The 142292-nt window shown below is 39.2% G+C and overlaps 6 protein-coding genes and 23 non-coding genes across 31 annotated transcripts in view; 7 read left to right on the top strand and 22 right to left on the bottom strand.

Moving 5' to 3' along the window:
* LOC145500895 (nuclear pore membrane glycoprotein 210-like) overlaps nucleotides 1-31278 on the bottom strand; it is a 37886-nt gene extending 6608 nt beyond the window's left edge. The window contains exons 1-39 of the mRNA XM_081480430.1: nucleotides 31100-31278; nucleotides 30936-31000; nucleotides 29747-29845; nucleotides 29077-29208; nucleotides 28746-28839; nucleotides 28378-28441; nucleotides 27976-28062; nucleotides 27313-27445; nucleotides 26281-26409; nucleotides 25751-25819; nucleotides 25384-25490; nucleotides 24120-24254; nucleotides 23546-23713; nucleotides 22790-22945; nucleotides 21993-22101; nucleotides 21756-21851; nucleotides 21216-21358; nucleotides 20576-20687; nucleotides 20211-20276; nucleotides 19644-19702; nucleotides 19201-19274; nucleotides 18371-18479; nucleotides 16800-17001; nucleotides 16004-16110; nucleotides 14420-14524; nucleotides 14176-14274; nucleotides 13425-13553; nucleotides 12655-12782; nucleotides 11722-11872; nucleotides 11164-11226; nucleotides 10164-10343; nucleotides 9423-9503; nucleotides 8366-8494; nucleotides 7348-7503; nucleotides 6814-6899; nucleotides 4249-4444; nucleotides 3188-3360; nucleotides 2437-2521; nucleotides 959-1088 (exon numbers count right to left, since the gene is read on the bottom strand). Of these exons, the coding sequence (XP_081336556.1) occupies nucleotides 959-1088; nucleotides 2437-2521; nucleotides 3188-3360; nucleotides 4249-4444; nucleotides 6814-6899; nucleotides 7348-7503; nucleotides 8366-8494; nucleotides 9423-9503; nucleotides 10164-10343; nucleotides 11164-11226; nucleotides 11722-11872; nucleotides 12655-12782; nucleotides 13425-13553; nucleotides 14176-14274; nucleotides 14420-14524; nucleotides 16004-16110; nucleotides 16800-17001; nucleotides 18371-18479; nucleotides 19201-19274; nucleotides 19644-19702; nucleotides 20211-20276; nucleotides 20576-20687; nucleotides 21216-21358; nucleotides 21756-21851; nucleotides 21993-22101; nucleotides 22790-22945; nucleotides 23546-23713; nucleotides 24120-24254; nucleotides 25384-25490; nucleotides 25751-25819; nucleotides 26281-26409; nucleotides 27313-27445; nucleotides 27976-28062; nucleotides 28378-28441; nucleotides 28746-28839; nucleotides 29077-29208; nucleotides 29747-29845; nucleotides 30936-31000; nucleotides 31100-31266 (4573 nt within the window). The 5' untranslated portion in view covers nucleotides 31267-31278. The remainder of the gene's footprint in view (nucleotides 1-958; nucleotides 1089-2436; nucleotides 2522-3187; nucleotides 3361-4248; nucleotides 4445-6813; nucleotides 6900-7347; nucleotides 7504-8365; nucleotides 8495-9422; nucleotides 9504-10163; nucleotides 10344-11163; nucleotides 11227-11721; nucleotides 11873-12654; nucleotides 12783-13424; nucleotides 13554-14175; nucleotides 14275-14419; nucleotides 14525-16003; nucleotides 16111-16799; nucleotides 17002-18370; nucleotides 18480-19200; nucleotides 19275-19643; nucleotides 19703-20210; nucleotides 20277-20575; nucleotides 20688-21215; nucleotides 21359-21755; nucleotides 21852-21992; nucleotides 22102-22789; nucleotides 22946-23545; nucleotides 23714-24119; nucleotides 24255-25383; nucleotides 25491-25750; nucleotides 25820-26280; nucleotides 26410-27312; nucleotides 27446-27975; nucleotides 28063-28377; nucleotides 28442-28745; nucleotides 28840-29076; nucleotides 29209-29746; nucleotides 29846-30935; nucleotides 31001-31099) is intronic.
* Nucleotides 31279-44337: 13059 nt separating this feature from the next.
* Nucleotides 44338-44871, top strand: LOC145501787 (beta-1 adrenergic receptor-like). Its single transcript, XM_081481181.1, has one exon. The coding sequence runs from the start codon at nucleotides 44338-44340 to the stop codon at nucleotides 44869-44871; it is 534 nt and encodes a 177-aa protein (XP_081337307.1).
* A 15179-nt stretch (nucleotides 44872-60050) lies between these two features.
* LOC145501786 (5-hydroxytryptamine receptor 7-like) lies at nucleotides 60051-63590 on the top strand. The gene is made up of 2 exons (XM_081481180.1): nucleotides 60051-60933; nucleotides 63469-63590. Exons 1-2 carry the CDS (start codon nucleotides 60051-60053, stop codon nucleotides 63588-63590), a joined length of 1005 nt encoding a protein of 334 aa, XP_081337306.1.
* Nucleotides 63591-68892: 5302 nt separating this feature from the next.
* LOC145499279 (uncharacterized) lies at nucleotides 68893-84089 on the top strand. 2 transcript variants are annotated; one of them, XM_081478776.1, is made up of 6 exons: nucleotides 68893-69315; nucleotides 70626-72190; nucleotides 72910-73706; nucleotides 74233-74400; nucleotides 77959-78098; nucleotides 82489-84089. In XM_081478776.1, exons 1-6 carry the CDS (start codon nucleotides 69017-69019, stop codon nucleotides 82622-82624), a joined length of 3105 nt encoding a protein of 1034 aa, XP_081334902.1. In that variant the 5' UTR covers nucleotides 68893-69016; the 3' UTR covers nucleotides 82625-84089. The 2 variants fall into 2 exon arrangements, with proteins under 2 accessions (XP_081334902.1, XP_081334903.1); XM_081478777.1 differs by lacking the exon at nucleotides 82489-84089 and adding an exon at nucleotides 80598-80640 and having other exon boundaries at nucleotides 68894-69315.
* Nucleotides 84090-86156: 2067 nt separating this feature from the next.
* Nucleotides 86157-114713, top strand: LOC145500177 (uncharacterized). Of its 2 annotated transcripts, none has more exons than XM_081479660.1 (5): nucleotides 86157-86363; nucleotides 88047-89091; nucleotides 90969-91043; nucleotides 91768-91962; nucleotides 114491-114713. In XM_081479660.1, the coding sequence occupies exons 2-5, from the start codon at nucleotides 88077-88079 to the stop codon at nucleotides 114622-114624; spliced, it is 1419 nt and encodes a 472-aa protein (XP_081335786.1). In that variant the 5' UTR covers nucleotides 86157-86363; nucleotides 88047-88076; the 3' UTR covers nucleotides 114625-114713. The 2 variants fall into 2 exon arrangements, with proteins under 2 accessions (XP_081335786.1, XP_081335785.1); XM_081479659.1 differs by lacking the exon at nucleotides 114491-114713 and adding an exon at nucleotides 95640-97061.
* Trnas-gcu (transfer RNA serine (anticodon GCU)) lies at nucleotides 92310-92391 on the bottom strand. The gene has a single exon. It is a non-coding gene; the product is annotated as a tRNA-Ser (tRNA).
* Nucleotides 93314-93395, bottom strand: Trnas-gcu (transfer RNA serine (anticodon GCU)). The gene has a single exon. It is a non-coding gene; the product is annotated as a tRNA-Ser (tRNA).
* Trnas-gcu (transfer RNA serine (anticodon GCU)) lies at nucleotides 95269-95350 on the bottom strand. Its single transcript has one exon. It is a non-coding gene; the product is annotated as a tRNA-Ser (tRNA).
* Trnas-gcu (transfer RNA serine (anticodon GCU)) lies at nucleotides 97971-98052 on the bottom strand. The gene has a single exon. It is a non-coding gene; the product is annotated as a tRNA-Ser (tRNA).
* Trnas-gcu (transfer RNA serine (anticodon GCU)) lies at nucleotides 99006-99087 on the bottom strand. Its single transcript has one exon. It is a non-coding gene; the product is annotated as a tRNA-Ser (tRNA).
* Nucleotides 100773-100854, bottom strand: Trnas-gcu (transfer RNA serine (anticodon GCU)). The gene has a single exon. It is a non-coding gene; the product is annotated as a tRNA-Ser (tRNA).
* Trnas-gcu (transfer RNA serine (anticodon GCU)) lies at nucleotides 101829-101910 on the bottom strand. Its single transcript has one exon. It is a non-coding gene; the product is annotated as a tRNA-Ser (tRNA).
* Trnas-gcu (transfer RNA serine (anticodon GCU)) lies at nucleotides 103081-103162 on the bottom strand. The gene has a single exon. It is a non-coding gene; the product is annotated as a tRNA-Ser (tRNA).
* Nucleotides 105844-105925, bottom strand: Trnas-gcu (transfer RNA serine (anticodon GCU)). The gene has a single exon. It is a non-coding gene; the product is annotated as a tRNA-Ser (tRNA).
* Nucleotides 106793-106874, bottom strand: Trnas-gcu (transfer RNA serine (anticodon GCU)). Its single transcript has one exon. It is a non-coding gene; the product is annotated as a tRNA-Ser (tRNA).
* Nucleotides 108695-108776, bottom strand: Trnas-gcu (transfer RNA serine (anticodon GCU)). The gene has a single exon. It is a non-coding gene; the product is annotated as a tRNA-Ser (tRNA).
* Trnas-gcu (transfer RNA serine (anticodon GCU)) lies at nucleotides 110176-110257 on the bottom strand. The gene has a single exon. It is a non-coding gene; the product is annotated as a tRNA-Ser (tRNA).
* On the bottom strand, nucleotides 111054-111135 carry Trnas-gcu (transfer RNA serine (anticodon GCU)). The gene has a single exon. It is a non-coding gene; the product is annotated as a tRNA-Ser (tRNA).
* On the bottom strand, nucleotides 112017-112098 carry Trnas-gcu (transfer RNA serine (anticodon GCU)). Its single transcript has one exon. It is a non-coding gene; the product is annotated as a tRNA-Ser (tRNA).
* Trnas-gcu (transfer RNA serine (anticodon GCU)) lies at nucleotides 112876-112957 on the bottom strand. The gene has a single exon. It is a non-coding gene; the product is annotated as a tRNA-Ser (tRNA).
* Trnas-gcu (transfer RNA serine (anticodon GCU)) lies at nucleotides 114120-114201 on the bottom strand. Its single transcript has one exon. It is a non-coding gene; the product is annotated as a tRNA-Ser (tRNA).
* Nucleotides 114714-116732: 2019 nt separating the features above from the next.
* Nucleotides 116733-116814, top strand: Trnas-gcu (transfer RNA serine (anticodon GCU)). The gene has a single exon. It is a non-coding gene; the product is annotated as a tRNA-Ser (tRNA).
* Nucleotides 116815-117219: 405 nt separating this feature from the next.
* Nucleotides 117220-117301, bottom strand: Trnas-gcu (transfer RNA serine (anticodon GCU)). Its single transcript has one exon. It is a non-coding gene; the product is annotated as a tRNA-Ser (tRNA).
* A 1079-nt stretch (nucleotides 117302-118380) lies between these two features.
* Nucleotides 118381-118462, bottom strand: Trnas-gcu (transfer RNA serine (anticodon GCU)). Its single transcript has one exon. It is a non-coding gene; the product is annotated as a tRNA-Ser (tRNA).
* Nucleotides 118463-119731: 1269 nt separating this feature from the next.
* On the bottom strand, nucleotides 119732-119813 carry Trnas-gcu (transfer RNA serine (anticodon GCU)). The gene has a single exon. It is a non-coding gene; the product is annotated as a tRNA-Ser (tRNA).
* Nucleotides 119814-121293: 1480 nt separating this feature from the next.
* Nucleotides 121294-121375, bottom strand: Trnas-gcu (transfer RNA serine (anticodon GCU)). The gene has a single exon. It is a non-coding gene; the product is annotated as a tRNA-Ser (tRNA).
* A 2331-nt stretch (nucleotides 121376-123706) lies between these two features.
* Nucleotides 123707-123788, top strand: Trnas-gcu (transfer RNA serine (anticodon GCU)). Its single transcript has one exon. It is a non-coding gene; the product is annotated as a tRNA-Ser (tRNA).
* A 1241-nt stretch (nucleotides 123789-125029) lies between these two features.
* Trnas-gcu (transfer RNA serine (anticodon GCU)) lies at nucleotides 125030-125111 on the top strand. Its single transcript has one exon. It is a non-coding gene; the product is annotated as a tRNA-Ser (tRNA).
* Nucleotides 125112-126278: 1167 nt separating this feature from the next.
* LOC145499724 (deacetylase EF_0837-like) lies at nucleotides 126279-136531 on the bottom strand. The gene is made up of 5 exons (XM_081479249.1): nucleotides 134672-136531; nucleotides 133902-134018; nucleotides 131241-131391; nucleotides 128394-128476; nucleotides 126279-127231 (listed from the first exon to the last, which is right to left on the bottom strand). The coding sequence occupies exons 1-5, from the start codon at nucleotides 134973-134975 to the stop codon at nucleotides 126609-126611; spliced, it is 1278 nt and encodes a 425-aa protein (XP_081335375.1). The 5' UTR covers nucleotides 134976-136531; the 3' UTR covers nucleotides 126279-126608.
* Nucleotides 136532-142292: the final 5761 nt, after the last annotated feature.

Here is a 142292-nt window from a genome sequence, read left to right as displayed (position 1 = left end):
TAACCATGATATCATGATTAGATACGGAAACATGTTTTACAGGTTTAACAGACATCAAATTATGTAAATATTATAGCATTTTGTAAAGCTTAGCTCTAGTTTTTGTCACAATAAACACTCCTCTTTTTATTAAATTATTATTATTATCATTATTATTATTTGATAACAGCACAAACAGTTGACCTGCACCTCTTAAAAAACCTTGATTCGTTCTTACTAATCATCATCTGCACCTTTTTTGTTCTTAGGGATAGGAGCATTGTTTGTGCTGTTTACCTATTGTTTCGTTTCGCCAGTTAATATAAAGAACCTTGTATTAAAAGGGTGCCGGCAGCCCTAGCACTTGAGAGTTGACGAGAGCGTCAAACTAACAGCCAGAGATTAAATCCGTCGTTGATTTTGCCCTGGTTTCGTCTCTTATGAAAAATATTTGTAGTCCATTTGAATCACGAGGACGCTTTTGACTGGTATTATGACCATCCTAAAGAAATGTCACGGAACACTTGACTGCCTAACAAATGAAATGCTTTGGATCAACGTACCAGGGTTGCCACCCACCGGAACAAAAAATATCCCTGACTTTTCCCTGACTTTTCACTGACTGTAAGCAATTTTCACTGACCCTGCAGGCTGACTTTTCTGGCCATGAATCAACAAAATAAGGATAGGTCAGATAATTTTTAAAACAAAATTGCCTTCTCTATACAAAAACATCTAATAAACAATCTGCGGCAACCTGGAGATAAAATTCCCTGACTTTTCACTGACTTTTGAACAGGGATTTAGAAACTCCCTGACTTGATACAAAACTCCCTGACTTTTCCCTGGCCTTAAATAAAATCTATTTTTCCCTGACTTTTCTCTGAACGTGGCAACCTTGACGTACAGAGGCCAAGTTCCAATCCGCAATCAGACTACGTCCAAGTGAAACTATTTGTTTAGCGCGTTGCATAAATACCTTCAGATATAACACTTGAGCGGAATTGCTGAACCATTCCAAGTAACAGTGTAGCCTTGGTAGGAGTCAAGCCGTGTCCAGCCCTTATGCGTATGTAGTCTGCTATGTTCACAGCGCTAGGATCCCACACCTGGACAAAAACAAAATGTAATTTGTGATAATCGGTATTGACCTATTATAATTAAAATTTTGCCGACACGGAACAGAGAACTGGGTGCGAGCGTAGAACGCGAAGGCTCATGGTTAGTACGTTTGTAGAAAGAGACGGTTGAGAAATTTGTGATATTCTACGGTCAGGTTTATTTTTTGTCCTAATGATGTATAAATAGTATAATAACCTTAAAACCCCAAAGGCAAGCGCCACTGCATTTGGACGGAGGTACACAGTCCCTATTTATCTAAATTAGAGGTTTTGGGGGTTTACATGTCAGGCTTTGGCACATGTAAGATATTAGTTGATGTATCTTTTATCCACTTTGTTGTAAACTTGTGTTAATTAAAACATATCTTTGGCAATTAAAATCCTATATGTAATCAAAACCCTTGTTCGGTTGTGTAGTGAAGATAAAAATTAAGGTTGAGGTACAGACAACACCCGCTTCATTAGGACACTCGATTATTATAATTTGATATTTGCTCTTACATAAATGTCATTAGTATATTCTCAGCTCCGACTATTGCATTTCTAGCTCTCTGATTGGCTCAAAAACTCCGACTATGAGCCATTAGTCGGAGTTTTACCTTATATGGAAAACAGTGCGCCAAGTTTAAAAATTTTCCGCTCTGTAAAATTGTTGAAATAAAAATCGGCGGCAAAAACCCGATTAAGAATATACTAAAACAATTATTCCATTCGACCTTGTTGGATATGAAGTGATCATAACCAACTCGCGCTACGCGCTCGTTGGTTATTTATCACTTCATATCCAACGCGGTTTCATGGAATAATTGTTAATTAGTATCACCCAACTGGTGGACTAATGCAAATCCTGTATTTTAATTGGCTACGCTACTAGAGGACTATTAGTAATAGTCCTCGAGTAGCGAAATTGGCGCAATCGAGCGTGACGCTTTCTTTCGTCTTATTCCCAAATAAATATTTCTTCAACTTGCATTTGCTAACTTTATTATTGCCTTTTCTGTCCGACTAGTTGGGTGATACTAAAACAATTAGATCCTTCGCCCTCAAGGGCAACAGGGCCAATAGCCTATTTGGCTTCGCCTCATGGGCTATTGACCGTAATGATATACTGTGACCGTAGTGATATGCTCTGATAAAAAGATAAACTCGCTTTACGGACACCGACTATCTGCACACTGTATATTTCCATTTGTTACGATTGTGTGCTAGCTGAACCCGCTTGAAAATGAAAGCTTTCTAAAACTAACGTAAATTTATTAAATTAGTATATGCAGTTAAAACCCTTGAAAGCGAGGAAATACAAAATGTTACCATCCAACTCCGAGTCGCTACAAACCTTAAGAATAGCTTCCCCTAGGTTCATCGCTCTGACATAAAATGTTCCATTTTCAGGTCCAGGGACAACATGAACGGCATCAAATCTGTTTAAAAGAAGAAATTTGAGTCAACATTCAGATTTCTATCTACTGTCCTTAAAATATTTCTGAAAACACTAGTTGGAAGATTACACGTCAACGTAATTGGGTTGAGTCACGATTGGTTTTGGATATTACAGTCAAGCTCGTATTAGGCGGACACCCCCGGGACCCTTGTTAGTGTCCGCTTCATACAGGGTGTCCCTTGAAAACAGATTCCCTTAGAATTCGGCTAAAAGGGTCTTATTATCCAACTGCAGCGAATACCGTCCAAATAACAGTACAAATATACAGCGACCCTATTGTACAGTAGAAAACCTGTTTGCCGTACAGGTCGGCGCGCGCACGCAATACAACACACCAAAAACATCTAATAAGATATATATATATATATATATTAAAGGGTCAAATACCATTCTTGTGAACGGTCGATAACTCTGAAATACCGTATTTCCATAAACGATGACAAGTAATTGCTTTATTAGTAGATGTGAAGCGATTTAACTCATTTAAGTATACAGTAACAGCATCTATACTGAGCGAATTATGTGAAGGTTCGCGCAATCAAACAAGAACAACAGTTCTGAAAAACAAAACCGAATAATAAAATGTTACGTTTCTCCGGCTAATTTTTTTGATGATCACACACTAATTAGAATGATTGACACTTGCCTGTTCAGTCTGTATTTGAGTGGAATACTGGCCACAGCAAATGTTCGTCCTATGTTATCATGCAGTGTAACAGCGAACAACACATTCATCCCTAGAGGAAATGTCTGAAGCTTGTCGGAATTCGCTCTCACGGGAGACTGACAAGTGATGGTCAGTGATGAAACTGCTTTGACCTGAAAATATTGAATGAATGTTAAATCCTGCGGATGTGAGGTCAAAACAAGGCCCCGTCTAAACTCGGCTAATGCGTTTTCGTTTAAAGAAGCATAATATTTGTTGATGAGTTCTCCCCTTCAGTCCACGCTGCAACGATCGAAAACGCATACATTTGAAAACGCTGTCCTAAAAGGAGACATTTGACAACAAAGCCCTACCGTTTAAGTGTGGACGGCGAAAAAGGGGGGCTTAAAAAAACGATGATGTCATTCACCATTAAGCCCAAGCGTAAATGACGTCTGTGATGTTTCTCAATAGGTATCTGCGTTTAGAAGTGTTGTAGTCTGAATGGGAAAATGCTACGAAAACGGTAGTGTGGACGCAAACTTTTGATGCGTTTTGGGTAAGCAAATGGAACATCGAATAAGTTTCGTTTCGAAAACGGATTAGCGTAGGGAGGTCCTAAGATTAGGAGGACATTTTCAAGTATCTTTAGAAACATACTCAGGGTTCCAGATAAGTTTTCAAGGCAGGGTGTCAATAAGGAATTCCAACAGGTCAATTCCCACTGCTTCCACCAAATCATTTAAGCAAGAGATCACCACCAAATCATTATAAAATTTCTATTTATTGGCCAGGTCATGTAGCTGACCTTGTCCGGTTTATGTCCCGAGACCCCTCGCTTAACTGGAACACTGCACACCTACTGTGTAGGGTTATCTACGTGACAAAACCGGCAATAATGGTTTTATTTTGTACAACCGTATTAGAAATTTGTTAACAACACGCTACCAAGAGAGGATGGCTGATCATTTAAAGAATTTAATCATGAAAACGTCTTAAACGAAAAGCTCCGTTTTCTCAAAGCAAAGCGATGACAAAATTGAATCCTCCACTGATCTTACCTCTACATGTACCACGACAGTTTGATTGATGCCACACTCCTCATGGACAGTCACAAGCACAACAGCTGTCCCAGACAAGGACGTGGTGGACACCTGTCCGATTCTGTTGACAGTCGCCACAGATGGACTGCTGGAAGCCATATTGTTCTGAGAGCAGTCGGCTATTAGTTCGTATGTTATCCTTGCTGAACCATCCCTGCAAAAATTTGTCTCCTTTTAGCAATTCACTGAACTAATAACGCAGATTTGTTACAGTAACGAACTTTGAATACCTCCTTTCCTATCCCGATCGTGCCCCGCAGGACACCTAAGGCCATCGTGTATACGTTAATTCTAAATCTCTCTCAACTGAGTCATAATACCATCTAAGAACACAGCTATACCGCTTACAACATTAACAGTGCGTAGTACTTCTAAAAACGACGCTGAAAAATGCATTTGAATTTTTATGACAAATATGAAGAGGGTCTTAAGAGTGCCTGCCTGTAAAAATCAGACAAATTCTTAATTTCGCGGCAAGAGTCGAAAATTCGATTTCGCTCATATTCCTATGGTAGATAGGCTAGGGCATGACAAAAACTACTGGATAGTTTTTTTGGCAAAATATCCTTTTATTTCAAAGAAATATGCAAATTACCAAATTCCGTTAAAATCGTCATTTGACGCACCATTTTATTAAACAAGTTTGAGAGCCTCGCATGCAAAACCACATCATTCTTCCGTCTTTAAAACACTCAAATATTTTTGTGCAATGTTTAAATGTGTACTGGGTTGATTTTAGGGAATGTTGCGTTGTCTTTTTGGGTGCACAAAACTTAAATTTCGAAGACATGTATTTCATTCACTTAAAAGTACTTCGTGAATATAATTAATTTTCACCATGTGCGAAACCTTCAAATGGACCAAGCGTCTGGTGGTTGAATCGCAGAAGGATGGTCTACAGATTCCTGTAAAAATTTCTTTGGGTAAATGATTGTGAGCGACGCGAGAGCTTTTCAAAGTACGTCAAAAATGCAAATATTTGACCATCCGTCGTCAAATTTCAATTTATGGGTTAGACGTATATTTTAGCATGCGCCACATGACTTGACCTATGTTAAGTTGAAAGGCAGGTCCAAAGCCGATTTGACGTGTTTCTCTCACCATTCGTCGCACATAAAGCAGAAGTTTGCTTTTGTTTACATAACGTCCGATGTACATCGCCAACTGTCAACTTATTTAACGGTCGAATACGATGAATCTGTGACCCTCGTTCGACACATATGATCACCACTGCATCTAAGTCAAAAACGGCTAAGTCATTCGTAGATAGTTGCTTGCTTTGCACTACACCAAAATATTACGTTTGATCATCATGGTTTGATGGCTTGAATCCTTGCTTGCAGCGGTTCCTTGTTCGTCACGCAATTCTGTCATCCCTTTTTAGGGGGTAGGGGTGGGACAATTTCTATCCTAATACGTAAGGCTCCGTAAGGCTTGGAATCACTGGGAGCACACAATCGTGTTGAGTAGGAAGAGATTAAATTAAGAAATAAAAAGAATGAATAATTTACCATTGCCCCTGTTGTTATCTTTTCAGTACGTCAAATATTTGCATTTTTGACGTACTTTGAAAAGCTCTCGCGTCGCTCACAATCATTTGCCCAAAGAAATTTTTACAGGAATTTGTAGACCATCCTTCTGCGATTCAACCACCAGACGCTTGGTCCATTTGAAGGTTTCGCACATGGTGAAAATTAATTATATTCACGAAGTACTTTTAAGTGAATGAAATACATGTCTTCGAAATTTAAGTTGTGTGCACCCAAAAAGACAACGCAACATTCCCTAAAATCAACCCAGTACACATTTAAACATTGCACAAAAATATTTGAGTGTTTTAAAGACGGAAGAATGATGTGGTTTTGCATGCGAGGCTCTCAAACTTGTTTAATAAAATGGTGCGTCAAATGACGATTTTAACGGAATTTGGTAATTTGCATATTTCTTTGAAATAAAAGGATATTTTGCCAAAAAAACTATCCAGTAGTTTTTGTCATGCCCTTGCCTATCTACCATAAAAATATGAGCGAAATCGAATTTTCGACCCTTGCCGAGTTATTTTCCATTTTTATGGACAGGGACTCTTAATACACACCTAAATAAAAACGAGTACATATCTGTTTCCATATTGGCAGCGATTTAATTACCGGTACCTTGAAATCAATGCCTAGAATCGCTGCTCCATTTAGCTCCGCGAAAGTAGGCGGTACATACTCCCTCCCTCCTGGCCTGTGAACAGGCTCTGGCTGGAAGGGTCGAAAAGGAACTGGCTCAAACTGGAGGGGCCGAGGGGAGAACGGTATGGGGGTGGTGGCGTCTCCCTTCCTCTCTCTTGTATCCTTTTTATTCACGCTTTCTCTTCGCCCTATCCCCGACCAGAAAGCCTGTTCACAGGCTACCTCCCTCCCTCCTACCCCCCCCCCCCCACTCAAAAAGCTATACATCTGACAGTAACAAAGACTTGCCGCTCTTAAAGCTTGACAGTGTACCATCAGAGAGAAACGTAATGAAATCTTCACATACCTGTTTGTTTTGATTTTTGTGTTCACACTGTGAGGCAGAAGGAGAAACCCACTTGCAGGGAAGATTAGCTCAAGCCTTTCATACACCTAACAGCACACAACACACAAGAACAGCATTAGATCAACACCTGTACAGATGACCTAAAGTTTGCTCTTTTTCTTTTTATGGTAACTACTCAGAACGAGGAGGCACGTCCTTTCACAATCCTTAAAATGTTGATACTAAAGATTCAGTGGAGGAGATCAGAAATCCCCAAACCTCTGAGATCTTTAATGGAGCATGAAAAAATACAGCTGTAATTTTACTGGGTCAAGGAGTGAGTGCTTTCAAATCAGGGCGCTTCAGGAGTTTTGCTTTGAAGTGAATGACCGGCTAGCCAGATGGCATGATAGGAGTACTTATCAATTTGCCACAAAATGGAGACATTTCACTTGAAACTCAAATGGAATACTATAGTAATTTTCCGGATAGATTCTCTTGTATTTTTGTTTGTTTACAGACGAGAGGGAAAGGATTATGGCTATGCATTGTTACCTCGAAAGTAACGTCATCTTGTAACAAGGCCTGCAGGTGAGCCTGTTGATACTGGTGGTCAGTTATCTCCACGCTGAGACGCACAGTAGTCTGTCCTGGATTCACACAATGTAGGTCTACACGGAAATCATTTTCACTTTCTACAGCCACTCCACTCTGCAAACATAATACAGTAATAAATTACTTATAACATGTAGGTCTACCCTGCTCAGGACTTAAAGATTAAGATGGAGTTAAAGACTTATCCCTTAAGTTAAAATTATGACGAATTAATGTGAGGGCTGGGATAATATTTCTGTTTGTTTTTTCATCTTGACTAGCTCTACTTCATATGAATCATCACGCTCTTCTTGCTCAAGGTGAAGTGAAGAGACTGCCAAAATAGTTCCAAAACTAGTTTGTCCAGGACTATAAAAATAACTGTTAACTAGATGTTCACTTTTGTTTTCAGGGAATGCGGTGATTTGACGTAAGCAGGTGTAATTCCGTTGATCCTTTTGTGTTTTCTTCTGAGAACTTAAAAATTACTTCTTGAACACTTGAGAGAAACTTAAAATCTCGCAACCTCATAATTTAAATTTTCCAAATTAAAATTTTCAATTGACCCAAAAACTATCCAAGGCGAACATCAAGTAAATTCCATCTAAAGAAGCAAGTAAAAAACTGAATGCTTACATTCATCATTGGGAAACAGGCAAGTCTACTGACTGTTTAAAAGGTTACAATGCAAGTTCTAAGCCCGTCCTCACTACGCCGGAGAAATTTGACAACGCAACAATCACCGGTCATTTGGGATTGTTGTTTGACGAAATCTCGGTCAGGGAAATCACATGGATATCGTGACACCGACGTTCCGTTTTCTAAATGTTTTCCGTTCACACTAAAACGTAAAGCCAGCGTTTTCAAATTCCTCCGGTTTGAAGAGCATTTTCGAAAAGTTCCGTTTTCGTGACGGATTCGTAGAAATAAAGCTCCGGCGTAGCGTGGACGGAGACCCAGATTAATGGTGTAAACTCACCAGAACATAAACAGACTTCACTTGACACACATCAAGATTGGTTGAACTCCAAAAGAACTTCAAACCGGGTATAGCATTGGCAAAGGTGAAAGGTGTTTCATCGTTCAAACCACTCGCATACATGCTTATCTGTTAGATTAATCAAAAAATGTACAAAAGAATTAAAATAAATATAAAAATTAAAAGCGTTTTCTGGTTTAAAATTGGTGAAAATATGAACGAAGGAATGAACTTTCGGCTACCAGATTGCATCCTCTGATGAAGACTGCCGTTAAATGTTGCAGTCTGGTAGCCGAAGGCTCATAACATTTTCGCACAATCTGAGCCATAGAGCATTGCCAAATTTTACACGTTTAACAACGGTTACTGGTTCATTGATTCTTAAAATTAAAGTAAGTGACACCTAAACATGAAAACTCTTATTTAATGCAAATGAACAGGTGTTCAAAGGACTGCATGGTTAAAAACGAAAATATGTTGGACCATCCTAATTTAACCTTACCGTTCTCAATGTTGCAAACGTTTTTGAAAGATAAGCCATGAAATATCGCATAAGTGACTTGATTTGCTACATGTACTCTATCGATAATAACGCCCATGTAATTGACAGGGGAATTTTCGCGTGAGGAAAATTTTGGAATCTTGGCATACAACTATCACTATTGAATCGGACAGTAACTCAAAAACATCACCTAGACAATATTCTATTCTTTTATGAACCCCATATTAGCATTTTATTTCCTCGCAAGCATCTTTGTGTTCTTATTGTAATTTTTCTTTCTACTTCACACTTTTTACCGCATACATTTCAACGATCACGCTTTTTATTCACTATTTGTCACAGATTGCAGACTAGCAATCGAAAGCTCATAATTTTAAACTATTTTAACCAGAGAACGTTTTGTTTTTAATTCTTATGTTTGATTTTTAACTTCTACTCCTAACCTTATTACAAATGTGTTAGTTTATCATGTTTGGTTGGACTGATAATTACCACCATAAAATCTAAAGGCAAAAGCCAGTGATAACAAAACACTGGTGTACAGTTCATTTGTACCTTTGTCCCAGTGACCAGATTAGTAGAGGCAACATTGATTTTGATCCCTCTGAGCTGCACAACACGTATAATGATGACGTCCTATGTACAACAGTCATAAAAGCAAAATGTGAACACAAAAACAAAGCAGACGGAAATACAAAATTATCACAGTCAAAACGCAAGCTAACAGTTGACTCGCCTCACCAGAGGACGTAATGACAAAACGTCACTACAGTTAGCCTAAATAACGTTCCGGTCCGGTTAGCCACAATAACGCTCCGGTTAGACATGATGTCACTGAGCTTGGCGATTTGCTCTCAATAATTGTATGGGTCAACCATATTCCACATTGCTAGGTGCCATTTCGTCATTCCGCCATTTTCTGTTTTAAACACGCCCCTCAACGGACAATAACCTGTGGCGCGGTCCTCGCTACAGACGCTACTTTAAAATGTCTGTGAATGAAACAACCTTAGTTTTTGTATTGTTTGACTTCACACTTAAATGAAATCTGGATCCTGTTTGTTACCTCAATCAAACTATACAAAGCAGCATAATTCTGCACCCTAATGATCTACAGAAAACCCTTAGTCAAATTACTTTGAATAGCTTTTAAAAAAACAACTTTCACTTACTTCACCACTGTTTTGCCACTCCAAGAATGCAGAAATAAAATCAGAAATTTGGTGTTACAAACAATTTAGCCACCGAACCTTCTTTTTATTATAAGCATAAAACTTCAAAGATGAGCGGGGTTACCTTGGAATGCAGTACGGTCTGTCCCTTAACTGGATCAGACGCCTGTACTAGTCCAGTGAGGTTGGTTGTGCCGAGCTGCTGTGCCTCAACCAGTCCTACATTACTGACAGTGGCTACTGTATGGTTGGCGATATTGAAGATTGTTGCTGCCTGGGGGCTGGGCCCACCTGTACTTCGAACCTGCAAACAAATAGCAATTCATTTTAACTATTTCTGTGAGGTAGTCGATGCCAGATACTACATCAGCGTCTGTGTTTAATTCCAGTTTCTGTTACTGTAGCATGAAGCAGCTTGGAGTATAGCTACCCGCCCCCCTCCCTCTGGATGACATACTAGTCCATAGCAGGGTTACCCCCCTCCCCTCCACCTGCAACAGCCGTAGGTCAGGTTCCCCCAAAAATTCTCTGGCAGCCACAAATTTACACTCCTGGTTAGGTAAGAATTGACAGCAATCATTGTCAAAGTGAAGTATCTGGCCTGTCTAGACTGTCTAACAGGCTCTAGTGTTTGGGTTTCATACTCAAGCCCTGCTATATGACCGCCTGCTTGCAGTGTATGAGGCGTCTCGCCGAAGAACCCAACAAAATAGACCGATTCGGCTAACGTGTTTACATCCGTGTTGCCACCCAGTTCAAGTCATGTGATGATTCATTTGGGAGGTTACAATTGTTGTTTGTAGTGATACTCCCATGAAATCAGTTGCGTGTAACAAATTGCACAATTGTAACCTCCCAAATAAATAAACACGTGGTTTAAATTGGGTGGCAATGCGGATGGAAATACGTTAGCTCAAACTGCTTATGACCTCGGCCAGGGCTGGGACTCAAATCTCTTAATCTGGAGTCAAATACACTGACAATAGACCTTGTTAGCGTTGTAGGTTGTTGTCCCAATTTTGACCATGTGAAGTCGATCCTTCAGAGTTTGTTCATACTGTAACTTGCTATAAGAAGTTTTTAGATACAAGGTCATACAAACAAAATATGATAGAATATTATACCTGAAATGAGGCTCCTCGAATGAGCACAACCACTCTTGGATCTAGCCGCAAAGGTGCAAAAACCTACCGCAGAAAAAGAAATTATCACAAATTACTGCCAGTTAGGTAAAAACGTGCATGGAACTCCTTTTTTTTCAAAAGAGCAATTGTTTATCACTGTCCAAGACTTGGGTGCAAATTCACACACAGTATTAGCAAACTTTGAGGAAATATTTGGAAAACTAATACTTGTGCAGGCAGTGTGGTGAAGTGGTTTTGGGTACCGGACGTGAAATCTGAAAACTGAGGAGTTCATGTCCCGTTCTGACCACTAGCCAGTGTTGTTGTTGGTAGTCCCGAGTTCAATTTCTTGGCCACGCTTGTACATGTATACAGCCAACAGGCCTGCTTCTTTCCACTCAAGAATTTTAACCACATAATGTTCATTTAGATTATTCAGATCATCTCCCAGGTAGGTTTCATAGAGAATCTAAGCAACACCAGGTACTACGGCTTAACCAATGAATGGAAATCCTTCAGTGGGTGGTTGTCCTGTGGCTTGAAAATCTGATGACGTACCTGGATGTCCTTAGGTTCACTTGTGGCACGCCCTTTTTCGTTGATTGATGCTGTAAATGTGAGGCTCGCTGTGCCAAGAGACAGGCCCTTGACATTAAAGAAGGCTGTGTCCTGGTTGACCTTAATCAGGTCTTCAATTTCAATGTTTGGTCTAAAAGAGAACACAAGTATAGCATCAGGTTGGTTTTTGCATGATAACAATAATATTATCATTTTATTATTATTATGAAACACTCTTGTTTTACTGATAAGAAAAACATCATGCCCATGGTTGTTCAAAGAATATGTTGTACACTCTAGTAATTAATTGAACTTGTAAGATAACAAGTGTAGCCCATTAAAACTGATTGTTTGGCCTTCTAAATTTTGTCAACAATGGTTAGTTTTGATCCCTCTACAGATAGTCTAATAAAGTCTGTCTGTGAGAAGTTGTTTCAAACATCTCTTAAGAGTTTTTCCTAGATGTAACTTGGTTCTTTCCATTACAGTTGAACGGCACACCAAGTCAGTGAAAAGACGAACTTCAAAAATTAAGGTACTGTCTGTGACAAAAGTGGGAGGGTGCAGTGGCCTCATGGTTAGCACGCTCATTTCTGGATTGAGCGGTCTGGGTTTGAGCCCTGACCGAGGACATTGTTTTGTGTTCTTGACCAGGACACTTCACTCACAGTGCCTCTCTCCACCCAGGTGTATAAATGGGTACTGGCAAATTTAATGCTGGGGGTAACCCTGCAATGGACTAGCATCGCAAGTAGAAATATTCCTAGTTGCTTCATGCTACAGAAACCGGGATAAGCTCCAGCTCAATGGGCCACTTGGCTCTTATGCAGACATATAACGGTGGCACAAGCCTATTAAGGGCTATTCAAAGATTGATCAACATCTAATAATTTCTCCTTAAAATACAATCACATCACCCAAAACAGGAAATACCTGATGTTTAAAATGTCAGGAGTAAAGTGCGGTGTTAATTTGAGGAGTTTGAGGCTTTTAAATAGCAGTGGTGAGCCAAACATATCCGAAAGCTGTAGTCGTAGAGTCTCTGATGAGAATATCTCAATCTGATGAATAAAAAAAAAAACAACAAAAGAACATGGTTCATTGCAGACAATGATTCTTTGACATGTCTATTGATTCTTTGCTTAGTTCTGAGTGGAGCTCGTTGACCATGATTTGACATGCAAGCCCTTATATTTTGCAGTTTACTAATCTTCAAATGGAAGATGAATGGATATTAGACATTATTTTATGACTGAGAACATTGCGACTGGCGGATAGCAGGCCAATTTGTCGGTAATTTTTAATTTGGCAGTCCAAATTAACTTGGGCACGTTCATCATTTTCTCAGTCATATAATAAAAGAGTAATCGTATGGCAAACAGTCATGTGTGGATACAACTTCACTTGCCCAGTACCTCCCCCCACCCCACCTATATGTATAATGTCAAACACAAGTACCTGCAATTTCTCCTTAGTTTCAATGGTGTATTGGGACGGGAAAGGGAAGGAGCAACAAATTTTCAAAAGGAAAAAAGTGGTGGTTTTTCAAACTTCACTTGTAAAACACGGATAATTTGTTGCATTACTATTGTCTGTCATTGTAAATACATATCCATGTACATGTATGGTGATGAGCAGCTGAGTCCTAGCCCTCCACAGTAAACCATTCTCTTTTACTCTCTACATCTTCACATGTCACATACCTTGTTGACGACATCAACATGCACTCCATAGATATCGGACACTTGTGCATTTACCACAGCTGGGCCTGTAGAGTCCAGGCAAACATCGTGCACTGTTACAGTGAATAACCCTTCAGACCTTGGAACGACCTTGACAGAAATGGATACATGTAGTTTAATGGTAAAAGATTATTAAAGTTGGGTTCCTAAATAAGAAATAAGAGGGAGGTTGGAGTAAATTTGAGTGGGGGTATGGGAGGCGCAGTGGCCTCATGGTTAGTGCGCTCAACTCTGGTTTGAGCGGTCCGGGTTTGAGCCCAGACAGAGTTGTTGTGTTCTTGGGCAAGACACTTTACTCTCACAGTGCCTCTCTCCACCCAGGAGTATAAATTGGTATCGGCAAATTTAATGCTGGGGTAAACCTGTGATGGACTAGCATCCCATCTAGGGATTAGTAGAATAGAGAGTTGAGTAGGGTAGAAATACTCCTACTGTTATAAACTGCTTGATGCTATGGAAAACCCCAGATAAGCACCGGCCTGATTGGCCACTTGGCTCATATGCAGACTTAACTCATAAGGGGGGTTGAGGAAGGGGCAGGGAAGGATACAGAGAAAAGTATCGAGAAATACAAGAAGATACATGGTGAACTACTGTATGAGTGAAATAGCTTGTTGAGGATTACATGGTGATCTGCTAGTGAAATAGCTGGTTGAGGATTACATGGTGAACTGCTAGTGAAATAGCTGGTTGAGGATGTCTGCATACTCACCACTAAGTCAGTCTTTCCTTGGTAACTGACTTCTGCAATGGCATCACTGCTTCCCTTGACAGCAAAATGACCTGAACCTCCGTCAATGTGGAAAACAACCTGCAACAAAAATGAAAAAGAGAATTACATACATGTATATATTCAAGAATTCTAAATAATAGGTGAAAAGTAAGGCTAACTGAAGTTTTGTACAGTGTAGCTGCTAAAATGCAAGAATCAGTTCATGATGTCATAAATCATCTACCTGGTTATCAGGGTGATTCAGTATTGAGGCCTCTGGTGGAATAAGTTTTCTCTCAGGCACTAACAGCAACTTCAGATGTCCATGGAGATTGAACTTTCTGGGTTCCTTATAAAGAATTATGATGCAAATTGATAATCAATATTAAAATTTGGTTAGCTGGCAAAGATTTCTCTTGGCAATAAGCTTCAGAAAATTTAACTTTATCTTTTAAACTTTTCCAGATCTGGAAACCAAAATTTACAGAACTTCACAACCTTTAAGAATTGTAGTAACATACTATGTCTAAGGTGGGGATACATGCAGCCTCCTACACAGACAAGAGCCTTGAAGAATGTTTGTGAGGAAGGCTAGGGTACACATCACCTTTAGAGTCAAGTGAAAAGTGTTTGTCATTCAATGGTATCATAATTATATCACATTTAAGTCACCAACACCAGTTCTTTTCCGAACTACCCTCACTTACACCCGCCTTTCACTGTTAGGTTCATAGGGGACATCTTTCCAAATGCCATCTCTTGACATGCTATGTAACATGGCCTATTTTAAACAAAAATGTAAGCACAACAGACTTCTTTACGGTGAAACTTGAATTTTAGAGGTGAAAGATGGATTTACTTTACATCAAACCAAGATTAGCAGTAGCAAGAAGTCATTCAATGAGAGATAAATAGGCTGCTTCGGATGTTTACATCTTGCGCACATTAAAAGCAGTAGTGGGACAATTCTACCAGAGGTTGCTATTGAGAACGGATCAACTACATTCAAATTGTTTGAATTATCCGGTAAACTGGGAAACTTGCAAAGTCCACATTCTTCTTCAGCAATTTGAGGTCATTAATTATCATTTATTTGTCATTTCCTTCACTAATTGCAGTTAAACAGCCTGTTCAGCTGTTTACATAGCATGTCGAAAGACGGCATGTCGAAAGATGGCAAGTCAAAAGATGTCGCCTATGCACTGGACAAACTATTTTCCCAGACTCTCCACAAACCCTGTGAGAATGACAATGTTAAATTATAGTGGAAACCCACCTTACAACACCTTGTTAATGGGGTCACCTTGTTATAAATAATTATGGCCACTGTTTTTGTTTTTTTTTGCCTAGCAAAATACCCCTGCACTTTCTTGTAAGAAAAGCCATTAATGCGGCCACACTGTTAAACTTAATACGGCCAACAGCCACATTCTAAAATCCCAACCTGTATAATCCTTTATTAATTTATCCTATTAATAAAGACACTCAGACCAGTTATGGTCATCTTTCCATGGTTAATATTGTATGCACTGATAGAAGGTTCTTTTTTTAATTATATCTGCATTCCAGATGCTCATTAAGAACAGTTGTTTAGAAGGCAGGCCCAAGTGGAGTTGTGATATTTGTCAAGATGCCACTTAAATATAATTATTTGACATAAAAAGGCCACCCCGTTAATACCACCAAATTTTCATGGCCTATTAGAGACCCTATTAACAGGGTTCAACTGTAGTCAAGTTACAGCTAGCTGTACATGTACATCAGATTGCAACAATGAATGCAATGTAAGAATCCGATCCTCTTATAAAAAATAACAACATAGTCAAACCTCCAATTCCAGCCCACACCATCTGAAAATGTCACACTGGTATTGCTCAATTGATGCTTGGATGATCACACCACCCATCCTGTCACTCAGGCTCACAGTCTGATAAGCTGTCCAAACAAAGACCAAAAGAAAAGAAAAAGGTAAAAAAAAACTTATAGCAAATGTAAGCAACCATAATTTACTAATTCTGACAAAAATGTATACCTACAAAATTAACCGGTAACTAAAATCCTTAGAACAGTTTACTCCACTCTGAAGAATATACAGGCTGTAGGCCCAAAAAGGAAAACAATAAGGCTGCCGATACTACTGATAAACTGTGTGAGAGAGATTCACCTCATTCAAATGTTTTTCAGTCTTGCAGTTGTTAATGCTGTTTAGAGCTACAATGAGCAACAAGTGTTGAGACCCTTTGAAATAACATTTGATTTTTGAGCATCTTGGAATCACTTCCCCCTATCCCCAACAATGTTGATTTTTCATTTCTAAGACTGCACAGACCACAGCACCTACACAACATTGACTTGGCGACCAGGAGTATCAGAGAACTAATGCTAGGTGCAAATAAAATAGAATAAGACATTCAATATCCCAAAGCATCAAAGCATCTAAAAGTGTCACAACTACTTTTGTCACTTATTGTAGCTTACTATTTAGATGTATTTTGTCTGACAAGTTAATGAGGACAGAAAATAACTTAGAACAGATGGACACAGGGATTGCATATTGTAAGTAGTATAGTTTGAATCCTTAGTATTACAAGATAAAGACAGTTGAAAGGAAGCAAAATACATACATAATGCTCGTCTAAGGTTATCATCTTCCTTGTATTTAACAAACATCATCTTCACAGAGCTTGTCATATCAACAAATTCTGCCAGCTCACGATCACTGGTTGACCACATAACAGTCAGTGATGTAAAGTTATCAAATAATCGTCCAAGAGAATCACGCAGGTGAAGCACAAGGTTCAACTGCTGATTATTTCGAACATGGATCTAAACCCAACAACAAATCAATGAAAAAAAAACAGATTTAAGCTCTGGAATGGTTTAAAGAAGGTCACTCCAAAAAAACGTATTTCTTTATAAACAATAACTAAAACCTTGCACTAAGCTTAGCCTCTCATTGAAGTTTCAGCCTCTAAAGTGCAGGTTTTCCTTATGAAATTCGTCTCCAAAGCAGCCCAAAATTTAACATCATTGCCGCCATTTTGAACGATACTCATCAGCCAGGCTGCATTTTTGTGACATCATTATGTCCAAGTGATTTTGTCCGTGGTTTTTGAAAACCCTTAACTGCCACTCTAGGTTATGTCTGCTCTTGAGCCTTATTATTTTGAGCCAAAGGTGCTCCAAACCCCAAAAATGATGTCAGTGAAGACAGTGAAGAGAGTGAAGTAGATAATCGCTTGGAGAAAATACATTTTGCTGACCTTGTGAAGGATGCCAAGTCAGTTGCAGGTTTTCCGCTTCTCGCCACAATTCAAGTTGGACAGAATGACACCACATAAACAAAGCCTTGCTGCCAAGTGCAGTTTCAAAATGGTGGCCAACAAAGTTGAATTTTAGGCTTCTTTTGAGACTAATTTTTACAGGATAGCAGGCACTTTAGAGGCTGAAACTTTGATGAGTGGGAAACCCAGTGTTTACTTGCTATAGGTGGAGAGACAAAATAGTAAGCTCTTTTGGAGTGACCTTCTCCTTTAAGCAAAGTCTGTGTGAGCCCAGTAACAGGCATAAGGTCAGTGATTGTACCCTAACATGGTATTGAGTACATGTATTTGAACATCAGGCCACTACACCAAGAAACCCATTAACAACACTCACTTTCACTCACACATGGCTTTTTCGCTGTTTACAAATTTCCACCATCTTAAAAAATGCACCCATCACTTTAATTCTAGTCAATGCTACTTGACCATAGGTATAGACATGCAAAGAAGTTTGTGTCTAATAGCCTGGCACTACATGTACAGTGTAGTGGATTTTGCTGTCCTGCTAGTTGATTCTGCCCTTTGCTTGTCTGATTTATTAATTAGCATTTAGCATGGACTGTTTATTAGTAGTTTATTATTACCTGATGATTTTTAACCGCGTATAAAGAAATGTTAAATAAATAAATAAATAAATAAATAAATAAATAAATAAACAGGCAAGTGTAGTTTATTGGGAAAAATCTTGTGAGGAAAGTCAAATCATAGAAGGACTGTAAGTGATCTAACTATTTTATTAGTTTCATTTTAACTTAGTTAATTCACTAAAGTAAGAAGGGCTAACCTTTTGTGAACAAATTTCCACTTCTACATTATTTTCACACCTTGCCTGAAGGGCAAACTCAAATATTGGTTTTATTGTATATATTTACTTCTTTGTTTGAGCTGACACAATTTTCAGGTGACAGTTGACGTCCATCCACTGTTGGAAGCTTAATATCAGGAACAATAGTCAATGATGCAGGATCCATGCATGCAAATCTAAAAAAAAAACAACAAGGATTGGAAGCTACCTTTCACAATCAATTTATTACAAGAGCGACAAAGTGAAACTAACAGAGAGAGATCATTAACCCATTGACACCTATGGATTTTTGACAAAAATGCATTTTTTTGGACATTTTGGACATTTTTGGCATGGACATCAACTAAATGAGCTCCAATCTAGCCAAAAAGGCATTTGCAAGGTGACAACATGCCTTTCTTTCTACTAGCATCAAGTTTTATGACCTTTTTGCTTGGGTATGCATAGAAATGATGACCACAATCTATGCCACTGTCATAAAGCACTGTTGGCTTATTCAGAGTGTATAAATTATGTGTATTTATATTGTAGGTATATAATATGTTGAATTATTCTCACATTGTGATTTGTTCTCATTATTTTATGACCTATTGGAGCACAGAGGCACATGTATGGATGATGTCTGTGACAATTTTTGTTTCTATATAATTATAATTTAAGAAGATTCCATGTTGCTATGCACAATCTATTCAGTAATACAATGAAGATCACAGATGGAATCAGAATTAATTTTAATAAGAACAAAAACGTAGCAAACGAGCCATTAGGTGAATGTGTCACTGATGTTCTTGCACATTTTGATGCCATCTGTGATCTAAAGTACAGTGTGTATGACAACATGGAATCTATTCATTAAGTAGTGTGCGGAGAGGCTGCACATTGATTATTTTAGCTCACCTGATTGATACAGAGGAACTTGCAGGGTATGGATTCTTTTGTGATGGTTTGTTTCCAACCTTGACATTCAGGACCTTAACAAAAAAAAGTTAATGAAATGTAAAACACAAGTTTATTCATTTTTGCTCTTCGAACATAAATCCCTCACCAAATAACAATTAAATAATCTATTAACAGGGCTTGGCTAAATCTTTGCACATCTGTCCATGAACCATAATTTAAACAATCTATGGTTTAAAGCTTCAGAAAATTGATATCAATCAAGAATCACAAAAGAATATTTTTTGCATGCTCAAAAAACTGCGATGGCCAGATGTCTTGATTCTTGGCGGGAAAAATGAGGATGATGGGCTCAGGCAAAAAGAACATTCCTTGTTGTGAAGCCACTGTATGTTGTCATTAAATCCATGCAGGTCTTTTTGGCATAAGGTTAATCTTCTCACCTGTTCACCATGTTTTCGACAAATGACACTGAAATAGTGAAAAGACCCACTGTGGTCCACTGCAAGAAAACAGGCGGTACTCTTAGCACAAGCAGTTTTCATATGGCAAAATAATTCACTTAACAATTGCTTACTGTACTGTACAATATTACTTACTACCTACATGTAACTGAACACAAAATATATATTACTCCAACTTGTCAAACCTGAATACTGGTAAAGGAAAAATTACAGAATGTAATGTTACAACTTACATGATTGTAAATCCCAGCAATTTGGCCAGAAGATCACACAAGACGAGACTTTCGTTTATTATAAAATTATAATTATCAAAAATGTCCGAGGTTATTTTTATCAAGGATGTTCCTTATAAGTACTGGCCACAAAAAAGTATACTATGTAAAGCATTACTGGTTAACCATTATATAACAGTAAGAATTCTTAAGAGGCACTCTGTGCCACGTATGGACAGCATAGCTTCAAAGACAACACTCAAATTGCGGTACATACTATAGGAAAAGAAATCAATGTGTACATTTTTTTTTGAATTCATAATATTTCACTTACCAGGGTAATCTGCAGTATGATGATAATCAATGGAAACATCATCAGCTCTCAATGGATCTGGAATTACTGTCAAACAATGGACAAATTGAAGGTTAGTTTAAAAGGAAAATAGACAAACAGACAGATTTGAGACATTGGAGAAGATACAGTCATGTAGCTTCATGTGCTCTAATAGTTTTTGTCAGTGGTCATTGCAGTGGTTCTACTTCCTGTGCTTTGGACTATTTTTGGTAAAAAATTACATTAGCTGCACAGTATTTCTGGGTTCAGTTTTAGAGTAACAAGACACTAAACTATATCTAGCACTCAATTGTCAAAGGAGTATATTTTATTTCATAATTTAAAACAGAGACCATCTCTCTCACCTTCTTCATAGTATCCTGAAGTGTCAACAATCCAAGGCAGAGGTCCACCTTCTAGCATGAGATTTTTTGTAGAGCACAAGGAAACTATGGCAATGTCCACAGGATCAAGAACCTGAAATTACAGAGACAGGCACTCTTTTAAATCTTACTAATGCTGACAATTTTTGAGCTTGGCTCAAAGCCTTACAGTTGGTTTTGTACACGTTTTGGACCAATTCACTTCAGGACTTTTCAAGGACTTTTCAGGGACTCTCAAGGGCAAAAATCCAACTTTTCAAGAACAGATCACTAGAAAGGTTTGGGCTCTTACACAACATAACAGTCATTACGATATCATACTGGACTACATGTACCAGAGACTGTATGTACATGTAGAATTAGGAATTGATGGAAACAAAAAGGCCTTTCAAAGAACTTTTAAAGACCCTCAAGGTGCATGTGAAATATAAACAAAATTACACTGTCTTTGCCTGTATTTGTGTAGTTCTCTCAGTGACAATTGTATCCCAAGTTGCCCTGTTTATGGTTTCTGAGTAAGTGCAGGGGAAGGGGATGAATCTTGATTATGAGCAGCATCAAATCTATGTCTCCTATGAACCAGCTTGTTAAGTCTTTGGACAGACACAGAGTTATAACTGACCTTAAGAGGATGGTAAGCACCGACAGTCACAGAAGCTTTGAGAATGATCTCCTTGTATTGATAGGTGACAGTCAGAGTAGAGAAGCCAGAACGGAGGGCAAGAAGCTTCACTGACATGCAACTGCCAGCTTGTATCTCATAATCTGAAATAAATACATGTAGGAATAAAACAGTGCATAAAGGCTGTTGCTGCCTGCTGATAATGAGTGCTGCATGGCTCAGCAATGAAATATCCACTCCAGCCTTGCCATTAATTACTGCCATAATAAAACAGTGCTTGCTGCCACGAGGGTCCATTAGTCACTCAGTAGAGCAACTGTTATTTAATCTTGTAGTTGTGGGTTTCAATCCCACCAAAGTAAATTATTTTACTTGTCTTGTGCGGTACTCCATTTCCTTACTAGTGCTTAGACACAGGAGTACTCGGAATTCATGGGCTTAATTTCAGCACTTAAGATTACCAGAGAAATAAATTCTGCGATTTCCAACCATGCTAAGAGTCAGATTCAACACATAATGCAATCTCTTCTTTAGACTTACTGTGGTCTTCTTCAAGTTTGAAGATTGACGGGTCTGAAAATGTGTACGTCACAGGAAGAGTTCGGCAGTCAGTAAACACATGCAACTCTTGGCACTCTGAGGAAAAAGGACATTAAAAACATCACTGTAGTTTCTGCATCTAAAGCAAGCAACATCTTGCTTTTAGTTTAACATTAATTAGTTTAATCAGCTGCTAAAGATAAAGCTTCTGATTTTCAAACTTGAATTTAACAGTACCTTTATAAATACAACAAGCCACTGCAAGTGGGAGTGAGATTGAAGTGCCAACTTGAGCTTCAACTACCGAGGGAATGAACTCCATCTTTTTTGGCTGAAGAACATACACCTGACAAAGAAATAATGAATAGTGACAAAAAAGGGAAAATATCAGCAAACATTCTTGGCAACACTATCAAACTAAAACTGCAGACTGGTTGGCAAAAGGTGTACACTTCTATACTGATTATCTTCAACCACAACACATTTTTGGTTATTCATAGTTTTAAATTAACACACAATGCATTGGACATTTTTCTTACAACTACAGTTTATAACCACACAATCAAGCCAGAAAAACAACCCAACAATAATAACATACTACAATTTACAGATACATGTATACGTTTGGATAGCCCTGCCAATATATTATGTACACTGTATTACTATAACAGATTTGTTTTGTCTTTCATAGTGTCTTGTAAATTAATAATTATATTTATGTGAGGTGACAAGTTAGATAAGACTTGTTTTAGCAGCACTACCTAACCATGCTTCCAGAATATTGTACCAAAATCTTGGATGATTCCACAGTTGTTGGAAAATTGCAAGCATACAATGTTCGTGATATTTTTGCAATGTGCTGATACATAAAATCTCTTTTTTTTTAAATCTGTAGTTTCCCGGTAATTTGTTTAGATCTCCAACAAAATAAACTATTTTCCAAAAACACTATCAGAGTTGTCACAGTTGCTATATTTACTAACATGCACATGCGCTTACTGTAAATGTAGGCAAGTATTGTAGGTAAGACCTACCTCTGCTGTTCCGAAGTTAGCTAGATTCCTCATGTCTGCTGCACGAACCTGGGTGTGTCCCACTAAACTGGCTGTCACAACGATGCCTTTGGTACTTACTGTGGCTATGGAGGTGTTAGAAGATGTCCAAACATACATGCCGCTCCCACCCGATACCTGCAGAGAACAGCAAAACAGAGAAAGTGCACACAAGTGTAAGAGTGTGGCAGTGAGAGTAAAGTGTCTTGCCCAAGAACACAACACAATGATCTCAGCCAGGACCTAAACCTGGAATGGCTTGATTAGGAGTCACACACACTAACCATATAATTTATAACAACTTTATTTGCATCAAAAATATACGAATATCTACATGCAAATAGGGTGCCAGCAGGGAAGAACTTAATCCTAATATAAGGCCAACGCATGTCCCACTGAACACTGACAGCCAAACCAGAAATCTAGGCTTGCTCCACATTTCTCGACAGGCAAAGTCCAGTATTTTTGACAAACAGTTTCACTTTACAACAGCAATGAAAACTAAGACACTTATTTTGTGTCGTGTGTCACTGACTAACAGGGAGGACTCATGACTTGTTTCTTTCCAAGAGAAAATGTAAGCCTTACTGTACATGTACATATATATATTAAGTTTGAGAGAGGACACAAACCAAAAGGTCATCCTTGCTAAATATGACTGAAGTCCACCTAGATTATTGTTCCAATTTATTTCGTAGTATGTATATAAGAAGCAGCAGCACCTAGCAATTCAGTTACCTCCAGTAAATATTGAAACTGATTTTGGGCTGCCGTATTCTGTGGTGCCGGTGGATACCACGGGAAAAGGACTATTTCAGGGTTCACTACCACTGGGTCAAAAATTTCTGCTTCTTGCTGCCCTGAGATGGGATGCTCAAATGTGTAAACAACATCTGTACCAAGAATCTGCAATTTGAAAATGAGTTGTTGATTTAAACCAGAAATTAAAACACATTGCAACCACCAGACAACAATGCACTAATTATATGCATGTTTCTCTTCTATAATAACATTTTACGATAATGACTACCTTTGTATTTGCAATGTGGATGTGTAGAGGACAGTTTACCTGTTTACCTTTGCGACTTCTCGACAGTGCCAATAAAACAGAGCATAAACTGTTGCTTCTGCTTCATTGCGGGAAATGTGAATGTGCCGGCAAATCTGATACGTGTATGTAATGCCTGCCAAAAATTACCTCTAGTATGAAGTTTGAAAGGTACATATAATAACAGCACCATTTACTTTTTCACCTGTTCATTTATTTCCTTGGATAGATCAGATCATGATTACGTTGGTGGAAGTACACTACCTTGACACTTGTATACACTGCAGTTATTGTGGTCGTCCCCTTTTGTAGAGTTCTGACATGATGGAATGAACCATTCTTTGATGAAGACAAAACTTCAAAGTAGAACGGATCAAAGGAAGTTGAAATTTCCATATTCTATTGAAAATAGACAAAATAACAATATCACACTTGAGAGTCACCTTTTAAAGTTCCTACACACATCAGTCACATTTTTTCCAAGGACTTTTCCTGGACCTTTCAAGAACATTTCAGCAATATTCAAGGAATTTTTTCCCTCAGAATCAAACAAAAATGTTTCGGTGACGGGAGGGGGGGGGGGGGGGGGGGGGACACAAAATACAGAATTCTCAAGCCCAAATTGAACCTTGGCATGATTCCTTATACTTCACATATAGTAAATTCAATATTCCTTTTTTTTTTTCCTAGATAGTGTCAAACATTCAAGGACTTGTAACCCAACGACAACAACGTCAACACCACCTAAAGTCAAGTATTGATGGTAAAAATTTAAGAATTTCTCATCAGTTCTTTTCTTTACTGAGAGCTTTTCAAGGCCTGTGTGGACAATGCCTTACATGAACAAAAGACATTTTATCCATGCACTGCCAGTATAACAACTGGTTATTACATGCACATGTGCTACTTGATGACTCTTTCTGGGTAGGGCTGTCATTAAGTTTTGAGTCAACTGCAGCCTTGATCTTCACACCCATAACAAACTTGTTAGCTCTTAGGTGAATTGTATCAACTATAGTCCAGTGCACCTGTTACACTTGCACTCAAAAAGCTTCTTGGACATCAAGATGATAATATTATTAAGTAATGAAGGACGAGCAAATTGACACTATTGTGATTGGCCTCTAATGATCTTTCCACGAGACAACAACAGAACTTGGAAAAGTCTGCCAGGCTTTTTCAATTTGACATTACAACCTTCTGCATGCGTAACCTACAAGTATAGTGCTAGTGGAGTGACTGCGAGATGCCCTCCTTAGGTAAAAACACTGTAACATATGAGCATGTAGTTTGTCTTTCTCTGTATTCCTGACTAATACGTCTGTCGGACCTCAATTGCTTTCAAATTGAAAGGTGGTAGTTTCAAGGCTGATTTGTAGAAATTCTGAATTAAAGGGATGGAAAACCCTCTGTAAGGGTTATTTACACGTACTAAACTGAATCTCCCTGGATAACTTTTACTCGGGCCAACATCTCTTTTAGAGACCTGTGCCTGTATTATATCAGTTGGTTTAAAGAAAATTCTTACATCAGTCATATAGACTTTGTGATTATCTTGACTGTAGATCTGGACAGAGACATCATACTCCACTCCTACTTGTAACACCCAGTCTGAATGAGGGACAATACTAAAACCTGAAAAGGAGAGAAAAACGTTTTTCAAACCTTAGCCCTGATGCCAGAGTTGTTCAATGAAACAAAAGGAAAGGTACAGATTGTGACAACCTAGTCATACATAAGGCCAGCATGTACGTGTATCTCAGATGGGGTGCTAGCCCACCATAAGGGTACCCCAGAAAAGTGAGAGATACTCTCTAAAGGCGCTACCTGATACAAGACAGACAGACAAAAGGTGATTCTTGTCAACTGACACCACAAATTAATTGTAGACAAACCTAGGAATGCTGCCTCCACAACGTAAACTCCAGCAGCAGGTTGATGGACCGCATGAATGTGTAACATATCTGCACAAGTCAAGTCTTTCATCACAGAAGCACATTACATTCATGTATGCAACCAACCATCTCGTAATGCATGTCTCCCACTCCTCAGGGGGTATAAAATCTTGACCTCATTCCATCAGATGTACATGCGTATGCAGACAAATTCTTATTCCCACATCTGAAATTGTAATGCTTCTTTTGTTGATAGTTTTGCATAGTTCTCAATAATTGAAATTTGTAGCTCAATGCATTGAAGTAATAATTTAGAGTGGTTTTTAATTTCAAGAGTGTCAGGAAAGCAAAACCAAGGTAGTCACTCTAGCCAATCACAAAGGATGCTGACAATCCAGTGCAAAAATCTACCAACTAATGCAAGTGCAACTGCTTAACAAGCCTCTTGTCTGGAGATGGTCTGATTGTCATTTCCATCAAAGCCCCTAACACTGATTTAGAGTACATGTAATAATATATGCAAAGGATACTTTTGTCAACAAGAGTAACTCTAGTGTAACCAATATTAATGCCTAACACACTTGACTTCTTGACGTCCAACTGGGCCACTGTGGTATTACTCAGCTCAAACTCAAACTGTGAAGATGGCACAGCTACAGCTAGGGAGGTGAAAATGTCAATGGATTTGTCAGATTCATTCTAATTATTTATATTTAGTACATGTGCATAACAGTCAAGCAGCAAAATCTACAGTGTTTTCATGCCTTTGCCAGTACGTGTATGCACCCTCTGTGTTTATATAATCAAGTTTATTTTCCCCGGCATGCAAAGAATGTCTTGTCTGATAGCCCAGGACTAGTGCATATTCCAGTTGAGCTTGTGGATTCTCTCCTTCCCCTGCCCAATGGGTACCGTAACCGGTTACTTGGGATAATTTCCTAGGAAATTCAACTGACATGTATAATTACTGTAATAGATATCTGTAAGGGCTAGTGAGAATGACCTTCAGGCTAGTACATGTACATTATATTTTATAGTTACAGCTTGTATGAAGAGCAAGCCTGAAAATTAGTTTCCTTTGCAACCTGCTCAAAGCTACAAGTATAGAAAGTTCTGTTAAATGTTTCATAACATTCACCATGCATAATTAAATTACATGTACATGTGCATCAAAGCTGCGGAACACTCTCTTACACAAATGGCAATAACATACTGTATAGCAGTACTGGGTACATGCATACTTATTAAGTAAATGTATTTTTAAGAAATGTCAAACTCCCATCAAGCATTCTCAGCTGTCAGGGGTGATGGGTGTTACCACCCTAAATGAAAGCCTTGCTCGTTTAAATTAAAATATCTGAGAGCATTTTCAAGTTGTCCTTTTATATTATCATTGTAAACTTTTACTGTAGATTTAGGTGTCCTCAGTTAGATTTTAGGGTTCCACCTTGGCTATGATCGCTGACACAAAATATTTATTTTAACTCTTTATCGTCTTTATTATTGTTGACAGAAAGGCCGCAAAAATGATCTAATGTGCAGCACATCAAAACTGAACAAACCTGAAACCTTTCCTCTGTTCAGTCTAATGACACTGTATGTGACAGACGTGTTGACTAGAATGTACACGTCATGCCCTGGTACCAGCATCACATTATCCCGTACAACAATCTTCACTTCCGCTGGAGCAACATTCTGAAGGTTTGAGGTTAGAATAATCATGCTAGAATGTGTTATAAATACATTTATAGTTCAGTTCGAAGGCTGTGACCTAAGAAGAATTCTGAGGAGCCAAAAGGTTCCTAATCATAAAATCCTGGGTGCCCAGCACCCAGAAAAAAAGGATTAAGTTTTTCCAGTCACCCAAAGGCAAAAGTTAGTCGCCTGTGACACCCAGGTGCTTCTAAAGCACTGCTGCCCTAAGTTCAACCTCGCTATCTTGGACTTAACTAACTTGAACTCACATCTATCTCAAATTCAAATCCTTTTCCATTGGAGGTGCTTTCTCTGACAGTCATTTACTATTTAATTGACTATATCAGACACCAGCCCATGCAAAAGGCCTACATATTTGGACAGAACCTTGTTCAATTTTGGCAGTCCTCGCATTTTTTTCATCCATATTTCCCAATCACACAACATTCAGTCAATTATATAACACACAATTTAAACAAACATCCAGGAACATGCAGCATGCTCGGCAGAAATTTGTGATTGTCACTTACAGAAAAAGCTTTGTCCTTTAGTGTTGCTTTCACAATGGCTGTTCCTGTGTTGATTGGCTCAACAACAATGCTGCTTCCACGAGAGCCCTGTTGACCAAAACAACAATTTGATAAATTTAGTTTTTTTTTTCTAATCACCATAAAAATTTATATTGTGTGTACTATGCATTTTGATACAGTGTACTTTAAATAGTCAAATGCATCTAGTCTTAATCATATATAGTTTGATCCAGGGCAGTGTGTTTGAGAATTATAAGATACATGTAACTGTTTTGCCCTCGTCTATTTTAAACCTGCCCAAATTTTTGTATATTCCAGATATTACCTGTGCACGCACTTGATATCATTAATTTTATTAACAAACAACTGCTCACTTTGTGGCAGATGATTCAGACTTGTTACCTTTTCTTCCAAAGCATATATCTCTGGTGATGTTTCGTAACTGGAAATGTCAAACTGCATAAATCTACAAATTAAAGAACCAAACAACAATGCAATGTATTAGCTATGGGCATTATACTGTGACAACACCACAACCACTTCCTTCAATTAAAATATACAGTGTATGTGTACCCTCGCAAGTTCAGCAAGAAAGAATAAAAACTGTAAAGAATACTTGACAACTGAAAACAAGGGCAAAGATGATCTCAAAAGTGGTATGTTCATAAATTTTCTGAGTTGCTACGTATACCAAGTATTGTTAGCATTAAGTTTCCAAGACTGATCAGTAGCTAGAATTAACATGTACTTGTTGATTTATTGTATCTTACCTTAAGACAGACTGTGCACTAACCGATCCAACACCTTCAACTGTTTTGAGCTCCCAAACAACCTCAAGTCCTTCTAAACTGGAAAACAAGTTCCCTGAAAAAGAAAAAAAAATAATTCCACTGGTACAAATGTACATATACCCATTAGCATAAACCTGCATCATGGAGACATTGTTAAAGTACAGTGCCTTGCCTAACAACACAATGTAATGACCCTGGCCAGGACCCAAACCTAGAGTGCTTGATCCAACTCCAGCACGCTAATATAAGGTCCCCTATGTCTCCTGTGATGTAAATTATAATTACAGCACTAAAGTTAATTGTTTCTCACCTTTAGAGTCAAAAGCCTGGATATGACAAACTTCTGGAGATTCCCCAAGCAAAAGTTCTCGTGTAGTGGTAACAATTTCAATTAAGGAAATGATGTCTACAAAGACATCACTTCGTAATAGTACACCAGTAACTAAAAGAGAAATGACAAGTCACAATATATTATCAGAACTTGTCAAGACATAGACGATAGATTTAAGGACAAATAAGGAATTAACCCTGTTCTAGGAGAAAAACTACTTCAAAGTAATCAATCTCTTCGGGATTTTTACTTGTGGGGATCGTAAGCAGCTGCTTTATCACTAATATGAAACACTTTTTCTGTTTTATGTGGAAAAAGCTCTCAATATACCAAGGATGCAGATGTTAGCGAATTATGCAGATCCTACCACCCCATCATGTCAGATGCCCCAAGTCTCTAGCTCAACCCGAAGTGATGTTGTGCTGTAGGATAACATTATAGTCTATTTGCTGCATGCAGTTTATTTAAGCTTATCGTGCCTTAAAAAATTGGGAAGATGTATGTTTTAGTGGCATATCATACTCCTTTAATCTAGTCTCACAGTGGGTTTTTCGGCCTGATTGCATCACACTAAAACATCAGGGCTCAAGCAAAGCTTGCCTGACATGCTACTGACGGAACAAGAAAGGTGTGATTTGTTTAAACGTACCCTCTTCTTCCGCCAATATTTCTGACATTTGTTTCTCTGGAAGCCTTGCCTGTGCTGTTACAATGGCTTCTTTGGAACATTTTCTACCAAGTTGTGTTACTGCAACGTAAAACACAATTATGATGAATCCTCAGCACCATTTTTAGTACTTGTAGTAGATCACTCACCAAAAGAAAACAAATTGGACTTTTTAAAGCTCACACAATGCACGCAAGTCTTAAAGTGTTGGGCCACTGCATTCTACAATGTATATCTACACCCCACCCAGACTCCCACACCCCACCCCGACTCCCACACCCCACCCCCACCACCCCTAACGCAACCCTTTTACTGACATCAAAATTTACTCCATAAAGGAAAAAGAAAAGCCCAGTTTTATTTCAACCCTATTCTGAAATATTCTAAAAGTCAAACGGCATGTAGGTACCAACAGGGCGACCCACTCAGAAATGACTTTCACAGCCCCTTCAGAAAATCCTTTCCATAGGTGGAGGTGGATATAAAATGGAAACAACCTTGTGTGTAAATGCAGCTAAATGCAGGAACTGTACTGAGCTCTAAAGGCACTGGGAACGAGCAGTGGTCAGTCTAATAATAGTGCTCCAGTTAAGGTTATTAAATAAACCTTCAATGGCCAATTTTTTTCCAAAAATATATTGATTTTGAGCCAAATTCAAGACTACCACTTTATCTGCATTTTCCTAAACAAAGTTGAAATTTAAAACACGTACGAATTATCCACAAAACATGATTTTTTACCATAAGTCACGGATCTGCAAACTGTGATAAGCAAATTGGAAAAATCAACCACTTTCTTTCCTCTTCTAGTACAGCAAACAGGCTGATGAATTACGTGTTTAGTTTTAATGTATAATGTCCTGGGGGAAAGGGGGGGGGGGGGTACGCAACCAGAAAATACTTCAACTAAGAATAAGCTCAAGTTGCACATGCAATTTCAAGGTATCAATAGAAATAAGATAAGCTTATTTAAGCTTGTAGAGGGGGCCCACTTCACTGATAGTGGTTTTCAGTGGGGCTCTGTAAAATAAAATAAACTGTACACTGTACACTAAAATAAAATAAGATTATACTAAGATATACTAAAATAAAAAAGTACTTAACAACAATGGAAACTAAAGTAGTCTTTCTCGTGATCGCCAGAGAAGGACTTAGACTTAAAATTTCTCACCAGATTCTTCTATCTCGCTACTGTATAGAGGCTGGATAGAGGCAACTTCGGGTCTGTGTGACACCCTAGGATAAATCAATTAAAAAAATAAAACCGCCTTGAATTATTCCACTGCAAAAAGTATGCAAAATGGCGGGAACCAGAACCACGCTACGAAAACATACCACAAGTAACACCCCTGCAGAGCTCTCAATGTGAAATTCGTATGCACTGAACCTCTAGGAACATAAGGTAACAGCACGTTTGCAACGTTGAGCGCGTTCTGCTGGGGCTCTCCAAGCACAAATCCTTGCAGAAAGTAAATGACAAGAATATGGCTAACCGACGCCATCTTGGACTCAAAAGCACGTGCACTGCTTTGGTCAGCGGATTCTGTATGACTGATGGTCAGATCCTGCTTCAAATACTCTTTTTCACGCGGTAATGGCAACCAAAAAGAAGATGCCAGATTGAATAAAATAAAATTAATCAACTTTGTTTAACGAGGGTAACACACAACAGTCGTACGACTGACAAACCCATGGCCCTCGAATTCCCGATAGAATTGGAATTTAGAAATGCTAATTTTTGTGGAGGGAGGAAAACCGGAGAACCCGGAGAAAAACCCTCAGAGGAAGGACGAGAACCAACAACAAACTCAACCCACTTATGACACCGGGTCCAGGTTTTGAACCCGGGCTACATTGGTGGGAGACGAGCACTCTCACCACTGCGCCACCCCTGCTCCCCCCTTTTTGCAAATATAACTTTCGGAAAAGCGGAGGAAACGGATTAACATCCATACTAACCCAACTTTTCGTCTGGGATTGTTTGTTGCTCTTACTTGGCCTGTGAATAGTAGTCGCCATAAAATCGACCAAATCTTCACAAATTCAGCCAAATTCAGTCGGGGTTATGAGGCGCGACGCTTTAGCCTAAAGGGGAATGGACCCTATTGAAGGGTGATTTTCAAAAAAATAAAAAGGGTTATGTAAAAAAATGTACAATAGTGGAAAAAAGGAACTGTTCACCCTTGTTTCAACGCAATTTATATCAAATTGAATCACGTTCTTAATTCGGCCAAGCTTGACGAAACGGGGGACTCTCGAGAGCTCCGTTACAGGCGTGATTTTGATTGGCTTTAAAATAAGGAAAATCTAAAGTAGAACAACGGCAAACTCGTCCCAGACGCAGTGATTCTGTTGGTTAGTCCGCTGACCGAAAATGCTCGAGTTCAGGGGACAAGATTGAAATATTGGCGATTACACTACGCCACGTGGCATGCACAAATCAACTGGTAGTTTGCGAAACACGAAACGTTCAGGTTTAATTGGACTGCTGAACAGCTCTATTTTCATACTGATATCATATCGTATCGTATCGTATCGTATCGTATCATATCATATCAGCTTTATTGATATCAATACATTTCAGTAACAGCAATAAGTGCATACTAGTCTTTCTGGCTTGGTGCGGCTAGCGTTTCCATAAGCCACAATCCTCGTCACATTTAGTTGAAACACGTGCAAATGTTTCGAATTTCGATCATAGCAACTATTAAGTGTCAAAAAAAAACCCTCACCCCTTTCAATGTTGGAAAATGGGAAAATATATTCATGTGTCCGTTCAAAGAGTTTAGTCAACATTGCACTGAGGCGGGAGGGGCAAAATGTCTGAAAAAAAAGTGGTTCAACCATTATGACGAGGCTTAAATGTGAACGAAATGGAACAGCTTGATGCATTTATTATAGCACCAACTGAGCTTCTGCATGCGACTGGCTTCGAATTAAAGAGATAAACTTAATTTTTAGATTCGATTTCTCGTGTTTTTACCAATAAGATATCAGTGTCAAAAATAACCCACTGATCCACTGACGTATTTTAGCATAACCCAATGACCGACTACGATATGAACACGAAATCTGATTGGCCCACCTAGGGACGGCCTACGTAATTTTAGCAGATATCCCTTTAAATAGTTCTTTCATGAAGGCCGTTCTTTTATTGGTTATGCTAATCACTGTTTAGTGATAATCTTTGATTATTGTTTATAGTAGATTTTTAACTTTTAGTACATTTAAGAGGGCCACAAATTTATTAGTTGATAAACTATTACGTGTCACCCTCGATAAATAAAGTTTTGATTTGATTTGACCAGGAGCCAAATTTGACTTGATTTGTCTATTCTGTTGAAGATAGCGAGAAGACGCGGCGATTGTGTTTCTAGGTGTCCCCTAAAGAGGATTTAGATAACGATTTGAACGACAAGTACATTAACGCCAAAACAATTAGATTAATTGTACACTCTCTATTTCTACTCTGTTTCTATGGAGTAGAAATCTCGAGCTTATAATGTAATTGTTAAATAGACGGCGCTAGTAAATCTTTCAAAACTGAATGGCATCAACTTCACGTTTTGGTGAAGTTTCTGAAATAAGTATATTTTTCTTCCATTTTGAAAAGACCTCAAGACGATGACAAAGTACGTTGTGTAAAACCGCTGAAAATTTATCGGAAACCCCGCCAAACAAAATCCTAACTCGAAACTCCAAATGGAAAATCCAACTCGAAATCCAACTCGAAATCCTAACTCGGTAAATAGGCAACCTCAGATTGGTCAGTGGGTTATACTAAAACAATTACACTGCTCGCAACTTTGTTGCTTGGCGAGGGGTTAAACTATCAGCCGATCGAAAACTTCGAGTTCGCCGTCTTACTGATTGGTAACGTGACAGCCGAGCGTCATAAGTTAGTTTCACACCACTGCGTTTTAAATGACCGCCTTCACAAATCAAATGGGCGACGCTTACTAAGAATAAATCTTATTCACGATTTGATATTTAATTCGGCCTCATTATAATTAAAAATATCCTACGTTACAAAAGCATATCCATCAGTCCTCTCCGTGATGACAAAAGCAATACATAATCGATGGCAAGAACTGAGTAAATGGGCACGAAAGCTTTACTTCCAATTGCCATCTTCATGATGTTGTAAAATAAAGCCGTAAAGCGAGGTACCGGTGTAAGTATGATACTAAAATAACACGAGAAAATAATGATCATTGGTCATGTAGGCAGTAATCTATCAGATGGAAATAACTTGAAATTAAAAACTGGTTAATGAAAAAATTTTGAGGGGATTAACTTGAAAGAAACCGTTTTACTATGTTAAATGAAATTGTAACAGAAAACCTCATCGAATGTTTGGAAGAGTTCTCCCGACACATTTGAAAATTGATTTCACCTGAAGAGCAGATAATTCGAACCACGAATTCTGGAAATGCTGTTTGTTGACGGTGGCTAACTGTTGAACCCATCTGAAGAATGTAACTGTTTGTCGACTGAAATGTAAACTGTTCGATTAATGCAAATGTATCACGGATATTTGTTCTACTTGGCTGTAAAAGCGTATCAAGATAACAAACAGATCCCGAGTGAGGTATTCTCTATACTTTTTGGTGTTGATTTTCTTCGATATTCGGGCAATTCTGTATCACGTCTTTGAAAGACTGTTTCTGTTTTTCTTTTCTTTTTTTAATGTTTGATTTCGCTTTTGCTATCAAGAAAATCTAATATAACGTCAAATAAGAAATTTCATGCCATTATATTGTTAGTTCGCTGTAAACATGTAACGGACACGTCATAGGATTGGAACACACAATTTGTCCAGGCAGCTCTTAACAACTTTCTTGTTAAGAAAGAGAATCTTGAGGAAGCAGAGTTAACGTTAACAAAGTTAAATTCTCAGATCGAAGTGTCTTCTTATGATTTTCTTATGAGAAATGTCTTATTATTTCAGGGAAAAGATATTGTTGCCAACAACTTTAGCCGCCTTCCTTATGAAGCATGTCTGATCCCGAATCTTTCCGAAGAAATCCAGCATCGAGTGGGAGACATTGGTAACTATGTTGTGCGACCGCTGAACATGCTGTTGGCCGTCATGGCATTTGTTTGTAACGCGCTGATCTGCATCACTGTAGAAAGAACTAAATCTCTTCAACGTCCTTCACTGCTGATGCTGTGTAGCTTGTCAGTTACTGATTTGATATATGCTCTGTTTTCTCAGTATATGGGTATAAAAACAGTACTAAGCGAGCACATGTGTCTCTGTCATTGGGACCGGAGACACCGCTATGATCACCCTGAGTAGCCTAGCAACCCTTGGCACTCTAGCAGTAATCAGCAGAGATCGTTATTTGGCAGTGGCAAAACCATGGTGGTATCGTAATCACGTGAGTACATCATGTGCTAGTAGGATGTCTTGTACACCTTGGTTAATCAGCGTGGTTGTAACACGCGCGGTATGTTTTTTTATCTTTACGTTTGACGGCCGATACAAACATCTATGCGCAATCACCCTTGTGTATTATTGTGTTTGTTTTATTATCATCATTTTTAGTCATCTTGGTATATATTTCAACAAACCTCCAACGGCTGGAATAAGAGAGATACAGGCGGTAATGAAGAGAGAAAAGAAATCAGCTGCCACTGTTATATTGATCCTGCTGGTATTGTAGTTAACGTTCCTGCCGGCTTTCCTGTGGGCAACAGTTTTTAAACTAAAAGGAATAGAACGCGTTGGGGCATATCGCCCTTATTATTTTATCCTCGCCACTGTGAATGCATTTGTGAACGCTTTGTTGAACTTTGCTCGCAATAAGGACATGCGCAGACCGCTAAGAGGTTTATTTAGGTGCTTCCTGCACGTGCAACAACAACCACAGCTGCAGCAAGAACAACAACAACAACAACAACACCAGAAACCACAGCAGGAACAACAACAACAATAATAACAACAACAAACAAAAACGGTTTGACCAGTTTCAATCAAGTACAAGAACCCAAAATACAGTCACTTTAATAACAAGCATGTTCATATAGTATTACAATGAATAAATTTCCCAATATTAGTGTTAAGGGGGTCTTATACTCTCAGATATGAATTTTTCTCCAGAAAACCATTTTTTTGGAACATGAAGATTCAACATCCCTGTCCATTTGTAAATCGTATTTTGAAACGATTTTCCTCTAATTACTCCTGAATTTACGTTTAAATTAAGAAATCTGAACACTTCTAGCTATATTTCAACATAGCAACACCCATAGCAACCATTGTTTACAGTCTAAAAGTACTCACAAAATGGATTCAATTCAGTACATTTTAATGATACTTTACACAAACGCTTTAAAGATGTGTAGTTATGAGAATTTTGCATCATGATCCTGAACATTATTTCTTCTACCATCTTATACGCTCCTTATACTTGGTTAACATTTCTATGACTGGTGTGTATTCGGGTGTTCAATGAAACATTCACGTAAAACCTTTAAATAAACCCCTCCCCCTGCCCCTAACCTCCCCCCCCCCCCCTCTAGTTCACAGGGCTAATTTGGGCTCTCGGAGACCGAAGTAAAACTTTAAAGCCTTATTTCTCAAAATGACCAAATAGACGGATCATCAATATCTCGCACACGATATCTCCACTGGGTTTTAACCGAATGTTGTCAAATTTTCAACATTGATGAAGGACACAATTATCTAGGTCTTAAACCTCCAAAATTTGCAATTTATGAAATTTTTCCCGTTATTTAGTTAATATAGTTAATATTAGTTAATATTAATATACTTTTTCAACATTTCACGAGAAAAACCCCCTCAAAACACTGTTTTCTGAGGTTTGTCTCCTGGACAACTTGCTTATGGACAGGATGAACTTAATTCCATACTTCTCGAACCATTCATTATTACGTTATCGTGTTTATAATGAACACCACTTTTTAACACTAAGGAGCTAGTTATTCATTAACTATTGTGGCACGTGAGCTGGAAAAGCTCATTTTTGAAGTCAGAGTGCAAAGTCCTTTAACGTGATACCAAAACTGTTCCACAGAGTTGTTTTGCAAAAAAAAAGAATTTTTAGGTATAAGACCGCCTTAAAGCTTACTAAATATAAGGCCCGGGTCAAACGCCGTACTTCACATGAGCCGAACCCAATGACAGTTTGGGTCGACTCATGATTAAAAGAACGCCTGTTTGAGTCAAACGTTGAACTTAATTTGGTCGAACCGATCTGCTACACCAAATAAATAACAAAAGCGGTCTTGTTCAGTTGTTTTTCAAGGTAAGGTCAAAATGGCGCCTTTAGACCTTTGATTATGCGTTTGGCCCGACTCATGTGAAGATCGGCGTTTGATCAAAGTCGGTCTTCAGGCGTTATTCACGGCTGGCCAGGCGTGGAGAACGCCTCAGCCGCTCCAAATAAAATCAGTCGAACTTAATTGGGTCAAACTCCGATCTTCGCATGAGCCTAATTGGTTGAATTGGGTTCGGATCATGCGAAGTACAGCGTTTGACCCGGGCCTAAGTATTTGTTCATGTTAACAAAATTACAGTAAGGGTTATTAGGTTGCCTGAGAGGATCTTCGTACCGAATTTATAGAGTATGTTTATGTATAACATCAAAAATATTGCGCTTAAAAGTTACAGTTGGTTTGAATGATAACTACTAATATGGCTACAATTATGAAAAAAAAAACAACAACCGCGAGATCAATAACTTATTTTGAGCCAGTTGCTTAACAGTACGAATTTCAAATTCGTCAAAAATATTTTAGAAATTGCATTTGGTTTGAATTAAAATTATTAATATACTGCAATTAGTAATAAAACGACGCAAAGTCAGTAAGTTACTTTTTGAGCCAGTTGCTCAGTAGAAGGAATTTCAAATACGTTTCAAGGTACAGAGGCACAGTCCTCAAGTTCATTTCATACAAAAAGAGTTCCATAGAGGGGCTAAATGGAACACAAGTGATTGTTATCCCAGGACAGAGTTGCATTTGTGTAGATGGAGACTTTCACTGTTCCTGGTCTGAAGATCTGAAGAATATGAGTTTGTGACCTTTTTGTTAGGAGACTTAATTAAGTGAGAAGGCTAAAATTTCCCAACTGCTTAAGTTGTGTGTATAACTGCGATGATCAATCATGTCTTCAAGAGGCTAAATTGTTGATCCATTCGTACAGGATCACTAATGTAAAGTAAATTGGATTGCCGATGAAATTCTTTCGTATCATAGTCATTTTAAAAAGTGAAAAAGAGGTCTGTACGAGAAGAAAAATGCTGTTTACTATTTTCAAATAGTTCTGTTCGTTCTAGAGATATTCATGTTTTTGGAATATGCAAATTAGCCAAATGAAGACGTCAGAACCTCAACCAAATTTTGATCAACCATCATGAAGAAAGTTGTCACAGCCAATTGATAACAGAAATGTTTGATTCTTTGCAATAAGGTTCTACCCGGACCTACTAAGACCCCAATATCAGCTTTTTTAAAACAGCTTTATTACCGTAGGGACATACTGGGTTCCAGACCTCCCCGATATTAAAGGCGTCCCTGGCCATCTTTGGCTTTTCATTTTGATATTTGCAAATGGTGCTTCAAGGATATAGATATATTATGTCGAGGGTTTTATAAAGCCTTAAAAATTCATTTTCTCCCAATGAGCGCGATCGCGCGCAATTGACATTTCTTCACCATATTTAAACCAAACTTTTTGGTCCCCTCAAGGGTACCATTCCACCTTAATACAGCTATTTTGGCTGCGGACGCTGCCTTTATAAGAGCTTGTGCTGCCTGACCTTTTATTAAGAGCGAGCAGGCTGGGCTTGAGAAACAGTAACATGACGTAGTCGATTGAAGAAGTTTGACGTAGTCGATTGAAGAAGTTTGATTCTGCAGCTGCCATGTATGGAAGACTAATTAACCGGTCAGTTTCCTCGAAATAGCTGTATTTTGTTGGTCAAAGGACATCATTTGAGTCTGGCTATCGGTTACTTGACATGCAGCACTCTAAAAACTGAATTTGTGCGACAGTTCGCGGTTCCAAGAGTGCTGTTAAGCGCTAACATATCGAAACTTGGTTTGCGACTTTTTCAGGTCAAACCACAGCAGGTCTAAAAGCAGGTCAGTTCAAGGACACAGGAAAAGTATTTTTGAGAGTTACATGATAAGCACTAGGCACCGTGCTTATGAAAAGGTGAATGTTTTGGCCTGCATGCTTTTACACAGAGAGGCGAATTTTGTGTCACTATAGTATAGTTACCCATAATGCATTACAAGATGCATATGACATCAAAGACTGTTGTTAGTTGTGGGACAGTACAAGCAAAGTCAATACGAAAGTATTTTTGACGGGAAAAAAATGATCCCTTGAATTGCTCTGTCTGAAAGCTTCCTGTGGAATAGCGAAAATTATCAGAAACAATGCAATATCAATCGCCATCTAGACGGACTCTTTAAGCTTCTTTGACGTTATAAATTTGGATAAAGCAAAATCTTGAACTTCAAAATTCTGTTGCTTAATAGGAAAACAAGAATAAGGGAAGGGCAGATTGACATAACGCCTACGGACTGCGGTAACTCCAGACTCCGGAGTGAGTGGACTGGACTTGGAAATCCGGATCATCATTTCTTATGCAGTGAATCTTGTCGGTGTTAAATGGGAGTTTCTACAGTTCATTGTGGATAACCAGTGACCATGAATCAGTTCCACAGCGAAATTTTCGTATTCTAAACATCGTTCTGGGGGAGCATTTTTGCTAGGAGAGGATTTACGTTTTAAGTCCTGATTCTACGTTAAACCAATTTTAAGATTGTGAAAAATCAGTAGTATTATTCGAAGTTGCTTGCTCTCACTCAGATTTTATTCGAACTGAACTTGGTTTTTTCGAATTTGTTTTAGCTGCATGCGTTTCTATGGGCGCTTTCCATACAACCAAAATGTCCGTTGTGAATTGTGGAAAACGATAAGCCCGTTCTATTCGCAATTTTTTCCTCTAAAATTGAAAATGTCTGACCGTCTCGCACTGTTGTTCGCCTTGGAATTGTTAAAAACTTCGACATTTAAATCGCAAAAATAGAAGCAAACAGTACACTGATACGTCGACATCATGACTTTTAGACCACAACAGCAGGGACCTTATACAAGCCACGATGGCAGCGAAAAGTCGCAAAACAAAGGGTTTAATGAGTGGCACAATAGCTGTGCAAGCCTACCATGTTGGCGTATTTTTTGTTGGAATAAAAGCGCTGTCTTGACGTCTTTTAAATAGAAAATTGCTCATTTACATAATTTCGGAAAAAGAGGACAACCTCTTGAGGTATGCCCAAAATTTTGAAATTTCTTTCCTAGAAATTTCAGTTCCATTTGATTTTGGTTTCAGAATCCACCGAATTTTCGGTTGAATGTTTCGCTTTTCGGAAAATCAACAACTTCCGGATTTTCTGGAACTTTTTCCAGGAAATTTCCCTACCATTCGTTCCCACTGTAGTTTTCGGTTGAATGGAAAGCGCCTTATAATTTCCTTTGTTAGATATTCATTTTAGGTTGAACCTTGTACTTTTGTACTAGCTGCGCGTGCTCTTCATAATTTTTTTGTTAGATATCTGCTTAACAGCCACGACGCTTGTATTGAACTTTGTACTTATGCAACCGAGAAATTTTATGTCTTGAAACGCTCGTTCTTAATACATGACGCGTTGCATGCACGTGACTTAGTATCATCAAAGTTATTGAAAGGAATGTTTGTGCAGTTATTTAATCAAGAGAAGCGTTTTGGTGGCTATGTAAAATGGAGCTGCAGTAAAACCAAAAATATAAATGCTGTTGTGATCAATAATCACACTTATCTGTTATTATTGCTTGTAAACTGAACTACAGTTTTTAAGTTGCGTGTCAACGTCTTTCACTGCTGATGCTGTACATGTGTAGCTTGTCAGTAACTGATTTGATATATATTCTCAGTTTTTACTTTACCTTCGGTAAGTAACTTTACTTAAATTTATTTTGCCAGGCGAGCCATTCAGCAACGAGACTGGTAATCATAGGGGGCCTGGAAAATACAGATATGTGCAAGTTATAAAATCTTAAAAATTAAGTACAATTGTACAATTTAAAAATTCAATATTTGAAAAAGAAATCTGTACTAAGCGAACACGTGTGCCTCGGTAATCTGGGTCTCAGCACTTTTTAAAGGTAATGGAACTTGACTCTAGTTTCTAACTGCTCATGAAGACAGCCAATGATCCAATATTGTTTCACTTTACAATTTTGGTGATTGTTTATTTTGCGGTTGCTCATGGAAACTGTGAGAGCAGTTCAGTTGGTTTCCTCTAATGAGCAGTCGGCAGGTGGAATTTTATATAGCAGCGGGCAGACGGAAAATTAAACAGTTGTTCTTTAGGAGGTTTCCAAATCTGGATCCGATCAGCTTCTTCTGAAGGCTAATCCTAGAGGAAGACTCTGCTATATATATAAATATTCCGGTAGGTATCGGTTAGATAAAATATATTTCAAGTTCGTAAAATTTAGGTGTGTTTAAAACACGAAATGGCGAAATGGCACATGTTAGCCCATACCGAAATTATTGAGGGCTAGCCACCTTCAGTTTACAGATATATAGACTAACCTGAAAGCTATTTAGGTCAATCGGAGTGCTATTTAAGCTAGCAGAAGCGCTATTTAAGCTAAAAGTAGTGCCATTTCGTGTTTTAAAACACGCCCTGCGAATTTCCCTGAAATCCGTTAAAAGTTCAGTAATTTTAATTTCCAGCGTAAAACGTTATTGTGTCAAAAAGTAACTTTTAGCGCCTGCTTTGGCCCTGAAAGATTTCACATCTCAAAACATTTTCTTGCATTAACTGTTTTTGAAATATATCACTAGGAATGTTTCAAAATAACGAAGCGTTTGCTTTTCATGCAGTAATCGGTTTCGTTACGCGTGGATCGAAGGTTACGTTTTCAGGGAGTAATGCTGCATTTAGCTCGATGCCCTAACGTTCACGATTTTATTTACCCAAAAATTAACATTCAGTTCAGTAATTTTAAGAAGAAAAACTGCTCTTTCGGACCAAGTTGGTCGTTTTGGGAAAAAGCCGTGTCGACCAGAACACCTTTTGAGAATTCAAAAATAGGCGAAATGTCGACCCTTCAGTTTAGCTGTCTCTGCTCATTAGCTTACAAAATTTCGTGAAATACTTGATTTTTAATCAAATTGCGATCTCTTTAGCTCTAAATATACAAGAAATGAATCACAAATACGACGTGCAATTAGATTGAAAAACGAATATTTTTACTTTTCAGTTTGCGAGTCTCTCAATATGCCGTCATTTTTGATCGATTTTCGCCAATTTGTGACATCGACGAAAAAAAAAGGCATCATTAAAAAATAATGGATTCGTTGAACTTAAAACAATATTTTAGCAGCTAATGCTTGTAAGGCTTCATTCTGGCCGAGTTTGGAGAAATTCCAATTTTTCGTTATTTCCAGCTCTAGTTAATTGATAATTAGGCAAAGCTGCTAATTGAAATTAATAATAACTTGTCGCTCCAATAGTAAAACTCAATGACGGATGTTCTTGTAACTTTACTCGACTTTACGGCCGGCAACTTGGTGCCCCTCCAAAAGGCAAGAACAAGGCATTTCCAAACAAAGCTCTGTAAATTTGGGTGAAACACTTCTCCGAATAACGTGCGAATGAAAAACCGCACAGACCTAAATTTTAGTTTGCTGTCGGTTTCTGCCGACTTTGATTGTTTTCGAGTGATGAAACCATCAACCGATCGAAAGCATAATGTTTGTTAACACGACAGCTGAGCGCGCCATCGATCAGTTGGTTTCACACCACTGCGTTTGAAATGACCGCCGCAACAAATTAACTGAGCGACACTTGATGAAAAAAATCTTATTCCGATTTGATGTTTAATTCGGCTTCACTATAACTAAAATGGAAACACCTATAAAAATATGTTCATCAGTCGCCTCAGTGATGACAAAAAAAACAAAAACAATAAATAATCGATGACAAGAAGTGAGTAGATGGGCACGAAATTGCCATGTGAAGTAAAAAAAGTTCTTAATGAAAAAGCCTTGAGGATTAGCTACAGTAACGTTCCGAAAGTACCGACACTCTGGAAGTAGCGAGCCCCGAAAATAACAAGCCCCCCCCCCCCCCCCCCCCCCTCAAAAAAAAGTAGCGACTCTCCGAAAGTACGGATAAAATTTTACAGGTGTTGTTAAATCCCCTCCTACGTGCCTAAGGCACGCGAGCGGAGCCCCATACTCATATAGGAAAGAAAAGGAAACCCATGAGTTGATTTTCTCATGGTTATCATGGCTAGCGGTATTGCTCGACGGCGACGACGACGACGACGACGGGGTCGCGCAACATGGCGGCCATACTTCAAATAATAGGTTGATAGAGATATGCAGCTTTGGTTTACCGTGTACTTCTCTGATATTGGACATCCAAGTTGTAATTAATTGACACCTGTCAAAACAAGGTATCCGCTGACCAGTATCACGTGACCATATCGCCGGCTCAAGTTTACAGCTCATCGAGGTCGATTGTTTTTTTAAAGTTGACCGCTGACCAAGTGCTGGTTTTCGATTGGATCGCGGGGTCATCCCGGGTTGTTGAAAATAGGGCATGATTGTCCGGAAGCCGGTTAACGCTGACTCAGGATTAAAAGTTAACCGAATTATAAGTTTTTCTTCCGATGCAAATGTTTTTTGCTGCTTTGTTTTGTGTTTATTAAAACTCAAAACACAAGGCCAAACAATATACAGAAAACCTCAACGCAAAGTTACAAAACTCAAATCAAAATTCTACCTTTTCCTGGGTTAGCTTAATTTGGCTCTCAGCAACTCGGCCCAGGAGCTACGCTTTTAGGCTCGCCTAAATCTCTATATTACTTATACCATCGATCTTAAAAATTATGGCTGTCACGTGACTGTCCGTACGTCCGTCCGTACGCCAAGCCCAATACCTTGAAATATAAGAATTAGATAGTAGCACCATTACCATAGGCACATCTTTGATATTGGACACCAATGTTACGTTATAGCTAATTGACAGCTGTCAAAACAAAGTATCTGCTGACCAGTATCACGTGACCATATCGCGGGCTCAGATTTTAGCGCCCATCGAGGTCGCTTGTTGTTTTAAAGTTTACCGCTGACCGGGTACTGGTTTTCGATTGGATGGCAGGCTCAAGTCAGTTTATTACTTTGGGGAAGAAGGAGGTAGTACGTGTGCAAAGGCAAAATTTCGACGTTTCGTCCGACATATGCCTCGCACAATCGTCTCTTAGAAGTCGAAAATAAGAAAAATGCCAAAAATTGTTTTGATTAGAACGTCTTAGAGGGTCAGCTTTAAGACGAATGAATTACAGCAGACAGTAACCACAGCTAGCGAGGACGATGGCATGGTTCAGGTAAAACAGACGGCTGTTAATTATTTAACCAGGCCAGGAAGAAAATCCAGGTTGGAATGAAGACTTAAACGGAAAGGAGTCCTTATAACTTTCTTGATAAAAAAAAGAGAAGCTAATGAGACATTTATTATTATTTCAGGAAAAAACTATGATCGCAAACAACTTTAGCCGCCTTCCTTATGAAGCATGTCTGATCCCGAACCTTCCTGAAGAAATCCAGCATCTAGTGCGAGACACTGGTAACTATGTTGTGCGCCCGCTGTACATTCTGTTGGCCGTCATCGCATGTGTTTGTAACGCGCTGATCTGCATCACTGTAGCACGAGCTAAATCTCTCCAACGCCCTTCACTGCTGATGCTGTGTAGCTTGTCAGTTACCGATTTGATATATGCACTGTTTTCTTTGTACGTGGGTATAAAAACAGCACTAAGCGAGCACATGTGTTTCGGTACTGTGGAGCCTGAGGAAAGGGCCATGAATGTCCTGTGTAGCCTAGCAACCCTCGGCATGCTAGCAGTAATCAGCAGAGATCGCTACTTGGCAGTGATAAAGCCATGGTGGTATCGTAATCACATGACCAAATCACGTGCTATTAAGATGCTTTGTACACCTTGGTTAATCAGCGTGGTTCTAACACTCGCGCACATGGTTTTCTTTGTCTACAAGTTTGAGGGCCGATAGAAGCAGCTTGTACGCGTCATCTCCCTTGTGTATTATTGTTTTTGTTTCATTATCATCATTTTTAGTCATCTTGGTATGTATTTCAAGAAACCTCCAACGGTTGGAATAAGAGAGATACAGGCGGTAATGAAAAGAGAAAAGAAATCAGCTGCCACTATTAGATTGATCTTGCTGGTATTGTTGCTGACGTTCCTTCCAGCTCTCCTGTGGCCAATAGTTTTAGGACTGATGGGAATAGATAACAATGGGCCTTATCGTCCTTTCATATTTTTCCTTTTTATCGTGGATACAGTTGCGAATCCTTTGTTGAACTTTGGTCGCAGTAAGCACATGCGCAGAGCGATAAGAAATTTAGTAGGCTGCTCTCAGCACGTGGAACAACAACAACAGCAGCAGCAGCAGCAACAACAACAACAACAACAGCAGTAACTATAACAACAAAAAAGTTTCAGTCAAGTACAAGGGCCGAAAATATGATTACTAACGACAACAACAACAACAACAGCAGCAGCAGAGCAGCAGCAGCAGCAACAGCAGCAGCAGCAGCAGCAACAGCAGCAGCAGCAGCAACAGCAGCAGCAGCAACAGCAGCAGCAGCAACAGCAGCAGCAGCAGCAGCAGCAACAACAGCAACAACAGTAACAGTAACAACAAAAAAGTTTCAAACAAGTAGAGGGGCCGAAAATACGATCACTGTACTTTAGCGAGAGACATAAATATGGTATGAATTAAGCTGGAGTTAGTGTTAAAGGGTAACTACAAAATATCAGGTGAACAAATTTGCTGACGCGCGTGATATCAAGTGCTTCGGTGGCATTTGCTGTTGTTTTACGTTCCCTCAAATGAAAATGCATTAGATGATGCTGTAAGGTGGTATGGTACCCTAAAATATGGCGATGTTCATGAAAAATTCAATTTCTGGAAAATACAAGATTTATCATAAGACCCTTGAGCACTTGTCAAAAATATTTTGAAACGATCTTGCCAAGTTTGCCTCTAGATGAGTGGGAAATTTAAGGAAAGGACAAAGTGGTAAAAGTCTTTTTGCGTGGCAACGGCCACAGCAACGGCTGTTTACGGTAAGAACATGACCAAACAAAAAAGATTAGTTTAAACCTTGATAATCTCTTGTTTTAACATATATGAACGAAACTTTGTAGAAAAGTTTCAGAGAAATGAAAAATTACTAGTGATGGTGAAAGCTTTTCATGAATCCATCCGTCCCTGCTTCTGTCCGTTCTGTTTTCGGATGCTTGATTGTTTTTTCGTCTGACTCCTATTTTGCACCCCGGATTTGTAAGTTTTATAAGTAGAATCGAAATAAACCTCTAAAGGCTTCGCTGGTTGCAGCCCGATTTCCGGCCGCTTAGTGCCCAGGGTGAACAAAACCGATCTACAAAACTCGACTTTTCGTCTGGGATTTTTTGGCGTTGAAGGTCGCCTCTGGAGTAAAACCGCTGTAAGATCGCCCAAATTTTGGCTTTGATATTAGTGAAGAAAAATAAAAAAAAGAAAGAAAGAAAACCAAGGTTAGAGTCAATTTTTTTGCAAAGCAAAGCATAGTTTTGTGACTGATCGAGACAGACGACCACACACCAGCTATCCTCTTTCCTAGTAGTTTTTTTAAACTCCGGAATTCTTATTCTAGGGCTAGTAGAACAAAGTGGAGCTGGGCCGCAGCGTCACCAAAATTCGAGCCCATTCCACGGATCGGTGGTTTCCGTTATATTCTCGCTAAAGCTGGTGACCTTTTCAAGAATTTGCATTTCAGGCACATGAAAAACGTTCTTGTGTTGACACTAAAGTTCGGAGCAGAGATAAGTTATATAATAACTGGAAACGTTATCCAGAATTAATAGATTTCCTAAAGTATTTTGGACGAGTTTGGCAATCAAAAGAGACATTATAGTTTATATAAAACGTTATTTCGAAATTACAAAATAATGCAAAAAAAGGTGAACTGTTTACTCTGGTTCAAATAAAATTACATCAATCCTGTTCCTTAGTCTTCGTTTCTTACAGGCCAACCTTGACAAAACGAGGGACTCTCGAGTGCTCCGTTATAGGCTTGAATTTGCTCGGCTTAAGAATAATGAAAATAAACTGAACTGAGTAGAACAACGGCAAGCTAGTTCCAGAGGTAGTGATCCTGTTGGTTAGTTCGTTGATCGAAAACGCGGGCGTTCATAGCTCCCCGAGAGGCAAAACAGGCCAACGTTGAAAAGACGAGAATGGCGTCTAGATTAAAGAGCGTTGCATGCGCAATTCATCTTGGAGTTTGCGAAACACGAAATAGTGAGGATTAACTGGACTTCGGTGCGAATGGCTTTTTTCACAACAAAAGCGCCTTATAGTTTTTATGACGTTTCCTTTACAACAGTACAGTCGAACCCTAAGAATCAGATCATAATCTCTTGCGGATCCATATTAAGCGCTTAATAGGGATTCGTCAGGAATTAGCACCAAACTTAGTTGAAACGTCAATTTATAGAATTACAAACATGCCTGAAGGCTTGTGACTGTTGTTCATGACAGAGATTACGTATTACTGATTCATTTGTCACGAAAACACTATACCCTTTAAAATACCACTGGCTCAGCGCAGAAGTTATATTTTTTACCGTCGGGTTAATCGCGCAGTGAACGTGGAATCCCGTCAAAACAATAATAATAAACCTGTGTTTAGATGTTATAAAGAGTGGTCACTTTCAATTTCGGACTCTTATCTGCCATTGCTTTTTTCAAAAAAAAAAAAAGCCAGACTACGTGTTTTAGATTTTGGGTGGCCGCTTAATAGGGGTGAGGACAATAAAACAACCTCATCAGGACGACCAAAAGGTGGCCGGTTAATAGGGATATTATTTACAGTATTTTACTGACAATAAGTTTGGGACTTTGATATCTGGCCGCTTAATAGGTGGTGGCCGCTTAATAGGGGTTCATTTGTAGTTGTATATCTCTTACTAGCTGGGTGCGGCTAGCATTTTTATAAGCCAAAATACAGATGGAATGGCTTGATATATCTTTAATAATAATACCTAAGCTTCTTGCGGTTGGCTTCGAAGTTTAAGATATAGATTAAAATTTTGGATTCGCTGTTTCGTGCATTTACCGATAAGACACCGGTACCAAAAATAAACCTCTTAATCCATTGACCTCTCTTAACCCAATGACCGACTATCAAGTGAACACGAAATCTGATTCGCTACATAGCAACGATCTGATTGATTTTAGAATAAATCTACTATATAGGGTTCTAAAATGAATGCCGTTCTCTCATTGGCTATGCTAATCATTATCCATTCTGTTGTAGATAGTCAGAAGCCGCGGCCGGTTACTAGCGTTTACCAGGTGTCTATGGAGGGGATTTAGATAAAGTTTTGATCGACTAGTACATTTATTCTAAAACAATTGGGTCAATCATTTTCTCTGCATTTTTATGAGATAGAAATCTCGAGCTTATAATCATACTGTTAAGCAAACGGCAATAGTCTGACTTTCAAGAAACGAGTAAGTTCTCAAAGCATTCCCGATTTGATTTTTAGTTCGGCCTCATTATAATTAAAAGCATCATATAAAAATATCCATCAGTCGCCTCCGCGATGACAAAAAAAAAAACAAAACAAAACAAAAAAAAACAATCGATAATCGATGAGGAGAAATGAGAAAATGCACACAAAAGCTTCACTTCCAATTGCCATCTGCATAATGTTGTGAAATAAAAACGTTAATTTTTCTTTTCTTTTCGAAGTACCTGTGGTAAACATTTTAATGTATGATACTGAGTTAAAACGAAAAAATCGAGGTCGTTATCTTGTGTAGGCAGTAATGTATCAGATGGAAATAGCTTCCAATGAAATTAAAATCTACTTAATGAAAACGTTTTGAGGATTAACTTAAAAGGAAACATTTATTATGCAAAGTAAGATGGTACCAGAAAACCTTATAAAACGTTTGGAAGTGTTTTCCCAACATTTGAAAACTGATTGACCCTACTCTGCACTACGAACAGACAATTCGAACGAAAAAATCTGGAAATACTGTTTTGTGACGGTGGCTAGCTGTTGAACCCATCTGAAGCCAATGTTATCTGCTGTAACTGTTTTTAATGAAAATTTTGTTGAACTTTGCTGGATAAGTAACAGAACAGATAACAAACACAGCCTCTCAGGTAAGATGTTCCGTCGCTTTTGGTGTCTATTTTAGGATCAGTGAACGATATATTCAAGTAAAATAAACTTAAACATATGAAACCGAAAGTTGTTACGTGTTTATTCAATGTTTAATCTACTTTTATCAGCAAGAAAGCAAAAAATAAATAAATAAGTAAATAAATAAAGTAGTTATAATTGAAATGCCTTGTTATCCCTCTTTCTTTTAGTTTCTGCTGCCAGAGCTACCCTAACTGAGATTAGAAGACTTGCCTCCCCGGGTAGACTTGACACAGGTCGACCTCATGAATCTCAGCGGGTAGAATAGTTTATTAAGCGAGAGAAGGGAGCTAGATGGTTTTAAGCCGAGAAACGAACAAGCGACTCTACGAAGGTCGCGAAGCGGCCGAGTAGACTCTTGAAAAAACCAGAGGATCAGGACTATTTTGAAAGTCTACCCACGAGTTGTCTCGTCTCCCGAGACAGTTCGGGGAAATGTCATTTAATGGTTTCATGGCTTTCTGAACAAACCAGTGGTCGGGTTTACTCACCCCTAAGGGTAACTAAAGGGAAGGGCTAGCTAGGGTAAATGTTACCATCTAAAGAAAGCTCTTAAAAAGTAGAAAAATGGTATTAAAATAAATTCTCCCGCACTTTTTAATTGAATATAAGAAAATATACTAAATTGTTTTGGTTAGAAAATTTTAATTGGTTAGGTTAGTCGACAACAGCCAGTAACCAGAACAAGCACGATTGGTACAGCCTGAAATATTACTGTTAATTGCTATTAGTGTCACCCAACTAGTGGACTAATGCAAATCCTGCATTTTGGTTGGCTACGCTACTAGGGGACTATTAGTAATAGTCATCGAGTAGCGAAATTGGCGCCATCGAGCGTGACGCTTTCTTTCGTTTTATTCCCAAATAAATATTTCTTCAACTTGCATTTGCTAACTTTATTATTACCTTTTCTGTCCGACTAGTTGGGTGATACTAAAACAATTAGACCCTTCGCCCTCAAGGGCCACGGGTCAATAACCCATTCGGCTTCGCCTCATGGGCTATTGACCCGTAGCCCTTGCGGGCTACGGGTCTAATTGTTAATTAGTGTTAATTATTTAGCTCGGAAGAAAAGCAGGGTTGGTACAGTGACGACTCCTTATAACTTTCTTGATTAAAAAACAGGAACTAGCGAAGATATGATTAACGTTAATAAAGTTAACTTCAGAGACCGAAGTATCCCTCATGATTGTTTAATGAGATATTTACTATATATTATTTCAGGAAAAAATAATATGATCGCAAACAACTTCAGCCGCCTTCCTTATGAAGCATGTCTGATCCCGAACCTTCCTGAAGAAATCCAGCATCGAGTGCGAGACATTGGTAACTATGTTGTGCGACCGCTGTACATGCTGTTGGCCGTCATGGCATTTGTTTGTAACGCGCTGATCTGCATCACTGTAGCACGAACTAAATCTCTTCAACGTCCTTCACTGCTGATGCTGTGTAGCTTGTCAGTTACTGATTTGATATATGCTCTGTTTCCTTTGTATATGGGTATAAAAACAGTATTAAGCGAAAACATGTGTGTCGGTACTTTGGACCCCGAGGAAAGGGCCATAAATGTCCTGTGTAGCCTAGCAACCCTTGGCACTCTAGCAGTAATCAGCAGAGATCGTTATTTGGCAGTGACAAAACCATGGTGGTATCGTAGTCACATGAACACATCACGTGCTGTTAAGATGTCTTGTACACCCTGGTTAATCAGCGTGGTTCTAACACTGGTGCAAACTGTTCACTTTGTCTACAAGTTTGACAGCGTATACAAGTATCTTGCATACGCCATCCCGCTTGTGTATTATTGCTTTTGCTCCTTTATCATTATCATTAGTCACCTTGGTATATATTTTAAGAAACCTCCAGAGGTTGGAATAAGAGAGATCCAGGCGGTAATGAAGAGAGAAAAGAAATCAGCTGCCACTATTAGATTGATCCTGCTGGTATTGCTGTTAACGTTCCTTCCAGCTCTCCTGTGGCCAATAGTTTTAGGACTGAAGGAAATAGAAAATATTCGGCCTTATCGTCCTTTCATAGTTTTCCTTTTCATCGTGAATGCAGTTGCGAATCCTTTGTTGAACTTTGGTCGCAATAAGGACATGCGCAGAGCGATAAGAGGTTTATTAAGCTGCTTTCAGCACGTGGAACAACAACAACAACAACAACAACAACAGAAACAGCAACAGTAACAACAAAAACGTTTCAATCAAGTAAAGGGGCCGAAAATACGATTACTCTAATGAGAGACATGTAAATCTGTTATTAATTGCCTATACGCTGGAATTAGTGTTAAAGGGTAATTGTGTGATAAGAAGTGCTTTGGTGGGATTTGCTGTTGTTTCACGTCCCTCAAATAAAAATGCAGTGGATGATCCAGTAAGGTGGTATGGTACCCTAAAATATGGCGATGTTCACGAAACATTCAATTTCTTGAAAATACGAGAGTTATTGCAAGACCCTTGAGCACTTGTCAAAAACATTTTGAAACGATCTTACCAAGTTTGCCTCTAGATGAGTTTGAAATTTAAGAAAAGAACACAGTGGTATTAGTTCTTTTGCGTGGCAACGGCCATAGCAACGGCTGTTTACAGTAAGAACATGACCAAATATATAGATTGGTTTTCACCTTGAAAATTTCTTGATTTAACATATATGAACGAAACTTTGTAAGTCGATTAGAAAAAACTGCTTGTGATCATGAAAACTTTTCCTGAATCCATCCGTCCTGCTTCTCTCCCATGTTCGTTCTGTTTTCGGATGCCTAGTGACATGTTTTTAGTGAGATAATTCTTTGAATCTTCTTCCATCTCTAGTTGATGGTATGCTTGACGAAGGTCAATCTTTGAGAATCTCTACCCACCGGCAAGCCTTGCAAAGATGTCCTCAATGCGGGGTAAGGGGTACTGCTCAGCTTGTAGCTCCGGGTTCACTGTAACTTTGTAATAGCCGCATATTCGAGATGATCCATCTTTCTTTGGGACGGGTACAATGGGAATTCCCCACTCACTCCACTTGACTTTCGTGGGAATACCTTCACTCTGAAGTCTTCTCACTTCGTCTTCAACCTTTAATCTCAAGGTATATGGCTCAGCTCGAGCTTTGCAGAAGTGTGCTTAGGCGTCTTCTCTGAGGATCAGCTTTGCTTTAGCTGATTTGAATGTTCCGAGTTTATCTTCAAAAATATCCGAGTATTTGTTTAGCATGGTTTGCAGACGCGCTTTGGCAGTAAGTGCAGCTTGTGAAACTTTCAGTAATCCCTCCCCATCAACACAGGGCTCTTACCCTTGACGACATACAGATCCAACAGTAATGGTTGCTGGCCTTTGTTCTCAACATTTGCCTTAAGCACTCCAACAGGAGTAATGTTCTCTCCAGTGTAAGTTTTCATTATCAATTCAGTTTTCTGCAAGGGGATCTCATTAATTTCTCCATGTACAAGTCATGTGTGATAATCGATATAGCCGAGCCTCTGTCCAATCCCATTTTCAGCGCTTCTCCCTCTACTTTTAAACCCACCCAGATAACATTTCTGTTTGGGTTGCTCACATTATGTATCTTCAAGCTTAATAAATCTTCATATTCATCGGTCTCACTGTATTCAACAGTATGGACTTGGACGTGTGGCGGTGTTTGCGGCGTTTTTGGGGCTTACCTTATTGTTTCGAGCGACAGACTCTTGAAATGTGTTCACCTTTCCGCAATGATAGCCTGTTTGGTCCTTGAATCTGCAATTGTGTGTTAAGTTCGAGTCTCCTCCGCACCGATAACAAGCGTTAGTTGTGGAGTTCGGCAGTACTGAGGGGCAGTACTGGAGTTGCTTTGCTGTTATCTGATATCATGTTAACTCGAGATTGTTCCGGATGAAACTCACTTTGCAATTTCGAAGCATCATGCGCGAACGGTGGTTTCTATCACGGCGATCTTCAAAGCCTTGGTATAATTCAGAGAGCAAACGCTTTTGCATCTGTGCATTGTGAAGGCCACAGACCAACCTATCTTGTAGGGTTTCGTTTAGGTTTGCGCCAAAATTGCAGTGGGCCGCTAGCTTCTTAAGTACGGCCACGTAGGTCAACACAGTTTCTCCTTCACGCTAGTTTCGTTTGTAAAAACGAAAACGTCCTGCTATTTCCAATGGCTTAGGGCTTAGGTGTTGTTGACGGGCTGCGGCGATCTCCTGGAAGCTTTTCCTGGCTGCATGGTTTGTCTGGTGACAGAAGGTCTGTCAACAGTGTGGAAGTTTTGCGACCGATCAAGCTTAAGAAGATACGCACTTGGTGCTCCTCATCTATGTTGTTTGTTAAAGGCTGGTTTTCACTAGCGACGGAGTCGTAGTCGGAGTCATAATCAGAAGCGTAAAGTGATACGATCTAGTGAAAATCAAACCGACGGAGTCAGAAGCAGAACACCCATTCCGCTTTTGACTCCGTCGCTTACGATCTGGAGAAAACTAGATTGTCGGAGTCGGAAGCAGAAGCAGAAGAATAAACCAATTACAATGCTCCATTTTGGGCCTTGTGATTGGTTGGTGCTTCCGCTTCTGCTTCCGACTCCGACAATCTAGTTCACACTGGATCATGAGCGACGGAGTCGTAAACGGAATCGGAAGAAATGGAAACGTTCTGATTCTTCCGACTCCGATTCCGTCGAGCTTATATTTATGACTCCACTTATGACTCCGATTTTCGATTTTCACCAAGTCATAAGCGCTCTTACGTCTCCGACTACGACCCCGACTCCGACTCCGACCCCGACTCCGACTCCGTCGCTAGTGAAAACCAGCCTTAAGAAACACTGTTCCACACGTTCCACATATTGGAGTCCCATTTCTCTTGTGTTTCATCAAAATTCTCGATCTTCCCGATAGCGGTCATATTTTCGACCTCTTTTCTACGATCCCATCCTTGTCGCCATTGTCATGTACTTAGTTTTAATGCGAATCAAAGCACATGGTTACAGAAACACCCATAAAAGCACATGTTCACAAACGTCAACCGCTGGCCAAATACACTACAAATACCACACATTATTTTGATTAGAAAGCTTGAGCTGGTCAGTCTAAAGACTAAATAGTAACAGCAGCCGGCAATCAGGGCGAACACGAGTGGTTCAGGTAATATACAGTTGGCTGTTGATTCTTTAGCTGGGAAGGAAAGCAGGGTTGGGATGAAGACTTGAAAGAACACATGTCCCTTGTGGTTTTCAAATGAGACATTTACTATACATTATTTCAGGAAATAAATATGATGTAATTTTTTTTAACAACTATCTATGTATCTATTTTATATAATGTTAGTATTTTATATTAGTGTCCCCAATTAGCTATTTCTAGCTAAATATCTCCGACACGTTGATAAAGTCTATGTATGTATGTGTATGTATGCAAACAACTTCAGCCGCCTTCCTTATGAAGCATGTCTGATCCCGAACCTTAAAAACCTCCATTGGTAACTATGTTGTGCGACCGCTGCTCATGCTGTTGGCCGTCATGGCATTTGTTGTAACGGGCTAACCTGCATCACTGTTGCACTCATCAGTGGGGGATCTAGGGAAGGAACCCGGACGGCCCGGGGCCCCTTCATTTTGGGTAAAAAAGAGAAGAAATAACAAAAGGACGAAAAGCCGGCAGGGCAAGCAAACAAAGCCGCCCCCACCCCCCACCCCTCCACCTTTAGCTCAAGGTCTGGATCCGCCACTGTCGCTGATTTGATTTATGCTCTGTTTTCCTGCATATGGTAAAAGCAACAACAGCAGCAGCAGGAACAACAACAACACCAGCAACAACAACAAAAGCAACAACAACAGCAGCAAGAAAAGGTTCGAGCAAATAAAGCCACCGAAAATACAGTTACTATAACCACAGACGTGTAAATAAAGCATTACGCTGAAAAAGGGTTTTCAGTGCTGCTACTGAAGAGTAACGTTATCTTAAAAAAAGGTTGATAAACCTGTGCATGGTAACACGACGGAACATGTGCTGTAATTCTAAAGTAGGTTAAGCGTTTTCGTAAGCTGTAATATAGTAACCTACATGTAGATGACATAGATATAAATAAATTACTCATACTACTCAAAAACTCATTGACTTTTCAATCAGCTATCCGATTGGTCTGGTGGAATTACCTAGCCAGAGGCTAACAAGTAGCGCCCAACTTTGGACTCAGTGCCCTCGCGACTAATCAATCAATCGATTCATCCATCCATCCATCCATGCATCAATCAGCTTATATTATGAGAGTCTAAGCGCCGGATGAGATTTCCCTCTGTATCTGTGTTAGAGGCTCATGTATAAGACGCTTGACAACTAGTTAGTAATAGTGAAATCACGACAAATTAAAGAAACGAGTGTACGTAAATATTAATTAAATATAGAATGTTAAATATTCTACTAAAGTTTCTTCGAAACACATTTTAGGATAAAAAGTAGATATAAGAAAACGACGTTTCGATTTCGCTGAGATCATTTTCAAGTTTAAAAAGTGATTAACATTTTTTCATGTATGAGTAAACTAAGACATGAGAATTTGAAAATTGGTAAAAATATGTAAGTACAACACCGGCAAACTTGACTGTGATCTTGTTGGTTAGTTCGTTGATCGAAAACGCGCGCATTTAGTAGCTTGGGTCACAGCCACCCTAGCTCGCCGAAAGACAAAACAGGCTGGTGTTCAGTGGAGGAGAATAAAACAATGGCGACTAGATCTAGCAACGTTGCACGCGCAATTCATCCGGCAATTTGCAAAACGCGAAACGTTAAGGGTTACTTGGACTTCTGAAAGGCTTTTTCACATTTACAACGCCTTATAGTTTTTATTACATTTTCGTTACAGCAGTACAGTCGAACCTCAAGAGGCAGATCATAATCTCTTGCGAAACCCTATTAAGCGGCCACTCTTGGGGAAATGGGAGGTGACCGCTTAATAAAGGTTGGTCACGAATTAGCGCAAAAATTAGTTGAAACATCAAACCATAGTTAATAGAGGGGAATGGTTATGAAACCCTTCAAAGTTCTTTGTTGTATGTTTTTGTTCGCTTTTTTGGCCTTGACCGTACACAAAACACAACAGTTGTTTACTCCGTACCGAGGAACTAACCAATAGAAACGTGCTGGTTACGTAACTCATGCATAGTGTATGAGCGCAAAACAAAAGATTGTGCACGGTCGTGGACCTTCCAACATAAATCTTGGCATCTTTGTTTGCTCCTTTGATGTTTACCGGGCTTCATATCCAATCCCCTCTACCAACTATGGTCAAACGTCAAGTCGCAATGCGGGAGGATCATGAATAAACATGATTGTATGACTTTCTAAATAAAACAGTGACGGGGTTAACTCGCGCCTAAGGGTAACTTGGGAGAAGGGCTGTCCAGGGTGTCTGAGACCATTTAAATTTTGGTGAAACGATTCTCCGAATAACGTGCGTATGAAAAATCGCACGATTTTTATTTTTGGTGTAAAGCAGCAGCTCTGTTGTATATGTTGAGTAAAAAGCGCGGCCGATTCTCAGGATTGGCTAAAGGATTCGACGTTTGGCTAAAGATTTTAACGACAAGTTAATTTATATTAAAACAAATCTATCATTTGCTCTCGATTTCTTTATGAAATGGCAAACTCGAGCTTTTATAATCTAATTGTTAAATAAACAGCACCGATCAATCTTTGCGATTTCCTGAAGTTCCTGAAATTATAATTAGTTTATTTCATTTTTTCTTTTATTTTGCTGTGCTGTAGATCGGTTTTATGCTTAAATGATTACACGGCAGGCTGTTGATTTCTATCGACTATGATTCTTGTCGAGTGGTGACACCCAAGCGCCATCAGTTAGTTTCACACCACTACTCTTGAAAAGACCGCCTTCACAAATGAACTGAGCGACACTCAACAATAGCAAATCCTATTCCAGATTTGATTTTTCATTCGGCCTCACTATAATTAAACACGAGCTATAAAAATATATTCATCAGTCGCTCAGCGATGACGAAAACTGAACAATAGATAATCGATGACAAGAACTGAGTAAGTGGACACGAAAACTTCACTTCCAATTGCCCTGTACATGATGCTCTGAAATAAAACCGTTAAATATATATATATTTTTAAAACATTATAGAGCATGATATTTAAATAACAGGAGAAAGGTATGGTCTTTGATCGTGTAGGCAGTAATCTATAAGATGGAAATAACTCTGAATTAAATTAAGAACTACTTAACGAAAAAGACTTAGGATTAACTTATAGAAACGGAGCATTTTATGTTAAGTTATATAGTAACAGAAAAACCTTATTAAATGTTTGGAAGAATTCTCCCGACTTAAGAAAATTGATTTTACCTTAATTCTTTATCTAAAACAGATATTTCCAGCCACAAATTCTAGAAATGCTGTTTCTTGGCGTTGGCTAACTGTTGAAGACGCTGTTTTATGCAACAGAGAATAACAAACAGTTGTAGTGAGGCGGTATGCTGTTCGCTTTTGTTATCAATTTACTATGATGTTCGGGCAATTTATAATATAAAAGTGAAATATAATTCAAACATTAAAAATCACGAAGCATGCTGAAAGTTGTTCCGTGCGTTTAAATGTTTTTATTTCCACTTTTGCTAGCAAGGAAATGTAAAGTCAAATAAGTAATGGAGAATCGCTTGCAAAATGGCTGTTAAGTTTCTTTCAAAACAGTCACCGGAGACCAAACCTCCACAATTTTACAAAGTCAGTCTCTTGAATTGGTTACTATAGTAAGTGTAATCAATGTTATTTGTGATTGGTTGATTTAGTGGAGAGGACTTAAAATGATTGGCTCATTTAACTGTCCAATTACACGTGTCTAATTACAGCCAATTGTCCGATTACAACTTTGCAGATTAATTAGTGCAAATACCGCAGTTTATGCACCAATCAACTTTGAGGAAATTGTAATTTTTATGATTAAGATTAAAATTTGGATTCGGTGTCTCGTGCATTTACCGATAAGACACCGGTACCAAAAATAAACCTCTGAATCCATTGACCTCTCTTAACCCAATGAATGACTATCAAGTGAACACGAAATTGGCCACATAGGAGCGATCTGATTGATTTTAGAATAAATCTACTATATATATTATGTAGGGTTCTAAAATGAATGCCGTTCTCTTATTGGCCACGCTATTCACTATCCATTCTATTGTAGATAGTCAGAAGCCGCGGACGGTTAGTAGCATTTTCAAAGTGTCTATGAAAAGAATTTAGATAAAGTTTTGAACCACTACTACATTTATACTAAAACAATTAGGTCAATAATTTACTCTCGATTTTTATGAGATTGAAATCGCGAGCTTATAATCGTATTGTTGAGCAGACGGCACGGGTCAATCTTTCAAAAAAATCAGTTCTCAAAAGCATTCCCGATTTCATTTTTAGTCCGGCCTCATTATAATTAAAAACATCCAATAAGCATATCCATCAATCGCCTTCAAGATAACAGAAAAACAATCGATAATCTATGACTAGAAGTGAGTAAATTGGCACGAAAGCTTCACTTCCAATTGCCTTCTACATGATGTTGTGAAAAAAACCTTTAATTTTTCTTTTCTTTTCGAGGTACCCTGTTAAACATTTTTAAGTGTGATACTGAGATAAAGCGACAACATTTTAAAGGTCGTTCTCTTGTGAAGGCAGTAATATATCAGATGGAAATAACTTCCAATGAAATTAAAATCTACTTAATTAAAAAGTTTTGGGGATTAACTTAAAAGGAAACATTTATTATGCAAAGTAAGATGGTAGCAGAAAACCTTATGAAAATAAGTTTGGAAGTGTTTTCCCGACATATGAAAACTGATCTACCTAAATCTTCATTAAAAACAGGCAATTCGAAAGAAAAAATCTGGAAATACTGTTTCTCGACGGCACGTGGCTAACTGGTGAACCCATGTGAAGCCAATGTTATCTGCTGTAATTGTTTCTAATGAAAATTTTGTTCACCTTTGCTGGAAAAGTAACAGAACAGGTACCAAACACAGCCAGTGAGGTAAGATGTTTGCTTTTGGTGTCTATTTTAGGATCAGTGAACGGTATATTAAAGTTAAATAAATTTAAACATATGACACCGAAAGTTCACATAACAGTATTACCTGATTATTCAATGTTTAATCTACTTTTATCAGCAAGAAAGCAAATAATAAGTAAATAAATAAGTAAATAAATAAAGTAGTTATAATTGAAATGCCTTGTTATCCCTCTTTCTTCGCCAGAGCTACCCTGGCTGAGACTAGAAGACCACGGGTAGACTTGCCTCAAGTCGACCTCATGAGTCTCAGCGAATAAAATAGGTTATTAAGCAAGCGAAGGAGCTATATGGGTTTAGGCCGTGAAACGGACAAGCGATCCTACAAAGGTCGCGAAGCAGCTGAGAAGACTCTTGAAAAACAAGAGGATCGGGACTATTTTGAAAGTCTACCCACGAGTTATCTCGTCTCCCGAGACAGTTCGGGGAAATGTCATTTAATGGTTTTATGGCTTTGTGAACAAACCTGTGACCGGGTTAACTCACCCCTAAGGGTAACTAAAGGGAAGGGCTAGCTAGGGCAAATGTAACCATCTAAAGAAGGCTCTTAAAAAGTAGAAATAAGGTATTAAAATAAAGAATTAAATTCTTGCCCACTTTTTAATTGAATATAAGAAAAATATACTAAATTGTTCTGGTTAGAAAATTTTAATTGGTTAGGTTAGTCGACAACAGCCAGTAACCAGAGCGAGCACGATTGGTACAGCCTGAAATATTACTGTTAATTGCTATTAGTGTTAATTATTTAGCTCGGAAGAAAAGTAGGGTTGGTATAGTGACGAGTCCTTATCACTTTCTTGATTCAAAAACAGGAACTAGCGAAGGTATGGTTAACGTTGACAAAGTTAACTTCAGATACCGAAGTGTCCCTCATGATTGCATGTTTAATGAGATATTTACTATATATTATTTCAGGAAAAAAACATATGATCGCAAACAACTTCAGCCGCCTTCCTTATGAAGCATGTCTGATCCCGAACCTCCCTGAAGAAATCCAGCATCGATTGCGAGACATTGGTAACTATGTTGTGCGACCGCTGTACATGCTGTTGGCTGTCATGGCATGTGTTTGTAACGCGCTGATCTGCATCACTGTTGCAAGAACTAAATCTCTTCAACGTCCTTCACTGCTGATGCTGTGTAGCTTGTCAGTTACTGATTTGATATATGCTCTGTTTTCTCTGTATATGGGTATAAAAACAGTACTAAGCGAGCACATGTGTCTTAGCACTATGAACTCTGAGGAAAGGGCCATGAATGTGGCGTGTAGCTTAGCAACCCTTGGCATGCTAGCAGTAATCAGTAGAGATCGTTATTTGGCAGTGACTAAACCATGGTGGTATCGTAGCAACGTGAGCAAATCACCTGCTATTAAGATGTCTTGCATACCCTGGTTAATCAGCGTGGTTATAACATTCGTGCATATGGGTTTCTTTGTCTACAAGTTTGACGGCGGATACAAGCGTCCTATACCTGCCATCATTCTTGTGTATTATTGTGTTTGTTTCATTATCATCATTTTTAGTCATCTTGGTGTATATTTCAAGAAACCTCCAACGGTTGGAATAAGAGAGATGCAGGCTGTGATGAAGAGAGAAAAGAAATCAGCTGCCACTATTAGGTTGATCCTGCTGGTATTGATGTTAACTTTCTTTCCAGCTCTCCTGTGGCCAATAGTTTTAGGGCTGAAGGGAAAAGAAAATCTTGGGCCTTATCGTCCTTTCGTGGTTTTCCTTTTCATCCTGGATGCAGTCGCGAATCCTTTGTTGAACTTTGGTCGCAATAAGGACATGCGCAGAGCGATAAGAGGTTTATTAGGTCGCTCTCAGCACATGGAACAACAACAACAGCAGCAGCAACAACAACAACAACAACAACAGCAACAACAACAACAACAACAACAACAATGACAACAAAAACAGTTTCTTTGAAGTACAAGGAATGAAAATACGGTTATATTACCTTAACGACAGACGTATAAATCTGGTATTAATCATAACTATTACAATTTCCTCAAATGTGACTGGTGCATAAACTGCTGTATTTTGCTCTAATTAATCTGCAAAGTTGTAATCGGACAGTGTAATCGGACAGTGTAATCGGACGGTTGGCTGTAATCGGACACCTGTAATCGGACAGTTACATGAGCCAATCATTTTAAGTCCTCTCCACTAAATCCACCAATCACAACATTGATTAAAATCACTGTAGTAACCACTGACTGAGACTGACTTTGTAAAATTGTGGAGGTTTAGTCTGCGGTGACTGTTTTGAAAGAGAGTTGACAGCTCTTTTGCGAGCTGTTCTCCATATTTTATAATTATGATATTTAAAATGACAATTTAAAGCTCTTTTTCAAATGAAACTTTTACTTTTCTGGGAAATTGTAATTGTTACGATTAATTGGTAACAGAACATCGTGTCGTCCAATTCAGTCTGTAATCATACTCGTGATTAACAAATCGGACTCTCGCTTTGCGGTCGTCCGATTTTGTTAATCACTCGTGTGATTACAGACCGAATTGGACTCCGCTCAGTCCTATTACCATTATTAATTACGCTGGAGTAACTATAAATTAAGAAGTTAATAAATTTACGCATGATAACAAAATTAAACAAAGCTCTTTTCGTTGTGATTTGCGGTTATTTCCCGTCCCCTCAAATACAAATGCAGTAGATGGTCCTTTAAGGTGTCTTTCGTAATCTTTGGGATTCTACTGCATTAACTCAGTGTATTGGCCAATTAGTGCTGTGTATTTTAGGAAACCAGGGAAATTATAGTCTATGAATTGGAATCCAACGCTAGCTTTAATATTAGCTGAGGCTCATTCTTAGCCTGATAAAAACCACTGACTAGATCTAGAAATGCTTTTTCCATTATGCCAGAGCGGCTGGTCAGCTAGAGATCAGCTAACTAAGGAAAAACAGAACGACAACCAAGACGAATGGCCCTTACCATTTTCCATTACTTCCATTACTGCACATCCTGCACGATGGGACTGCAAATTCCGGTCCTACTGGTCTGACCGATCAAAGTGGACCATTTCCAGAGGTGATCCCGAATATTTAGGTCGGACCGAATCGAACCGGACCTCTCCATTTCAATACTTCCGACCGAAATTTTCGGAAGTTTTTGCTCAAGCGCAAGCACCCTTAGAGAGACTAGTAATTACAAGATTCCTGAGAAGAGCCCTCTTCACCTGAGTATCGAAGGTAACTATAACTCGCGCATGATTTGCTTTGGTTTTAGACACCATACTAGCTCTTACTAACGGAGTTCGAGGTCTGTACTCTAAGTTGCGGACCGAATTCGTCTTTTTTTCCCTTCGATTTATGGCCCGAGTGCCAAGTGCGTTGGACATAAATCGACTGGGGACAAAACGAGGATCCGTAACTTACGGCGTGGACCGAGAAGATGAGGTTAGAAAGGTATTTATTATATTTCTTCTGTGTGTCTGACGGGTCCTGGAATGACCGATTTCTATTCAAGCGGAACGGCTTTAAAATTTCTGACACACGTTGAAAGCAAAACGAGTCAAATTTGAAATCGTTGTTAAGTCGTCAGCACGTTTTAAGACACGAGTTAAAGTAAACGAAAGCTTCTTAAAACTTTTGCTTTCTATAAAAGTTAAGAACAATTACGAAACATTTTGGCAACAAAAACGGCTTTAAATTTTAGCGGGTCGAACAGAAGAATACTACGGCCTGCTAAACTGACCAATCAGAGCGCGCATAGTAACTGAGAGATATAAAAACACACTGTGGTTGATTTGAAAATCTGACATCACTTTGTCGTACAATCAGTGGCAAAATTAAAAACCGATCATGACTCGCTCGCATTCGCTTTCCCGTGCTTTAATTTGTGCCCGGATACAGTACATGTATTTGGTTCGAGTTTTCGGCCGTCGATAAAAGCAGGAACATGGAACATCCCGGAACATCCCGGAACATCCCAGAACATCGAATAATTATGATAATTATGAGAAAAATATGTAAAATTAAATTTTCGAAAATAAAGTAAACAAAAATAAATTGGTATCACCTCGAAATATGAAAAGATATTTTTCGGGGCTAGGGGAGTCGGTGGGCGAAGGGTTGGGAGTGTTGGGTATTCTTTCAACTGACCGCAATGAGTGCAGGCTCCCCTTCTTTCCCGCCAATTGCTTCATGTGGCTTTACAGCACTCTGTTTCTCAACACAAACATGGACGATTTGGACGATGAATGCCAGGTAATTCATTGCGTTTCCTTTGTTGATCCCTGATTTCTTAAACGTCTGAGGTGTTCGTAGGAGCATCACACAGTTGCTTGTTAAGTCAGTAGCCATAGCTTTGTCACTACTCAGTGTTCCGTCTTCGAGTTGCAATTATCATCCTCACTTTCGCGCTCTCCGCAAGGAACGCCTGGCACTATGACCCACCAAGTGCAGACTCGACCTTTCCGGAAGCCCGAGTAATCAAAGATTAGAACAGTGCGTTCACGCGCGTACTTCGCAGGTTTGGTCTACTTTGGTGGCGTTCGAAGTTTTGACCAGCGAACCTGCCAGACAGCGCGTCGCCAAATGTTTTTAAATTTTTCTGTTTGTATTTGTCTACACTATTATCAGAGCTCGAGCGGGCCGTCGATAAAACGCGGGACATGGAACATTCCGGAACATCCCGGAACATCGAATAATCATCATAATTACGCGAAAAATATGTAAAATAAAATTGTAAAAAATTAAATCAAGCAAAAATAAACTGGTATCAGCTCGGAAAATAGAAAAAAACAAAAACATAAAAAAAGGAAAAAAGAAAGAAAAATGAAAGTGACTGCAATGATTGAAGGCTAGTGACTAAGAAGAGTAATCCATTCCTTCCAGTCGTTCACCGTCAGTTTAATCACGTGATTGTCCTTTATTCCCAGATTTCGTTCTTCACAGAAAACTAAGGTGGTGGCGTTCGAAATCCTTAATCAGACCTAAAAGTATGGGTACAAGAGTGTGATTTCGTTATTCAATTCATTACGTCAATACAAAGATATGCGTATACACGATTTCTCATGAAGAAATAGTTTCTCCATGAGATAGAAATAGAAACTCTTCGGTAACGAGTTTCTTGTCTACACTAGTTCGGACTGCTCGACCTCTGATGACAGTGTAAACAAATTCAAACACAAAATTTAAAAACATTTGGCGACGCGCGCGCTGTCTTGTGGGGTCGCTGGTCAAAACTTTACTGTCTCTAGAAATATTTGTTACAAGTGTTAGCGATCTGAAATTGAATTCTAAGTGTCGCCAACAGTTCAAATGCATCTCCTGGAAAATGTTTGTCCGGTACAAGTTAATCAGGTTAATACTTAATTAATTAAAAATACTTTTACCGCAGGCTATAATCTATTCATCGCTAGTTCAACTTCACGTGCAGATCGTTATCTGACATTCAATCAAACTTAGTTTTCTATCGAGCCATTCGAACACCACCAAAGTAAACCAGACATGCGAAAACCTCGCGTGAACGCGCTGCTCTATAAATCTTCGATTACCACTAGTTTATTAATAATAACTTGCTTGTTACTCGGGCTTCCGGAAAGGCCGAGTGTGCACTTAGTGGGTCTTAGTGCCAGGTGCTCCTAGCGGAGCGGCGCGAAAACTGGGGATCATAAATAGCAACGTGAAGATGGGATAGGGACAAAACTATGAATACTGACTTAACAGGTAACTGTATGATGCTCAGATAAACACCTCAGATGTTGAAGAAATCAGGGATCAAAAGCGGAGACGCAATGAATTACCTGGCCTTCATCGTCAGAATCGTCCATGTTTGTGTTGAAAAACAGAGTGCTGAAAAGCGACGTGACGCAATTGGCGGGAAAGAAGAGGAGCCTTCACTCATTGCAGTCATTTTCATTTTCTTTCATTTTCTTTTTTCCTTTTTTATATTTTTGTTTCTTTTTTTCTATTTTCCGAGCTGATACCAGTTTATTTTTGTTTGATTTAATTTTTTAAAATTTTATATTACATATTTTTCGTGTAATTATGATAATTATTCGATGTTCCGGGATGTTCCGGAATGTTTCATGTTCCTGGTTTTATCGACGCTCGAGCGAAGAGTTTTTATTTCTATCTCATGGAGAAACTATTTCTTCATGAGGAATCGTGTATACGCATGTCTTTGAATTGGCGTAATGAAATGAATAAAGAAATCACACTCGTATTTTTCGAACGCCACTATCTTGGTTTTCTATGAAAAACGAAATCTGGGATTAAGGAACAGTCACATGATTAAACTGATGGTGAACGACTGGAAGGAATGGATTAGTCTTCTAAGTTGCGAGCCTTCACTCATTGCAGTTATGTTTTTGTTTTGTTTTTTATTTTCCAAGCTGATACCAGTTTATTTTTGTTTAATTTAGTTTTTGAAAATTTTAATTTTACATATTTTTATCATAATTATCATAATTATTCGATGTTCTGGGATGTTCCTAGCCTGCAGTGCAGGCGTCTTATTGGAGCGAGTTAGCGTTACAACCTTGCGACCGCCTTTTTAGACCGCCATGTTAGACGGTGGGGGATGGGGGAGGGGAAAAATCCTCGGGCAGGCGAGATTTTCTTCGCTCCACCCCTCCCCTATCCTTCCTCTTGCCTATCATTCACCTCCTTGGTAAAACTTTCTTTCTCTCCCCAGTCTTCCACTGGGCGAAAAATTCAAGATGGCGGCTAAATTTTTTTACGATGTGAGCGCTCGCTCGAAAAAATCTCGCCTGCTCTGCAGGCTAGGATGTTCCGGAATGTTCCATGTTCCGGATTTTATCGACGGCCCGAGTTTTCATCGGTTCTTTGGATTCCCGGGAGAATATTGTCGGTGCCGGTCGTGATTGGCCAGAACCAATGTTGAATTCCACGTTGCTGTAGTGACTGCATATGCATGTCTTCCCGACCACGCGATGAGTGGTTCTGATATATTTAAATTCTCCAAATAGATAATGGTACATTTTGCTTGAATTTTGTGGAAGGAATTTGATATTATATCAAGGAGACCTGCCCACGGTTTTCCTAATACTCGCCACCTCAATTTGAGGAGTAGTCGAGCCTCGATCTCTCGTATTTTGTCATGTTTTTTCTTACGTTTGTCAAGCCGAGCATCAACTCTTAATCCCACGCACCCAGCAGTTCCCCCTTCCCCCCTCCCCCCCCCCCCCCACACACAGCAAGTACTGAATGTGAAGGAATCTATCGGAAATCATCGGAAGTGAACGAAGACATTCCGATGACGTTGTCGGTAGGCGTCATTCCGTATTGACAGGTTTTAAGAGGAAGTCTCGTCCACCCTTCACATTATTTCGCCTTCAATCTAAATTTTGACAAGTAATGAATAAAGAATTTCTCTTTAAAGGACAACCACAATGCGGTGGCGATTGCGGTGGCAATCTGTTCCTAAATTCTCGGGTCTTATATCGTATTCATATTAAGACAGAAAAACAAAGTTAATATCATTTGTTAGGCACGTAACACACAAGAGCTCTCAAAAGCTACGTGAAAACATGTACAAACAGTTGTTGGAGCATAGTATCTTTTAAAATTTTTCAAGAGAACCCTAATAAAAGTTGAGAATAATTGAAAATTTTCAATGAGCCATTGTTCTTATCGTTTGCCGTAGTACGGTATCCACCTCTATCGCCAGCGTAATCTTAAAATACTTTCCATTTTATGCCTGATAAGTTTGCTCTGAAAGAGATTTTAAAACCAAGCCCATAAAATCTTGCGATAAACTTGACTAATCCCAACAGGAAAATCGCAATTCTGTGATCCTCTTCTATGATTTTTGTCGGTGCCTAAAGAGTACCTGATGCGGAAATAAAAAAAATGCTTGTCGTCAGATTTGGCCGCTAAATGGCCATAATGTGAATATACTTTACATCCAACCCTCGACACATTGCCGGGCAGAGCTTCCGAATATTTCAAACGCGGTAGAATATTTCCTGATTCTAATGTTATGCTAATGACCTCTGTCTGGCCTTGGGTTGACGAGTTTCCGTTTGAATAAATATCGACCCTTCATGGCGCTAGTGTTCGCAAGAGCCCCACTTATATTCAACTACTCCAACCGACTTTCAATCAAAATTAGAAATGATGCAGTGGAAGGACCTAGCTAGCAGCGTATTAATAATCATCGTCATCATCATCATTCACGTATGACAGTCAGTCGTGTCGAATTAAGTGTCAGTTCCTTGATGTAAAACAAACTCCAGGAGAAATGAATGAAGGAAAAATAACTAATAATGATTAAAGTGCTAGTAGTAATCATATATCTGCTTGTTCGGCCAGCAAATATATGACGCAGTTCTTGCGGTTTTGCATAAATGTCGCCTGGGTAAACCATTTGTTACTCTTGAATCCTCTTGGTACCAATTTCGACAATAAATTATTCAACGTTTCCGCTTTATTATTTTTTTTTTCAGACTTTCGTTTAACTCTGGGTGGAGCCGAGAAACTTAAACTGCTGCTGTATGCCTTGTTAGTCTTGTTAAACCGCTGATCCGCATAGCTAAAAATAATTTGACATGCGAAATACAGAGAAATGACACTGCTTTTAAAAAATACAGTGTTGTGATAATAACCTCAATTGAAAATCGAGTCACAGGGGTAAATAGCTAAAACCAAATGACGAATGACTGCTTCGAAATGCGACTGAAGACAGAATGAAGAAATAATGGGAATAACTTATACGTATACACGGAGTCGATAAGACTTGTGAGGGAAACAATTCGGGAAAAGTATAAACGGTCATGCATAACAAAATTTTGACGAACTGACGAAACTCTCGAAAAGTTATTGTAAATTAACAATTCTTGCTATGATCTAGTGACCAGGACTGTTGGAATTATTGAATTACTCAACAGGCGATGGGAAGCTAGAGACCTGCAGGATGAATGGAAATTTATACACCTGGGTGGAGAGAGGCACTGTGAGAGTTAAGTGTCTTGCCCAAGAACACAACACCGTGTCCCCGGCCAGGGCTCGAACCCGGACCACTCGCTCCGAGTGTGCCGGGCTACGTGTGCGTGGAACCGATCGCTCTGACGGAAAACGATGAGAAGCACCGCCCGGGCGGAGATTTTGTAAACACTTACCCGGCGGATCAGAACGGATGTGCTTGACTTAAGTAACCTGCTGTACTCTCACATTTTAACTTACGGACAAAATGCTTTGGATTCCGCATTTGCTAATTACATCAGGGGTAAAATTATTTTTATCGTTTTGCTGTTTCGAAACAGATGTTTGGAATAAATGCATTCACAACAAGCCCGAAGCCGTCATTTGACGTTTGCTATAAAAGATATTGCTAATTGAAATAGTGGAGCAAACATTTTGCACGAAATTATTTTTTCTGCAGTGTGTTTTTGTTTTAAGGAACGTGAAAGTATCTCAGAAATTAGTGTTTTTGGAGTGTCAAGTCACATGCGTACGGTCGGCCGAAATTTTACATGAAAAGTGGAAAGAAATGTTTAGAATATTAAAAAAATGTTGCATTTTCTCGCGTCAAGTCTTATTTGGTTTGGAATTTTGCCACAGTTTTCTGACATATATTTCATGTCTGTTAACTCAGTGGAAAGTGAATTGACATGCATCAGAAAGCATTGGGTGAACAGAGAGCCGCAAGATGATTCCCTGACATTGACCAAATTTGGACTGGTTAACAGAGGCCGGCTCTGCTCATTCTAGAATGCCTCTGATTGGTTGTTCTATTGTTTATTTGTTCGCCACAATGCTTGTAATGACTTAGCCTTCATTTGCGTATTTTTGTGACTGTGGGCGTTCGTAGGTTTTCCCAGCTTTTGCGGTGCATTCTCTACACGACCATAGTCTTTTCCGCTTTCATTTCTCTTGCATACGAACGAGAATCAATTGAGTTATGGCTGACGACATTAGCAGCGACGAACGAGAAGAAATCGTTGAATTAGCGATCGACGACGATGACTCGCCATTGAAAACCAAAATGATCGAGAACGAAAGGGTCAGTTCTACAGTGAGAAGCACTTCTGTTCGCACCGGCAGCGAAAAGAGTGGCAAGGACGCACAAGAAAACGGCGAAGTAGAAGATTCAGAGGAGGAAGAAGACGGAGAAGACGAAGACGACGAGTCGGAAGATGAGAGCGACGAGGAGTCATCTTCAGGAGAATCATACAGCGAAGATTCTGAGGAATTCGAGAGGTACATATAACCGTATACTTTTCTTTCGAGTTTAGCGTGAACAGTTGTGTAATCTTTGTCTCTCATTGTTTTATTTGGTGAAGCCAGTATAGCAAGCCGTTATTGTGGCCGCCTCAAGTTGAAGCCACCTTGTGCATGTACATGTACACCGAATTAACCGATTCGCCATTTAGTCATGAAGGCAGTAGTTAACTGATTAATCAACCGGCTGATAAATATCGCTGTAATCTTGGAGATCATCGGCTAAAACGTTGGCATTTTTGTTAGCTGGGATAAGTGTCATTTTATGGTTCAAACTGGTCTCACCTTCCAGAAGTGTTAATCTTTGTTTCACGATTTATAGTCAACTTCCATGGCGGATCACGCTGTGATGTTGTCGTTAGTGTCTTATTTGTTTTACCAAAGAAAACATTTTCAATCCAGCTTTTGATGTCAAACGCTCTTCAGAGGAATATCTTACTTATGTAACTCTCGCGAGTCTTTGTTTTTCTTTTCAAGTCCTGGGTTCTCGGTCAATTCCTTAAATACTTGAGCTTAAATTAAATGGAATTTTCACGTCTTTTGTGTTTTCAGACTTTGTCACTTCCTACTATTTCACCGTTCGATGTACATGCCCGGCTTACGTTAATAAGCTTACTTTATTGCAGAATAGTCATAAAAGGGCAAAGAGCTCGGCAGATTAAGAATTTTTAAATGAAATCGAAAAACTCCTATTTTAGCATTGTCACGATTGTGTCAAAATTGATGGCAAACGCTGTGCATTCCCGAAATGATAACTGAAATTAATTTGAGTGAAGGCCGAGTTATAAATAAAACCTTGGGGCTAATTGGTAATTAACGGCACATTCCTCTTTTCTTGATTTTTCTAAACTATTCTGGTGTTTAGAATTTTCTTCATTACCCGAGTTACATGAAAACTGCATGGCTAATTAAAGTTTGATGTTTTGGACGGTTGTTTTGATTGCTAGAAATATATTTGTTGTGAGTTAGGTAAAGTGGCATTAAAGTATCTTGAATAAGTTCTTAAGTAACCAGAAAAGCATTCTAAAATGCAATTTAAACTCAGATGGCTGTAATCTTACTTAAAGGAGATTAAATTTGAAAACAGCTTGTGCTGGTTTACAAACAGTTGTAGAATGAAGTACTTTGTGGGATCCAAACAGAAATAGTATACAGCTGTATTTATAATCTGATTTTGAAGTTACTCTGCCAGTAACTCTCTGAATTTTACTTGACTTGGTCATGATACTTAAACTGAATATTTAATGGTAATGTTGACCAGTTCCATTGGATGTTATTCTTACCTGTAGGGTCAAGCTAGAAGGGAAGATTGCAGCTGATGAACGTCCACGTCAAGGCTATGCTTCATCAAGTAAATCCTTGTTTGAGAAAAAAGCTCAAGAAGCTAGTGAGACAGGTACAGCTCGACTCAAACCAATAGAACAGGAGAAAGAACTGTTTTCAGGCACTAGTTCTCGCCGCCATACCTTTGAAAAAGCTGCTGCAGAAGAGGTGAGAAAGACAGCTCCAAAGATAAAGGTAGAGGAAGAGGAGATTGATTTATCTGGCCGAGCAAAATCTCACAAACAGCTCTTTGAAGAACAGGCCAAGTTAAGTGCCCAGGTGTCTCCTTCACTTCCGAGAAAAATTTTTGGTGAGCAGGATGGTGAAATTGATATCTCTGGTAAGGCAAAGTCCAAGAAAGAAATGTTTGAAAAAATAGCATCTGAGCACAAAGGAACATCGCCAGCTGCTGAAAGGAAATTTCTGGGTGATGTAGATTTGTCAGGTCGAGCAAAAGCCCATCGGAATATTTTCCAGCAAAAGATAGAAGAAGAATCACAGGTGAGGACATCACGCAAGATGCATTTAGAGGAAGATGTGTTTTCTGGCAAAGCATCATCCCGCCGTCAAATGTTTGAGAAATTTGGATCAGGAGAAAATGGAAGTCAAAAAGGCTCAAGGACACCTGCGGATGAGGAGCAGATTGACCTGACTGGAAGAGCCAAGTCTCACAGGCAAAGGTTCGAACAGTTTGCTGAAGAAGCCTCAAAGGTCAAAACAGCTCAGTCCAGGAGTGATGAGCTTGACCTATCTGGAAAAGCATTATCCCACAAAGAGTATTTTGATGAGAAGGTGGCTGAGGCAGGTAAAACCAAGACAGCAGAGAAGAAATTAAGAGATGAGGAGGAAGAAGCCATCATGGGTAGGGCTCATTCACATAAGCTGTCTTTTGAAGAAAAGGCTGCAAAAGATTTGGAAGTCCAAACTTGTGATAAGTCAAGGCTTGAGGAAATCCCTGATAGAGCTTTAAAGAAAAAGAGCAAGAAAGAGAAGCATGGGGACGAGCATGAAAAGAAGAAAAAGAGAAGAAGGTCGTCATCCAAGTCAAAAGAACACAAAGAGAGTTCGAGCCATGATGAAGTAAATCCAGAGGGAAAAAGTGGGGCTGACTTTCAAGAGGAAGAAAAAGCCAAGGTTGAAGAGAGAGCAGATGAGAAAGAAGAAGTTGCTGAAGAGACTTTCATTAAGGAGGATGAAGAGTTTGGAAATGAGTATGTAGATGATCACAAAGTGAATGGCAAAATACATGGCTCAGACGAGGAAGAGCACAAAGAAGTTGAGGTTGTAAATGAACTCAATAATGAAAGTGAAATCAAAGTTGCAGCTTCAGTGACATATGAGTCTAGTGCACTGGGAATTGTTGATGAAAATTCTGCAGAAGACACCGTTCCTAGCAAGGAAGACAATGTTCCAAGCAAGGTTGAAGAAGCACCCGAGCCAGCTGCTTCTGATGCAGTGGATAGTAAAAGCATTCCAATGGATTATCGTGCCAGGAGGGCTTTGAGACAGAAACAAAAGGACACGGAGAGAGGTGAGACTGTTAATACAAGTATTTAAAAGTAGGGAGTTGTTGGTTTTTAGCTCATAAAATGTTTAAAGAATTGTTTGAGCTATGATATTGATAATCTCAAGTTCATTATAAGCCTTGCAATTGCAGCTTGTTCCACACTTGGGGGCTTTGTTGAGTCACAGGTACTAATGTACATGGACTGTCTTGAATTTATGCATGGGCACTTACTAATTTTTGTAATCAAAAACACTCAAAAAGGATGAGAAGCACTTGAATGCAACCTACATGCATGTTCCTTTGTGTGCATGTGCAGTCAGGGTTGTAAAAAAGTTTTGATGTAGGCAGCAAATAGTTGGATAAGGTGGCTGATTTTACCAACTTTTTGTAAGAGTGACATGAGTAGCCCAGTAGGTTACCCAGCCAAGATAATAATTAAGTAGATGGTGATTGTTTGCTGGCAGCTCTGGTGACAAACTTGACAGTACTCAAATTATTGTTCTTCATACATTGTTTGACATTGTTTGACATTGTTCCCTTAGTACATTCAGGGGTTTCATTAAGGGCCAGGTACTGGGGAAATTGACTGGAAGTGGGACTGGTTGCTGCATTGAGCACTATTGTTTGTGTTTTGTTGAATGTCAACAAAAAAATTTTTATGGATTGGAATCATCCCCCACCCCCTTCCCTGCCACTCTCAGCATCCTCTCTACATTTAATTAATTACTCCTTTGCATTCCTAGGGTCCACAAGTGATTCCTCCAGAACAAAATCTACTGAACTACAGCATGAAAAATCGGAAGATGCACATGACAGCAAGTCAAGCAAAGTTGAGGACAACACAGTGGTAGATGAAGAAAAGCCAAAGGCAGAGGAAGAAAAGAATGATCTAGCAGCAAGAAGAGCAGAGAGGCGTGAGAGAAGGAGACAGAGTGCTACTGCTTCAGAGGGTAATACTGATGAATCAGCTGACGCATTGGCTGCAAGAAGAACATCTTTAGCAGCTCGGAGAGCTGAACGAAGGCAAAGAAGGGAAGAAGCCACTGAGGAGAAAACAGCAAATGATGAAGTAGGGAAATCTTCTAGTGACAAAGTGGAAGAAGTGCAGTCTTCAATCAACGAGAGGAGAGCAGCCCGCAGAGCTGCAGCAAGAGCTGCTGAGGAAAAGACTGTAGCTAAAGAAGAGTCAGCACCTGTCAAGGAAGAAGAGAAGGAAGACAACTTAGCACAAAAGAGGCAGGAGCGAAGAGAGCAAGCCACAAGGCGTAGAAGCAGCAGTAAAGATGACTCCGAATCAGGAAAGAGTTCTTTGGTAAAACAAGAATCCTCTGAAGAGGACCAGTCTTCTCAAACAAGTAAGGCAACTTCTGAGGAGACGTCAACATACACTTCCACTGTGAAGGCGAGATTTGAGAGGAAAGCTGGTGAGGAGCAAACCAACAGTTCATCACAAGGAAGAAGTTCAAAGTCTTCAAATGATGAGGGTGAGAGATATTCAATACATAAGAGACTGTCAGAGGAGAGGCAAGGAGACCAGCAGGTATGTTTGTTTTTGTGAACAAATACACTTGGCTCCTTTTAGGGTGAAATGAAGGAACTAGAAGTTTTATTTGTGTTTGTGCTTAAAATGTACATGACTGTAATTTGAATGTCAGGGAGTTCATATATTCTTGGTTAGTTACTGCCCCTGCCCCTCCCTAGATGGGATTCTGTATGTGGTCAGGACTATCTCTATCATTTGCCAGGTAGCCCCTACAGGTGCCCAGTGATGTCCCTAAGTATCTGTCAATTGCACTTTTAATTACCAATTTAACAAGAACATAACAGATGAGGACCATTGTCCTCTTGAACCTGGAATATGCAGTCCACAATCTTTAAATGCAGTACAGTGTACTTATTTGCCTGCCAAACTGCCCGTAGATTCACTGCTGGATGGAGAATGTAATGAAAAAAATTATAATAATTGTAATAAAAACCTTGTTGCACATTTTGTTTTACTCTTTAAGTCACTGTAATTGTACATTTAAGAAAAGTCCTTTTCAAGAAATAATTATGTTTGTCTACAGTCAGCAAAAACACATGAAGTAAGAAATAGTGATGAAACAGACAGCGTCAAAACAAGAAGCAGTGTCCAGGGAGAGAACAGTGTGTATCGTTCTCGAAACACTAGAGATGCCCTTAACAAATTTGAAGGAAAGGAGAATGCCAAAGACGCAACAAATAAACCTGCTACTGTGAGTAACTGATGGATAATTTCTCTCTTAAATACAAGTACATGTATATTAATATGTCACCAGTTGAAGGCTGATGATGAGAATTATAATAATTATTATATTATAGTAAATAGTGAATAAGAGATAATATTTACCAATGTTTTCCCAGACCTTTCATGGACGGAATGTTTTTGGCATGTAGTACACAATGCATGTAAAGAGAACTCAGAAGCCTGTTTTAACTGCTTTCTAGTTCAGTGGATTGGGAAAGCACTTAATAATTATGTACCACGCATGATTGTATGCAGACTGTGTAAGTGGTGGATCTGCTCCACTGGGTGTTAATTTGTTTTGCAATCAAAGTTTTTCCAAACTCCACAGCTGGGGACTTTCCTACTTTTCAATTGTATATCCTGTGTGTCATCCATGTGTGTGTGTGAGTTCATACTGCATGTGTACACAGTATATGAGTTGTTAGAATATGGCAAGAGAGAGCCTACACTGTAGCATTATGTCCCTGTGAAACTCCCAGTCCCCTCCCATTAGTTCAGTATTACTAATGAGCTCTTACAATGTATGCAGACCAATAGGCCCTTTGCAGCTAAGCCATCACATGACCTGTTTTTCATAAAATTAAGGGTAATAACTTAACGAATGCCAGAAATGGAAAAAGCATGTCGAAAATATCAAAATGCCAAGTTTGAGGCCCCCATCATTAAAGAATGAGATTTTATGACGGTCTGAATTTTTAAAAGAATCAGAAGATTTGTGTGGAAAAAGTTGTTGGAGAGCAAGGCCTTGCTCTCCAGCAACATTTTCCATACAAATCCTCTAAATTTTCCCAAAATTCAAACTGTTGTATAAACTTACTCTTTAATACCAGGGGCCTCAAACTTGGCCATTTTGGTATTTTCGATATGTTCCTTCCATTCTGGCATTCTTCAAGTTACATGTATAGCCCATAATAAAACAATTTTCTAGGAAAAATTTGGTCACGTGACCCTGGCTGCAAAGGGCCTATTATACTCAGACTTAAGACAACTGATGAGTTTAAATTGCCCTGGATACAGTTGTAATTTGATTTTGAACTGTCACTAGTTCAATGAAGGGAATTTATTCGAGACAGTGTGCATAAGGGAGGGGTATTAATTGTTAACTTCTCTGCACTTTAAAAAGCATTGAAAATGAGTCGTTCTGACTTAAAGCTCAAACTGTGGATAGGGGCACCCACAGGGGTGCTTGTTACAAAACCTCTTTCAGAGGGTGGGGGAGGGGGGGCTGTAAAAAAGGGTAAGGGGGCTTATTGGAAGAAAGATTTTAAATCATATTAAGGGCAGTTTAAGTGCTAATGATGTTGTGTACATGTATGTAGTTCACGGATTTGCCGATGCTCTAATTTACTGATTTACTAATATAAATTTCTATTTTGCTGACCAATGTACTCTGCTGTAACTGACTTGCATTATTGTGCTGATGTTCCGAAGGAGAATGCAATGATAATGGTTGTACTGTTGTACATGCCTGGGGTGTGAAAGAGTTACCCAAACAAATCAACTTATATTGCCTACTCTTAGGTTTAACAGCTCAATATGGAAACTGTCGGGGGGTAATTTAGTAAGTTAGCCATTCCTTCCCTTGTCAACTGATTTGACATCCGCGGTGCTGTGGTAAATTTACCTGAAACAAAATTGGAAAGGTTTTACAATGATGTATTTGCAAGGGCTCATCAAATCAGCAATTTATGCAAAAATTATGAACGTTGTTTTTGAAGTGTTAGTTGTTATTCTGCTACAGGAATGATCTACATGAAGTCAAGCCATTTGAGTTTCTTGTGCTAGTGGGGGCCACAGGCAAGCCTTACTTGTTTCTTGAGGACACAACTAACCCAAACTTTATGATGGCCCTGGAACAGTCAAAATGTTGTTCACTTCAATAAGTGTTAAATTTTATGTAATTTTACAAAAAAACAGTGATATGAAATTGATTTTACAAAATATACAATAACTTACTAGGTACTACAGTCAGTGTATCTATGAGGTGAAAACTATTGATTAGTGAGAGTATCCAAAACGTCATAAAACATAATTCCCTTTCTTCTTCACTAAAATTGCATAATGACCCATTTTTCACCATTCAGCAGAAGTGAGGCTATATTCGACCATGTTACATGTATGGTGCAAACCTTGACACGTTGAATATGTTAATTGTTTTGTTGCCAAGGTAACTGCTTTCTAATCTCCATCATCTCAAGGTCAACCCAAATCTCAAATTAATGCAGAGGCTTCATTACATTTCACATAACTGTACAACTGCTGTGGCCTAGTGTGGACTTTGATTGTTAGAATAATTTATACTGTCTGTTGTTGTCTGTGCTCATGACTTCTCTGCTCTTATGTTAATGTTGCTGCTGGTTTGTACTTGAATGTAATGTAACTAGCTAATCTCTGACGGTTAAAGTCTAAAAGCTGGCTAACAAACTAACACTTGGTTAATGTGTAATCCTAAAGGAAACTGTGAGTGGTAGTGATTCTGATGAACATGATGGTAATGTTCAAGAGGTAGGGACATTTTCATACTATGGGCATTGAGGCATAAGAACATTAACTGCTGTCTCTGGTAGGCACGTTGGCCTCATGTTCGGTGCACTCGACTCCGGATCGAGTGGCCCAGGTTCAAGTTCTGGCAGGGTATATTGCATTGTGTTCTTGGGCAAAACTCTCAGTGCCTCTCTCCACCCAGGTGTACGTGTAGATATGGGTACTGGGGAACTTGGTACTGGGGGTAACCTTGCAGTGGACTAGGATCCCATCCAGGGGGGAGTAGAAATACTCCTAGTCACTTCATGCTACAGAAACCGGGATAAATTCCAACCTGATGAGCGACTTGGTTCATATGCTGACTTTACCTTACCTTTTTACTGTCTTTGAACTGTTCATGTACATGTATTTCATTCATGAGATAAAGTTCCCCCACCCCTACCCTGTCTGGAAATTCCATTTTAGCTTTATATTCTATTAAAAATAGTTTTGACCTCTTTGGCTCTTCTCTCTGTCAAGATTTATAATGACCCTCTCTGAGGGTGGGTATGTAGTTTCTGACAAAAAAATTCTGGGCTGGGTTGTTCGAAAGCCCAGGATTAAGAGTTAACTGAAGTATCAATTTTTCATGTATAAAAGTGTTTTCCACTGCTCATGTGTAGTTTACAGTTGTTCACACTCTAAACTGAAGGACACATTATAAACAGAAAACCTTACCAAAAGTTTACAAAACTGGAATCCCATCTTGCTAATCCTGGGTTAGCTTAATCGCATTTTGAACAACCTGGCCCTGTTCATTAATTCTACATTTTGTTCATTTCAAAGGGTAAGCAGTACCTGGGAGGTGCTAGTTTGATTACAATAACTCTAAATTTGACATTGTAACTCTTGAGAACTCGTAGAAGTTGAACAGAAGAACTTGAAAGTAGCAAATTTCTTAGTCTTCTCATTTTTCTGGCCCCGGCATTTTATGTCACAACACAAGATTCTGCACAGACTGAAGTAACCTTACGTGATGCTTTTTTTTTTAATTTTTGGACAGAGAACTAATCGCTTTACAGTGCAGCAGGAGAAGTGCGAAACATGCCAAAAGACTGTTTACCCAATGGAGAGGCTAGCAGCAGACAAGAAAGTCTTCCACAAAAGTTGCTTTAAATGCTCTGAGTGCAAAGCTACCCTAAGGTTTGTTAAAGTTTCTGTAATAATAATTTCATTATCTGGAAATAATTAATATCTAATAAGTCATGAGGGGACAACAGACATTAATGAAGGACAAGGAAAATTGACTTTTGTGGAATGTTGAACTCTACATAGAGGAATTTTTTCAGTCAGTGCTGGGTGCTGACTTTGTGATCTGTTATGAGTCCTTCAAGCAAAGGTTAGTTATGGGATATAATGTTATTAATTTTAGTGCAAAGGGGTGATTGAGATCCAAAATCAAATTTTTGCAATTAGTTTGTAGAAAAAATACAAAGACCAGCAAAGAGAAATGGTTCTAATCATTTACATTTCTGCAAGTAAGCTGCAGACAGGTTGTTTACTGTAGCTTCTGGAGTGATCCATGTGTTAGCTGGTAATTCTAATATTGCAACCTAATTTGAAATGGGTTAAAAAAATACAGTATCAAAGGTTGCATATTTTTATGTAAGTGGGAGGCATGGTTGTCTAGTGGTTAGAGCACTCATCTCTGGATCGGGCAGTTTGGGTTTGAGCCCTGCCCAGGCACATTGTGTTGTGTTCTTGGGCAAGACACTTTACTCTCACAGTGCCTCTCTCAACCCAGGTGTGTAAATGGGTACCGGCAAATTAAATACTGGGGTTAATCTTGCAATGGACTAGCATCCCACTAGGGGAGAGTAGAAATACTCCTAGTCACTTCATGGTACAGAATCTGGGATAAGCTCTGGGCTGATGGGCCACTTGGCTCGTATGCAGACTTAACCTTATACATGTATTATTACAGTGTATGTATGCCATGCCCTGTTTAGCACCTGTAGACTTTCCCTTCATGACAGAAGACCCATGTACATCATGTAGGTGCTGTGCGCAACACTGTAACACATGACGGGGGCATTAATGATCATAATCATGGCACTTTGATATTCCGTCGTCCTTTAGTGGGATGATAATTATTTTAAGAAATTTATTATTGCGTGTACATCTAGTTGTTAGTGATTCAAACCCTTTTTGTTGCAATTTTGTTGTTTCAATTTATTGTTTTGGTCACTACATACATGTACGTGAATGTTTTTCAAGTTTTCGTACAAACGCACATTTGACAGTGTAAGTTTTCAATCCATCATCGCAATTTGCATCAGATCTCATTTCTCTCAATTGATCTGCACATACATTGCACAGCAATTGCCCATTTTTCTTGTCTCTTGTCGAGTTTGTAAGTGAATAATTTTATTAGTTTCTATCCAAATAATCGGGCACAGCCACCTGTAGTCATTATAAGACATTTTACGCTTTAGTACATGAATATCCGCAGTACATAATAATTATCTTGATATAATTATATGTTATTAAGTACTCAAGTATCAAATATTTTTATATATGTAGATGTGATAATTAGCATTAATTGACTGAGATTGATAACTCGTGGCCCTATCAAGGTAAATTATTAATAGCAGGAGTTAACAGCTTTTGATGCACAGTAGATAAATGTGTATTTTGAGTTAATTCATTAAGTTGTGCATTTTTTGTTGTTGTTGTTGTTGTTGTTGTTGTTGTAACTGAAGAGATGTTAGGACACAGACTAAGATATCTCATTTTACAACAGCTGTACAGCAGTTGCATATATATAATTACACGTATATTAAAATATTACACGGAATTTGAAACTGTAGAACATAATTGAGCACTACTCTTTAAGAACTAACTAAACATCAGACAATCAGTGAAAGTACAATATAATGGTATTGTAATGCATGTGATTTATAGGAGTTTGGAGCTTGTTGTAACAGCTGTCAGACTTTAAAAAGTGCAACAATCAATAACTTATAACATATTGTAACTATATTGAACAAATATGAACAAATATTTAAGTCTGTTTGTTGGCATAAAATCTCTTCCTCCAGCAAGAAGTCAATGATTTTTTTTTTCGTTTGGCATCAGCCATTCACTGGTAAATGACTAAAATAATGCTAATGTGATTAAGTTCTCAAACAAGTAAATTATGTTAACTGTGATAAAGCATGCGAAGAAAAGTGCATCAAGGCAATTATGTATTAATTAACAGTTACAAACTAAAAGTAACCAACAAGTAGGCTTGCCAACACAGTTTAAAACCCATAACCTCCATAACGTTAAATCCTGTTGTGCACTACAATGTTTTTCTTGGGTTTTGTAACTTTGCGAGTACAGTATTTTATTGTCTGGCAAGTCAGTTAAAAAAGGTGATAAAAAATTGGAGGTGATCCCACTTATGTCTCAATTGGTGTTCCTAGTTTAACTGAGAGAGGTTGAGAATTAACTTAGAATTCATAAACCTTCAACTGTTCCAAGGACATGACATGGCAATTGTCTACACTCCATTCAACTGAAGATTCAAGCCATTTTGTCATCCATGTATGTGCATACTGGAACAGAGCCACATTCTTCATCTTCATAAAACTCCTCATGATATAAAACATGTCAAGAACATAAAATAAAACTTACTGATACATTTTTGTTTGGTAGAGGGGGACACCCACCAACTACTGAATAAAGGTGAGAATGCAAGGCTGTATGAAATCTGCCTGGCTCACACAAACAGACCACAATATTTGTATTTTTGAAAGGATTCAATAGGCTTCTGGTGCAAGTTAACATTACCTGAAAAAGATACATGTATACGGTATTGTACTGTTTTGGACGTAAGTTGTATGTTGTACCTGTAGGCAGCCAAACCTGCTCTTGATACATGTCTAGTACACTGTGAATTAATAAGTAATAATCCTCTAATGATATGAGTGGGCAAGGTGAACCAAATCCTGCATTGTGATTGGCTACCCGATCGGGTAAGATGGCGCTATCTTGACTGCTCGGGACTACCTGCTGTGTCCCACAAGAAAGAACTCATTGACCGAGCTTGCTCAGTCAAGATGGCTGAGCTGGATATTGGCCTCGTTGTGTTATTTATTCATTTATTGATTGATTTTTTTTTTTTTTTTTTTTGCAAGTTTATGGACCTTGACTCCATCTCAGCCTCTAAACACACAAAAAAAGAACTTAGCCAACATCCAGCCATCTTGACCTCGTGCTTAGTCAATTACCCATATAATTATATAAGAGTGTGGGAGAGGCGGCATTATGTAATGGTCAGTGTTGAACAGTGGTTTGAAGTCTTTGGTAAGGGTTGCTGTGTTGTGTACTTGGGCAGGACACTTGGATGTCACAGTGCGTTTGTCTGCTGGAGAGAATAAATGGGTATGGGCATAAAACGTTAAAAATGCTGCCTGGGGTTACATGTAATGAACTACATATAGCATCCCTTCTGACGCATGGCGGGGGAGTGACTATAATCCAAGTGACCATGGAAACTATAGATGGTACTTAAGCTGTTAATGATTTTGCAAACTGCATCCACCTTGTTACATTGTGGCTGTCATTGAACCTTGCAAGAGTATCTTATTTTGCTTTTCTCACAACATTTTGACATCACAGTGCAGAGAGGGTGTGACAATAGTTATGTTTTTCAAAATTTACTTTGTATAAAGTTTACATAAGTATTGTGGACTCAGTTTTGGTAAGTGCTAGGTCAGCAGTTTGTGGGGATTTTTTAAGCTTGAGTGAAGGATTCTCCTTTTCTCTCTTAGACTTCAGACTCTTTCAGACTTTCTCTCTGAAGGTAGCATTTTGTTAGCCTTAACAGATAATGGTGAATTATAATAATTATTCCTCAGCGTCCAGCAGTTTTAGAACTTGTCTCTCTAGACATGCTGACTTGACCGAGATAGAAATTGTTAGAACACTGTAACAAGTGTAATAGTTGGTCATTTCTTCAGCTCTTTCCTTGTTATCAAAATCAATTTCTGCATATTCATTGATCAGAATAGAAATTGTCCTGTCTGGTCAGTGGTAGTCGAGAGAATTTGATTCAGTGATCATTTGTGTCATTCTCATGGCCTGCATGGTTGATTTTGTTTTGATGTTGTGAGGAGAAATATAATTTTGATCGGTGCTAGTACTAAAGGGTTTAGACCAGAAGTAAAATAATATTTAGTGGTACAATGGAACCACACTTAAAGACAGGTTTTTCTGTTCTGACGAAAAGCTTACATAATGTCACTATTTTTCAGAAGTAGTGAATACTCTCACTGCTTCCTCAATTTTCTGATCCATTTTTGGCCACCACATGCATCAGCAGTGAGCAAGAGCCCCCTTGCAGTAAACTAAAGAAACGGCTGAAAGAGTACTAATTTCTAAGTGGCCTATTCCTGCATAAGTTAGCATTGAGTATTGTAAGCTTCAGCAATATATATCTGTAAGAATGAAGCAACTTGCTTGTGGTAGATGTTATTGCTGTTGTGTTGGAGCCTTGAAATGTAATATCTGTAATTGTTTTCTTTTTTTTTTTTTTCACTTGTAGACTTGGAAACTACGCTGCTCTTCAAGGCGAACTTTATTGTAAACCACACTTCAAACAGCTGTTTAAAGCCAAAGGCAATTATGATGAAGGATTTGGACGGGCTCAGCACAAGTCGCAGTGGAACAAAAACAGTTGAAACAAGAATTCTTTACGGCAGCCCAGATAATAGTGGCAGTAAATGAGTTATTAATAGAAAAAGAATGTAGCATATGGCTTAAGTCACTGTAAAATCCTTTCATGTAAGGGACGGACCATAATTTTTTTAAGTCAAACACCAGAGCTGGATAGTAGAAAGCTCTTAACTGAATTTTTTTCCCTGGCTCTCCTTGTACGATTATATTTTCAGCAGGATTTGCTGTGCAGGAATTTTTTTTTTTGGAAATTGCCCATTCTCCCACCCCGCCCTAAAAAAAAAAAGAATGGTCTGTCCTTAATCATCGCCTCTTTCCCTGTGGTCGCAGAAGGTAAGCCAACCTTTTCTCTCTCTCCTTTTCCCCCTTTCCCTTTTGGCTCACCTTCTGACCAGCTCCCCTGCAGTGGAATTTAACATAGGATTTACAGTGATGAACTTTAATTAATGCGTGATCTTTGAATAGGCAACATTTTAGTAAATTAAAGGAAGTTTCAATTGAACACATGGTAATTAGGTAATAGAATTGATTACAGGCTGGCAGGTACAATACCAAGTCAATGCAATTTTGAAGTTGTTTCTAATATAAATTGAGTTTACACCGAAGTAGTTATTTAATGATTATCTTCCAAGTGACTGAAGCATCAAGCTCCAACTTGATGCAAGACATTTTTTGAGAAAGAAAGAAGAATGTGTGAGTTGTGAAAAGTGCGTGACGTTGTGCATTGCGTGACTAACAAAGTAGACTAAAATGTAGTGATTGAGAACATAAAGCCTTGGTTTGCCTATAAAAATGATGCAAGGAACTAAAATTTAAATTGGAAGTTGGTTGTATATTAAGATTTACGTTGAAGCTTTTTAAAGAAACAAGTTATAGTAGCCAAACAGGTGTCGTAAAATTCGTTGTGCAGTGAGTTTCAGGCTGTTTCCTCGTCACGCAGCACTCCGCGTGACCCAAGTCACGGTCTTGAGTGACATGCATTATTTTGTTGTATTGTGTAATAGCGATATTTTTCTGAAAGAGCAACTATTTTATGGCTTTTTCCATCTCAAACCTTTTGTATAAATCTTGACAGCCTGTTTGGCGGGCTGCTGTATTGGCGATAACCATTAGCAACAAGGCTACACACTGTTGCACAGGGTGAAATGCGAGCCTATTCACCGCTGATAAATCAGTTTTTAATGATTGTCTGTTGTGAAAATATTTTGCGATTTCAACAAACAGTTTATATAAATAGTTTCTATTGGCTGAAACAGTGTTGGCAGCTGTTCACTTGATCCAGTGAATGCTTGTAAGTCAAGGAGAAATGGCGTGACTTAGAGTCACACAAGATGACCGGGTTCGATTCTTAACAGAGATGTGTTGATTAAGTTTGCTTTGTAGGTAGTGACTGGCGCATTACATGAACCACCTATAATACAATAGAAGTAGTTAATTTTTTAATAGAAATAAATTGTTAAATATTCTCCATTATTGCGTCCTTTATTAAATAACTAGAAACATCGCACTATTTTGATCTTTGAGTCTGAACGAGACGAACGCAGCTCCTGCGTGCAAATACTTCTAAATAGTTACACGTAAGAAGTTAAAACTTCTTTACATATCTTACTCAAGGAAAATTTGAACAATCCAAAAAAAACAAAACATGATAACTGTAGGCTTTCATTGTACTATCAGGCGACAGTTTCGTCACAACTACAATTTGAGAAGTTCCTGACATTTGTTGCTATCGTAAAATATTAACCCATATTTTTCTTGGCATCGTCCTCAGTGTTGGGGGTCGTCATGCTTAAAAGTTCCCCCAATAACTAACAACAGTGGATGCTTCCCATTCAACCGAGCATTCCGGAACTTTACGGTCGATCTGAAAACTTGTTCAAAGTAAAGATGTAATGACAAACTTCAGCTAAAAGCAAGCAAAGCAAATTAATTGCTCGCTTGATTTTGTATTGCCAGGGGATTATCACAGTTTTCAAATTCCTCCGGTGCAGTATGAACGGGGCCTTGTATAAAAGTGGCGGGGATGATCGTACGACCTCATACCTTTCATGTCCTGGTACCTCTGAGGTTTTTAAATCTTAATTGATAGTATGAGTTGATAGAATAGACCCTTTGCACGATCCGGTCACATGGTACGGAATTAATTATGCTGGGACGCAAGTTACGCAGTGGAACTTCCAAAAAAAAGGAACTCGTACCAGTCCAACCCGACTTTCCTTTGTTTTGGAAGTCCCACTGCGTAACTTGCGTCCCAGCGTAATTAATTCCGTACCATGTGACCGGATCCTGCAAAGGGCCTATTGACATGTGAAATAGCCTCCATTTAAACCGGGATTTATTAAAATCATATTTAAAAATTGGCTACAGAGCTACAGAAATTCTGTTTTGCATTTGTGTGTTAGTCTCCGGCAGTTTAGCGAATCAAATGAGGTGTCTTCCTTGTGTCTTCCTTGAGCCAAGCACATGTCTCCACCGAGGACGAAAACGTTTTCACCTTAGTTGCCTATGACCTGTCTAAAGCTACTGCCCGGTAAACCCCCCCCCCACCCCAACACCCGACTAAAATACTGGATATGATGACGTCATGAATGCATTTTAGCTCTCGCTAGTGCCTCGACAGAGTAGTGATGAATTTCATGGCAGAAGGCTTTCGCGAAGTTAAGACGGTATGAAGGGTAAGAAAATTATTCCCACATATTCGTCTTGCCAAAATAATCCCTCTAAAGTTAGTTTTGGATCACGAGGAAATCCCAGGAGAGTCTAGAAATAGCCAATCCTATGGCACAGAATGTGCTCACGTGGACTACGCAACGCACGTGCTGACATCCGGGGAAGAACTGGGTACCATATCTTGAATTTACTCGAGGGATCCTTGAGGGATAACCTTGTGAACAAGGCCTATATGTTACCCTTCATTCTCTCTTGACGAAGGTGCATGCTCGAGAAAGTGTTCGTAAAAAGAAAAAAAAAACAAATTATATTAGAAGCGCATAACAGTAACAATATGATTATGATTATTTTTTCCTTGACGTTGAAAAAACCTGACTGCCATACATCGATTTACAGTCCACACAATAGTAAGACGCTTAATTGCGGCGGCTCGAGTACTCAGTAATTCTCGCCCGGCCGGGAGATGAAGCCATCAACTCAGTGTTGCAAAATCTGTCGGGCCATATTTCTAGGTATCTAGTCGATATAGTGTTACTATTTTGGTATACAGTTAACTTGTTGACCTCATTTAGGGTGACCGCTGCCCTTTCAAGTACTTTCAGACATCGAATGAAACAGGAAGCTCGGAAAACTAGTCGCTTTACTGTTCAAGCTAACTCAGCTTTGAAACTGAAATCAACCGCGATTGGATTTCGCTACATCCTCATAACAATATGCACAAGTTATATGTAGTTTTCGAAACCCCAAAGATAATAATAAAGTTTCCAGTGAGAGACCAAAACGCTTGCGTTACAAAGTAATAAATATTTTATGTTTTCGTTAGGTAAGCTTCTTTAATCAATTAAGTTTTCTCTTCGCCGCGAGACATTTCATCGAAACAACCAAAAAGTCAACAGATCCTTTTCCTTTTTAACGGTTATTTTTCTTTGTTTGCGTACAAAGAACTTTTAACAGTCAGAAGTGGGAAATTCGTAAGGCCAGAAAAAGGTTTTGTGGAATGAAGAAATTACGCTGTTGAAGAGTGTGAATCGTCCAAAGAACTGTCCAATGATGTAGTTTATCTGCCAAAACAAGGTAAGTACTCATTACCAATTTTGAAAATAATTTCAGTAGTTGTGAGCCTGCTTTTTCAAGCAATTGTCATTTGAGCAATGGCTAGGGGCAGCAACTTATATATACAACGCTAGACAACAGTGCGGTGTCCTAAAATTAGCAGAACTTAGCTTGACGAAATCATGCATGTCATAATTATTTCCTTAACATCCTACCGGCGCTAAAAAGCAAAGAAACATTTTCTTTTGGTTGTTTTGGCATACATACTCAACTTTCGCGTAAACCCCAGAAATATATAAGAGTAGCTCATTACAGGCGTAGAAACTCTAAGAAGGGACCAGTTCAGAGCCAAAGGAAACAATAACCAATAGTGTTCTTTTTCCATATAACAAATGCTTTAATGACCAAGCTTGTTCGATCAAGATGGCTGGATATTGGCCTCGTTCTTTTTTTTTTTTTTTTTTTTTTTTTTTGCGTGTTTATGGACCTCAACTCCGTCTCGGTCCATAAACACGCAAAGAAAAAAATACAAAACTTGGCCAATCTCCAGCCATGTTGGCCTCACGCTTGGTCAATAAGCCATATATTATGGAGGGTATGGGGCAAAGAGGATAACACGAGTTAAGGTCTTAGAGCAATTCCAGGTTCAATTACAACGGTAGAGTGCACTGCTTGAGTTAAAAAGGTAAATTGTACACGAAATGTGTAAACACGTGTTTGATATGCATGTCAATTTTCAACCCAAACTCTATTTTCTTGTGGGACACAGCGGGTAATCTCGAGCGGGTAAGATACTGCCATCTTGCCCGCTTGGGTAGCCAATCACATCACAGGATTCGTTTCATCTTGCCCGCTCAGGGACCTGAGCATATAATAATGGCTATTAGAAAACAGTCCTAAAAAAATACGCGCGCTGATTGGTTAAAAATCGTCGTGCGGCTGGTGTTCCCACAGCATTTCTCGTTCTCCCAAACTTCCACTCGTGTTTCTATAACGCGATAGAAACTCGGCACATGTTTTCTATTTCTTAATTAAACACCTCACCTCTGACAATTGTTAGCTATGCTAGTGAGAGTGTTTTACACAATGTTTTAATTCCCGGTCTCGGTTTCCTAGTGAAACAGTTACTCAAGCAACCTTAACGTCCTCGGTTAGTAGTGGAGAGACGGCGCGAAGAACGAGAACAGGCTACTTTCTCGGCAAATATAATAAGAGGAAAAAGTTCTGACGTTCTGCTAAGATGCTCCTCCTAGAAGGGGTCAATTTTGGGGTTGTACGTCAAGCCCTTGGGACTTGACGGAATGGTATTATAACTCAGTGTAAAAAGTAGTAAAACCCAAAACAAATAAAATAAAATAAACGTAAAATAGAATGAGACGGAGAAAAGAGTCCTGTTGTGAAAAGGCACAAACGTTTTTGGTATCGGCCTTTATCAGTATAAAGCGTTTCTTCAACCAAAGTCATGACCGCGTTGATGAATGAAAAAAGCGATTAAATGAACTAACAAAAGTGCAGTGTTGAAATCGGTTACTGTCATTTGCTAAAAGTAGTTTGAATAAATTACGGTTAGTGCGCTGAAGTCAGAATTGTTGACAGATTGGTACAATAAAAGAAGAAACTTGCGGGCGCCAGAATAACCGTCTCGCAATAGGGCTTGAAATTGATAAGACCAGATAAGTTGTTATTATATTTATTCTGTTCTAGGTGGTGTTTTGGATACACATAAAATACAACATGCGCTGCGGATGGTTTGTCGTCTTAATTATCATATTCATCTTCTTAAGCGGCTTTCAGTGGACAGCACTATCAGAAAATTCGAACAAACTGAAAAGAACCGAAACGTTGGGAATAAATGGCGCCAACGATACAAACCGCCACTCAGCGGCTAAGCGGAGTGCACAGATTCAAGGTGCCATTTATTCGGGGAGTATTCCCTCGGGATCCCCTGTATCCGGGACTCAGGCTCAATTGAATACGGGTCAGCCCGGGGGACAGAGACTCACACCGTTTGTACAAGCGACAACTGCGACCGCGGTACAACCAGTAGGACAGACTATTAAGGCACAACCTACTGGAAATACATTGGCTCAACCGTTGGTACAGCCCGCTAACATACTAGCGCAAGCTACGGGGCAGACCGCAAACACATTGGCACAAGCTACGGGACAGACCGGAAACACCTTGGCACAAGCTACGGGACAGACCACAAATACATTAGCACAAACTGCGGGACAAGCGCCCTTGGTTACAGGACAGCCCGCAGTATCAGCACCAGTACCCGCTACTTCGTCACAAGGGAAGACTGTTGCAAGAGATGACAGTCAGGATCTTGAAGAGGATTCAGACATCGACCAAGCTGCGGATGATGGTGAAGATGATGACATGGAAAGTGAAGGTTCTGATCCAGAACTTGAAGCTGCCTGCATGAGGCGCCGACGTCGGCGTCGGTGTCATCGGCCTTATCGTTTCAGAGGACGGAGGCCACGGAGACCAAGACCGTTGGACGATGGATATGAAAGAAACAATAAACAAAATGATTGGGTGGACTTTAGAGGGGACCCGGGATACTATGACCAGGAAGGTCAACAGGGAGGCCAACAAGAAGGCCAAGAGGGAGGCCGAGAAGAAGGCCAAGAGGGAGGCCAAGAGGAAGGCCAAGAAGGAGGCCAGCAAGGAGGCCAACAAGGAAGAGGTGGCGGCGGTAGGGGCGGAGGCGGGGGTCGTGGTGGAGGTAGAGCGGAAGGAACTGGTAAGATATCTCTTTCTTACATATACTATCACAAATGAAGACAAATAACATCCTATATTTCGACTGCCTACAGCAGTCTTCGTCAGGGTAAATGAGCTGTTACAACCGCACGCATCATTGGACTTTTAAAAGTAACAACCTTGACAAACTCGCGCGCGCCAACATAAGTACACGATAAATTACGCTCGTCTTGAGCGCCTGTTCTGAACAAAGAAAAAAATCATTGCCATTAAGCCCGTAGGGGTGCAAAGTGTTCAGTTTACAGGCCCATTGGCCTTCTTTGTCCCTTAGTTCTTCCTCTCCATTCACTCGATCTATCAATTGAATCCTATCTTCTCTCAAGCCATCATGTCTGTCCCCACAAAAGTGTCGTTATACAGGAAGTCATCTTTCTCTTGCTCTGTTCCATTCAATCTTCGATGTCGCCTTATTCTGGCCTTAAGGTTATTGAACCTTAATCGGAACCTCGTTACAGTGGATCCAACATACTGTAGCGCACATTACCTGCAACCTAGCACGTAGACCACGTTGCTCGAGTTACAATTAAGGCTATAGTTGATGGAATATCTCCTTCCTGTCTGAGAACTTACGAAGTGGTCTCCATCATCGAGATAATCGCAGACTTCACATCTTCTTGACCCACACCGACAGGTCCTCCCTTGTGTATCTCTTCCAAATCCTCTGGTTACTTTTGCTCGAGCCAAATAGTCCGCCAAACTCTTCGGTCTCCTGAATGCCTTTATTAGCACCTGTCCTAACGCTCTCTTACATCTTTCCGAAGACTCTATAACTAGATGAAGGTCCCGCAATACTGAACTTGTTTATATCTGGCAAACCAGGATGATAGATTACGACAAAGGGGGTGTTCTCATTTCTTAAGCGTCCCCTACCTCCAAAATCCTCCACCCTCGTTAAGCGACGCACCCTCCCAATTCAATTTTCCAATCATATCTTCCTAAGATTTCTCTTCCTTATGTACAATTTGTACGATAGCTCTCGGGTTTGAAAAGCTGGTCCAGTGAAAAGCGTCTCAAACGAGTTTAAGTTATTTTGATTGTTCATTGGATACAAGGTGTTGAATAACGTTTGAATCTTATACCCAATAAGTATAAGTAGCAACTATTTTGTTTAATCCCCCCCCCCCCATCCCCTCAGGTATTTTCATAAGGGTTATAAAAGTAGTAAGTTAACTGACTATCCATTCCGTTGTTTTTTACCTTTATTGCTGATCGGGACTTATTTAATAGTATAATGATGAAAATCGTCAATAATAATAATACAGCAATAATACAGTAATGCAGTAACAATAATACAGTAACAACGTATTGTCATTCGGCTTGGGCCCGGGGGAGGAGGGGAGGGGGCTACTCTGCAAAGTTCTATACGGGGAGGCTCCGCCCAGAGGTCCAACCTCTGACCCGTTTTTGTTCCATTTTGACAGAAAAAGTACCCCTTTCGTACATCTTTAATTGAAGAAAAGATACTCCTTTCGAGTACTTTTACACCTGGACCGTATTATTAATAGATCGCCCGAAAAAGGAAGTCTTCTCGCCATTTTCATGTAGTACCTAGCAAATGAAATGATACAGCCATATGGCCATAAGGTGCGTCTTTTCGAAACATTTTAATTAAAGATCCTTAAAAACTACATGACAGATTTCCCTATTCCCTTTCATACACCTCAACTTGTGAACTCGTTACATTTTATATACCTGAAGCCAGAAAAAGATGCCCCTTTCACCCGGAGCCTCCCCGTGGAGGCCATTACAGGGAGCACTCCCGCATGGGGGCCTAGGTGTTCCGTTATGCTATTCGTTTATGAAAGTCATTCAAATAGCATTAGCAAATATGACAGTTAATGTTTTTGTTTTTCTCAGACTGTTGTTGCGTCAAGTGGGGAGGACTCAAACCGCACATAGAATGGGTGAATGTTCCCGTGTGTTACCATCCAAGTAAGTATTACTATTCGCACGTATTGCATGCCTATGTTTCTATAGTTCACTCGATAAAGATCTCTTGCGGTACGTCTTCAACCACATATAGGGCTCGATACTCAATCTTTATGGCAGTGTTTTATTCAAACGCAGTTCGATCACGTCCAAGGATAGCATTATAAAAGGATGGTGTACTACTAAGCCCCAACCTTACCCCTCTCCTCCCTCACGAAAATAACTTCCCCAGACGGTAACCACTGAAGGCTTGTAATTTAGTTTCAGCTCTTAACTTAAGGAACTGTAAATAGTCGGATTTTTTTGTCATAAATCATTACAGTATTTTAAAGACTTTGTTATATTCATCTGATGATTGAAGCACAAGCTGCGTGTTCCATTTTTTGTTGTTTGTTTTTAGAGATTTCTTCCTTGCGGAAATCGCTCTGATAATAAGCAATTCAAATAATAACCCACCAAGAAGCCTTTTGGATAAAAATAAGCCCCTGGTGTACGGTTTTTACTGTACATGAAAGTGGCAACTGCAATCTGATCTGCTATAATACCCGTAAATCATAGAATCGGGCAATGTCAACTCAGAGTGAGAGAGATTGTTGTGTACAACAGAAGCCAACATTGAGTCTCAAAGTCATGCACTAAACCAATTATCATTGTTTTAAGTTGTGTTAGGTGCATAATGGTCTCATAGTTCACTTTGTACATGTTGCGTGCCTATATTTGTTTCCAGGCTGTATCTGCCGCCCTCACTGTGAACACTGCTGTGATATTGATTGCGGGCACTGCTGTTGTGAACCCTGTTGCGGTGGCTGCTGCCATCATTGCTGTCATCATTGCTGCCATCACTGTCCCTGCTGCTGTCATCATTGTTGCCATCACTGCTGCCATTGCAGGAGAGCAGTGGTGACCACCCGACCCCCACTGGGTAAGAAATAAGTTCACTGTGTTCACACAAAGTGAAGTGGCTTCTCGTCTGGAGCGGTCATGGCATTAAATAACTGAATCTAGCTTTGTCAACTATAAATTATTCCAATTTCAAAGGAAGATATCTACTTGAGGAAAAAAGTAAAAAGGATGAGACAATTCAAAGAGAGCACTCAGATCGTATAATAGTATTCCATTCAAAACAAACAAAAACCTCGTTGAATGACCTCGCTTTCAATTAACTGACATATTTTCACGGCTTGGGAGTATATTTGACGGCCATGTTGCATGGAATTGAGGAATTTCTCGGTTATGTGATCACAGCATGAAAAAATAAATAAAAATTGACGACGAGGATGGCATTCGAACCCACGCGTGCAGAGCACATTGGATTAGCAGTCCAACGCCTTAACCACTCGGCCACCTCGTCAGTTATCAATTTCAAGATTAATTTCGTAAAATCATGTTTGAAGCATGTTTTGGAACCTTACGACAATCGCAGGGCCAGTCGACAGTGACTGTATGGCTTTATATGATGAAATCTGGGCAGGGGGCGGGCGCGTTCCAAACGTCGCGTGTCACGACAAACCGTACTAATTCGGCGTTCAATTCTGTATCTAGTCTCTTAGTATCAGAAATCACACAGATAAATCAACAGATTAAAAATAACGGGCACCATTGTATGTTAATTAACAATTATTCCACTAAGGTGCGTTGGATATGAGATGGTAGATAGCCAACGAGGCGCGTAGTACCGAGTTAGCTATAACCATCTCATATCCAACGTGCGCGAGTAAAATAATTGTTTTATAAAAAGCGCCCCAAATAGAAAAAACTGAAATGAAATAAAAATAAAAACGCCCCCAAAAAATTACGCGAACGCTTAACATTTTTGTAGAGTATGGTGCAATAGCTCATATACTAATCAGTAATACAGAGTGATTAAAGAGCTGTAAAGTCTCAGTTGATAACAGGAAACTTGTGAAACTGGTTCAATTTTGTAGAACATTACTTGAAAAACACGAAAAGCACATTACGGATCACAAATCCTGAAAAAAAAAGTTGGATGCAATACTAGATAATTGTCTGTATTAAAAAAAGGTGTGGAAATATTTTAGTTTAAAAGTGGTAAGGAATTCAACTTTAGAATTTATGGGAAAAATTAAAATTAAAATCAAAGGCGGGGACAAGATTCTACGTGACCTCAATTCACTTGCAAGGGTGTTGTCATTTTTTAAATTCTGTTCTAGAAGACATTTCGGGCCACAATAGCAATGAAAACCGAATATTTACCATTTCGGCAAAACGTTCTGCGTAAGCGGTGATCTAGGTAAAAATGTAAATAATACTGACGACGAGGATGGGATTCGAACCCACGTGTGCAGAGCACATTGGATTAGCAGTCCAACGCCTTAACCACTCGGCCACCTCGTCAGTTGTCAATTTCTAGATTAATGTCGTAAGATCATGTTTGCGACATGTTTTAGAACCTTAAGACAGTCACAGGGCCAGTCGATAGTGCGGACTGTATGGCTTTATATGATCAAATCTAGGCGCGGCGCGGGCGCCCTCCAAAAGTCGCGTGCCGCGACAAACCGTACTAAGTCGGCCCTCAATGCTGTTTCTAGTTTCGGAGCAGGGGTTTCGGAGTATCAGGAATCACGCAGATATATCGAAGGCTAAAAAAACTAACCTGATTTTAAGACGTTGTCAAAGCATATGTTATCTCTCGTAATTTACTTCATATAGAAATTTACGTGACCACATCTAAGAAAAAGAACCATTGTGCGTTAATTAAAAATTATTCCACGAGCGCGCGTTGGATACGAGATGGTAGATAGCCAACGAGCCGGGTAATACCGAGTTGGCTATAGCCATCTCATATCCAACATACGTGAGTGAAATAATTGTTTTATCCAAAACGCCCCCAAATAGAGACAACTGAAATAAAATAAAAATAAAAACGCCCCAAAAAATTACGCGTAAGCTTAACATCTTTGTAGATCATGATGTAATTGCTTATATACCATGATGGCTAAGCCAATGAACTAAATTCCATTATCCAATGATCCAGATTTTAATAATTAATAATACAGAGTGATTTAAAGGCCGTTAAGTCTCAGTTGATAACAGGAAACTCGTGAAACTGCTTCAATTTTGTAGAACATCACTTGATAAACAAGAAAACCACATTAGGGATCACAAATCCTGAAAAAAGTTGGGGTTTTTTAATACAGAAAAGAAACACACTGGTTCGATTGATGAACACGCTCGTTCAATTCTGTGGCCAACACGCTGGTTCGCTTTCGTGTCTCGAACACTGGATTTGCTCCAGTTCCAACAGTTTTCCTCAATATTCGAAATAGCGTCTTGAACACTAGATTTAATCTAATTCCGACAGTTTTCCTCAATATCGTCCCTCGGTTTTCTTCAATATTTGTTATAAATCAACAGTTCTTAAAGAAACGCTGCTCGATTGAACTTTCAGTTCGATATGGGTAAACAGAGAAGGAACACACTGGTTCGATTGATGAACAAGCTCGTTCAATTCTGTGGCGAACACGTTGGTTCGATTTCGTGTCTCCAATACTGGATTTGCTCTAGCTCCAACAGTTTTCCTCAATATTCGAATGAGATGAAGAGTTTTGTAAAGGCACGCCGGCCGATTGAACCGTTCACTTTGATAAGGACAAAGTGAGGGAGAACACGCTAGTTCGGTTGATAAACACGCTGGTTCTATCGATTGATGAACGCGCTGGTTCAAGTCAGTAGCGAACATGCTGCTTCTATTGGTCTCGTAACAACTGTATAACACGCTAGGTCTATTGGTCTCTCGACAACTGTGTATTCTGAGACTATGAAGCTGTATGAAATTGTTCACAGTTCAATAAAGGCAACAGCAAAGAAAACACTCACCTTCTACTACGAATGACTCTTCCACATCAAACAAGAACCCGAAAGAGTCCAGATGTACCGCTTCCTGATTGGCTAAAAACTACAATCTAACACGTCCTTTCATTGGCTCGAATAGTTCCGTCCTTGCAATTGGCTAAAACGGAGGACAACCTTACACCTCACACTTACACTTACACTTTCAGAGCTCGATCGAGAATTTTTCTGCACACAGCAGTCTTCGCATGGCACTATTCTCTGCCGCCTCGCCAGCCAAGCGTCTTTGCTCGGCTGGCTCGTTAACAATTAAAAAAAGGGATGGAAAGATTTAAAAGTGGTTAATAATTCAACTTTAAAATTTCGGCTAAACGTTTTCCGTACAGAGTGCTTTCGCTAAAAATGTAAACAGCACTGACGACGAGGATGGGATTCGAACCCACGCGTGCAGAGCACATTGGATTAGCAGTCCAACGCCTTAACCACTCGGCCACCTCGTCAGACGTTTCTTACTTAGAAAAAAATTCCTGGCAGTTAGTCAAATTAACACTGTAGTCTCGACTGAACATCTCCTTCGTATAATTCTAAACTCATGTTCAAATTGTACTGTAAACGAGAGCCTGGAAAGACAATGTTTTTTTCCCACAACAACAGCAAGAACCAACCAAAAAACCATTGGCCCAATAGGCTAAAATACCGCGTGCCTTAATAGATTACCAGTTTTATTTTATTTAGAAAACAAAAAGCTCTCCATCAATGACTGATTCGTTCTTTTCTTTGTCATTTCAGTTCCAAGACGGAAGTCAACAGCCAAGCGAGAGGAGTATAAAAGAGCGTGCAAGAAAAAGAAGTACCACAAAAGACATTGTTTCTGTGTAACGCCACTCGTACTGCGCATGCCTTACTTCCCAAGACTGTGGTGATCACGCACCCAGAGCTTACATGAACGACTTTGAGCGCGACAAAAATAGATCTTTCATTCGGACGAAACTCTCCATTGGTACTTTTTAAATCATCGACTGCGAATTAGACACGCAGAAATTTGTTCAAATGTTTCCATAATTTGCATTTTGCAAGTTGAGTTTCTTTTGGCTATAAAAATATGCTCGGAAATAGGACCAGGAGAATGAATCATGTAGGAGACTGAATAGATTTATTTTGGCCTTTTCTCAGAAACATTCAAATTTAAGCCTTCGCTGTCCATCACTCCTGATACGTTACAACTATTGAAAAAATCATCTCGTATGAAATGACATGAAATGAACAACATGCACGCGCTAGATATGTCCAAACACCGACGGAGTTAGAAAGTCAATAAACTTCCTTTGGTATTTTCCCTGTTCATTTCTTTGGCCAGTTGTTGAACCTCTTGTTGAGGGAGCACTGGGGAGAGTTTGAAACGCTTTTTGCTTCGTTTCCACCTGAACAAAGTCAGGTGGACAACAGGGTATGGAGTGAGTTTGGTACATTCCCTTTGAGTACCTAACATAAGATTATTGTGAAGGGTGATTTAGGCAACTTGCGGGTGAATCAATTTTGGCTACGAGCGAAAGACAGGTATAAAACCGAATATGAATTGACGAAGTTTGGTGCTATTGATTTTGGAAATACTAGTTTCACCCACGCTTTACAGATCGAAGACACTTTATTTATTTATTTGTTTGTTTGTTTATTTATTTATTTATTTTTGAAGGAAGTAGGCAAAGAGTTCGGAGGGAACAACCTTTATGGATGACAAATTTCAGGTCATAATGGGTAATTAAGCCTATCGAGGGAGTAAGCAAATAAAAGAGAAGACAGATAATTGGGAAAAATCTAAAATTCTTGTAATAGCCCAGCGTAATATGCATGGGAATGGCATGCGAAAACGACAGGAGAAAGACCAAGTATGTTTGATATCATAGATCTGGCATCATTGGGCTCATCAAGGAACGCACTGAACCGAGAAAATTTGATGAAACTTGATTTCTGGTCTATCTGAAGCCGGCTGGTTCTATTTACGCGAGATTTTCAAAGACAACTGAATCTGATTGGGTATTTGACGTGCATTAAAACGTTAAATGGCTGTTGATTCCTTCATTGTAAAAAACTGATCTACTCTAAAAGCGATTAGTTTCTCGTCAACGCGACGTTACTCGTAAAGAGGTCAAAGATCGTGAACTAGTTTTCTGTTCCGTGGAAAGATTTTTGAATCTCCCCTTCCATTTTGCTTTTTTCAAAGTATGACAACACAGAGTAATTTTCAGAAACAAAAATTCATACAAAAACAAATGCGACCATGACAGAGCTGTTTTCAACTGAGTGCATCAATTACGGCTACAGGATTGACTTGAAAAACTCGCGCTACTTTTTCATCCAATCAGAAGTAAAAGCAAAACCGCTCGCGACTCACTCGCACGCGTTTTCCCGCGCTTTGCGTTAGTTACGTGTACTTACTCTGAGCTTTGATTGGTTCACTGTATTGTCTGTGTCCTTTGTGATTGGCTAAAGTGATTTGATTTGCATGAAAATTAACCTCAAGGCGGAACTTATTTTCGCATGAATGGTTTTGCATAAAGACTCGTTTTGACACAGAGGTAGAAGCCAACTCGGACCTGACCAATTACTTCTAATTTTGATTGGTTCACCCTAGTATCTGTGTCCTTTAAGATTGGCTAGAGTGACTACTTTGCTCTTGGTTTTACAACACTCAATTATAAACCGATCTAAGAAAAGAGCCAAATAAATAAATAAAATAAATTACTTCTAAAACGGCTAAGCGTGCAAAAAAAAAAAATAAAAAAATAAAACCTTAAGTGGTCGTTTCCTCTACAAGGAAAACAATCTAATTAAGACAAGACTGATCTATTGACCTTTCACTTCCATTTGACAGGCAAGTTTTAAATCCCTACTGGAAGATCTCCACACAGGTTTTGGCGACGCTTTTGAAAGAGATTTTGCTGCTATAGTAACCTACTAAAATAGTAACCTACCTCAATTTACTTGCAAGGGGTTCTCATTTTTAAAATTCTCTTCTGGAAGACTTTTAGGGCCACAAGAGCAATGGAAAGCGGATATTCACCATTTCGGCAAAACGTTTTGCATACGCGTGGCTCTCGCTAAAAAAGTAAATAATACTGACGACGAGGATGGGATTCAAACCCACGCGTGCAGAGCACATTGGATTAGCAGTCCAACGCCTTAACCACTCGGCCACCTCGTCAGTTATCAATTTCTAGATTAATTTCGTAGAATCATGTTTGAAGCCTGTTTTGGAACCTTACGACAGTCGTAAGGCTAGTCGATAGTGCGGACTGTATGGCTTTATAAGATGAAATCTGGGCGGGGCGCGGGCGCGCTCCAAAAGTCGCGTGTCACGACAAACGTGCTAATTCGGCCTTCAATTCTGTGTCTAGTCTCAGAGTATCAGAAATCACACAGATAAATCACTTGAAAAGATTAAAAATAACGGGCAGAGCGTAGGTTATCTGTCGAAATTTAATTCATAGAAATTTACGTCACCACATCTAAGAAAAAAAACCATTGTATGTTAATTAACAATTATTCCACGAGCGTGCGTAGTACCGAGTTGTAACCATCTCATATCCAACATGCGCGAGTGAAATAATTGTTCTATAAAAAGCGCTCCTAATAGAAAAAACTGAAATAAAATAAAAATGAAAACGCCCCCCAAAAATTACGCGAACGCTTAACACATTTGTAGAGCATGGTGCAATAGCTTATATACTAATCAATAATACAGAGTGATTAAAGAGCTGTAAAGTCTCAGTTGATAACAGGAAACTCGTGAAACTGGTTCAATTTTGTAGAACATTACTTGAAAAACAAGAAAAGCACATTACGGATCACAAATCCTGAAAAAACGTTGGATGCGTTACTAGATAATTGTCTGTATTACAAAAAGGGATGGAAATATTTCAGTTTAAAAGTGGTAAGGAATTCAACTTTAAAATTTATGGGAAAAATTAAAATTAAAATCAAAGGCGGGGACAAGATTCTACGTGACCTCATTATAATTGCAAGGGTGTTGTCATTTTTAAAATTCTGTTCTAGAAGACATTTCGGGCCACAATAGCAATGAAAACCGAATATTTACCATTTCGGCAAAACGTTTTGCGTAAGCGGTGCACTAGCTAAAAATCTAATTAATACTGACGACGAGGATGGGATTCGAACCCACGTGTGCAGAGCACATTGGATTAGCAGTCCAACGCCTTAACCACTCGGCCACCTCATCAGTTGTCCAGACTGATGTCGTAAGATCATGTTTGAGACATGTTTTAGAACCTTACGGTAGTCGCAGGACCAATCGATAGTGCGCACTGTATGGCTTTATATGATGAAATCTGGGCAGTGCGTGGGCGCGCTCCAAAAGTCGCGTGTCGCGACAAACCGTACTAAGTCGGACCTCAATGCTGTGTCTAGTTTCGGAGTATCAGAAATCACGCAGATATATCGAAGACTAAAAATAACTAACCTGATTTTAAGACGTTGTCAGAGCGTATGTTATCTCTCAAAATTTACTTCATATAGAAATTTACGTGATCACATCTAAGAAAAAGAAACCATTGTGCGCTAATTAAAAATTATTCCACGAGCGCGCGTTGGATACGAGATGGTAGATAGCCGACGAGCCGGGTAGTACCGAGTTGCTATAAAGATCTGATATCCAACATACGTGAGTGAAATAATTGTTTTATCCAAAACGCCCCCAAATAGAGACAACTGAAATAAAGTAAAAATAAAAACGCCCCAAAAAATTACGCGTAAGCTTAACATCTTTGGAGATCATGGTGTAATTGCTCATATACCGTGATGGCTAAGCCAAGTTGGGGTTTTTTGATACAGAGAAGGAACACACTGGTTCGATTGATGAACACGCTCGTTCAATTCTGTGGCGAACACGCTGGTTCGCTTTCGTGTCTCCGCGAACACTGGATTTGCTCTAGTTCCAACAGTTTCCCTCAACATTCGAAATAGCGTCTTGAACACTAGATTTAACCTAATTCCGACAGTTTTCCTCAATATCGTCCCTCGGTTTTCTTCAATATTTGTTATAAATCAACCGTTCTTAACGAAACGCTGCCCGATTGAACTTTCAGTTCAATATGACTGAGTAAACAGAGAAGGAACACACTGGTTTGATTGATGAACACGCTCGTTCAATTCTGTGGCGAACACGTTGGTTCGATTTCGTGTCTCCAATACTGGATTTGTTGGAGCTCCAACAGTTTTCCTCAATATTCGAATGAGATGAAGAGTTTTGTAAAGGCACGCCGGCCGATTGAACCGTTCACTTTGATAAGGACAAAGTGAGGGAGAACACGCTAGTTCGGTTGATAAACACGCTGGTTCTATCGATTGATGAACGCGCTGGTTCAAGTCAGTAGCGAACATGCTGCTTCTATTGGTCTCTCAACCACTGTATAACACGCTAGTTCTATTGGTCTCTCGACCACTGTATATTCTGAGACTATGAAGCTCTATGAAATTGTTCACAGTTCAGTAAAGACAACAGCAAAGAAAACACTCACCTACTACGAATGACTCTTCCACATCAAACAAGAACCTGAAAGTGTCTAGATGTACCGCCTCCTGATTGGCTAAAAACTACAATCTAACACGTCCTTTCATTGGCTCGAATAGTTCCGTCTTTGCAATTGGCTGAAACCGAGGACAACCTTATACCTCATACTTACACTTACACTTTCATAGCTCGATCGGAAATTCTTCTGCATACAGCATTCTTCGCATGGCACTATTCTCTGCCGCCTCGCCAGCCAAGCGTCTTTGCTCGGCTTGCTCGTTAGCAATTAAAAAAAGGGATGGAAAGATTTAAAAGTGGTTAATAACTCAACTTTAAAATTTCGGCAAAACGTTTTCCGTACGGAGTGCTTTCGCTAAAAATTTAAACAACACTGACGACGAGGATGGGATTCGAACCCACGCGTGCAGAGCACATTGGATTAGCAGTCCAACGCCTTAACCACTCGGCCACCTCGTCAGTTGTCAATTTTCAGGTGACGAAGGATCATGTTTAAAGCATGTTTTGGAACCTTCCGACAATCGCAGGGCTAGTTGATAGTGAATTGTTTATGACTTCTGCATTACACAGGCAGGGCGCGGGCGCGCTCCAAAAGTCGCGTCTCGCGACAAACCGTACCAATTCGGCCTCTAGTCTTGGAGTATCAGAAATTACACAGATATATCAAAAGACTAATAAAAACTAACCTGATTTCAATACGTTGTCAGACAGTAGGTTGTATCTGGAAATTTACTTCATAGAAATTTACTTGACCGCATTTAAGAAAAAGAACCATTGTATGTTAATTAACGATAGACCATATTCGTATTTTCGGTATTGGACTGGAACTAGCTTGCAATTGAGGCTCGTGCGGGGGAATAGGCCCTTTGCAGGATCCGGTCACATGGTATGGAATTAATTATGCTGGGACGCAAGTTACACAGTGGGACTTTCAAGACAAAGTAAAGTCGGGCTGGACTGGTACGAGTTCCTTTATTTTGAAAGTCCCACTGTGTAACTTGCGTCCAAGCATGATTATTTCCATACCATGTGACCGGATCCTACAAAGGGCCTATATCATTAAAAAGAGATTAATGTCATTTCATTTGAAAAGACTTCCAAGCATTAGCCTCAGTTGCAAGCTAGTTCCAGTCCAATACCGGCAATACGAATATTGCCTATTATTCAACGAGCGCGCGTTGGATATGAGATGCTAGATAGCCAACGAGGCGCGTAGTACCGAGTTGGCTATAGCCAGCTCATGTTCAACATAGCCAGTGAAAGGTAATTGTTTCATTAAAAACGCCCCCAAGGGTGTTATCATTTTCAGTAAAATTCTGATCTTAAAGACATTTTGGGCAACAAGATCAAAAGCAATGAAAACCGAATATTTACCATTTCGGCAAAACGTTCTTTGTACGCAGTGCTCTCGCTAAAAATGTAAATAATACTAACGACGAGGATGGGATTCGAACCCACGCGTGCAGAGCACATTGGATTAGCAGTCCAACGCCTTAACCACTCGGCCACCTCGTCAGTTGTCAATTTCCAGATTAATGTCGTAAGATCATGTTTGAAGAATGTTTTCGAGCCTTAAGACAGTCGCAGGGCCAGTCGATAGTGCGGCTTGTATGGCTTTTATATGATGAAATCTGGACGCGGCGCGGGCGCCCTCCAAAAGTCGCGTGTCGCGACGAACCGTAGTAAGTGGGCCCTCAATGCTGTGTCTAGTTTCGGAGCAGGGGTTTCGGAGTATCAGAAATCACGCAGATATATCGAAGACTAAAAAAACTAACCTGATTTCAAGACGTTGTCAAAGCATAGGTTATCTCTCGAAATTTACTTCACAGAAATTTACGTGCCCACATTTAAGAAAATGAACCGTTGTGCGTTAATTACAGGTTAACGCACTCAGCGAGTGAATTATCGGGATTTACCTGCACGAGTTCACTAACAATGAACGAGAAATTTCAATCAATACCGCACGAGCCTTTGTCGAGTGCGGTATTGAAAGTTTCGAGTTCAGTGTTAGTGAAAGAGTACAGGTAAATCTCGATAATTCACGAGCAATGAGTCCGTTAACATTTTTATTATTCAGTTTGAATACACTGCGCAAAGAAGCAATGCATTGAAACCACTATATTTGAGTTAGCCGAAGCCATGGTGTAATGACACTGGTGTGTTGAATTTACACCACGGCTTTTACACCACGATAATGACGTCAAGGTGGTTGTCTCGTCACAACCCAGTATCACGTGGTAGATATCAGCCAATCAGAAAATCGGAATTCGTACAGTATAGAAAAGTTGAATAATAACTGCTCATGTACCATGATGGCTAAGCCAATGAAAACTCTTGAATTGCATTATCCAATGATCCAGGTTTTAATAATCAATAATACGGAGTGATTTAAAGAGCAGTAAAGTCTCAGTTGATAACAGGAAACTCGTGAAACTGGTTCAATTTTGTAGAACATTACTTGAAAAACAAGAAAAGCACATAAGGAATCACAAATCCTGAAGAAAAAGTTGGATGCGTTACTACATAACTGTTTGTATTAAAGAAAAGGCTGGAAAGATTGGTTAGTAATTCAACTTTTTGCATGGGCAAAAAGAGCAATGGAAACCAAATATTTACCATTTCGGCAAAACGTTCTGCGTACGCAGTGCTTTCGCTAAAAAGCTCAAAAATTGTAAACAACACTGACGACGAGGTTGGGATTCGAACCCACGCGTGCAGAGCACATTGGATTAGCAGTCCAACGCCTTAACCACTCGGCCACCTCGTCAGACGTTTCTTACTTAGAAAAAAATTCCTGGCAGTTAGTCAAATTAACACTGTAGTCTCGACTGAACATCTCCTTCGTATAATTCTAAACTCATGTTCAAATTGTACTGTAAACGAGAGCCTGGAAAGACAATGTTTTTTCCCACAACAACAGCAAGAACCAACCAAAAAGCCATTGGCCCAATAGGCTAAAATACCGCGTGCCTTAATAGATTACCAGTTTTATTTTATTTAGAAAACAAAAAGCTCTCCATCAATGAGTGATTCGTTCTTTTCTTTGTCATTTCAGTTCCAAGACGGAAGTCAACAGCCAAGCGAGAGGAGTGTGAAAGAGCGTGCAAGAAAAAGAAGTACCACAAAAGACATTGTTTCTGTGTAACGCCACTTGTACTGCGCATGCCTTACTTCCCAAGACTGTGGTGATCACGCACCCAGAGCTTATTTGAACGACTTTGGAGGGAGAGCATGGACACCAATAGATCTTTCATTCGGACGAAACTCTCCATTGGTACTTTTTAAATCATCGACTGCGAATTAAAAACGCAGAAATTTGTTCAAATGTTTCCATAATTTGCATTTTGCAAGTTGAGTTTCTTTTGGCTATAAAAATATGCTCGGAAATAACACCAGGAGAATGAATCATGTAGGAGACTGAATAGATTTATTTTGGCCTTTTCTCAGAAACATTCAAATTTAAGCCTTCGCTGTCCATCACACCTGATACGTTACAACTATTGAAAAAATCATCTCGTATGAAATGACATGAAATGAACAACATGCACGCGCTAGATATGTCCAAACACCGACAGAGTTAGAAAGTCAATAAACTTCCTTTGGTATTTTCCCTGTTCATTTCTTTGGCCAGTTGTTGAACCTCTTGTTGAAGGAGCACTGGGGAGAGTTTGAAACGCTTTTTGCTTCGTTTCCACCTGAACAAAGTCAGGTGGACAACAGGGTATGGAGTGAGTTTGGTACATTCCCTTTGAGTACCTAACATAAGATTATTGTGAAGGGTGATTTAGGCAACTTGCGGGAGAATCAATTTTGGCTACGAGCGAAAGACAGGTATGAAACCGAATATGAATTGACGAAGTTTGGTGCTATTGATTTTGGAAATACTAGTTTCACCCACGCTTTACAGATCGAAGACACTTTATTTATTTATTTGTTTGTTTGTTTATTTATTTATTTATTTCTGAAGGAAGTAGGCAAAGAGTTCGGAGGGAACAATCTTTATGGATGACAAATTTCAGATCATAATGGCTAATTAAGCCTATCGAGGGAGTAAGCAAATAAAAGAGAAGACAGATAATTGGGAAAAATCTAAAATTCTTGTAATAGCGCAGCGCAATATGGGAATGGCAAGTTCGATTCATAGGCCATGGAAGTTGTTGCATCGAGCAATGTACTCCATGCGAAAACGACAGGAGAAAGACCAAGTATGTTTGATATCATAGATCTGGCATCAGTGGGCTCATCAAGGAACGCAATGAACTGAGAACATTTGAGGAAACTTGATTTTTGGTCTATCTGAAGCCGGCTGGTTCTATTTACGCGAGATTTTCAAAGAGAACTGAATCTGATTGGGTATTTGACGCGCATTAAAACGTTAAATGGCTGTTGATTCCTTAATAATGAAAACGGATTTACTCTCAAAGCAGCGATTAGTTTCTCGTCACCACGTCGTTACTCGTAAAGAGGTCAAAGATCGTGAACTAGTTTTCTGTTCCGTGGAAAGATTTTTGAATCTCCCCTTCCATTTTGCTTTTTTCAAAGTATGACAACACAGAGTAATTTTCAGAAACAAAAATTCATACAAAAAATTCATACAAAAACAAATGCGACCATGACAGAGCTGTTTTCAACTGAGTGCATCGACTACGGCTACAGGATTGACTTGAAAAACTCGCGCTACTTTTTCATCCAATCAGAAGTAAAAGCAAAACCACTCGCGACTCACTCGCACGCGTTTTCCCGCGCTTTGCGTTAGTTACGTGTACTTACTCTGAGCTTTGATTGGTTCTCTGTATTGTCTGTGTCCTTTGTGATTGGCTAAAGTGATTTGATTTGCATGAAAATTAACCTCAAGGCGGAACTTAGTTTCACATGAATGGTTTCGCATTAAGACTCGTTTTGACACAGAGGTAGAAGCCAACTCGGACCTGACCAATTACTTCTAATTTTGATTGGTTCACCCTAGTATCTGTGTCCTTTAAGATTGGCTAGAGTGACTACTTTGCTCTTGGTTTTACAACACTCAATTATAAACCGATCTAAGAAAAGAGCCAAATAAATAAATAAATAAAATAAATTACTTCTAAAACAGCTAAGCGTGCAAAAAAAAAAAAAAACCTTAAGTGGTCGTTTCCTCTACAAGGAAAACAATCTAATTAAGACAAGACTGATCTATTGACCTTTCACTTCCATTTGACAGGCAAGTTTTAAATCCCTACTGGAAGATCTCCACACAGGTTTTGGCGACGCTTTTGAAAGAGATTTTGCTGCTATAGTAACCTACTAAAATAGCAACCTACCTCAATTTACTTGTAAGGGGTTCTCATTTTTAAAATTCTCTTCTGGAAGACTTTTAGGGCCACAAGAGCAATGGAAAGCGGATATTCAGCATTTCGGCAAAACGTTTTGCGTACGCGTGGCTCTCGCTAAAAAAGTAAATGATACTGACGACGAGGATGGGACTCGAACCCACGCGTGCAGAGCACATTGGATTAGCAGTCCAACGCCTTAACCACTCGGCCACCTCGTCAGTTATCAATTTCTAGATTAATTTCGTAAAATCATGTTTGAAGCCTGTTTTGGAACCTTACGACAGTCACAGGGCTAGTCGGTAGTGCGGACTGTATGGCTTTATAAGATGAAATCTGGGCGGGGCGCGGGCGCGCTACAAAAGTCGTGCGTCACGACAAACCGTACTAATTCGGCCTTCAATTCTGTGTCTAGTCTCAGAGTATTAGAAATCACACAGAGAAATCAACAGATTAAAAATAACGGGCAGAGCGTAGGTTATCTGTCGAAATTTACTTCATAGAAATTTACGTCACCACATCTAAGAAAAAAAACCATTGTATGTTAATTAACAATTATTCCACGAGCGTGCGTAGTACCGAGTTGGCTGTAACCATCTCATATCCAACATGCGCGAGTAAAATAATTGTTTTATAAAAAGCGCCCCTAATAGAAAAAACTGAAATAAAATAAAAATAAAAACGGCCCCCAAAAATTACGCGAACGCTTAACACTTTTGTAGAGCATGGTGCAGTAGCTTATATACTAATCAATAATACAGAGTGATTAAAGAGCTGTAAAGTCTCAGTTGATAACAGGAAACTCGTGAAACTGGTTCAATTTTGTAGAACATTACTTGAAAAACAAGAAAAGCACATTACGGATCACAAATCCTGAAAAAACGTTGGATGCGTTACTAGATAATTGTCTGTATTAAAAAAAAGGGATGGAAATATTTCAGTTTAAAAGTGGTAAGGATGTTGTCATTTTTTAAATTCTGTCCTAGAAGACATTTCGGGCCACAATAATAATGAAAACCGAATATTTACCATTTCGGCAAAACGTTTTGCGTAAGCGGTGCTCTAGCTAAAAATCTAATTAATACTGACGACGAGGATGGGATTCGAACCCACGCGTGCAGAGCACATTGGATTAGCAGTCCAACGCCTTAACCACTCGGCCACCTCGTCAGTTGTCCATACTGATGTCGTAAGATCATGTTTGAGACATGTTTTAGAACCTTACGGCAGTCGGAGGACCAATCGATAGTGCGGACTGTATGGCTTTATATGATGAAATCTGGGCGGCGCGTGGGCGCGCTCCAAAAGTCGCGTGTCGCGACAAACCGTATTAAGTCGGACCTCAATGCTGTGTCTAGTTTCGGAGTATCAGAAATCACGCAGATATATCGAAGACTAAAAATAACTAACCTGATTTTAAGACGTTGTCAGAGCGTATGTTATCTCTCGAAATTTACTTCATATAGAAATTTACGTGACCACATCTAAGAAAAAAAAAACCATTGTGCGTTAATTAAAAATTATTCCACGAGCGCGCGTTGGATACGAAATGGTAGATAGCCAACGAGCCGGGTAGTACCGAGTTGCTATAAAGATCTGAGTGAAATAATTGTTTTTATCCAAAACGCCCCCAAATAGAGACAACTGAAATAAAATACAAATAAAAACGCCCCAAAAAATTACGCGTAAGCTTAACATCTTTGGAGATCATGGTGTAATTGCTCATATACCATGATGGCTAAGCCAATGAAAACTCTTGAATTGCATTAACCAATGATCCAGATTTTAATAATTAATAATACAGAGTGATTTAAAGGCCGTTTAGTCTCAGTTGATAACAGGAAACTCGTGAAACTGGTTCAATTTTGTAAAACATTACTTGATAAACAAGAAAAGCACATTAGGGATCACAAAACCTGAAAAATTAAAAGTTGGGCTTTTTGATACAGAGAAGGAACACACTGGTTCGATTGATGAACACGCTCGTTCAATTCTGTGGCGAACACGCTGGTTCGCTTTCGTGTCTCCGCGAACACTGGATTTTCTCTAGTTCCAACAGTTTCCCTCAACATTCGAAATAGCGTCTTGAACACTAGATTTAACTTAATTCCGACAGTTTTCCTCAATATCGTCCCTCGGTTTTCTTCAATATTTGTTATAAATCAACCGTTCTTAACGAAACGCTGCCCGATTGAACTTTCAGTTTGATATGACTGAGTAAACAGAGAAGGAACACACTGGTTTGATTGATGAACAAACTCGTTCAATTCTGTGGCGAACACGTTGGTTCGATTTCGTGTCTCGAATACTGGATTTGTTGGAGCTCCAACAGGCCTCAATATTCGAATTAGATGAAGAGTTTTGTAAAGGCACGCCGGCCGATTGAACTTTCAGTTTGATAAGGACAAAGTGAGAGGCAACACGCTAGTTCAGTTGATAAACACGCTGGCCGGTTCTATCGATTGATGAACACGCTGGTTGAAGTCAGTAGCGAACACGCTGTTTCTATTGGTCTCTCGACAACTGTGTATTCTGAGACTATGAAGCTCTATGAAATTGTTCACAGTTCAATAAAGACAACAGCAAAGAAAACACTCACCTTCTACTACGAATGACTCTTCCACATCAAACAAGAACCTGAAAGTGTCTAGATGTAGTGCCTCCTGATTGACTAAAAACTACAATCTAACACGTCCTTTCATTGGCTCGAATAGTTCCGTCCTTGCAATTGGCTAAAACCGAGGACAACCTTACACCTCACACTTACACTTAAACTTTCAGAGCTCGATCGAGAATTTTTCTGCATACAGCAGTCTTCGCATGGCACTATTTTCTGCCGCCTCGCCAGCCGAGCGTCTTCGCTCGGCTGGCTCGTTAGCAATTAAAAAAAGGGATGGAAAGATTTGAAAGTGGTTAATAATTCAACTTTAAAATTTTGGCAAAACGTTTTCCGTACGCAAAGCTTTCGCTAAAAATGTAAACAACACTGACGACGAGGATGGGATTCGAACCCACGCGTGCAGAGCACATTGGATTAGCAGTCCAACGCCTTAACCACTCGGCCACCTCGTCAGTTGTCAATCTTCAGGTTAATGTCGTAAAATCATGTTTGAAGCATAGTTTAGAAGCTTACGACAGTCGCAGGGCTAGTCGATAGTGCGGACTGTATTGCTTTATATGCAGGAGCCATAATGGGCACGGAGACCGTAAGCGCGCGTCATTTCAAGTATTGGGGTTGTCCCCATGATATGGGACAATAATTCTATTTTTAGAACAAATTGCGCCATCGCCTGCGGCACACGCGCGTACATGCTGCGAGGATTTTGCGGATGTCGCGCGGGGGAAATGGCGTCCGAAATTCCCGAAATGTTTCATGTTTTTGCCCCACAACTCAATGCGTTTACGTCTGTTGGAATTTTGCTTAAGTATTTTCGTCGTAAGCTGCTCCAGTTTGAGTGAAGTAAGACAGTGTCGAATTTTGGTATGTTCCGCTGTAAGCTTATATATATCGCTGACCAAGTTGTGTTCCGACTGATGCTTCTTTTACATGAGCTGTACATTACTCCACTTTAAATTTCACATATGTTGAAGATTAACAGCTTTTCCATTACACAGCAAAAAACTAGCTGGATATATTTAGATACAGCAGAGCTTCAGGACTTCATAGTTTCCTAGCTCCTCTTGCCACACGCTTGCGAGGAATTGTCAGTCTATCGCGACCGAAAAGCAAAACACAATAATTGCTAGTTTGAGTTTCGCTTGAATTGTAAGCAACGCTTGATGTTTCATCGAGGCTTAATAACTTTACGTCCGTAGATGCTGCTCAGTTTTATTCGTGTAAAAAGCCAGTAAAGTCTCTGTTGTCGATGAATGAGAGCGCCCCCCGATGCGTGTTTTGTACAGTCAGTAAACATGACAAATTGTACTTCCGCCGCACTTTCGTGTGAAAGCGTACATCGAACTCAAACAATAGCCCTATAGTTTTTAAATATGTTTAAGATTGATAAATGTTTGAGAACATATTAAAAGCTAAGCTGAAAATATGTGAATAAAGCAGAAACAATCAGCAAAGTTACGATGACGCTTTCTTTAATCAACTTGGTATAACGATTTCGAGTTTGTTGATCGAGTTATCAAAACTCCTTGTCTATTTTCATTTTCGCAGTGTAAAACTTCACTATGCTTATGTTGAAGAAACACACATGATGTTAGTAGCCTTTTTTGCATTAGTGAAATTTGTTGCAGCATCTCAGCACAAAAGATAACGAAAGAAATCTTTGTCAAGATTTGTTGACAATTGACCGACTCGGACTTGAAAGTGCACGAGCTGCACTATGCAAATGAGCTAATTGTACGCGTCAGACGTTCCTTTCAAAAACCTTTCACAAGAGCAATGAAAACGGAATATTTATCATTTCGGCAAAACGTTTTCCGTACGCAGTGCTTTCGCTAAAAATGTAAACAATACTGACGACAAGGATAGGATCCGAACCCAGGCGTGCAGAGCACATTGGATTAGCAGTCCAACGCCTTAACCACTCGGCCACCTCGTAAGTTGTCAATTTTGCATTGTCGTTAGATCATGCTTAAAGCATGTTTTGGAACCTTCCAAAAGTGGCTTGTCGCAACAAAGCGTACTAATTCGGCCTTCAACTTCGTGTCTTGTCTCGGAAAATCAGAAATTACACAGAATAGTCCCTAATTTTGGAAACTGCGGGTGTTGGGGAAAATATTTGAAGGATAATAAACACAATAGCTTCCATTTGACTTTGAAATATGCTGGGATATTTGTCCTTGCACATTATCTGTTCCTCGAAGCTCACCGTTTCCCTCGAGCTTCGAATTCGTTCCCGGAAAACTGTTCTCTTCTCGGAGCAGATATTGTCCGCGGACAAATATCCGAACATATTTTCGGGCCAAATGGAGGCTATTGTTTAGATATACAATGATGGTTAAGCCAATGAAAACTCTTGAATTGCATTATCCAATGATCCAGGTTTTAATAATCAATAATACAGAGTTGATAACAGGAAACTCGCGAAATTGGTTCAGTTTTGTAGAACATTACTTGAAAAACAAGAAACGCACATTAGGGATCACAAATCCTGAAGAAAAAGTTGGATGCGTTACTAGATAATTGTTTGTATTAAACACGGGATGGAAAGATTTAAATGTGGTTAGTAATTCAACTTTAACATTTCCGGAAAAAATTAAAATCACTCAATTTACTTGCAAGGGTGTTGTCATTTTTAAAATTCTGTTCTGGAAGACATTTTGGGCCATGGCGCAAGAGCAAGGCAGACCGTTTTGTCTGCGCAGTGCTTTTGCTAAAAATTTAAAAAACACTGACGACGAGGATGGGATTCGAACCCACGCGTGCAGAGCACATTGGATTAGCAGTCCAACGCCTTAACCACTCGGCCACCTCGTCAGCTGTCAATCTCAAGATTAATGTCGTAAGATCATCTTTGAAGCATGTTTTGGAACCTTACGACAGTCGCAGGGCCAGTCGATAGTGAACTGTGTTTACGACTTGTCATTGCATGGGCTGGATACAAGAGCGCTCCAAAAGTCGGGTGTCGCCACAAACCGTACTAATTCGGCCTTCAATTCTGTGTCTAGTCTCGGAGTATCAGAAATTACACAGATATATCAAAATTTGGCTATAACCATCTTATATCCAACATGCGCGAGTGAAATAATTGTTTTGTTCAAAGCGCCCCCAAATAGAGAAAACTGAAATGAAATTCAATGAAAACAACCAAAACAATTACGCGTAGGCTTAACATCTTTGTAGAGCATAGTATAATTGCTCGTATTAAACACGGCATGGAACCACTTACAACAGTGGTTAGTAATCAACTTTAAAATTTCCGGGAAAAATTAAAATTAAAATTAAAATTAAAATCAAAGGCCGGGGCAAGATTCTGTATCAGTGGCGGATCTAGGGAAGAGGGACGGGGGCCCGCCCGCCCCCCCCCCCCCACCCCCCCGCTCACCCTGTTTCGGGTAAAAAATAATCGCAGAAGGAAGAAAAGCCGGCAGGGCAAGCCAAAAAAAAAAAAAACAAACAAAAAAACAAAAACCGCCTTTCCCCTTAGCTTGAAGTCAGGATACCGGGTCCCCCTCTTCGCTCAAGGTCTGGATCCGTCACGGTGTAAGACCTCAATTTACTTGCAAGGGTGTTGTAATTTTAGAATTCTGTTCTGGAAGACTTTTTGGGTCACAAGAGCAATGAAAACCGAATATTTACCATTTCGGCAAAACGTTTTGCGTACACAGTGCTTTCGCTAAAAATGTAAAGAATACTAACGACGAGGATGGGATTCGAACCCACGCGTGCAGAGCACATTGGATTAGCAGTCCAACGCCTTAACCACTCGGCCACCTCGTCAGTTGTCAATCTGCAGATTAATGTGGTAAAATCATGTTTGAAGCATATTTTAGAACTTTACGACAGTCGCAGGGCCAGTCAATAGTGCGGACTGTATGGCTTTATATGATGAAATCTGAGCGGGGCACGGGCGCCCTTCAAAAGTCACACGTCGCGACGAACTGTGCTAAGTCGCCCCTCAATGCTGTGTCTAGTTTCGGAGATATATCCAAGACTAAAAAAACTAACCTGATTTCAAGACGTTGTCAGAGAGTAGGTTATATCTCGAAATTTACTTCATAGAAATTTACTTGACCACATTTAAGAAGAAGAACCATTGTATGTTAATAAAAAATGGACCATATTCGTGCTCTCGGTATTGGACTGGGACTAGCTTGCAATTGAGGCTCATGCGGGGAAATATCATTAAAAAGAGATTAATGTCATTTGCATTTGAAAAGACTCCCATCGATCATTAGCCTCAATTGCTTCCAGTCCAATACCGGCAATACGAATATTGCCTATTATTCAACGAGCACGCGTTGGATATGAGATGGTAGATAGCCAACGAGGCGCGCAGTACCGAATTAGCTATAACCATCTCATACTCAACATACGCCAGTAAAAGGTAATTGTTTCATTAAAAACGCCTCTAAGGGTATTATCATTTTCAGTAAAATTCTGACCTTAAAGACATTTTGGGCAACAAGATCAAAAGCAATGAAAACCGAATATTTACCATTTCGGAAAAACTTTTTTTGTACGCAGTGCTCTCGCTAAAAATGTAAATAATACTAACGACGAGGATGGGATTCGAACCCACGCGTGCAGAGCACATTGGATTAGCAGTCCAACGCCTTAACCACTCGGCCACCTCGTCAGTTATAAATCTCCAGATTAATGACGTGAAATAATGTTTGAAGCATGTTTTAGAGCCTTTAGACAGTCGCAGGGCCAGTCGATAGTGCGGGTTGTATGGCTTTTATATGATGAATTCTGGGCGGGGCGCGGGCGCGCTCCAAAAGTCGCGTGTCGCGACGAACCGTAGTAAGTGGGCCTTCAATGCTGTGTCTAGTTTCAGAGTATCAGAAATCACGCAGATATATCGAAGACTAAAAAAACTAACCTGATTTCAAGACGTTCTCAAAGCATAGGTTATCTCTCGAAATTTACTTCACAGAAATTTACGTGCCCACATTTAAGAAAATGAACCGTTGTGCGTTAATTACAGGTTAACGCACTCAGCGAGTGAATTATTGGGATTTACCTGTACGAGTTCACTAACAATGAACGAGAAATTTCAATCAATACCGCACGCGGCTTTGTCGAGTGCGGTATTGAAAGTTTCGAGTTCAGTGTTAGTGAAAGAGTACAGGTAAATCTCGATAATTCACGAGCAATGAGTCCGTTAACATTTTTATTATTCAGTTTGAATACACTGCGCAAAGAAGCAATGCATTGAAACCACTATATTTGAGTCACCCGAAGCCATGGTGCAATGACAGTGGTAAGTTGAATTTACACCACGGCTTTTACACCACGATAATGACGTCAAGGTGGTTGTCTCGTCACAACCCAGTATCACGTGGTAGAAATCAGCCAATCAGAAAATCGGAATTCGTACAGTATAGAAAAGTTGAATAATAACTGCTCATGTACCATGATGGCTAAGCCAATGAAAACTCGTGCATTGCATTATCCAATGATCCAGGTTTTAATAATCAATAATACGGAGTGATTTAAAGAGCAGTAAAGTCTCAGTTGATAACAGGAAACTCGTGAAACTGGTTCAATTTTGTAGAACATTACTTGAAAAACAAGAAAAGCACATAAGGAATCACAAATCCTGAAGAAAAAGTTGGATGCGTTACTACATAACTGTTTGTATTCAAAAAAGGCTGGAAAGATTTAAAAGGGGTTAGTAATTCAACTTTTTGCATGGGCAACAAGAGCAATGAAAACCAAATATTTACCATTTCGGCAAAACGTTCTGCGTACGCAGTGCTTTCGCTGAAAAGCTCAAAAATTGTAAACAACACTGACGACGAGGATGGGATTCGAACCCACGCGTGCAGAGCACATTGGATTAGCAGTCCAACGCCTTAACCACTCGGCCACCTCGTCAGACGTTTCTTACTTAAATAAAAATTCCTGGCAGTTAGTCAAATTAACACTGTAGTCTCGACTGAACATCCCCTTCGTATAATTCTAAACTCATGTTCAAATTGTACTGTAAACGAGAGCCTGGAAAGACAATGTTTTTTTCCCACAACAACAGCAAGAACCAACCAAAAAGCCATTGGCCCAATAGGCTAAAATACCGCGTGCCTTAATAGATTACCAGTTTTATTTTATTTAGAAAACAAAAAGCTCTCCATCAATGAGTGATTCGTTCTTTTCTTTGTCATTTCAGTTCCAAGACGGAAGTCAACAGCCAAGCGAGAGGAGTGTAAAAGAGCGTGCAAGAAAAAGAAGTACCACAAAAGACATTGTTTCTGTGTAACGCCACTGGTACTGCGCATGCCTTACTTCTCAAGACTGTGGTGATCACGCACCCAGAGCTTACATGAACGACTTTGAGCGAGACACAAATAGATCTTTCATTCGGACGAAACTCTCCATTGGTACTTTTTAAATCATCGACTGCGAATTAAAAACGCAGAAATTTGTTCAAATGTTTCCATAATTTGCATTTTGCAAGTTGAGTTTCTTTTGGCTATAAAAATATGCTCGGAAATAACACCAGGAGAATGAATCATGTAGGAGACTGAATAGATTTATTTTGGCCTTTTCTCAGAAACATTCAAATTTAAGCCTTCGCTGTCCATCACACCTGATACGTTACAACTATTGAAAAAATCATCTCGTATGAAATGACATGAAATGAACAACATGCACGCGCTAGATATGTCCAAACACCGACGGAGTTAGAAAGTCAATAAACTTCCTTTGGTATTTTCCCTGTTCATTTCTTTGGCCAGTTGTTGAACCTCTTGTTGAGGGAGCACTGGGGAGAGTTTGAAACGCTTTTTGCTTCGTTTCCACCTGAACAAAGTCAGGTGGACAACAGGGTATGGAGTGAGTTTGGTACATTCCCTTTGAGTACCTAACATAAGATTATTGTGAAGGGTGATTTAGGCAACTTGCGGGTGAATCAATTTTGGCTACGAGCGAAAGACAGGTATAAAACCGAATATGAATTGACGAAGTTTGGTGTTATTGATTTTGGAAATACTAGTTTCACCCACGCTTAACAGATCGAAGACACTTTATTTATTTATTTGTTTGTTTGTTTATTTATTTATTTATTTTTGAAGGAAGTAGGCAAAGAGTTCGGAGGGAACAATCTTTATGGATGACAAATTTCAGGTCATAATGGGTAATTAAGCCTATCGAGGGAGTAAGCAAATAAAAGAGAAGACAGATAATTGGGAAAAATCTAAAATTCTTATAATAGCGCAGCGTAATATGGGAATGGCATGCGAAAACGACAGGAGAAAGACCAAGTATGTTTGATATCATAGATCTGGTATCAGTGGGCTCATCAAGGAACGCAATGAACCGAGAAAATTTGATGAAACTTGATTTCTGGTCTATCTGAAGCCGGCTGGTTCTATTTACGCGAGATTTTCAAAAAGAACTGAATCTGATTGGGTATTTGACGCGCATTAAAACGTTAAATGGCTGTTGATTCCTTAATAATGAAAACGGATTTACTCTCAAAGCAGCGATTAGTTTCTCGTCACCGCGACGTTACTCGTAAAGGGGTCAAAGATCGTGAACTAGTTTTCTGTTCCGTGGAAAGATTTTTGAATCTCCCCTTCCATTTTGCTTTTTTCAAAGTATGACAACACAGAGTAATTTTCAGAAACAAAAATTCATACAAAAAATTCATACAAAAAATTCATACAAAAACAAATGCGACCATGACAGAGCTGTTTTCAACTGAGTGCATCGACTACGGCTACACGATTGACTTGAAAAACTCGCGCTACTTTTTCATCCAATCAGAAGTAAAAGCAAAACCACTCGCGACTCACTCGCACGCGTTTTCCCGCGCTTTGCGTTAGTTGCGTGTACTTACTCTGAGCTTTGATTGGTTCACTGTATTGTCTGTGTCTTTTGTGATTGGCTAAAGTGATTTGACTTGCATGAAAATTAACCTCAAGGCGGAACTTATTTTCATATGAATGGTTTCGCATGACACAGAGGTACAAACCAACTCGGACCTGACCAATTACTTCGAATTTTGATTGGCTCACTACAGTATCTGTGTCCTTTAAGATTGCCTAGAGTGATTACTTTGGTCTTGGTTTTAAGACACTCAATCATTAACCAATCTAAGAAAAGAGCCAAATAAATAATTAAAATAAATTACTTCTAAAACGGCTAAGCGTGCAAAAAAAAAAAAAGGTGGTCGTTTCCTCTCCAAGAAAAGGGGAGCAAAACAATCTAATTAAGACAAGACTGATCTATTGACCTTTCACTTCCATTTGACAGGCAACTTTTAAATCCCTACTGGAAGATCTCCACGCAGGTTTTGGCGACGCTTTGGAAAGAGATTTTGCTGCTAGAGTAACCTACTAAAGGCGAGCGAGCCTTCAGTCCTGATCGAAGAGACTGACCTGGTAAAATAATCATACACCAACGCATGAGACGAGGTGGCCGACTGGTTAAAGCGTTGGACGGCTAATCCAATGTGCTCTGCACGCGTGGGTTCGAATCCCATCCTCATCGACCGTCAATATCGTTTGCCTTTTTAGCTAGAGCACTGCGTGCGTAAAACGTTTTTCCGTAATCAGTGGAAAATATCTAGTTTTCATTGTTCTTGTGCTCCAAAATGTCTTCCAGAACAGAATTTTAAAAATGACAGCACCCCTGCAAGTAAATTGAGGTCATATAGAATCTTGCCCCGGCCTTTGAATTTAATTTTAATTTTAATTTTTTTCCAGAAATATTAAAGTTTTAAAGGCCGGGGCAAGATTCTATAGGACCTCAATTTACTTGCAAGGGGTTCTCATTTTTAAAATTCTGTTCTGAAAGACTTTTAGGGCCACAAGAGCAATGAAAAGCGAATATTCACCATTTCGGCAAAACGTTTCGCGTACGGATGGCTCTCGCTAAAAATGTAAATAATACTGACGACGAGGATGGGATTCGAACCCACGCGTGCAGAGCACACTGGATTAGCAGTCCAACACCTTAACCACTCGGCCACCTCGTCAGTTGTCAATTTTTCGATTAATGTCGTAAGATCATGTTTGAAGCATGTTTTGGAACCTTACGACAGTCGCAGGGCCAGTCGATAGTGAACTGTGTTTACGACTTGTCATTGCATGGGCTGGGCACAAGAGCACTCCAAAAGTCGGGTGTCGCGACAAACCGTACAAATTCGGCCTTCAACTTTGTGTCTAGTCTCGGAGTATCAGAAATTACACAGATATATCAAAATTTGGCTATAACCATCTCATATCCAACATGCGCGAGTGAAATAATTTTTTTGTTAAAAGCGCCCCCCAAATAGAGAAAACTGAAATGAAATTTAATAAAAACGACCAAAAAAGTTACGCGTACGCTTATCATATTTGTAGAGCATAGTATAATTGCCCATATACCATGATGTCTAAGCCAATGAAAACTCTTGAATTGCATTATCCAAAAATCCAGGTTTAATGATTAATAATATAGTGTGATTTAAAGAACCGTAAAATTTCAGTTAATAACAGGAAACTCTTGAAACTGATTCTGTTTGTAAAACATTACTTGAAGAAAAAGAAAAGCACATCAGGGATCACAAATCCTGAAAAAAAGTTGGATGGGTTACTAGACAATTGTCTGTATTAAACACGGGATGAAAAAACTTACAAGTGGTTAGTAATCAACTTTAACATTTCCGGGAAAATTTAAAATCAAAATTAAAATTAAAATCAAAGGCAGGGGCAAGATTCTTTATCAGTGGCGGATCTAGGGGAGGCGGATGCCCCCCCCCCCCTCCCCCTACCCTATTTCGGGTAAAAAAAATAATCGCAGAAGAAAAAAAAGCCGGCAGGGCAAGCCAAAAAAAAAAAAAAAAAAACGCCTTTCTCCTTAGCTCCAAGTCTTGATACCGGGGGCCCCTCTTCGCTCAAGGTCTGGATCCGCCATGGTGTAAGACCTCAATTTACTTGCAAGGGTGTTGTCATTTTTAAAATTCTGTTCAGGATGACTTTTTGGGTCTCAAGAGCAATAAAAACCGAATATTTACCATTTCGGCAAAACGTTTTGCGTACGCAGTGCTCACGCTAAAAACGTAAATAATAGTGACGACGAGGATGGGATTCGAACCCACGCGTGCAGAGCACATTGGATTAGCAGTCCAACGCCTTAACCACTCGGCCACCTCGTCAGTTGTTAATCGTCGGATTAATGTCGTAAGATCATGTTTAAAGCATGTTTTGGAACCTTACGACAGCCGCAGGGCCACTCGATAGTGCGGACTGTATGGCTTTTCTATGATGAAATCTGGGCGGGGCACGGGCGCGATCCAAAAGACGCATGTCGCGACAAACCGTACTAATTCGACCTTCAATTTTGTGTTTAGTCTCGGAGTATCAGATATTACAGAGATATATCGAAGACTAAAAAAACTAACCTGATTTCAAGACGTTGTCAGAGCATAGGTTATCTCTCGATATTTACTTCATAGAAATGCACGTGACCACATCTAAGAACAAGAACCGTTGTGCGTTAATTACAGGTCAACGCACTCAGCGAGTGAATTATCGGGATTTACCTGCACGAGTTCACTAACAATGAACGAGAAATTTCAATACCGGACGAGGCTTTGCCCAGTGCGGTATTGAAAGTTTCGAGTTCATTGTTAGTAAAAGAGTACAAGTAAATATCGATAATTCACGAGCAATGAGTCCGTTAACATTTTTATTATTCAGTTTGAATACACTGCGCAAAGAAACACTGCGTTGAAACCACTATATCTGAGTTAGCCGAAGCCATGGTGTAATGACCGTGGTATGTTGAATTTACACGACGGCTATTACACCACGATAATGACGTCAAGGTTGTTGTCTCGTCACAACCCAGTATGAAGTGGTACAAATCAGCCAATCAGAAAATCGGAACTCGTACAGTGTAGGAAAGTTGAATAATAACTGCTCATGTACCATGATGGCTAAGCCAATGAAAACTCTTGAATTGCATTATCCAATGATCCAGGTTTTCATAATCATTGGCAACAGAGTGATTTAAAGAGCCGTAAAGTCTCAGTTGATAACAGGAAGCTCGTGAAATTGGTTCAATTTTGTAGAAAATTACTTGAAAAACAAGAAAAGCACATTATGGATCACAAATCCTGAAAAAAAGTTGGATGCGTTACCAGATAATTGTCTGTATTAAAATAAGGATGGAAAGATTTAAAAGTGGTTGGTAATTCAACTTTTAAATTTCCGGAAAAAATTAAAATCAAAGTTAAAATTAATATCAAAGACCGGGGCAAGATCCTATATGACCTCAATTTAATTGCAAAGGTGTTGCCGTTTTTAAAATTCTACTCTGGAAGACTTTTTAGGCCACAAGAGCAATGAAAACCGAATATTTACCTTTTCGGCAAAACGTTTTGCGTACACAGTGCTTTCGCTAAAAATGTAAACAACACTGACGACGAGGATGGGATTCGAACCCACGCGTGCAGAGCACATTGAATTAGCAGTGCAACGCCTTAACCACTCGGCCACCTCGTCAGTTGATAATCTCCAGATTAATGTCATAAGATCATGTTTAAAGCATGTTTTGGAACGTTCCAAAAGTGTTGTGTCGCGACAAACCGTACTAATTCGGCTTTCAACTTCGTGTTCTATCTCGGAGAATCAGAAATTACACAGAATATTCCCCAATTTTGGAAACTGCCGATGTCGGGGAAAATATTTGAAGGATAATAGCCGAGTTCCGGCGGCCCGAAGAGCCGCTAAGCGGAGCCCCATACTCATATAGGAAAGAAAAGGAAACCCATGAGTTGATTTTCTCCTGGCTATCATGGCTAGCGGTATTGCTCGTAGGCGCGTGCGCACGACGGCGACGACGACGACGACGGGGTCGCGCAACATGGCGACCATACTCCAAATAAAAGGTTGACAGAGACATGCAGCCTTGAGTTACCGTGTACTTTATTGGACATCCATGTTATGATCAATTGACACCTGACAAAAACAAGGTATCCGCTGACCAATATCACGTGACCATATCGCAGGCTCAAGTTTACAGCTCATCGAGGTCGCGTTCTTTTTTAAGTTTACCGCTGACGAAGGGCTGGTTTTCGATTGGATCGCGCTAACTCAGGATTAAAAGTTAACCGAATTATAACTTTTTCTTCTATACAAATGTTTTTTTGCTGCTTTGTTTTGTGTATATGGTGATTATTAAAACTCAAAACAGAAGGCCAAACAATACACAGAAAACCTCAACGCAAAGTTACAAAACTCAAATCAAAATTCTACCTTTTCCTGGGTTACCTTAATCGAGCTCTGAACAACCCGGCCAAGGAGCTACGCTTTTAGGCTGGCCTAAATCTATGTATTAAACACAATAACTTCCATTTGACTTCGAAAATATGTTCGGATATTTGTCCTTGGATATTATCTGTTCCTCGAAGCTCACCGTTTTCCTCGAGCTTCGTTCCCGGAAAACTGTTTGCTTCTCGGAACAGATAATGTCCGCAAGTATATTTTCGAGGCAAATGGGGGCATTGTTTATATATACCGTGATGGCTAAGCCAATGAAAACTCTTGAATTGCATTATCCAATGATCCAGGTTTTAATAATCAATAATACGGAGTGATTTAAAGGGCCGTAAAGGCTCAGTTGATAACAGGAAACTCGTGAAACTGGTTCAGTTTTGTAGAACATTACTTGAAAAATAAGAAAAGCACATAAGGGATCACAAATCCTGAAAAAAGGTTGGATGCGTTATTAGATAATTGCTTTTGTTAAACTCGGGAGGAAAAGATTTAAAAGTGGTTAGTAATTCAACTTTAATTAAAATTTCCGGAATAAATTAGAATTTAAGGCCGGGGCAAGATTCTATACATGATGACCTCAATTTACTTGCAAGGGTGTTGTCATTTTTAAAATTCTGTTCTGGAAGACTTTTTGGGCCATGCCACAAGAGCAGTGCAGACCGTTTTGTCTGCGCAGTGCTTTTGCTAAAAATTTAAAAAACACTGACGACGAGGATGGGAGTCGAACCCACGCGTTCAGAGCACATTGGATTAGCAGTCCAACGCCTTAACCACTCGGCCACCTCGTCAGACATTTCCCGCGAGAAAAAACTTCCTAGCAATGAGTTAATTCTCGGTCTTCAAATTAACACTGTAGTCTCGACTGAACATCTCCTTCGTATAATTCGAATCTCATGTTCAAATTATAACGAGAGCCTGAAAAGAAATTTTTCTTCCCAAAACAACAGCAAGAACCAACCAAAAAAACCACTGGTTCCAATGGCCTAGAATAGCGCGTGCCTTAATAGATTATCAATTTTATTTTATTTGAAACAAAAACCTCTCTATCAATGAGTGATTCGTTCTGTTCTTTGTCGTTTCAGCTCCAAGACGGAAGTCAACTACCAAGTGAGAGGAGTGTAAAAGAGCGTGCACGAAAAAGAAGTACCACAAAAGACATTGTTTCTGTGTAACGCCACTCGTACTGCGCATGCCTTACTTCCCAAGACTGTGGTGATCACGCACCCAGAGCTTACTCGAACAACTTTGGCGCGAGAGCATGGACACAAATAGATCTTTCATTTGAAAGAAACTCTCCATTGGTACTTTTTAAATCATTGACTGCGAATTAAAGACGCAGCAATTTGTGCAAATGTTTTCATAATTTGCATTTTGCAAGTTGAGTTTCTTTTGGCTATAAAAATATGCTGGGAAATGGCACCAGGCGAATGAATAATGAGCAATACAAAAGCAAAAACCGACACAACGTAGAATGATTTTTTAAGGTGTACTAAATTTCGGCTGGCCAAACCAGCCTTCTTCAGGTACAATGGAAAATTTTACATTGGTACGTGTTTTTATGTAGCCGATATTTACGTAATACCGGAAATACGCAAAAGTAATTGATAGTGTAAATTAAAAATAAGCATACGGTAAAATAAAATAACATGATAAAAAAACATAATAAAAGAAAACAAATGGAAACAACTAATATGTTTCTTCGCGGATGTTCAGACCATTAGGATCAATTGTTCTGCCTTTTTGAATGAATAATGTACGAGACTGAATAGTGATGTCTCGGCCTTTTCTCAGAACCATTCAAATTTAAGTTTTTGCTGTCCATCATTCTTGATATGTTACAACTATTGAAAAAATCACCTCGTACGAAATGACGTAAAATGAACAACATGCACGCGCTAGATATGTCCAAACACGGAGTTAGAAACTCAATAAACTTCCTTTGGTAATTTCCCTGTTCATTTCTTTGGTCACGTGTTGAACCTCTTAATTGTTGAGGGAGCACTGGGGAGAATTTGAAACGCTTTTTGCCTCGTTTCCACCTGAACAAGGACAAGACAAGGTGGACAAGATGGTATGGAGTGAGTTCGGCACATTCCTATGTAACACATTAATGTTTAACCATTCTTTGAGTTCCTAATACAAGATTCTTGTGAACGGTGATCTAGGCAACTTGCGGGTGAATCAATTTTGGCTACGAGTGACTGAAGAAGATGAATTGATGGCGTTTGGTGCTATTGATTTTGGAAACACTAGTTTCAATCACGCTTTACAGATCCAAGACACCTTATTGATTTGTTTATTTATTCCTTTTTAAAGGAAGTGGGCAAAGAGTTCGGAAGGAACAGTCTTTATGAGAAATATCAGATAATTATGCATGGGTAATTAAGCCTATCGAGGGAGTAAAAATAGGGAAGACAGAGGATCGGGAAAAATCTACCATTCTTGTAGTGGCGCAGCGCAATATGAGAACAGCAAGTTTGATTCATAGATCATCGAAATCGTTGCTTCAAGCAATGCACTCCACACGAAAAAGACGACAGCAAAACCAAGTGTGTTAGATCCCAAAGACCTGGTATCAGTGGACTTATCAAGGAACCTAACGAGCTGAGACAATTTGATGGAAACTTGAAGCCGGCTGGTTCTATTCGCACGAAATTTTCAAAGAGAACTGAATCTGATTGGGTATGTAAAGCGTATTAAAATGTTATTGTTAGTCAAATCGGTCGGTCTTTGGTCCCTCTATTGTTAGTCAAATTAAGTCGATCTGTTGGAACCGACCAATTTGACTAACAATAGACGGATCGAAACCCACCAATGACTGATGACAAACTTTAAACGAGTCTTTCAGCCAGCTAAATTGACCAATCACGTTCAACGGACCAGACTTATAACATCATCGACTGACAAACACTATTCATTTGATTCTGAAGATGACTTCCGAACTTTTCAGAACTACCCTCCCCGGGACGATCACGCTATACTAACTACTGATACTCCTGGGTTCAAACCATTTACTGTGAAAGAGATTTTGCTGCTATAGTAACCCACTAATGCCGAGGGAGCCTTCAGTCCTGATCGACAATATTCAACTCATGAAATAATCTTATCCCGACACGTGTGACGAGGTGGCCGAGTGGTTAAGGCGTTGGACTGCTAATCCAATGTGCTCTGCACGCGTGGCTTCGAATCCCATCCTCGTCGTCAGCATCCTGTGCCTTTTTAGCTAGAGCACTGCGTGCGCAAAAACGTTTTTCCGTAATCAGTGGTAAATATCTGGCTTTCATTGCTCTTGTGACCCAAAATGTCTCCCAGAACAGAATTTTAAAAACATCCTTGCAAGTGAATATAGAAGTTTGCCCCGGCCTTTGATTTTAATTTTAATTTTGATTTTTCCCGGAAATTTTAAAGTTGAATCACTAACCACTTTTAAATCTTTCCAGACAATTATCTAGGAATTCATTGGCTTAGCCATCATGGTGTAAGAGCCATTACTGCACCATGCTTTACAAATATGGTAAGCGTGCGCGTACTTTTTGGAGGTGTTTTTATTTTTATTTTATTTCAGTTTTCTCTATTTTGGGGGCGTTTTTAATAAAACAATTATTCCACTCGCGCTTCTTGGATATCAGATTGCTATAGCCAACTGGGCACTGCGTGCCTGGCTGACCATCTACCAACTCATATCCAAAGCGCGATTGTGGAATAATTGTTAAATGTTAATTAACATGCAGTGGTTCTTTTTCCTAGATGTGGTCACGTAAATTTCTATGGAGTTAACTCTGAGAGATAATCTACGCTCTGACAGCGTCTGTCGTAAAAAGAGAACCAAATAAATTGATATCAGGTTGAAGTGGCTTCCGTCTTAAACAGGTGTGGCGAAATTTAATCTATATTTTTTTATGTATCCGCTTTAGTACACGTTTCCTTTTTCTCTATTTTTGTCAACCAATCATGTCACATATTTTCGTAAGTATCATATAAATTTTGTAACCGTTTTATCCATATCTACTTAGCTTCAGTGTAGCCCCAAAGAAGGTTATTCCCGTCTAACCGAAATATTGGGCTTTAAATTTATTCTTTTCAGCCGTCCGGTCAGCCTTTCAATTGGTTTTATTTATTTTACACTGCTGATCCTGATCTAAACCAACAACCGGCTTCACTCCGCTACTGTTTGTACAGGTGGTCCTTGCGTTACAGTTCATCCGATTACATGTCTTTTAAAGCTGTTGATATATCTTAGTTATCTTAGTTTGTTTTTGATATTCTGATAGAAATAAAATAGTACAGTTTGCCGCGACACATGCGACTTTTGGAGAACGCCCTGCTCATATAATGCAGAAGTCAAACACATTTCATCATACAAGACCATACACTATCGTCTGTCGTAAGGTTCCAAAACATGTTTTTATAATCTTACAAAAATGTAGTGGAAATGGGCAATTGACGAGGTGGCCGAGTGGTTAAGGCGTTGGACTGCTAATCCAATGTGCTCTGCACGCGTGGGTTCGAATCCCATCCTCGTCGTTCGTTTTTGGCAAACTTGACTTGAAATCTTTTTGCTTTTAAGCCCAATCGTTTCTCTTTATCCAGTCATTTATCAAATTCTCGGGAAAAATAGTTAGGAGCTGGGCCATAGTAGACCCTATCAATATATATAATATTATCCGATCCTATTTCTGGCTAGCTATAATGATTGTCTTCTTAAAACTTTGAACTTATTCACACTTTTTTCTCTTTTCCACAAGACGTGCAAAGGCATGGGACATCACCGCAGTTATTTTTGAACGCAATTTAATGGGCAGTTGCCAAAATAAGCCTAATTCACTAGAAGTAAACTACAAAAAATTAAAATTAAAAAACTTCCAGCCTGAAGATATTTATAAGAAACATATATTTGTACTGCGGGACAAAGATTTTCCTCATATATTCTCTTTCACATCTTCACCTCTACAGATATATCACAAATTCATATAGCCAGCTCCTAGCTGGCTTGAAAACTCAGTTGGTAGAGTACTGCACTGGTATCACACAGGTCACCCGTTCGAATCCCATTCAAGCCTGAATTTCTCTAGTCTCGGAGGTTTTTGTCTTTTTTCTGAAACTGAATTGAAAAAGCGGGTCTCTTAACGTGGAAATTAAAAGAGAAAGCCTCTGGAACCAAAGTAGTTTGAATTTTTTTTCAGGCTTATTTTCGCAACCGCTGAAATTTCGTCCGGTACACAGCGGGGGTGGTCTCAAAAGCCTTTTGTTAATCTTTCTCTCGCAGAAATTATTCTTGTTGTTCAGTTGGAGCTTCTGTGAACTCAGGATAGTCGTATAGTAACATCACGTCAGCCGAATGGATATATTCTTGGGTCGTTCTTTTACTCGGTTCACTTCTTTAAGCCTAGTTTCTCTATCTTTCTCTTACCAAAAAGCGAACTGAGCGAGCGCGCGAGGAAAATCGCGCGAAAACAAGCGCGCAATCCGACCACACCCCATCCCGTTTCATTCGCACCAATTGAATCACACACGGTTTTAAGTTGTTCGCGCCTTTAATCAGTTCTTAAAACGAGCAATGCGTTATCTTTTTGGTCTACAGAAATGTCATTCTTTTCATTCCACCGTCTGCCGAATCCTTCGCACCTCATTTTACTGTCTGTGTTGATTGCCAGACGTTGTTCCTGCTTTACAATACAAAGATGACACAACAAGGACAATTTCTTGTATTTCAAATTTCATATTAACATGCTAATACTCATAAAATCAAAAGAAAAACAATTAATGAATATGTGTCATAGTAATATCGCCATTTATGAAAAAAAAAAAAATTCTGTCTTAGAGATATAGGGAACGGATAAACAACATAACAAGAGTAAGGAACAGACAACCTCGTTCCCAGCATTTCTCATCTTCCCGCCCTCCCGGAGCGAGAGAGACCCTGGAAACGAGGTTGATGAGCAAAGTGAAGTTGTATCTAAATCACTGATCTTGATTCTACAAGTTTCATTTGGTAAAACATTTTATGTTGTTAAAATGTAACTAGGCTTCATCTTTGACAACAAGGTCATCTTGTAACGAGGCTAAATCTTTCCATTTACTGGTATTCGGAAACGAGTTTGGCATGGTAGTCTTGAAACGAACACCATTCTTAAACACCGCAACAGGCAAGAAACGCTGTTTAATCCTTCTTAACTGCGCGTGACAATCTTCAAGATCAATGTCAACATCTTCAAGACGTAAAATTGTGATATCTGCTACACGACCATGGCTTAACGAGCCAATCACATCGTTTCGGCCAATGGCAACAGCTGGTGTCATGGTAACAGCTTTGATAACTTCAATCAAAGGCATTCCCACGTGCAGCATTTTCGTCATCACAGTCAACAAATCGTACGCGGGACCATCTACAGATTCCACGTGCAAATCAGAACTGATTATGTCTGGCCAAAAGCCCTCTTTCGCACATATCTCTGCTACAGTCCACGAGAACGACCCACATCCATGGCCCACGTCAAAAAGTACCCCTCGCTTGCGAGCATCGTGCACTTCACGGTGGATTTGTCTATTCAGTGGGTTGATGATGGTGCTTGGCCAGCCATGAAGACAGTGGGTGTATATATCTCCAGCACGTAGGCTTCCTGGACACGACATTTTTTGTTGTCCTAAATCAACACCAGTGAAAAACAAATAAATCATAATTAAAAGGTATTGACTTAACGCCTAATAGTAGTGAACACAAGAAACGCCTTGTATCCAAGCCTCAGTAGTGCCGGGGCACAACTACAGCTTCTGTAACATGATGTGGCTATAAGCATTGCTACGCCCACCCCTGCCCCTTCCTTATGGGATGGGATTCTTGTACATCACAGTTAGTTAGTAAGAAATCATCCAATGGATACTTTGGTTAAAAGAAACCCACATTGAATTAGTGAAAGTCTTAATTCAAGAATCTAGCCAAAGCTCCAATAAAATTATGTCAAGAATTGACACAAAGCTCAACAAACAACTCAACTTGACAGATCAACAATAAGCATTGCAAGCAAATGTTACGTTTACCAGGCAAATTGCTTCTGTTCATGTAGTCATTTTGTTAAATTTGAACTGCAGTGCTAATAAATGCGCCCACATTACAGAGTATTTTATAATTTTCTCACTCATATAATAAATGATCGGTCATATGAAAGGTCAATGCAAAAATTCTATTAGTAGTACTTTTAATTAGTGGCACTACTCAGAATATTTGAAAATTTGTTCATACTGAGAGAATTTGTCATTGTCACTCATAGGGTAAATAATTTGCACTTGTATCCATACGATATTACTTGTTACAATCCATCAAATATTTTTGCTTGATTGGTCTAAATAAGTCACGTGACTGAATGTGTCCCAGCTAAAACTGGGGAATCCCCAATTCTCAAAACCACATGAAAAATATTTGAAGAACATTAATCAACACAATAGCCTCCATTTGGCAAGAAAATATGCTCACGGACAGATACTTCTCCTTCAGTTGGACATAATCTGCTCCTCAAAGTTTACAGTTTTCCTCAAGCTTAAGCTCTCAGAACACTATTTGCCTCTTGGAACAGATAATGTATGTATGTATGTCTGCAGAAAAAATAATATTCAAGCATATTTTCAAGCCAAACAGAGGCCATTTTTCATACATACTAAATATTATTATATCATTGATCAGATTCTGTCAAATATGTAGTTTATGTGTACTTTTTGTAACCAGTCAAGTAAACATTTCTGTGGTTACCAAGATTACAAGTCATGTCAGTTAAATTATCCTGTAGAGCAATGAAACTTTAAAAAACTCACCTGTTTGCTGAACAGGAATTGTGGAAAATGTGTGATGGGTCATAAGTGGGACATTGGTTTCTGACGACACATTCAGAGCTCTCCTGTTGTCACAAAGAAACCATAATCAATCAATCAACACTCTATTTAAACATGTTAAGCCTAAGAGCTAGGTAAGCTCAATCAAAATACGAAATTATGTGTATGCAAAAACATTAATAAATAGATAATATTCAAATAAATAGATCATCACAAAAACCATACAGTTAAATATCCCTAGTTAGTACAAAATGCCTAATTGAATGGCTTAGTGCAAGACTGACGTAAGTGACTTTTTCGGGTGAAAAATGATTTTTTCGTTCAAAAGCGCCCAAATTTTTGCATGTGGTCTCCAACGTAATAGGAAAACATTGCCCTGTGTTTGTATTCCTTGTTTTTTTCGCCTGATGTACAAAACAAAGTGGAAAGTTTACTCACTCAAAGACGGGATCTGGAAATGAATTTCTTCAACTACGTTGTGACGTAAGCTTGCGTTTGCATTATTTTGGCGCGCAAGACAACGTCAAGCTTTCGATCAGACAAGTTGAAACCTCACCTGTTGCATGAAGTCCGCTTATTTGACTCATATTTGCGCCCGCCTGGCGGTGAAAGGACTTCATTAAGTCCGGAAACCCGTAAGTCACTAGCATATCTCAAAGAAGCGAGATGTGTTGCTGTTCCAAGATCGCTAAGCGGTCGAAGGCACACTGAAGCCAGGCGAGGAGTTTGAAAGCACTTCTCATACCAAAAAATGAGTCGATGGCGAGAAGTGGCCCATTTGCCAAATGTTGCTGTGCAGAACGTTTGGAAATAAAGAAGTGCTTTTAGACGCTAAAAAAATCTGTTTGGCCCGTAGGCCTTGCCGTGTTGAAGTTGCTCAGGGATATCCCATAATAATCTTTAATGCATCTCGATAGGTCTTGTCAGTCGATCTCAGTCGGCAATGGAAAACGTGAAAAACTTACATTTCGCTCAGCCAACGGAATATTAATTGAAACAGAATCGACGGAAAAGATATTTTTTTCACTGAGAAAAGTAATGTATTACTTCATTTAGACAAAAATAGCCCTAAGCCCCGATTCTTTCCAGGAATAAATGGCCAATGTTTTCATGTAAGAGAAATGATTGATCCAAAGTCGCGATTGTTGACCATTGTTGTGTTACAGTGTGACAGTTGACCTTTTGGGAACTGGGGCAAACAAACGCCAATCATATTATGGACTAGCGGCTTTCGATCGCTTGCCTTTATTATCATGGAATCCCAATGGAATGATTCGTTTGTGAGGTTAGAAGATGGCGAGAGAAAGAGACAACAGTGTAAGTCTTTTGTCTTTAAATATGCCATTCCTTTTGCTGTATATTTTCCGTTTGTTTTCGGTCTTCCCGCTTAGATTCAGTTCAGTGTTTTCACAAATATACAGGGTATTTAATTATCGCAGAGACGGAGCAATTTCAGATTGACTCAGCCGTTCAAGTACTGTAATTCGGAAAAATCGTCTCTCTTCGAATGTCAAGCGTTAATTCCTTGTGGCAACATTTCACGAAATATGTTTTATAAGGTATTTGTTGTTCGTCACGCAGTCAAAGTAATGGCAAGCATCGCTGTTATAGCACATTGCATTTCAAAACGTTTTACATCATCGCAGTAGCACCTATGAAATGTCGCATTTCGCTAGTGATTTTCACTTTTTTTTTTTCGAAAGAATGCAAACCGAACTCTTTTCTGTTCTAAACGAGTTTCATGTTTTCACTGATGGCAAAACGTTTCACTCTCAGAAGATAGGTAACCACCGCTAATAGACACTGGTCGTTGACTTTATTTAGATTCCCGATCATGCATGCTGTGTTTATGAAATGAACCGTTTTCTTCTTTTATTATTTTCCCTAGGCTAGCACCAAAATAGAACTAACCCTACCACAAAGTGTTTAGAGACTCTAACCCTAAGCCCTAGCCCTAGCCCTAGCCCTAGCCCTAGCCTTAACCCTAAACCCTAGCCCTAGCCCTAGCCCTAGCCCTAGCCTTAACCCTAAACCCTAGCCCTAGCCCTAGCCCTAGCTCTAGCCCTAGCCCTAGCCCTAGCCCTAGCCCTAACCCTAGCCCTAGCCCTAGCCCTAGCCTTAACCCTAAACCCTAGGACTAAAACGGTAACCCTAACACTAAATGCTAAACCTAGGCCAAGGGTTAGGGTTTGCTTTTAGGTCTAACGCTAGCCGTGGGGTTATGTTACCTTTACTGTAACTGTCAAGCTATAGGCTCATCTTTCTCTAAGGCCCATGGTCATCCATTTCGTTTTGCGGCCCTGTATTATTGTTTTGAAGTCACCGTTGTCCTAATGTTTCTTTCTTTTTTTCCGAAGACAAAGCGCAAACCAGCTAAAAAAATATACGGGGTTATGCTCTTCTACTCAATTGAAGACGACATGCAAAAATTCGGGCGCTTTTGAACAAAAAAATCATTTTTCACCCGAAAAAGTCACTTACGTCAGTCTTGCACCAAGCCATTCAATTGTATATTTTTACTGATACTATTAACACTAAATTATGCAGCTACGTAATAAAATATCGATAGGTCTGTTAACTTGTATACAGTCAAAGGTCTACAGTTCACAGTTCACTACTAACAAAACTTAGCAACATCACTGGCTAGTCTCACAATTCACTTTTATTCATGAAAATTCACATTCACTTAACTGGTAGTAGTAGTTAATCTAGATATTTCAACATAGGATAACTGAACATTTCCTTGCGCTTTGACTAATTTTCACAATAAGTAACATAATTTATCTTTAATACAGAAACAAGAACAAAAATTGAAAACTTTAAACAAACTTGAAAGCTTCCTCTTCATTGGCTCCGTCACTGGCGGCACTTGCAGAGAGGCGAACTTTTACTCCTACTATTACATCTCTGTTTTGGTTTATGCACTCAATGCATAACTTAGAATTTACTTGGTTTAGTGAGTCACATTCTCCTCCTTTTACTGTGAAAAACAAACAAAATAAACATTGTAGTAAACATTGAAATAAACTGTTAAATACAGAAATACAACAGAACAATTGTTTGCAATTTGGTAATTTTGAAAATAAAATAAAAACAAATTTGTTGTGTCAGATGTAGCAATTTCTTTTTTCAATTTCTAAAAGCATACATGTTGCATTAATGTCACTATTCCGCTATTCAAACTAAGTGTAGAATGTAACGCAACCAGGTAAAAGGTAACCAGACCAAATTTGCAAACAACAATACGGTGTAATTGAGGGGGACACAGCAGCCCTGTGGCAGGCTTGACACGACTTCATGATAGGTGCAAAAACTAAAAGCCTCACTTATTCCCCCACTAATGTGGGAATAAGAGAAGAGTATTGGCAGAGCCTTTTTTATCTCCCCAGCACAGCACAGGCTGGATCGCACAAGATAAAGGCCAGGATATAAGATGGCAAGACACAAGCAATGGGAAGTCCCTATGCAGACTTAACTGAACCACAAGGAGTGACCCCAGTTTAATGACAAATAACGAAAAAAAGCCCTTCTCCAAGGGAGGGGGGTGGGAAATTTCAAAGATAAATTGTTACAAACTGTGTACTCTTGTGCAAGCTGCCAGGATAATGCCCTGTGACAGTGTATTGAAATTTATATAGCAAGACAGTGTCTCAAAGTTCAACCAATAGGTACAGCTGTACTATGAACTAAAGAGATGCACGTGGCAAGCTTGTTAGCCATGAATGGGGCTAACAAATGTATGGGCCAATCTAGAAGAAGCTACGATATTTTGGGTCTTTCTGCAGGTACCAGAAAGCTTTGTATTTTTGGTCACTTGGGATTAGTCTTTATTTGGATTTGTTTTGTTTCCTGTCTTTAATTTCTTTTGTTTTAAGTAATTTGTGTTCCAGTACTCACAGAGGGAACCAATATTTTACTAGATTACATGACGAGATAGAAGCTAAAATACAGATATGAATAGTGTTTGTGCTAACTGCTAGAATAAGGGAATGTTCATTCATTCAGTATTGTACTATTGTTTATCCTACTAGATTGTGTGATGAATGAAAACAGCCTAGCCCTCAAGGGATGTCATGTTCAATTATCTATGTTGTACCACCCAGTAAAAGTGATAATTGATTGCTCATTTTGGGGGATATGTCTGTGCACTTACTCATGTTATAGTCTCAAGAGACTTTTTAATATCATATTAATATATGAAGTTTATAAATTGTCATTTGAAACAAAAAAAAATAATTAATTCAAACTGATTGATAAAACTTAGAACTAGCCAGAAATTCAAACCAGTTATTTACATGTACATCACTCATTCTTAATACACAATGCGTTATAATGTAAATATTAAAGATAAACTCCTCTTGCGTTGCATTAAACCCACAATTCTCAATAGTGATCGAGATGACTACTCATTTCTTGTTATAAATAATTCAGAACATGAGAAAATAATTTATTAGGAAGCAGAATGCAGCAGTATACTAGTAATAAACTGAAGAAACAATTCAAGAACAGCATACAAACCCAATTCTCACACAACAATAAAAGTTACATAAATATAGATAATCAAAAATGGCCAGGAGATTTGATTGTTTTGACTGTTTTTTTTTTGGAACTGGACTGAAAATCTGTTCATGAAAGCCAGATAGAAGTTACAGACACTTAATAGTGCGGACTGTGTTACCAGATTCAGGTCATCCCACTCCACATGCTTTCATCATTTGGTTTTATCCTAGCACTCTATTAATGTAGGACGTGTGAACCTGTCCAAGCTCACCATTGACTCTTTCTGTTGCTCAGTGGTTAGAACACCAGCTCAGGTTACCCATCTGGTAATTCTGGAGGGTCATGGGTTTAAAAGAGGGATTCATATTTTTTTCTTTTCTCACACTTGCAACATGCTGAACATCATGCAAGTATATTTTTTGATATCTGGAATTATCAATGCTCATTAATAAGTTTATAATTCCTGGCTAATAAAAAAAAATCACTTTATTTAGGTGTCGATGTATTTAGCACTAATGTGCTAATTGGGGACACTGTAAATAAATAAACAAATATTTCAAATATAACATAAACTATTAAGAATCCCAACTGGTGGGAGGCTGACCAGTTGGCTATTTACACAATGCAGTCGAGGAGTTGAACTAGGAGCTACCGAGAACAAATCCAAATAGCAGTAGGGTGGAGGATTTGAACCAGGGACCTCCAGATTTCAAATCCAGTGCCCTAAACCACTTGGCCACACCGCCTCCCTCTAAATAGCTAGTAGCATGTATTAAGACAATTTATATAATTCTACATGTAGATATAAATTCAGTGTTACCAAAACAGGATGTAATGTTATTAAATCACAATGCCTATTTGACACATTTTTTAGTTGCTTTTTGTGTAAATGTTAACTGATAGAAAAGATGCCTTTAAGGTATCATGCTATCCCATTACAAAAAGTAATTAATCTCTAACATTTCATGATGGTTGGCAAATTTTACATACCCCATCCCGTGCAGCCTGCTGATGCCAGCCCATGAGCTGCTATATGGAGCAGAGACAACACTCTGGTCTGTGACTTTTCCGCAATAAATTTACGAAGGCCAGGGAAGGTTGTGGCTCCTAAGGCAAAAGATAAGAAAAGTGTAGATTATCTTAAAAGAAGCAGTTTCACATACACTTCAGCACATGTACAAGTCACTGTGGACATAAAGAATAGCAGTACTTTGTCTTATAGCATAAACTGAGTTATTTGCTTTTAGTTTTTTGTAACTCCTCTCTTTCCTGTGTAATGTAAATTTCAGTCAAACCTCTCTACAACAGCCACCTTGGGGACAAATGAGAGTGGCCGTTATGTGGAGGTAGGGGTGTAATATGACACCTGGTTTTTTTAGTCCTGCCAGGCTATTACCAAAATTGCTTGCCAAACTCTGGTGTGCCACTTATTTAAGGCCAGTCAACTAACTTTTCAGCTCTCTGATTATTTGAAGCTTGTAATGCTTTTATTTTCTTATTAATAGCAAAAAATTAAGTGGTTGGTTTTGGTGGAGTCTTAATTCTATCAGAGCTCAATATCCTAATTCATTTCATGTAGGAGTGTGAACAACTCTTATTATTAAAAGCTGTTTTCAGAATTTATGAGGGAATCTCCATTTATGGGGGAATAGCGACAAGGTGGGTGTAGGGGGGGGGGGGTTGCTATCCTTTATCCCTAAATACCTATTTATAAACAACATGGCTTCAAATAATTTGTAGTATTATGCACAACAACATACCTGCACTTCCAGCATCAACAACAGTTGTCACACCCCTGGCCAGGCATGTCTCGTCTACATCAATACCTAGCGGCGTAGCATGCTGATAAACATGCACGTGAATGTCAATCAAACCTGGCGTTACAATGCATCCAGTTGCATTATACTCCTCAAAGCATTTTCCTTCAAGATCAGGTTCAATCGAAGCAATCCTTTTACTTCTGATTCCAACATCTGCAATTATATCCAAGCCACTGGCTGCATTTATGACTCTACCGTTGCGGATTACCAAGTCAAATGGCATACATTCTTCATTCTCCTCCATTCTCCACTGTCTCCACTTCTACATCAGGGAGAACTGGTGACTGGTGTTTAGTCTCTGACGGGTGTTTAGGAACGCCTGTTGAAGTCTGCTGTGTGCGGTCTGTCTATTAACTCTTTCCTTTATCAGAGTGAAAGGGTACATCTAAACTACAGAACTTCGTATGAAAGAGTACATGTATATATGAAGATATGATTGATCATCGCAGCTATACGGGAAGCAGGGTTGGCGCAGTGGTGAGAGCGCTCGCCTCCCACCACTGTGTCCCGGGTTCGATTCCCGATCCAGGCGTCATACGTGAGTTGAGTTTGTTGTTGGTTCTCTTCCTTGCTCCGAGAGGTTTTTCTCCGGCTACTCCGGTTTTCCCCTCTCCCCAGAAACCAACATTCCTAATTCTGATTCGATCCGGATTATTGTCAAGCACTTAATCATGAGCCTCTGGCTCGGGTGATTGCGCAAGCACTCCCCGTGTTTGACATTAAATTTCCTTTTACATTTACATTTTAGATACACACAACTTATCAGCAGTTGTGAAATTAAAGCCTGAAGAAAATTCAGGCCTGAACAGGACCTGACCTCTGCGTTACTGGTGCGGTGCTCTACCAACTGAGCCGAGAAACATTATCGCAGAGGTCATGGGTTCGAAGCCCGTTCAGGCCCGAAATTTTTTCAGGCTTTAATTTCACAACTGCTTAAGTTGTGTGTATAACTGCGATGATCAATCATATCTTTATATCTTTCTCCGCAGTTCAGATATATGGTCTTTCATATATTCATTTGAATACATGTATATCGTTCATTGAGTTCTAAAAAAATCTATTAGCTGGCACCAAGACATGAATTCTGAGCTTCTGAAGTATCGTGCGATATATCTAGACAAAGAGTAGTCCCTCTTTGTCCCTCTTTCACTTAGTCCGTCGTGCGTGACGCGAAAGAAACCCGCGAGGAAGAAGACGGCCGCGCGAAATCCTTGAATTCCTTCCTCGTGGCTTTCTTTGACGGTCTTCTTTCGCGTCACGCACGACGGACTAAGCAAGAGAGACTACTCGTAGTCTACAACATGTGCTGCAGTGTGAGTCGAACCTGTGTTTGCAAGAACGCCAGGTTAGGACCATGCTACAGGCGCTGGGCAAAAATATCTGCACTATTTTGAAGTGCACCTAACCCCCCAATTTTTTTTTCGCTAAAATAAATCTACACATTTTATTTGAAATACTTCTGCGAAAAAATTTTTGGATTCGGTTAAATCCTCGATTTTCTGTGCCCCGACGAAATCTCGAAAATAGCCCCAAAACACCGCCATTTTGTTCCACGCCCGAGTTTGAGGAGAATGGGTCCAGCGGCTGTTGTGACGTCTACCCAGAAAGGTCGAATATCTCACGTCCTCTCATTGAGCTATTTTTTTGTAAAAAAAAATACCTCTTAGTCGGCGCGTCGGGTATGTTATGGACGGGTCAATGGATGAGTGAGTGAGTGAGTAAGTGAGTGAGTGAGTGAGTGAGTGAGTGAGTGAGTGAGTGAGTGAGTGAGTGAGTGAGTGAGTGAGTGAGTGAGTGAGTGAGTGAGTGAGTGAGTGAGTGAGTGAGTGAGTGAGTGAGTGAGTGAGTGAGTGAGTGAGTGAGTGAGTGAGTGAGTGAGTGAGTGAGTGAGTGAGTGAGTGAGTGAGTGAGTGAGTGAGTGAGTGAGTGAGTGAGTGAGTGAGTGAGTGAGTGAGTGAGTGAGTGAGTGAGTGAGTGAGTGAGTGAGTGAGTGAGTGAGTGAGTGAGTGAGTGAGTGAGTGAGTGAGTGAGTGAGTGAGTGAGTGAGTGAGTGAGTGAGTGAGTGAGTGAGTGAGTGAGTGAGTGAGTGAGTGAGTGAGTGAGTGAGTGAGTGAGTGAGTGAGTGAGTGAGTGAGTGAGTGAGTGAGTGAGTGAGTGAGTGAGTGAGTGAGTGAGTGAGTGAGTGAGTGAGTGAGTGAGTGAGTGAGTGAGTGGGTCTACCATAAACAGCCAATCAAATTTCTTGTTGTAAAGGTAAATAGTATGTGAGAAGATTTGGTCCCGATAGAGTTCAGAACGGCCATATTTGTTCTTCTATAAAAGAGGAGGAAGTATTCATATATTGGGTTTCGACATTTTCTGTGGGTTAGGCTGAGGATTTTAGTTAAATGAACGAGATGAGCCTTGAGGTTTGAAGCAGTTCGTGAGTTAGTAGTATGCAAATGCAACGAGATTTTTTTATTTTTGGTTACAAAGGTAATTTGATCCTTTTGTTTTTCACAAGGAGTAAATTCAATTAGAGGTCACGAATCGTCGCTTCTAGCTCTTAGGAGATGTTTTAGAGGGGACGAGACTTAAGATTTGAAACAGTTCTAACGTTTACAATAGTAAGTGCGGGTAACGATTGTTTTGTTCTTGTTGCATGCAATTGTAACGAGATATTTTTGTTTTTTAGTTACAAAGTGTAATTTGACACTCTTGTTTTTCACAAGGGAGTAAATTCAATTAGAGCGGACGAATCGTCACCACTCTTTCCCACGAGATGTTTGCTATCTTTAGTAACAAATGGTAACTTAACACTTGTTTTTTTATATGGGAGTAAATTCAGTTAGAGCTGACAAGTTATCGGCTATTGTTTCCAGGATGTGAAACAAAAAAGAAGCTTTCATTTCTGGACGGTTTTTACGTCTCTGCAGTAGCAGTTTAATAGTTTTATTTGATGACATTCATTTCAGTCCGATATTTTTTAAGGTAAAAAGTATCAAAACTGCTCAAATGTTCTTTGAAGACTGCTCGGCACCAAGTTAAAGTACAATTTAATTAAATCAGACTTTAAACGCGTGAGAGGTTTTTTTTCTCTTTCTTTCTATTTTTGGTGAAGTTGTGTTGTGTTGTGTTGTGTTGTGTTGTGTTGTGTTGTGTTGTGTAAAAAGGTAAACTTACGACTTGTATAAAATGCGAAAAAGTCTCTAAATTAATTTGAGTATTTTTGAGCAAAAATTCCTCTTGGGGGTTGGAAGGGTTATGTGATCGGTGAGTGAGGGAGTTATGCATGTGCGCGTGTCACACCAATCACAGTGCGGGTTGTATCAAAGAACGAATCAAATTGCCTGTTAGAAAATAAGATGGTATCTACATTAATCTGGAGACGTGTCAGATTACTGTAGTTTGTTCAGTCAAACATTTTATGCCTTACTATTTAGCTATCTTACCATGACCGATGTAACATCGCCACCAAAAAAACTTGTCAAATTAACCAAATCATTACTGTACCATGAATGCTCCTATCTCCGACACTTCACACAAAAAATAACTCTTGCACGCCTTGCGTGCCTATGTTTTCCTTCAGGATGGTGCAATACAGATTCGAAAAGTGCGCAGAAGTGCCTTCCAGAAGTGCTATCGGCTGTTGCAGCAATATCCCAAATCTAAAAAAAGATATCTTGTACAATTTACTGGCGATGATCGGTCAATGGAACAATAAAGACATAAACGATGGTTGATTTTGTCGAACCGAAACAAGCGAACTGAGTCTGTGAGAACCATTGGAGAACTCTCACTGGAATTTGTTCCGCAGACTTTCAAACGCTATTTTCAAAAATTTCTGCTTAAAGCCAACCAGCAATTTGTCGAAATACTACCGACAACCTATATCTTCCAGTCCCGCAGCATTTATAAAATAACCGGCAAAGCTGAGTGATCAATCAAGAAGCGTTACGACCAAATATACTGATGTGTAAATAGGTCGCAACTGTACGCTTTCTAGCTTTCCATTCCTAATATACAAGCAGCTCGTCGGCAAAGAACTCTTCCCCGTCGTCGATTGTAATATTGCAAATTGTTCTCAAAGCTCTAAGTAGTGGGTTCACAGTTGTCGAACGTGCTCGATCGAAGTTTATTTCGGTGTCTTCCTAATCGAAACCTAACTCTCACTACAGTGACGAAAAATAAATGATTCTGAAACAAAACTTGGACGTTTTACTCCCAAACTATATTGGAACGATTAGTTTTGTTTTCCATTTTCTCGAAGAAATACAGAGAGCTGACTGAGGCGCCATTGTGTTTGGTTCCTGGGTAGACGTCATCAGCAACCGCCGCCCCAGACTCCCTGAAACGCGGTCGTGTAACACTTCAGGCGTGACTTTGAAAGGGCATAGCAAATCGAGGATTCAACCAAATTCAAAACTTTTTTCGCCCAAATGCTTCAAATAACAAGTGGATTCGTTTTAGGGAAAAAAAAATTTGGGTTAGGCGCACTTTAATAGTTTTTTTGGGAAAAAAAAAAACCTCACTACGGGACTGGGAATTGCGGCATTCTAACGCGGTTTTGTTGTTGTTAATGTTAAATATATAGAATGTAAATCTTATTTATAGTCGTCATGCACTTAGCTATACAAGCACTAAACTTAGCTAGTTTACAGCCATGCCACTGATAGACTAGTCGGTATTTGGATAAAGCCCTTCTCAGAAAAATCGAGAAGCATTTCTTAATAAAAGCTGGAAACAAGAGTTTTCTGAAGTAATCTGACGTGCTGAAAACGAAAATGCTTGTTACCAAAGTTCATTTTGTGATCTTCAGTCTGAAATTGACCCCACAAAATTGACATTTAAATTGACTTCATCACAATTATAAATGAGTAGAAAAGAGGAAACCACTGAGTTAAATATCACAAATTTTGGATATTCTAGAGCCTGTTCAGTTACAATATGTTACACGCTTCGTATTTTGAGGAACTTAAGACTTGCCTGTCTCGTGGGCCAATGTATGACGTCATTGAAGTTTTCATAATATTTTCTCACAGAGAAATACGTTCTTTTACGCTGGCCGAATTAAAACAAACAACTGTCTAATATGCGCTGTTATTTTGGGTTCAATGGGGCTTTTTTTTTAATGAAGTTGTTGGCTATGCATTTAAACGCGTTAACGGTCGCGTTTCACTAATTTCGCAGCCACTGTCTGACTCCAGTAGAGTGGTAAGTACGCCTACTTACTCAGCTTTATTGTTTAGTATGCCATCGCTCGATTTTTGGCAAATAGAAACATTGTAAAAAGCTCTTGTTAAGCTGTAAAATGTGAAATAGATCTGGTTCTCTTTACTCTTTACTCTTTACTCTTTACTCTTTACTCTTTACTCTTTACTCTTTACTCTTTACTCTTTACTCTTTACTCTTTACTCTTTACTCTTTACTCTTTACTCTTTACTCTTTACTCTTTACTCTTTACTCTTTACTCTTTACTCTTTACTCTTTACTCTTTACTCTTTACTCTTTACTCTTTACTCTTTACTCTTTACTCTTTACTCTTTACTCTTTACTCTTTACTCTTTACTCTTTACTCTTTACTCTTTACTCTTTACTCTTTACTCTTTACTCTTTACTCTTTACTCTTTACTCTTTACTCTTTACTCTTTACTCTTTACTCTTTACTCTTTACTCTTTACTCTTTACTCTTTACTCTTTACTCTTTACTCTTTACTCTTTACTCTTTACTCTTTACTCTTTACTCTTTACTCTTTACTCTTTACTCTTTACTCTTTACTCTTTACTCTTTACTCTTTACTCTTTACTCTTTACTCTTTACTCTTTACTCTTTACTCTTTACTCTTTACTCTTTACTCTTTACTCTTTACTCTTTACTCTTTACTCTTTACTCTTTACTCTTTACTCTTTACTCTTTACTCTTTACTCTTTACTCTTTACTCTTTACTCTTTACTCTTTACTCTTTACTCTTTACTCTTTACTCTTTACTCTTTACTCTTTACTCTTTACTCTTTACTCTTTACTCTTTACTCTTTACTCTTTACTCTTTACTCTTTACTCTTTACTCTTTACTCTTTACTCTTTACTCTTTACTCTTTACTCTTTACTCTTTACTCTTTACTCTTTACTCTTTACTCTTTACTCTTTACTCTTTACTCTTTACTCTTTACTCTTTACTCTTTACTCTTTACTCTTTACTCTTTACTCTTTACTCTTTACTCTTTACTCTTTACTCTTTACTCTTTACTCTTTACTCTTTACTCTTTACTCTTTACTCTTTACTCTTTACTCTTTACTCTTTACTCTTTACTCTTTACTCTTTACTCTTTACTCTTTACTCTTTACTCTTTACTCTTTACTCTTTACTCTTTACTCTTTACTCTTTACTCTTTACTCTTTACTCTTTACTCTTTACTCTTTACTCTTTACTCTTTACTCTTTACTCTTTACTCTTTACTCTTTACTCTTTACTCTTTACTCTTTACTCTTTACTCTTTACTCTTTACTCTTTACTCTTTACTCTTTACTCTTTACTCTTTACTCTTTACTCTTTACTCTTTACTCTTTACTCTTTACTCTTTACTCTTTACTCTTTACTCTTTACTCTTTACTCTTTACTCTTTACTCTTTACTCTTTACTCTTTACTCTTTACTCTTTACTCTTTACTCTTTACTCTTTACTCTTTACTCTTTACTCTTTACTCTTTACTCTTTACTCTTTACTCTTTACTCTTTACTCTTTACTCTTTACTCTTTACTCTTTACTCTTTACTCTTTACTCTTTACTCTTTACTCTTTACTCTTTACTCTTTACTCTTTACTCTTTACTCTTTACTCTTTACTCTTTACTCTTTACTCTTTACTCTTTACTCTTTACTCTTTACTCTTTACTCTTTACTCTTTACTCTTTACTCTTTACTCTTTACTCTTTACTCTTTACTCTTTACTCTTTACTCTTTACTCTTTACTCTTTACTCTTTACTCTTTACTCTTTACTCTTTACTCTTTACTCTTTACTCTTTACTCTTTACTCTTTACTCTTTACTCTTTACTCTTTACTCTTTACTCTTTACTCTTTACTCTTTACTCTTTACTCTTTACTCTTTACTCTTTACTCTTTACTCTTTACTCTTTACTCTTTACTCTTTACTCTTTACTCTTTACTCTTTACTCTTTACTCTTTACTCTTTACTCTTTACTCTTTACTCTTTACTCTTTACTCTTTACTCTTTACTCTTTACTCTTTACTCTTTACTCTTTACTCTTTACTCTTTACTCTTTACTCTTTACTCTTTACTCTTTACTCTTTACTCTTTACTCTTTACTCTTTACTCTTTACTCTTTACTCTTTACTCTTTACTCTTTACTCTTTACTCTTTACTCTTTACTCTTTACTCTTTACTCTTTACTCTTTACTCTTTACTCTTTACTCTTTACTCTTTACTCTTTACTCTTTACTCTTTACTCTTTACTCTTTACTCTTTACTCTTTACTCTTTACTCTTTACTCTTTACTCTTTACTCTTTACTCTTTACTCTTTACTCTTTACTCTTTACTCTTTACTCTTTACTCTTTACTCTT

This window comes from Orbicella franksi, chromosome 10 (genome assembly GCF_964199315.1).
Source record: "Orbicella franksi chromosome 10, jaOrbFran1.1, whole genome shotgun sequence".
NCBI classification, from domain to species: domain Eukaryota; kingdom Metazoa; phylum Cnidaria; class Anthozoa; order Scleractinia; family Merulinidae; genus Orbicella; species Orbicella franksi.
Note: the sequence above shows the minus strand (reverse complement) of the source record. Positions and strands in the feature narration are given on the sequence as shown.

Excerpts from the sequence above, each read along its gene's own strand:
- LOC145501787 (XM_081481181.1), top strand. The coding sequence starts at position 44,338 with ATGATCGCAAACAACTTTAGCCGCCTTCCTTATGAAGCATGTCTGATC.
- LOC145501786 (XM_081481180.1), top strand. The coding sequence starts at position 60,051 with ATGATCGCAAACAACTTCAGCCGCCTTCCTTATGAAGCATGTCTGATC. Across the intron at positions 60,934-63,468 it reads CATGCGCAGAGCGATAAGAG|TGTTCCGTCTTCGAGTTGCA; the intron begins GTTTATTAGGTC and ends GTCACTACTCAG.
- LOC145499279 (XM_081478776.1), top strand. The coding sequence starts at position 69,017 with ATGGCTGACGACATTAGCAGCGACGAACGAGAAGAAATCGTTGAATTA. Across the intron at positions 73,707-74,232 it reads AGAGGCAAGGAGACCAGCAG|TCAGCAAAAACACATGAAGT; the intron begins GTATGTTTGTTT and ends GTTTGTCTACAG. Across the intron at positions 78,099-82,488 it reads GAGTGCAAAGCTACCCTAAG|ACTTGGAAACTACGCTGCTC; the intron begins GTTTGTTAAAGT and ends TTTCACTTGTAG.
- LOC145500177 (XM_081479660.1), top strand. The coding sequence starts at position 88,077 with ATGCGCTGCGGATGGTTTGTCGTCTTAATTATCATATTCATCTTCTTA. Across the intron at positions 91,044-91,767 it reads TCCCGTGTGTTACCATCCAA|GCTGTATCTGCCGCCCTCAC; the intron begins GTAAGTATTACT and ends ATTTGTTTCCAG. Across the intron at positions 91,963-114,490 it reads GACCACCCGACCCCCACTGG|TTCCAAGACGGAAGTCAACA; the intron begins GTAAGAAATAAG and ends TTGTCATTTCAG.
- LOC145499724 (XM_081479249.1), bottom strand. The coding sequence starts at position 134,975 with ATGGAGGAGAATGAAGAATGTATGCCATTTGACTTGGTAATCCGCAAC. Across the intron at positions 131,392-133,901 it reads AGCAGGCTGCACGGGATGGG|TAAAAGGAGGAGAATGTGAC; the intron begins GTATGTAAAATT and ends TGTTTTTCACAG. Across the intron at positions 127,232-128,393 it reads AATTCCTGTTCAGCAAACAG|GACAACAAAAAATGTCGTGT; the intron begins GTGAGTTTTTTA and ends GTGTTGATTTAG.